Source organism: Schistocerca americana, chromosome X (genome assembly GCF_021461395.2).
Source record: "Schistocerca americana isolate TAMUIC-IGC-003095 chromosome X, iqSchAmer2.1, whole genome shotgun sequence".
NCBI classification, from domain to species: Eukaryota; Metazoa; Arthropoda; class Insecta; order Orthoptera; family Acrididae; genus Schistocerca; species Schistocerca americana.
In genome coordinates this window covers 275,732,994-275,877,172 of record NC_060130.1, presented here as the reverse complement: position 1 = coordinate 275,877,172, position 144,179 = coordinate 275,732,994, and the positions used below count along the sequence as shown (strand labels likewise).

Below are 144,179 nucleotides of genomic sequence, written 5' to 3'. Positions count from 1 at the left end.
ACGAACTCTGATGGAACCGATATGATTTAAGAAGCCGTAGAAGGCACTAGAGAAACAAATTCAGCACTGCAGATGATAACAGCGAACATACTCATAGAAAATAACGAAATATCTGTTACGTTCATCGATTTAGAGAAAGCTTTTCATAATGTGGAATAGGATAATATATTTTAAATTACGACGTAAAAAGCAGGGATAAATCATAATCCATTCTCTTTATGCGTAGCAGACTGGAGTAGTTAGCGTTGACAAAATGGTACGAGAGGACAAACGCCGAAATTGTTACGACTGATACTTACCTAGTTATTAACCAGTCAGTGACTGAAGTAAAGAGCTCTGTCAGTGTTGGAGTTGTTTATCACGTATAGAAAGTCAGCATGATACAGTTTGCTGATGACAATCGGCGGAGCTGAATAATAATTTATGCGTGCACTTAGTCAAATTGAACGTGTGCTGGTTAAACAGTAACAGAAATAAGTCACTGGTACGCGCAGTAGATGGGAGTGGTGGATGGTTGAATGTTACGATTTGGACAGGGATTCTAGAAGACGAATTTCCTATCTGTGAAATATAACAGGTAAAGATTCCTGACTATTTGTGTTCTGGATACAGCTCTTTATGAATGCGAAACGTGAACGATGGGGTAGGAACATAATGAATCGAAGAGATACCACGGTCTCGAGCACAAGTTACGACGTAAGTCGTTGCTGAAAACTATATTCAAAGTGGTGGTGGAAGGAAAGAGTCACATGGATATGAGTATACAAGGCAGATGTTTGACGACGTAAAATGCACCCGTTATGTTGAATGAAGAAGGTAAGTGGCAAGTGACGAAAGAAGAGAAGTGAATCGTGCTAACCTTAGAGTTAGTGACCTAAACTATAAAAACTTGCTCGCAACTAAGGAAAATTACAAGGACTACCTATAACGTCATTAGATCACGAAGGAGCCACAGTCAGTACATATTTCAGTCACTGAGGATTGTTCTTATATCTGCTGTTAAAATTGAACGACCACTGGAAGCAGTCACATTCATTAAATGTCTATGGTATGCATAGAGACTACTTGAAATGGAACAACCGTATAAAACTAATCGCATGTAAAGCAGATGCCAGACTGAGACTCATTGGAAGAGTCCTTATGAATTGTAGTCCACCCAAAAAGATGGTAGCTTAAAGAAAACCTCGTTCGACCAATACACTTGAATATGGCTAGTCAGTCTGGGACCCGTACCAGATACGATTGATAAAGGAAACAGAGAAGATCCAAAGAAGAGCAGCGCTTTTCGTTGCACGTTCATTTAGTAAGTACGGAAGCATCAAGTGGCAGACGCTTCAAAAGAGGCGTTGTGCATCACGGAATGGTTTATTGTTAAGATTCCGTGATCATACGTTCCTAGACGAGTCCACCAACATATTGCTTGATCTTACGTGAGTCTCTCGAAAAGACCGTGGAGGTAAAATTAGAAAGATTCGAGCCCACACTTACGCTCACCAACAATTGTTCTTCCCACTAACGATGGAACAGGAAAACGGAGACGTTATAGTGTTAAACAAAGTATAGCCGCCACATAACACAATGTGTTTAGCGGAGTATAGATAGATGTTGATGTAGATGAGGAAAACCAGTTACAACTTTCCAGGAGATGAGAGGGCAAGGTGAAACGTTCTCTTTCTTGCTTTGAAACACTTTTGTTAAAAGTACTTATTGTTAGGCGTACTCCCCTTAAAATCTGTTCGCTTCATACAACGTTTGCCGATAAAAAGATTTCATTCATGAAGTGTGAATCTGAAAAGTTTGCAAAATATTCATCTACGACTGGCATAACCTCTCATTTTGACTCAAAACATTTTCAGACCACTAATACTGTTAAACACGGGTGCAAACGGGAGTCAAAAGGTGCCAAATCCAGCGAACAAGGTGAATTTTGCAACATTTAGTATAACAAATACTTCATTTCCCCCTTGAGAATGAATATTTAAAAGTCTACAGGTATTATGTATATCTATGGCGTTTTCTCTCATGTTTCTTCGCCAGACTAATACAGAGGAGGTGCGTAGTATACGTTATTGTTTTACTCTTTGCAAAGTGATCAGTAAGAAGACTCACTTTAGTATCCAAAAGCAACGACAGACCTTTCTGACAGACGAATTTCGCATACTGTCACATGCGCATTACTGTTCGTTAATCTCTACTTGCTATGCACAGTTTCAGCCACATTATGTGTCATTGATATGCACTCATATAATTTAATATGATGACTGGTTTCTAAGACCAGACAAATCTCATTTCGACGATGACGTGTCATTTAGGCATGTCGGGCATTTTTGGGGATTTCAAAGTGCAGTTGATAACGACTATAAAGACGAAATCGCATTTGTGTGAAATAAATTAATAAAAATCTACAATCAAATGCCGGAAATTTCTTTCAAAAATACTCCATGACTGTGGTCCACCACGAAGGAACAGTCATTAGAGTTCATCTGTTTTTATGCAGCACCATTGGCTTCCTCTCATTTTCTTGGTAGATAACTGATTTATGGATTGAAGTGGTGAAGGCATATATTACGTACGCTTCATTAAATCAGTTGACTTTTTTCTAGTGGTGCCAATATTGCTGACACAATCAATTTCATATTGGCTTTTTAACTGTGTGCAACAAAAGTGGCAAGGTAGCATGTGTGAAGAGCTTAAGGTGAGTCGTACGTTACTAATTCTTTTCATATTCGTCTTACTTTCCGGAGATAAGACGTCATTAATAAAGGATCACATACCAGAACTAAGAAATTATTCCACAATTCTGTAGAAAGTAGATGTCAATAACATGCTGAAATAAAACGTGTGTCCATTCATTTGTGTATGGTTACAGTTTCACTTGTGTTCACTTTGTCTTTGCGAACAATGTTCCTATAATCGATTCCGTGGAAATTCATATGTAACATGATGCTAATTTAGTTCCAAATTTTGCATATATGTCCATAAATAAATTCCTTATAGACTATGTATAAACCACGAGTACCAATATTTAGTTAATGGCATAGCGGTATGCGTTGAAGACAGATTCTATTTATTATAAAAAGTCATAAATAAATTTTAGAATTACCAACCAAGATCTAAAGTAAATAATTGTGTACCATAATGAGAAGGATGGAATAAGAGACCTTGTATCGTAGTCCTCGAAAAAAGATCTTGTTATACACCCTGACATCAAATGGTCTAATTTTGACTGGAGCGCGTTATGCAAATAGGCCAGGAACTTGGTGAAAAAATTCTGTTTCAAGGTGAAATAATTAGGATGAAATTTTGTAATTACAATTTGAAATCATTTCGTGAATGATGTTATTACATATGCGCCACTAGTTGATTGGATAATTATGCCGAAAAACATAGGTCGCAGCGTTGTACGTGAATCAGGTTTCATTAAAATCCTTCTGGGTGTACTCTCACGTCATATCATAAAATATTTAAAATACAAAAATAATTTGACGCTTCGGCCGAGTTGCAGCAATTATCCTAAGAGCCGGAAGGCCACTGCAACCCAACAGTACACCTAGAGGGATTCCTAAGTATTTGTATCTAAATCAGGTTGGTTGGAAGAGCGTTTCGACCTCGCTTCCACCAAAGAGATAGCAGTGTTTTATCCCTCCGTAATTAATCTACTAAGCTGGGAAACTGAGTTATAATGATCGGAGTGATTGCCAGCTGCGTGAGTTTAGGATGAAACAGATAACGATTTTGCGATATACTAATAACAACGATTGCAGCGCAATTCTTATGTGGTCTACATTTTTTTAATAAAATTGCAAGATACGCGTCGAATAGAAGAAAGTACCTTGATAGGTAAGAAAATATTGATGATAAAAAATGTGTTGCTTAGCGTCATTACCAATAAACAATGAGCAGAGTAACACAATAGTAATAATAATTCTCGGTTTGCATTCAGCTGGACCCTAGTTGCTACCTAGATTTGTTCGCAATAATTTTTGTTTTGTTTTTCTGTATCGTTTTATATGGATGCCAGAACATTTGCTAATATAGATAGCTTGGTCAGTTCCACAGACAACTCTGCCTGTACATAAAATACGAATAAACGTTACATAGACGCGGAAACAGGTTGAGTGCAATAAGAGAGCTGACGCTCACCAGCTGCAAGATTCCTTCCGGATACCAGGTTGTCGCGTAACACATGGCAAATCGGTAGTAAGCCAAGCAGAGAGAAAGCTAACCATTCCGCATACAAGTCTCACAGTTTCTGACGTCAGAACTGTGTTGTTCGCATGTGATACAGATTACGCATCCTGTACTTTCGCTCTCACATATTTAAAGGAGTAGATTCTTAAATCATTCTGCACAACAGCCCCACATTTTCTGATGCAGATCTGTGATGTCCTATGTGATATATATTAGATGTCTTGTACTTTAGCTCATAGAGACTCTTATTTTTCTAGTCATTGTCTGTCAGCAAAGAGGTTCCATAGACAAAATGATGCTCTGCGTATTATGCTTTAGTGTATGACAGGGCATATAACCTCTAATTTGTGTCACGGTAGTCTGCGTCTCCACAGAATTAGCCGTTCTATTTTTCTCATGAACTACTCTTTTATCTGTGGCTCCTGTATTCTACTGTGTTTCGAACGTCTTCCACTTGTCTCCTAAGAGCAGCAGAAGCTACTTTGTATGTTATTGCTCATTACTTTATTGATTCAAGTATAGCAAAGATTATGTAGATTTTTGCTTTTTTCCGAGTAAACGACAGACCAAAAATGTTGTGTCAGACCATAATGACTACACCTGTACTGCGGGAATGGCACACCCAGGTACGCGGATGGCGTATAGCACGTAACCAAATTTATGTAACAAGTCTTGGTGAGAAAGAGAAATCATTCGGCCGAGACCATGTTCCGAGAACGGTGAAAGTTGTTGGTTTAAGTGACATTGACTGAGGGGAGATGTGATGGCCCGTCAGAATGGAACAAGCATCACGACGGCGGCTTGGTTCGTCGAACGTTACGAGTTTCTATCATTACTGTTGATAGGGAGGAGGCAAATGATACCTTAAGTTCAAGCAGATGACTAGACATTAGACACCAAGCCTAATCCGAGGACTGTGGAAAATTGATGGAGTATAATGTAAAGGAACTCACAAGAGTTTCGGAGCAGTTCGTTCATCATACAAACTCTGATTGGATAAAGAAAAGAAAGTTAAGGTTTAACACACCGTTGACGATGAAGTCACTAAAGACGGTGACAAGTTCATGGTAGAGAAAAAGGAGAAATGAAATCAATCATGTAATTTTCAAAGTACACCTCCCAGCAATAACCTTAAGTAATTTAGGGAATCCAATGAAAACCTAAGTCTGGCTAGATGGAGGAGGATTTCAACTGTCGTCTTCCTAAATGCATTCCCAATGTGTTGCCACTGAACCATCTTGCTCGGCAATGAATTGGAATATCATGGGACAGTAAACAAATCGTGGCGTATTCTAAGTAAACGTCTCGTCGTCACAAAAGTGATTTAAGGAAATTGCACTTAATGACTGGATGAGTATTTGACTTTACTCCTTCCGAAGAAAGTTCATGTCTTAACCGTTGCACCACTTCACTGCATTCCAAGGCCGATATTTCACCGACTGGAATAGCACATTCATACAGGGAAACGATTCAAAGCTAAAAAGCCAGAACGGCTCCATACTCTTTTGAGGAGCATTATTGCGAATTAAAATTTATCTATCCCGTTCTAGGCGTCTGCAATGCCTTCTAGCACCAGTAAATTGCTGAAAAATCATCTGCTTGATATACAGAGGAATTTTATGAACAGCTGCAGTGATGTACCCCTGATGTTGAACTAACGACCTGCGTAATTCACACCATTACGAACAGAATCTGTTCTCCCAGTGCTTTGTTAGGCTGTAGCTGGTTGATTAATATAGTTTCTGGCGAACAGTGGAAGTTTTTAGAACTGCCATTATTGTTTGTTTGAGGTTGTAGGTCGTGCACTGGAGACTGTAGACAGAGAACAACTCTGCGTTGCCAAGATGAGCAGCTTGCTGGTGGAACGCCGTGACACGCATTCGATTCATGGTCACGTCACGCGTTCTGTGGTTACAAAGCCGGGAATTTGCATTTGAACAACTCGCAAGGCAACTATCCCATCAGTGTCCACTATCAATCAGCACAGTTGAATTGTGGATTTTTTTTTTCAAAGGCAACGTCCAGCTTGCATCACCCAAACACAAGGAAAGCATTTTAGATTCGATATTACGATGAATAAAAATTGTTACTGTACCTCGATGTGCGACACAGTAATGTCAGTGATGTGGTAGTATTGGTCTGGAACATCAGTAGTTTATTTGTATCACTCATAGGTACATGTGTCATAAATTTCACACTTCTCTGGTGATTTATTCAGTAGGTAGGTTTGTCTCAGTCATGCCGTTCATTTTTATTACTTAGTTAAATTCTCCTACACATATATGTTACTCTCCTCTAATGATTAATTGTAACACTTAACTAGACTTGAAGGAGGAGGAGGGACGACATCAGTGTTTAACGTATCATCGACAAAGTGGTCGTTAGAGACGGAACACAAGCTCGGATTATGGAAGGATAGAGGAACAAGTTGGCCATGCCCTTTCAATGGAATCGTCCCGGCGTTTGCCTTAAACGATTCAGGGAAATCACGGAAAACCTAAATCAGGATAGCCGGACGCGGGTTTGAACCATGCTAACAATTATGCAGCGTGGTTGCGTGATGATGTTACAAACTTTCAGGGTTGATGGAGAAGGGTAAATGTATCAACCTAAGATAAGTGACCCTGGTTCGCGAACGACCGAGTCGAAAGCTACAAGCGAAAATCGTTCTGATCCTTCTGACAGTGGACCTCTTCTGTTGCAAGCTCTTTGCTTTCCATATTATGGGAGGACGTAGTATGGACCGAAAAAAGAAAAAGATGTTCAGTAAACATGGGCTGTTAAGAGCATACCTTAAAAGTTATGAGCAATTGTTCAGCGGAAGAGATGTGTTTCACAGAAGCGAAGATGAACAAGTGTCCATAACTTTTAAGGTATTCAATTTAGAGCCCATGTTCACTGAACATCCTTTTTCTTTTTTTGCTTCGGTCTGTACTATCTCCTCCCAAAATATGGAAAGCAAAGTACTTGCAGCAGAAGCGGTCCACTGTCATAGGTACCAGAGATTTTAGCTTATAACTTTCGAATCGGTCGTTTCCGGAATAGGTTCCCTTACCTCAGGTTGATACGTTTACCCTTCCTCCATCATCCTCGAATGTTTGTAGCATTACCCTGTATTTCGTGTTAGCTACTTACTCCTCAGGTCGATGAATCGATTGTGGAATGTATGCCCTACAAACTAATGATTCACCATAACTTATCGCACAGTTATAAAAAAATTGTGTAAAGCACTTAATTGTCAGTTGCACTTTACAGATTGTGTGTCTCACATTCATTCACAGTTTGCACTGTATCAGTGCGAAGTGTGTACGTGTAGCTGATATCAACACTTTTTTATATTTTTTTCTAATTCAAAGACAATTTCTGGCCACCCAGTAGATTATTATTAATATGAATTCGATTGCCTTTTCGATAATTTATTCAGTAAGACCATGAGATATGATACATACCTTGACGGAACTGGAGTGTTAAGCAATTACGTACCAGTCTGATATTTATCAGTCTTTATGGATATGTTCATCACATAACGGGCATTAAATGATTAAACTTTCATTCCATTCGGAACTGATATCCAGTATCAACATCAACATGAGGTGTGATCCGCACAGGCACGAATAGACTTCTGTATTCGTTTTGGCACGGAAGCAAATACCCTACGAATGTAATCTTGATGAATGTTTTGCCGTTCGTGAAACACATGCCATGTCAGTTTATGAAGATTGCTGGCTGGAGGCCGGTATGAAAGTATATGTCTTCCCATGGCGTCCCACACATGCGCCATGAGTAACAAATACGAAACGTGGAGAACCATCAAAGAATCGTACATTCCTTAAAGCGTTTATGCCGTAAACTCCAGTGTCAGATCTGAATCCAGCTTCCACTAATGTATTCCTATTCCTGAAGGTTTGTGCTGACACACTGCCCGTAAAGCCTGCACGGACTGATCTCAGCTGTAGCCAACCGTCTGTTCGTCAGAGCCAGTCGAACGATCTTTTCGTGTTGTGGTCCCTCTAAAAGAATCCCTGCCTACTCTTCTTGCCTCACTGTTGTTCCGAGCCCGTCCCTTCGCCACTTGCAGTCATTGCGTTACAACAAACTGCCGGTGTGATCTGTCGGTATGATGCTTCCATGTCTCTCACGTCAATGATTCGACCTTTTTCAAAATCCGAAAGATGGCAATTAGCTACACTTGGCCATTTCTGGGCTCGCTGTGTTGCAATATACACCTGAAAAGTTTCATTAACGTTATGCACACCCAGTATTTGCAATAAATGTGAATTCAACATGAAAATTAGTCTACTTTGGTTGTTCTCACTAGCTTATGACATACGAAACTATATTTTGGCTACATCTTCCCATCTTAAAAGGGTATTTTTGGTTCCGAAACGGGGAGTTCGAGCAGTATGTGGTGTAAGTTCTCGAACCTCTTGTCAACCGCTATTCAGGAGTCTGAGAATTCTGACAATGACCTCTCAATACACATTTTCTTTAATGTCATTTGTTGGTAACAATATGAGTTTATTCCAAAGAATTTTCACCTTTCACTCAATTAATACGAGGCAGAAATCCAGTCTGCATTTGGTACATACTTTCTTGACTTTTGTGCAGAAACTGGAAAGCAGTATTCTGCTGAATCTATTTTCGGAAAGCTACCACAAGAATTAAAAAAAATATATTGACAGTAATCCTCGCACATTCAACTCTATACGAAGACTTTGCTTATGGATCATTCCATCTTTTCTATCAGGGAGTGTTTTTATGCTAGTTCCAGATGCAGTCGCTTGTCATGTTTCAGAGGAAACCTCTCCGCCTACAAGACCTGGGCAGTCACAGCGGGTGGGTTTATTGGTAGTTGGGAGCTCCAATGTTAGGCGCGTTATGGAGCCACTTATGGATATGGCTGCCAAGGAAGGGAAAAAAGCCAATGTGCCCTCCGTATGCATACCGGGTGGAGTCATTCCAGACGTGGAACGGGTCCATCCTGATGCCGTGAAGAGCACAGGGTGCACTCAACTGCAGGTGGTGGCTCACGTTGGTACCAATGATGTGTATCGCTTTGGATCGGAAAAGAGTTCCTCTGGTTTCGAGCGGCTATCAGAAGTGTTGTAGGGTGCCAGTCTTGCTTGCGAGATGAAAACAGAGCTCACCATTTGCAGCATAGTCGACAGGACAGGTTGCGGACCTCTGGTATAAAGGCGAGTGGAGAGTCTGAATAAGAGGGTCAGACGGTTCTGCGACCGTGTAGGCTGCAGATTGCTCGACATGCGCCACAGTTTGGCTGGGCTTCGGGTTCCGCTGAATATGTCGGGAGTCCACTAGACGCAGGAGGCGGCTACAGGTTAGCACGGGCTGTGTGGCGTGGTCTGGGCGGTTTTTTAGGTTAGAGGGTCTCGGGAAAACACAAAAAGGGCTTCAGTCTCAAAGGGTGTTGGCCGAACACAGGCAGAACATAGATCTAGGAATTCTCGGTATACCAGTTGTAAATTGTCGTAGCTATGTTGGCAAGGCACCAGAGCTCCAAGCGCTAATAGAAAGCACTGACGCTCAAATAGTTATAGGCACTGAAAGCTGGTTAAAGCCGGATACGTAAGTTCAGCCGAAATTTTTGCGAAAGACCTGATGGTGTTCAGGAAGGATATGCTAAACACAGTTGGCGGCGGTGCGTTTGTTGCTGTTAGAAGCAGTTTATCTTGTAGAGAAACTGAAGTAGATCGTTCCTGTGAGTTAGTTTGGCTAGGGGTTATTCTTAGCAACCTGAATAAAATAATAATTGGATCGTTTTAGCGACCTTCCAACTCAGGCGATAATCACTGCTGGAAAGTTCAAAGAAAACTTGAGTCTAATTCCAAACACGTACTCGACTCATACAATTATAGTTGGTGGTGATTTCAAATTTACCCACGATATGTTGGCGAAAATACATGTTTAAATCCGGAGTTACGCATAAAACATCATCCAAAATTGTGGTAAACGCATTCTCTGAAAATTACGAGTATTTCGAGCAGTTAGTTCACGAACTCATTCGAATAGTTAACGGTTTGAAAACGCACTTGACTCTTAGCAACAAATAATCCTGAGCTAATAACGAGCACCAAAACGGATACAGCGATAAGTGAACACAGGTTTGTCATAGCGAGACTGAATATTGTAACTCCCAAATCCTCCTCTTCATTTGCTCGCCGTTCTCAGAGCGACGGCCACCACAGGGCGTTAAAATCACATGACCTCACTTGTGCGACTCTAATTGTGTAGTGAAGTAGAAGTGGATAGTTCCTGTGAATTATTATGGGTGGAGGTTACACTAAACAACCGAACTAGATTAATAATTGGCTCCTTTTACCGACCTCCCGACTCAGCAGCATTAGTGGCAGAACAACTGAGAGAAAATTTGGAATACATTTCACATAAATTTTCTCAGCATGTTATAGTCTTAGGTGGAGATTTCAATTTACCAGATATAGACTGGGACACTCAGATGTTTAGGACGGGTGGTAGGGACAGAGCATCGAGTGACATTATACTGAGTGCACTATCCGAAAATTACCTCGAGCAATTAAACAGAGAACCGACTCGTGGAGATAACATATTGGACCTACTGATAACAAACAGACCCGAACTTTTCGAATCTGTATGTACAGAACAGGGAATCAGTGATCATAAGGCCGTTGCAGCATCCCTGAATATGGAAGTTAATAGGAATATAAAAAAAGGGAGGAAGGTTTATCTGTTTAGCAAGAGTAATAGAAGGCAGATTTCAGACTACCTAACAGATCAAAACGAAAATTTCTGTTCCGACACTGACAATGTTGAGTGTTTATGGAAAAAGTTCAAGGCAATCGTAAAATGCGTTTTAGACAGGTACGTGCCGAGTAAAACTGTGAGGGACGGGAAAAACCCACCGTGGTACAACAACAAAGTTAGGAAACTACTGCGAAAGCAAAGAGAGCTCCACTCCAAGTTTAAACGCAGCCAAAACCTCTCAGACAAACAGAAGCTAAACGATGTCAAAGTTAGCGTAAGGAGGGCTATGCGTGAAGCGTTCATTGAATTCGAAAGTAAAATTCTATGTACTGACTTGACTGAAAATCCTAGGAAGTTCTGGTCTTACGTTAAATCAGTAAGTGGCTCGAAACAGCATATCCAGACACTACGGGATGATGATGGCATTGAAACAGAGGATGACACGCGTAAAGCTGAAATACTAAACACCTTTTTCCAAAGCTGTTTCACAGAGGAAGACCGCACTGCAGTTCCTTCTCTAAATCCTCGCACAAACGAAAAAATGGCTGACATCGAAATAAGTGTCCAAGGAATAGAAAAGCAACTGGAATCACTCAATAGAGGAAAGTCCACTGGACCTGACGGGATACCAATTCGATTCTACACAGAGTACGCGAAAGAACTTGCCCCCCTTCTAACAGCCGTGTACCGCAAGTCTCTAGAGGAACGGAGGGTTCCAAATGATTGGAAAAGAGCACAGATAGTCCCAGTCTTCAAGAAGGGTCGTCGAGAAGATGCGCAAAACTATAGACCTATATCTCTTACGTCGATCTCTTGTAGAATTTTAGAACATGTTTTTTGCTCGCGTATCATGTCATTTCTGGAAACCCAGAATCTACTATGTAGGAATCAACATGGATTCCGGAAACAGCGATCGTGTGAGACCCAACTCGCCTTATTTGTTCATGAGACCCAGAAAATATTAGATACAGGCTCCCAGGTAGATGCTATTTTTCTTGACTTCCGGAAGGCGTTCGATACAGTTGCGCACTGTCGCCTGATAAACAAAGTAAGAGCCTACGGAATATCAGACGAGCTGTGTGGCTGGATTGAAGAGTTTTTAGCAAACAGAACACAGCATGTTGTTATCAATGGAGAGACGTCTACAGACGTTAAAGTAACCTCTGGCGTGCCACAGGGGAGTGTTATGGGACCATTGCTTTTCACAATATATATAAATGACTTAGTAGATAGTGTAGGAAGTTCCATGCGGCTTTTCGCGGATGATGCTGTAGTATACAGAGAAGTTGCTGCATTAGAAAATTGTAGCGAAATACAGGAAGATCTGCAGCGGATAGGCACTTGGTGCAGGGAGTGGCAACTGTCCCTTAACATAGACAAATGTAATGTATTGCGAATACATAGAAAGAAGGATCCTTTATTGTATGATTATATGATAGCGGAACAAACACTGGTAGCAGTTACTTCTGTAAAATATCTGGGAGTATGCGTACGGAACGATTTGAAGTGGAATGATCATATAAAATTAATTGTTGGTAAGGCGGGTACCAGGTTGAGATTCATTGGGAGAGTGCTTAGAAAATGTAGTCCATCAACAAAGGAGGTGGCTTACAAAACACTCGTTCGACCTATACTTGAGTATTGCTCATCAGTGTGGGATCCGTACCAGGTCGGGTTGACGGAGGAGATAGAGAAGATCCAGAGAAGAGCGGCGCGTTTCGTCACTGGGTTATTTGGTAACCGTGATAGCGTTACGGAGATGTTTAATAAACTCAAGTGGCAGACTCTGCAAGAGAGGCGCTCTGCATCGCGGTGTAGCTTGCTCGCCAGGTTTCGAGAGGGTGCGTTTCTGGATGAGGTATCGAATATATTGCTTCCCCCTACTTATACTTCCCGAGGAGATCACGAATGTAAAATTAGAGAGATTAGAGCACGCATGGAGGCTTTCAGACAGTCGTTCTTCCCGCGAACCATACGCGACTGGAACAGGAAAGGGAGGTAATGACAGTGGCACGTAAAGTGCCCTCCGCCACACACCGTTGGGTGGCTTGCGGAGTGTCAATGTAGATGTAATTGGCCGGCGCAACTTCCTAAGCGGCCGCACTCAGAGCTTCACCCTCAGATAAAGTACATCTTTAGGCTTACCAAAGTTAGTTTAGAATACGGCACTGAGGACAATACATCCAACGAAGCACGACGCTACTATACATTACTAATATTCAGCAAGTGTATCAACGTTAAAGACTATTTGGTTCTGTCAAAAACATTCCTAACATTGTATATGGCTCACCACCTCAGTAGAACCTATAGCATTGAAAGTTATGTGTAACTCAGCTTTTAAGTGCAAGTAGTGTAAAAAAACTTATTAATGTGCTACCTTTTTGTAGATATCTGATTGCATGTATTGGCCACCTCAAATACCGACTCATCACAAACTGCTACACACTGCAACAGCAGTGGTTCCAGAACAAAAATCAAAACCCCTGCCGCAACGTCATGCTACTGAAATTATTCAGTATCATATTTCATTTCCCTAAAAAAATTTTCGATCTAAGTGGGACCATTAAATAAGTTGATGCGTCAATTTCTTTTTTATTAACTATTTTTTGTCTGTAACTTAACAGTATTTTGTATGTGGTGACTGTAATGCATTTTAATTAGATAAGAGTAGATTGCTGGCAGGGGTGGCCGAGCGGTTCTAGGCGCCACAGTCTGGAACCGCGCGACTGCTGCGGTCGCAGGTTCGAATCCTGCCTCGGGCATGGATGTGTGTGATGTCCTTAGGTTAGTTAGGTTTAAGTAGTCCTAAGTTCTAGGGGATTGATGACCTGCGAAGTTTAGTCCCATAGTGCTCAGAGCCATTTGAACCATTTTGAAGAGTAGATTATTTACAAACAGAGTAGGATATACTCACAATGGCTGTTGATCTCTAGCAAAGACCTTTCACAGTCAACAGACATATATTTGCCAAAACACGACACATATTAACATCTTTCCCCATTGATCCTGTACTAATGTGTTAGAGAAGAAAAAGAAGGAGCAGTTTTACTTCACAGGCAGGGTTTTTCAGTTCTTCAGTAACTGAGTATCTTGAAGGGGGGAATGAAAAGACTGGTCAGGATACACGCGTATGCTTGCATTTACGAATACTTCTATCTAAAATGTTCACTGTGGCTAAATAAGTATTTCTGTAATTTTGTTCCATGCGTAAGATGTAGCGAACAACTATTGTAATCATTGTGTATACTCGTAACTTCACAGCTACATCCAGTGTCTGTGTTTCAGACTATTTAGTCTCTCTGTTATCATCTGTATATAATTATCCTTGATTTATTCTCTTTATTTAACTGCGATCACCTTTTCCGACGTTTTACGTGGAATTATCAACTATTTATAATATTTTCAAGCATTTTGAAAGGGAACTACGTTGATATAGTGCTTGTTTTGTTTGCAGAGATAGGATTTGCAAAAACTAACTACGATACGTTCTAAGCTTGCTGGTGATGTTGACCATTTACTTTAGAATGTCTCAGAGTCACTTTTGCGAAAATTTCCACTACGAACACTAATACAGGTTATATCAAACTAGCTCCTGTCTGCGAAAATGCTTCTTTCTATAAAATAGAAAGTGTAATGCCTTCGTTGGCTCAATAGATGAAATTATTTGTGAGAGCCACATATAAAACAAGTATCATCCCTCGCGCCCTATCACTTCTTGAAAGTCTTAAATTGCTTAACAAATATTAGGGGTGACTATATTACGTGGATTTCCAATTGAATTCACTTGCCAAAAAACAAGGATGTCGTTACACGCATGGTACTTACCAAGAATGTTAATGAACCACTCAGACATTTAACTGAATATCTGAAGGGCCGTCCACATTAGGCTACGAAGGGTAACGTGGACGAGTCAGTTAATGGCGAGGACGAAAGAACTCATACAGGAGCAGTTGAGGTATGTACGCATTATACCGTGGGAGACTGAGTCTGGACAATCCACCATTAGGTTATTTAAAAATCCGATCACACCCCAAAACTTCCTTTTCTGTTTTCCAGTGCCATGTCTTAGCGTCATTGGATCACCATAGTAATCACAATAGTAATCATCAACCCCCCATGGACCTTGCCGTTGGTGGGGAGGCTTGCGTGCCTCAGCGATACAGATAGCCGTACCGTAGGTGCAACCACAACGGAGGGGTATCTTGAGAGGCCAGGCAAACGTGTAGTTCCTGAAGAGGGGCAGCAGCCTTTTCAGTAGTTGCAGGGGCAACAGTCTGGATGATTGACTGATCTGGACTTGTAATACTAACCAAAACAGCCTTGCTGTGCTGGTACTGCGAACGGCTGAAAGCAAGGGGAAACTACGGCCGTAATTTTTCCCGAGGGCATGCAGCTTTACTGTTTGATTAAGAAGCTTTCGAAATGTGGTGCTACAGAAGAATGCTGAAGATTGGATGGGTAGATCATATAACTAATGAGGAGGTATTGAATAGGATTGGGAAGAAGAGAAGTTTGTGACACAACTTAACTAGAAGAAGGAACGGTTGGTAGGACATGTTGTGAGGCATCAAGGGATCACCAATTTAGTATTGGAGGGCAGCGTGGAGGGTAAAAATCGTAGAGGAAGACCAAGAGATGAATACACTAAACAGATTCAGAAGGATGTAGGTTGCAGTAGGTACTGGGAGATGAAGAAGCTTGCACAGGATAGAGTAGCATGGAGAGTTGCATCAAACCAGTCTCAGTACTGAAGACCAGAACAACAACAACAGTAATCCTCAATAACGACTCCAAAGATCTGAATCAATTTAAAATGCTATTTATCTCGAGAAGTTAATATGTCAGCGTCGTTGCTTCCATATCCAGTGTTGTTCGCAAAGAGCGGCTTGTAATTCTGAGAGCTACCAGCGTTTCGTGTTCAACAGAGAAATACTCGATTTTCAGACATGGATAAACAACGCGCCACGAACTGGGAGACCCTCAGTAACCTCAATCCTGACGTCTCACATACGTCGAGATATTTGCGTATTTGTCTTTGATAATTGTCATTCGTCATTGGAAGTGAAAGTAGGATAATTGGTGTGCAAGTACAGATGTCATGTGACCCCGCTCTCTCCCGTTCTTGGTTGCTCGTTATGTAACAGTTGCGACGGCAAATGTCTCTACTTCAACCAGGTTTCCACTAAATTTACTTAATGCTTCATTGCTATAAGGGAAAATTTTCTCCAGTAGAACGTTTCTTTGTGTTCGAATGTAACGCCAGTCTCCTATACCGACAAACAATATTTTCTGCGTTAGCCGTATAGATCACTGTGAAATCAAACACGAAATACTTTGTGAGCTTATAGGTAACCTTTCGACATCAAGTGGCTTTCCTTCCTTCTTCGCTTGGAACGAATCCATTTCTTATGGGGGCAGTTTTGCCACGTAGTGTCATGTGTTGATCAAATTTTGATTGTTTATCGTTGATGTTGGACATAGCTGTGCTCAAAGGGCCAATGTTTTGTGGAGAAGTATAGTGCTAGATTGTGAATGACGGTAGCGAATGCTCCAAACTGGGGTACGTAAGGCATTGGTGGTACAATTTCCTGTTTCAGTATTACCTTAAGATAGTAAGTAGCGACGAAAATCACTGGAGTGTCGTGAGCCATTAATTCGATTGCTATCAGTTTTAGACGGGTCCATAATTTCTGTGCAAGATCATCTCACGTCAGGAATGGATGTAAGAGACGCTCTGACAAGGCTACTTAAAAAACCCGAATTTCTTGTGATTAGTGAGAGTTTCTCTCCTCTGATGTACAACTACTTCATTGCCTCCTTTCAGACAGGTGCACCAGCACTGAAATAAAATTTACGTGTTACGTTGTTCACTTTCAGGGCACCAAGTGTGTACCACTGTAACTGTGGTAACTTCGTTATGCGTTGTACCGACTAAATTTATACGCTAGGTGTCACTAGTTTCATATTTTCGATCACAGGTCTTGATTTACACCGATTCTACGACATTCATTCTGTCGTGCCGTCTGGTCGTCATTAACTCATTCGTCATGGAGGTGGTGCTCCGCATTCGTCACTTGGATATACAGAGGCACTTTTTACTGTATAGTAAATATGCATAAAAAGTCCAGTCAGTAATTTAACCCTTAATTATAAATTCATCTTATCATTTCAAAAAATCACACGTTCGTCGCTACTTTTGACTCCATGATCCTAAGACTGCAGCGTGCCTACACTTCAGCGCTGAAATACCGTCTCTCTCCGAGTGCCTTGGGCTGTGTCTACGGCGATGTGATAGCCCTCCACGCATACGTGTTGCTTTCCTCCTGCCTCCTGTCACTACGACCTGGCTTGCTAATTGTATAGCGCTCAGCGCTCGCCATTCTCCCTTTCTCCACGATCGTGCTTTACAGCACTCACGCCCAACGATGTGCTGCTTAATGTCTGCTGAGCAGCAGTTGCTTTTCCGTGAAGGCTTTCATTCTTCATCTTCACTTTGTGTGTGTCATTACCTCTACTGGCAAAACTTCGTTACGTTGCTGCACAATACATCGAGAGTATGCAAATTACTGAGATATTTCATGTGGTTTATACGAGGGTAAGGTGGACAATTCTCGATGTGGTTGTAAGATGGCGCTGTCCTTATATTGTTCGATGTTTTCTAGAGTTGGCTCTGAGCACTATGGGACTTAACATCTTAGGTCATCAGTCCCCTAGAACTTAGAACTACTTAAACCTAACTAACCTAAGGACATCACACACATCCATGCCCGAAGCAGGATTCGAACCTGCGACCGTAGTAGTCCCGCGGTTCCGGACTGCAGCGCCTAGAACCGCACGGCCACCGCGGCCGGCTTTTCTAGAGTACGAGGAGACGCATGGAATATAATCTTTCACCAGGGAAAGTGAAATGAACCAGTAAAGAGCTTGGGTAACGGGAAAACGGAGGTAGGTACATGATTTACGAAAATTTGAATCATCTACGTTATTTATTACATGTTGCACCCTCTGATTTACATTTAATTCCTCATCTAAGGACATTTGCAGCTGGGAAACGGTATGAGTCCAATTAAGAGCATTAGAAGATTGTGGCAGCTATAGATAAGACATTCCTGGATTGCACTTCATGGATGGAGTTTATTCCGAGAGAAAAGACTGTGAATAAACTGCAGTGACCTCCGAGTGACATCGTCAAAAACAAATGAATCTTGGTCTTAAAGGGACAAAGTCTCTAACTGAGAGAAGTTCGACGTTTCACATCGACCTCAGAGACTCTCGAAGTGCCCCACGCGTGTAATACGACAGACGTCCCGCGGTTAACGCCTTTTCACTAGGGTGGCGCAAGTGGGTTTGGTGTGGTGCCCTCTATGGCTATGGTCATGCTTGGCCTCCCAGGTCCTCAGACCTCAGTCCGTGCGATTATTGGCTTTGAGGTTACCCGAAGTCGCAAGTGTATCGTGATCGACCGACATCTCTAGGGATGCTGAAAGACGACATCCGACGCCAATGCCTCAGCATAACTCCGGACATGCTTTACAGTGCTGTTCACATTATTCCTCGACTACAGCTATTGTTGAGGAATGATGGTGGACATATTGAGCATTTCCTGTAAAGAACATCATCTTTGCTTTGTCTTACTTTGTTATGCTAATTATTGCTATTTCGATCAGATGAAGCGCCATCTGTCGGATATTTTTTGAAATTTTGTATTTTTTTGGTTCTAATAAAACCCCACGTCATTCCAAGCATGTGTGTCAATTTTTACCTCTCTATCTACATTATTCCGTGATTTATTCAGTTTTCAAATTTATACTGACGTTTTGATCACCCGGTATATATATATAAATTCGCATAATTACGAACTGTCATTGGTGTGTCTGTTCACTGCATTGCAATCTGTGTATGTGTCGTGGCGTAATGTCCATTTGCAATAGCGATGTTTAACGATGGGACGTCCAGATGTGCGTGCCTCCAATTTGTTCTACACAGGTAGCGCATGTTATGCCTCTTACGTTCAGTTTTGGAAGTTTTTGACTCTTGAATTCCTTCGTGGTAACATAGTTCATACCCATTTATGTGTTGTTTTCATTTCTGTGAGAGGTCTATATGGCATCTCGCAGTCATCACGGAATATGAGTCATGTGGTAAGAGTATGTTACCCTCGCTTGTAAATGTGACGAATAGTGAGACCAGGCGAGATGCCACATACGTCTCCTGAAAACAACAAATAAACTGGTGTGAAGTACGTGACAATGAAGGAATTCAAGAGTCAAAACTTCCAAAACGAACGAAAGAGGCATAACATGTGGTACCTGTGTAGAACAAATAGGATGTATGTACGTCTGCAGATCTCTTCGTTACACGTAGTTGTTGCAAACGGACGTTACGCCACAAAGATATGTAAACAGGCAGAATACGGCGCTGCGGTCGACAACACCTATATAAGACAACAAGCGTCTGGCGCAGTTGTTAGATCGGATACTGTTGCTACAATGGCAGGTTATCAAGATATAAGTGAGTTTGAACGTGGTGTTACAGTCGGCCCACGAGCGATGGAACACAACATCTCCGAGGTAGCGATGAAGTGGGGATTTTCCCGCTCGATCATTTCACGAATGTACCGTGAGTATCAGGAATCCGGTAAATTTCAAATCTCTGATATCTCTGCGGCCGGAAAAAGATCCTGCAAGAACGGGACCAACGGCGACTGAAGAGAATCCTTCAACATGACCTTCCGCAAATTGCTGCAGATTTCAATGGTGGGCCGTCAACAAGCGTCAGCGTGCGAACCATTCAACGAAGCATCATCGGTATAGGCTTTCGGAGCCGAAGGCCCTCTGACGTACCGTTGATGACTGCTCGACACAAAGCCTGGGCCCGTCAGCACCGACATTGGAATGTTGACGACTGGAAACATGTTGCCCGGTCGGATGAGTCTCATTTCACATTTTATCGAACGGATGGACGTGTATCGGCATGGAGACAAACTCATGAACCCGTGGACCCTGCATGTCCGCAGGGGACTGTTCAAGCTGATGAAGGCTCTGTAATGATGTGGGGCTTGTGCAGTTGGAGTGAAATGGGATCCCTGATACGTCTACGTACGAGACTGTGATAGGTGGCACATCACCTGCATCCATTCATGACCATAGTGCATAGCGACGGACTTGGACAATTCCAACAGGACAATTCGACACCCCACATGTCCAGAATTGCTGCAGAGTGGCTCCAGGAACACTCCTCTGAGTTTAAACAGTTCCGCTGGCCACCAGACTCCCCAGGCATGAACATTGTTGAGCATATCTGGGGCGCCTTGCAAGGTGCTGTTCAGAAGAGATCTCCACCCCTCGTACTCGTACGGATTTATGGACAGCTCTGCAGGATTCATGGTGTCAGTTCCCTCGAGCACTACATAAGATATTACTCGAGTCCATGCCACTTCGTGTTGCGGCACCTCTCCGTGCTAGCTTGCGGGAACCCTACACGGTATTGGGCAGGTGTACCAGTTTCTATGGCTGGGGCACGGGGGAGATTTAAACCCACATCTCCCCCTTCGTAGTGTAACACCGTGACCACACAACAACGACAAGACGGTCAGAAACGATACTCAATATTGCATATATTAAGTATGGTATTACGTATGGACTGTTCACTGTTTCTATTATGCTTCTTTTTTCCACAATTCAGTACTCCTTCTGCCTGTTTTCATGCTTGATCTGTGTTCAGTTTTTGACAGGCTATCCAAAGGGCCCTTACCACTAAATCTGAGGTGGGTGCGATGGGGGGTCTCCCTTGGAAGCAATACTGCATGGTCCAGTCATATTAATGTGTAACCACAGCCTATGTTAGACGTCAACGTGCAATAATCACTCGCTCACAGCCGGTGGCAGAACTTACGGTGGAGGATATAGAAAGTGCATCGGTGGGACGCGGAAAACAGTGCAGTCGTTGTCGTAATGCGGAAACGGAGCGATTTATTTGGCATCCAAAGGCCGCATGGTCATTTGGTTTCGAGCCAACGGTGGAAGCATTTTCGAAACGGATAAGTTTGTAAACCGTTCGCGTACCACCATGGTTAAAGTATACCGTGCGTGGGAAAGTGGCGCTATCGAAAACTTGTACCAAGGTAATTGTGGTGCACCACGGGCCATAGATGACAGTGGTGAATGACGTCTGCGGGGAAGTGTATAGGAGAACAGATGTGTAACAGTTTAGCAACTAACCGCCCAGATCAACTAAGACGCTACCAACAGTGTCTCCTTAACGATCATTCAGCGAACATTGCTGCGTAAGGGCTTCCGCAGCAGACTTCTGGTTCATGCACCAATGCTGACTGTTGTTCATCGATGGCAAAGACTGGAATTCGTACGCCAGTACCGCAACTAAGCGTCCACTGAGTGGCGACAGGTGACCTTTTCATATGATCGCGTTTTATTCTCGAACGGACAGACGGCCGTTGGCGAGCATGGCCCTACGACAACCGTCGTAAGGGTCCAGGCCGGAGTAGGATGCGATGTGATCTGGGGAACGTTTTTGTGACATTCCCTGGATGTTCACACCATTCTGGAAGGCACTAAGGCTCAACACAAGTATGCATCTATCTTTGGGCGCCATGTCCACTCCTACACGCGGTTTGTTTTTCCTTGGCACGATACATCTACCAGCAGGACAATGATACGTGTCACATAGCTCGCAGCGTATGTGCGTAGTTCGAAGAGCACAAGCGTGAGTCTACCGTACTCCCTTGCCCATCGGCCACTGGCTCACCCATGTTATTTTTTTGTAAGTGGTCAGACGGTCACATACCCCTGTGTCGTTGTTTTAGCTCCTCTGCCGATTTACCTCAGATATAATCTCTAATGTAGCATCTTTCACGCTTTCTCCTTTGTGTTAAGGTGTGTGAGATTGAGTGTGTGAGAGAACGCAACTGAGTGGGGGTAAGTGCATGAGAGCCTTTTGTGTAGGTTCCAGTCTCACTCTCGTATTATTACAATCAGTTCCCATTAAACGATGGAAGTGCTGTGAGCCACCCTATTGCATGATCACTGTACGTAATTTCGTATCTGTGAGGACGCTTTCCACCGATGGGAAGGCTTCGCGGATTGTAAGCCACAAGGCTGACCTAGTTTGAAATACCATTCGCCATTCTGTTTCCTGTATTCTGATGGGGTGAGTCTTGTCCTGTGTACAGACTCGGGAGGAAGACTGCCGTGGTCTTGGTGGTAATCTGTGCTGGTGTGGAGATTATACAATGATGGAAGAATTGGATGTGACTATTTAACTTGCTAGCTTAAGTATAGTGGTTAGGTTATTTCGGGATTGCTTGGTCACGATTACTCCACAATTAAGAATGCGGCAGTGTGCTTGCAGGTGGTAAAGTAGAAACTCGTAGGTTGCTCATGCTTGATTGAATGGTAGTTTATTATAGTGCCATACACTATTTTTCAGTTCATCGTGCTGTAAATCAAAGTTGTCACCCTCTTCAGAATTATGAAATAGTTATTGTTTTGTCGAGAGTCGTGTGATGGAAACGTGATGTTCGGATTACTTGTCGTGGATTTGAATTTTGCGTTTGTTGCTTTGAGGACGCATGTGAGCTTGTAAATCATTTACCTGTGTTTAGTAATAACATGTGCGGTTCTCAGTCTACTTCTTCTGGAATTATTTCAATGTAAACCGAATCATTTTTGTTAGTGATGCATAGTATAGTGCCATGCTGTACGGCCGTCATCTTGCTGTGTATCGAGGATTCGCCTTACGCTCCCTGAATATTGTGGCATATCGGAAACCACATACTGAGCTGCAGTCGCTGAACGTCAGTAGTACGAGAGGGTAAAAAACAAAAAAACAAAACAAAAACAAAAATAAAGGAAATATATTGCCATGGATTGAGCTTGTGTAGTACGCATTCCTGCCGCTAGGTGTGTGTAGTGCAACTCATTGCCAGTTCAGTACCGCCTGTTGTCGATCTGGCTTGTTCTGTGCATGTGCAGCGACTGTTTCTGCAAGCGCTGTTTTGTTCTTGTTTCGTTTTGTATGACGGAATGTTTAAGTAAACAACGTGTACCTGTGAAATTTTGTTTTCTACTCGGTAAAAATGCTGCTGAAACTGTTTTAATGTTGAAAACAGCTTACCAAGATCACGCTATGGGAAAAACTGAAGTGTACAAGTGGTTTTCTCGAGATAAAAATGGCAACATGTCGATTGATGATAAATGTCGTTCTGGACGTCCATCAACTGCCAGAATCGACGAAAATATTGAAAAAATTCGAGAACTTGTGCTCACAGACCGTGTCGACAGACAATTCATCACCTGTCAGAGATTAGTGCGTTTTCTTGGAGCTTGGTCCAGCGAATTTTAACGGAAGATTTGGGCAGACAAAAGACTGGTTCTTCCACCACGAAAACGCACCTGCAGAGACAGCCATCGCTGTTAGACAGTTTTTGACTCAAATGGCTTGATTCCGCTGCCCCATCCACGCACCTTACTCGCCTGACCTGGTGCCGTGCAACTTTTTTTTATTTCCGCGCATGAAAAGGGGCATGCAAGGACACAGATTTGACAAGAAGTCAAGAAAAAACGAGGGAGGAGCTGTCAGCCGTTTCTAAGGATGACTACTAAAAAAATGTGTCGAACAATGGAAGCACCGATGGGACAAATGTGTTAATTGTAATAGAGAGTATTTTGAAGGGGATAAGGTTGTTTTGTAAACAATTTGAAAATATGTAGCTTTTAAAAAGTAATTACGGTTTTTTTTATACCCCTCGTTAGTAGTTCTTCTTTGGATGCTATGAGTTTTCAGGTGCAGATAATGAAAATCGACGGGTGGTGTTTCGACGACAGTTGCGTGCAAAATATCGTGCGCAGTGAGCTCGCACTTTACCCTGATGTTACGTGAAAATGATATTCATGATTTGTGTACTGGTTCTCATGGTTTAATTATTCTCTGTATTTAAAGTCAATGATCAAAAAACTGTAGAAACATTCTCAATTAATGGCCTGTATAAGCAGCGAGCTAGCTCTTGTTTAGTTCTGTATCGCTACATCGATCAATCATTACTCACTGTGTAGTATTCTACGTGCTATGCTGCATTACGAAATGTGTATGATTGTAACTACTTCTGGAAAACTCCACGAGTCATATAGCATTTCTAAACTGATTTCTGTGGAATAAAAATTATTCGGTTGCATAGCTTGAAGGTTTCAGGCCTTAATTATCATTAAGTATGGGAGAGTCATTCCTTTATATGGTAACACACGGTTTTCAGTTTCTATCGAATTTTGGTTAAAATGTTGGATTGTGATGTCGACCAGTAATTTGTAATAACACTCCTTGTAGCCCGCCCGGATGGCCGTGTGGTCTACCGCACGGCCTTCCGGGCGGGAAGGAGTGCCTGGTCCCCAGCACGAATCCGCCCGGCGGACTTGTGTCGAAGTCCGGCGAGCCGGCCAGTCTATGGGTGGTTTTTTGGCGGTTTTCCATCTGCCGAGGAGAATGCGGGCTGCTTCCCCTTATTCCGCCTAAGTTACACTATTTCGGCGACTGCTGCGCAAACAAGTTCTCCACGTACGCGTACACCACCATTACTCTACCACGCAAACATAGGGGTTACACTCGTCTAGTGTGAGACCTTCAGTGGGGGCGTCCACCGGGGGTCGAACCGCACAATAACCCCGGGATCGGTGTGGGGCGGCGGAGGGGTGAGGTGGACTGCGGTAGTCGTCGTGGGGTTGTGGACCACCGCCGCTGCGGCGGGGACAGGGCCTCTCCGTCATTTCTAGGGACCCGGTTAACATAAAATACAATACAATACCCTTCCTGTAAAGGTCTTCTTCAAGATTTTGGCTGCAGCGTAGTAGTGCCGGTATTATGAGAAACGCAATGCTATCAAGTGTATCTCCCCCTGTCCAACTGTCATTCGAACGATTCTGAGTTAAATTCTAAGGGAAAAAAAGACGCACCACGAATGAATTATCGGAATGGTACGGAAATCGGTAGATATGATGTACGCGTACAGACAAACAAATTTTTGTAATTTCAGCAAAACTGGCGATTTATTCAAGAGATAGAGCTTCACAAATTGAGAAAGTCAATAATGCGTTCGGTCATCTCTGGTTCTTATGCAAGCAGTTATTCGGCTTGACATTGACTGAGTTGTTGGACATCCTCCTTAGAGATATGGTGCCAAAAGTTTGCTGAATTGGCGCGATAGCTCATCAAAGCCCCGAGCCGGTTGGAGGCCCATGCCCATAATGTTCCAAATATTCTCAATTGCGGAGACATCCGGCGACCTTGCTGGTCAAGGTAGCGTTTGGCAAACACGAAGACAAGCAGGAGAAACTCTCGCCGTGGTCAAAGGACATTATCTAGCTGAAATGAAAGCCCAGGATGGCTTTCCATGAAGGGCAACAAAACAGGACGTAGAATATCATCGTCGCACCGCGAATGACAACTAAAGGAGTCCTGCTGTTAAACGAAACGCAGCCCAGACCATCACTCCTGGCTGTCGGGTTGAATGACAGGCGACAGTCAGGCTGGTATCCCACCGCTATCTGGGGCGTCTCCAGACCTGTCTTTGCTCGTCATTGGGTCTCAATTCGAAGCGGGACATATTACTGAAGACAATTCCACTCCATCCAGTGAGATTCAGGCCGAAAGTGCCCGACACAACTGCAAATGGGCATGTTGGTGTACAGAGGTCAATGGTAGTCGGAGCAAGGGGTGTCGTGGCCTCAGCCCCCATTCTGTGAGCCGCCTAAAGGACCTCGTGGTCATCGATGATAATGTGAAACCAGGGCTCTGAATGCCTCTCTGACGATTGCTCGGTTCTGTCGTTCTGTCGTGTCTCTAGGTCGACGGCTTTCTTCTTGAAGCTTTTTTCGGCCATGGTTCACCCATCCCTGCCAACATCTTTTAATAATGGGCATCGCTCGTGTTCAAATGTTGAGAGATTCGCCGATTACTCCAACCAGCTTCTATGAGACCAACTAAGCGTCCTCTCTCAAATGCTGACGCATGTATGTAATGAATGTTGGGCTCCAGAAGGTTCCCTTTCTGTGCAGCGACCGTGGATTATAAACTTGTAAAGAATGTAGCAACCAGACGCGGAAACCTAATTTATTTATCTTGTTGCAAATCGATTTCGACTGATATCAGTCATCATCGGTGCTAAAACAAATACAAGAAACAGGGCATAAACAACAACTGCTTTAACAAACGAAAAAATTGACAAAAAAACATAGTTACATCAATTACAACATATACAGATGTCTGAAATTAAAATTTAGAGTCATAACATACCATTTTCCCAACCGATATATGCCATAAGTAGAAGTTTGGGTAAATTCTTCGTTGTACCTCGTTTCTTTGTCTTAGAGTGCATTTGGAGTACTGTACTTGCATGTATACCCTCAATCAATTTTGGTAATAATGCTGCTTTCTTTACGTGCACAAGAAGAAATTAGCAAATGTGACTGAACAGTAAGTAGATTTGTGACCCACACATAAGAAAGCGTTTCAAATAGAGATCCCGCGTGTCTGGGTTCTGTTCCTTCAGTGTGAGAGGCAAAAAATACAGATGATCTGCATTTCGCCTCTCACGTGTGGTAGGTCTCTGTACTTGTTCAAAATTTGTCCTTTTTATTTTAAATTTAAGGCGTTATTTACGTCAGCAGGAGGCATTATTTCACATTATTACGAGCTATAACTTGTGTAATGAAGCTGCTGTATTGTCTGAAGCTGACAACAAACTGAAAATTTTATGTACGCTTTTGCCACTTTGCAGCGTTGTCGCAGTAATACTCCAATTTTATTACATTATTTCTCCCTTGTACAGACTGACTATATAGGTAACACTCAAAATTTTAAAAAATGATAATAAAGTACCGTGAAACGAAAGGGAAATGTCCTGTTAAGTATGCAGTTATCTGCAACATTTGCATCTTTCCTCTAATGATGTGTTTTTGATAAAGGACTTGGCAGTTAAGGAGCGAGGTCTGTGCGTAGGAACATACAAACAGTTAAAACTATTTATGATTTTTATTGTAATGTTCAATGAGAATTACAATGACAATGGGAACTGTAACAATAAATTTATCTTGAGGAAATTGGAAAATATTCACAAGTGAAATACTGGGTACAAGAAAAATTTACAACGAACTGTTAAGTTGTAACTAGAAACATGAACAAAACGATTTATCTCTATTGCTGGTTGGGAAAAAGCTAATACAAAATCAGTCTTAATTAGAATGAAAAGAAATCATTAGTTTCCTTTGACAAACATTAATGAGTAATGAAAAGGTATACGAAAATGAGGAGACTTTTACGGTTGAAATACACGGATACAAAGTGATGGGAAATACTATGAGAATTCTACAATGAATATCAAATAATTACACAACAGAAAATGTAACACATTATTTAGTCTACATATATAAGATAAAATGTAAAGAGTATTTGAACTTTTCAAAGTGTACAGAGACACTGGAAGACTGAAAATGAGGATCTTCAGGCGATTAAAGTTTATTTTAATTTTATATACACCACAGGAAAATTATTTCGGGAAGACATCTGCCGTAAGATTGAAAACTATTGTCTAAAGTTTCATTTGCTGTTTGACTACATATCACAAAATTTATGTTAATGGGTGAGGTACATCAAGACTCACACCGTCGGTTTTTGGTGTTAAAATGAGCGACATAATTTTATTTTCTTCGAATTAGCTGTTGGCAGCAGCAAGGCATACTTATTCGATAAATATACCGTAATGTGACAAATATTGACCCGTAGTTAAATCTGGACGGAAATTTAGCATTTATTTAAGGTAAGGGGAAAGACGTAAGTCGTAACGAGGCGGTTTCGTTAATGTGTTGTTTATAGCTCTGGGTAATAACACCGCCGCTCCCTCCTACTCATCTCTTTCCCTCAACCTTTTCATATCTATTAGCAATAATTTTGCCCACGGTTGGTGAGCTTTTGTTACTATTGGCATTTAGCGATAAGAAAAGCCTTCCACTTCGCACAGGTTGCCATTTCTAAGTAAAAACCCGAATGATAACTGACTCTAGATAGGAGTACGATTTTTTATTTTTTTTTTCTCCACATAATCGTTTAAAGTTATCCTCAGGTAAAATAGCTGCAAATCATGTGGCTGAGAGTTAACGGAATACGCTCTAGAGTCCTATCGTTGGCAGATTAATGAAGAAAATTTTTTTTAAATCGGGTTTTGCTTTCACACTCGGCCTCTCAAATGTGAAAGTGTGGAAGAAGTAAACGACGCTATTGCCCGGATAGGACAACAGCACACGGCGCGCCATTCACGCCCGTTCTCTTATACACTAGAACAGAGTCCATTAGATAGGAGAAGTGAGCTACAGCTAGAGCACGATAAATAAGAGCGGCGTGCGGCCTAGTTGCGCGGGCGAGGCCGCAGCGGGATGGGCAGGGCTCCGGGCGGCAGGTCGAGCGGCTGCTCACGGCCGCGTGCCGGGCCCGGCACGTTGCGGTCGTCCAGCTCCTCGGGCGGCGGCGCCTGCGTCGTGGGCACGTCGCAGTCCTCCGTGGGCGGCACCACGCAGCGCAGCGACCGCCGGTCGAACACCAGCATGGCCGGGCAGCGCTGCAGCCGCGGGTAGCCGCCCTGGCACTGCCAGTAGCGGTTGCACGACTTGCCCAGCGGCACGTTGCCGTTCGCGTCCTCGTTACACAGCGCTAAAAATCACAACAAAACGTACTTTACCCTTCTCAAAAGAAAATCTAGTACAACGGGGTGTACTCGAATTAAACCAGTTTATTGCCGAACCAACTACACTACTGGCCATTAAAATTGCTACACCAAGAAGAAATGCAGATGATAAACGGGTATTCAATGGACAAATATACAGGGTGTTACAAAAAGGTACGGCCAAACTTTCAGGAAACATTCCTCACACACAAAGAAAGAAAATATGTTATGTGGGCATGTGTCCGGAAACGCTTACTTTCCATGTTAGAGCTCATTTTATTACTTCCCTTCGAATCACATTAATCATGGAATGGAAACACACAGCAACAGAACGTACCAGCGTGACTTCAAACACTTTTTTACAGGAAATGTTCAAAATATCCTCCGTTAGTGAGGATACATGCATCCACCCTCCGTCGCATGGAATCCCTGATGCGCTGATGCAGCCCTGGAGAATGGCGTATTGTATCACAGCCGTCCACAATACGAGCACCAAGAGTCTCTACATTTAGTACCGGGGTTGCGCAGACAAGAGCTTTCAAATGCCCCCATAAATGAAAGTCAAGAGGGTTGAGGTCAGAAGAGCGTGGAGGCCATGGAATTGGTCCGCCTCTACCAATCCATCGGTCACCGAATCTGTTGTTGAGAAGCGTACGAACACTTCGACTGAAATGTGCAGGAGCTCCATCGTGCATGAACCACATGTTGTGTCGTACTTGTAAAGGCACATGTTCTAGCAGCACAGGTAGAGTATCCCGTATGAAATCATGATAACGTGCTCCATTGAGCGTAGGTGGAAGAACATAGGGCCCAATCAAGACATCACCAACAATACCGGCCCAAACGTTCACAGAACATCTGTGTTGATGACGTGATTGCACAATTGCGTGCGGATTCTCGTCAGCCCACACATGTTGATTGTGAAAATTTACAATCTGATCACGTTGGAATGAAGCCTCATCCGTAAAGAGAACATTTGCACTGAAATGAGGATTGACACATTGTTGGATGAACCATTCGCAGAAGTGTACCCGTGGAGGCCAATCAGCTGCTGATAGTGCCTGCACACGCTGTACATGGTACGGAAACAACTGGTTCTCCCGTAGCACTCAACATACAGTGACGTGGTCAACGTTGCCTTGTACAGCAGCAACTTCTCTGACGCTGACATTAGGGTTATCGTCAACTGCACGAAGAACTGCCTCGTCCATTGCAGGTGTCCTCGTCGTTCTAGGTCTTCCCCAGTCGCGAGTGATAGGCTGGAATGTTCCGTGCTCCCTAAGACGCCGATCAGTTGCTTCGAACGTCTTCCTGTCGGGACATATTCGTTCTGGAAATCTGTCTCGATACAAACGTACCGCGCCACGCCTATTGCCCCTTGCTAATCCATACATCAAATGGGCATCTGCCAACTCCGCATTTGTAAACATTGCACTGACTGCAAAACCACGTTCGTGATGAACACTAACCTGTTGATGCTACGTACTGATGTGCTTGATGCTAGTACCTTAGAGTAATGAGTCGCATGTCAACACAAGCTCCGAAGTCAACATTACCTTCCTTCAATTGGGCCAACTGGCGGTGAATCGAGGAAGTACAGTACATACTGACGACACTAAAATGAGCTCTAACATGGAAATTAAGCGTTTCCGGACACATGCCCACATAACATCTTTTCTTTATTTGTGTGTGAGGAATGTTTCCCGAAAGTTTGGCCGTACCTTTTTGTAACACCCTGTATTATACTCCAACTGACATGTGATTACATTTTCACGCAATTTGGGTGCATAGATCCTGACGAATCAGTACCCAGAACAACCACCTCTGGCCGTAATAACGGCCTTGATACGCCTGGGCATTGAGTCAAACAGAGCTTGGATGGCGTGTACAGGTACAGCTGCCCATGCAGCTTCAACACGATACCACAGTTCATCAAGAGTAGTGACTGGCGTATTGTGACGAGCCAGTTGGTCGGCCACCACTGACCAGACGTTTTCAATTGGTGAGAGATCTGGAGAATGTGCTGGCCAGGGCAGCAGTTCACCATTTTCTGTGTCCAGAAAGGCCGGTACAGGACCTGAACATGCGGTGGTGCATTGTCCTGTTGAAATGTAGGGTTTCGCAGGGATCGAATGAAGGGTAGAGCCACGGGGCGTAACACATCTGAAATGTAACGTCCACTGTTCAAAATGCCGACAATGCGAACAAGAGGTGACCGAGACGTGTAACCAATGGCACCCCATGCCATCACTCCGGGTGATACGCCAGTACGAATACACGCTTCCAATGTGCGTTCACCGCGATGTCGCCAAACACGGATGCGACCATCGTTATGCTGTAAACTGAACCTGGATTCATTCGAAAAAATGACGTTTTACCATTCGTGCTCCTAGGTTCGTCGTTGAGTACACCATCGCTGGCGCTCCTGTCTGTGATGCAGCGTCAAGGGTAACCGCAGCCATGGTCTCCGAGCTGATAGTCCACGCTGCTGCAAACGTCGAACTGTTCGTGCAGATGGTTGTTGTCTTGCAAACGTCCCCATCTGTTGACTCAGGGATCGAGACGTGGCTGCACGATCCGTGCCATGCGGATAAGATGCCTGTCATTTCGACTGCTAGTGATACGAGGCCGTTGGGGTCCTGCACGGCGTTCCGTATTACCCTCCTGAACCCACCGATTGGGGTAGCAATTTTAATGGCCAGTAGTGTAGATGTGAGTGTTATGAAGTCTTTTCTGAAAGCATTCGTATGGACTGCAGCCATGTATTGAAGTGAAACATGCAGATACACAGTTTAGTCAAGAAGAGAATAGAAGCGTTTGAAACATGGTGCTACAGATGAATGCTGGAGATTAGATGGGTAGATCATGTAACTAATGAGGAGATACTGAGTAGAAATGGGGGATAAGAAATTCGTGGCATAACCTGACTAGAAAAAGGTATCGGTTGATAGAACACATTATGAAACATCACGGGATTACCAGATTAGTATTGGGTTGGGTTGTTTGGGGAAGGAGACCAGACAGTGAGGTCATCGGTCTCATCGGATTAGGGAAGGAAGTCGGCCGTGCCCTTTCAAAGGAACGATTCCGGCATGTGCCTGGAGCGATTTAGGGAAATCACGGAAAACCTAAATCAGGATGGCCGGACGCGGGATTGAACCGTCGTCTTCCCGAATGCGAGGGTTCGGTTGGAAAGTGTGTCATAACGTCGTCACGTCAGGGACTGCACGACCCCTCCCGCCGGGGGTTCGAGTCCTCCCTCGGGCATGGGTGTGTGTGTTGTTCTTAGCATAAGTTAGTTTAAGTAGTGAATAGGTCTAGGGACCGATGACCTAAGCAGTTTGGTCCCTTAGGAATTCACACACATTTGAACATTCGAGAGCTAAGAGTTTGTTGTTGCTGTGGTCTTTAGTCCGAAGATCTGCAAGCCTCTCCATCTCCGAATAACTACTGCAACTTACATCCTTCTCAGTCTGCTAACTGTATTTATCTCTTGACCTCCCTCTACAATTCCCCCCCCCCCCCCCTCCACCCCACCATACCTCCATCCAATACTAAACTACCGAGCGAGGTGGCGCAGTAGTTAGACACTGGGTTCGCCCTCGATCTTGCATTCAGTACTGCTCCGTTTCGTCTACAGTTTCTGTTTTCTGCAATGTCAGTTGCACGCTAATAGCTACACCCAGCAGTAAGGGTACGTTTACCGTTGAAGAGGTGGCGGATGTGCACCTCGTGTCTGGGTTCACATGTGCAATGGTACAATTGCAAATCGACGGTATGCTGAGCTGTTCTACAGCGATGACTACTGTTGTGGGTTGGTAGGAGAGCCAACACCGGGTTACTAGAGGAGGCCGAAAGGCACGGGTTTTAGCTCACGCAGGCTGGCGTGAGGTCTGGAACAGGTCAAGGAAATTAGAATTTAGAAAAACGGACGTAGCTGGTGGAATACTTAACTTTAATCCATAAATGGTGAACGTCGGTCTTGACGGTACATTATTACAGTATCAATAGTAACTGGTAATGGTGCCTTGCTAGGTCGTAGCAAATTACGTAGCTGAAGGCTATGCTAACTATCGTCTCGGCAAATGAGAGCGTATTTTGTCAGTGAACCATCGCTAGCGAAGTCGGTTGTACAACTGGTACGAGTGCTAGGAAGTCTCTCTAGACCTGCCGTGTGGCGGCGCTCGGTCTGCAATCACTGATAGTGGCGACACGCGGGTCCGACGTATACTAACGGACCGCGGCCGATTTAAAGGCTACCACCTAGCAAGTGTGGCGTCTGGCGGTGACACCACAACTACCACAGTAATTTTTGTGTGCAAGTGTTGCAAACTCTTCATGAGTAAACGTATCCATACCGCAATGTATCGCTATTGACATACAACTAAGACTGCCGGAACAATAAACCCAAGATATATCGATCATATATGTGCAAGAAATTCATTGATACCTTATAGCGTGTAATACGTTAAGTTAATTAGTTAGTTAAGTGTTCCATAGATCACCTACGCGGTTCTTTTATCGTAATGATGTGGAAGAGTCAGGATACGGGATAGGTAACATTAATGTTAACATCAATGAACACATCATTTTTTAGTCCTACTCATGCCACACATTTTATATTATTGGGCAAATGGTTTGAGGTTTTTGCTGCTACATGCAGAACTCCTTTCTGAGCCACTGACAGCTTCAATAATAATAATTAGAGTCATTTTTCCTCTAGTATTGTAGGCGTGGACATCACTATTTTTCTCGAATTGTGATGGGATATTTACGGGGAATTTCAGTAGCGAATATAGAGGATGTCTCTCCTAAGAGTCGCAGTTGCTCTAGTATTTTGCAATTTTGTTTTTTCAACGTGTAGGTGGAGTCAGCCCAAACAAATGCAGCTTATCACGTCTTTCATGCGACACCCAGCGTCGACCAGTTTGTTTGCAGTTACAAAAAAAATGATTTTTGAAGTGAAATTTTACCAGCCCATTTGACAAAACTGTCCCAAATTAGTCTACTGCGGTATTCGTTTGACCGATGTGTTGCAACAGGGACAGTGAAATGAACTGTCGCGTGGCTAGGGCCTCCCGTCGCGTAGACCGGTCGCCTGGCGCAAGTCTTTTTAGTTGACAGCACTTCGGCGACTTGCTCTATGATGGGGATGAGATAATGATGATGATGAAGACAACACAACACCCACTCCCTGGGCGGAGAAAATCTACGACCCAGCCGGTAATCTAACACGGGCCTCCTTGCATGGTATTCCGTCACGCTGACCACTCAGCTATTGAGACGGACGCAGGGACAGTAAAACACGAGGAATAACTACTATTCCAGCAGCGACAGCAGCATCCTGGACAGCGGTGTCTACTATCGCTATGCAGAACCACGATGTTCAATCACTGCTAGAGTACTGGTTGTTCTTCGTGTTTTACTGCTCCTGTTAATACATATTTGTAAAAAGAATATCACACTAGACTAATCTGAAAGCGCTCTGTCCAGTTGGCACGCAAAATTACAATTCAAAAATCATTTTGTTTGATACGGGAAACAAACCAATGCATTACGTCGACGCTGGGCGTCGTTCGAAAGACGGGATGAACGCGATTTGTTTGGACTGACACCAGCTACACGTTGCAAGAACGAAATTGCAGATATCTGCCAAAACACCAGAGAAACTTCGGCTGAAGACTTTTAGGAGAGATACGCTATATGTGAAACTTCCTGGCAGATTAAAACTGTGTGCCGGGTGGAGAGTCGAACTCGGGACCCTTACCTTTCGTGGGAAAGTGCTCTACCATCTGAGCTACCCGTCCTCACAGCTTCAATTCTGCGAGTACCTCGTCTCCTACCTTCAAAACATCACAGAAGCTCTTCTGCGAACCTTGCAGAACTAGCACTCCTGGAAGAAAGGATATGCGGACACATGGCTTAGTCACAGCCTGGGGGATGTTTCCAGAATGAGAAACATCCCCCATTGTGGAAACATCCCCCAGGCTGTGGCTAAGCCATGTCTCTGCAATATCCTTTCTTCCATGAGTGCTAGTTCTGCAAGGTTCGCAGAAGAGCTGCTGTGAAGTTTGGAAGGTAGGAGACGAGGTGCTGGCAGAATTGAAGCTGTGAGGGGGGTAGTGCGTCGTGCTTGGGTAGCTCAGATGGTACAGCACTTGCCCGCGAAAGACAAAGGTTCCGAGTTCGAGTCTCGGTCCGGCACACAGTTTTAATCTGCCAGGAAGTTTCATATCAGCGCACACTCCACTGCAGAGTGAAAATCTCCTTCTGGCTACCCTGTATGTATTGCAGTTAAAATGCCAACTCATTGGAGAGGTACCTAGATGTCGACAGCGAGCGAACACCACACATTATTATTATTACAGCTCGCTTTTGCGCAATACATACTTTCTTTCTAAGTGATGAGTTACAGCAGAAAATTATTCGATAAGACATTATTGAGTAGAAATATGCATAATATATCAGAAGTGTGATTCGTTTGTTTCCAAGACTAAAAATTATACGAAGAACGTAACTGAACTTAATTGTTTTAGAAGCTCTGTAGTGTGCTTCTCCCAGTTCAAGTTTTTGTCAATATGTACACCCAAAAATTTGGGACATTCTACCCTATCTACTGATTCCTGTTCATGTGCTACATCAACTGTTGGTATACTGGTTGTTGTACGGAACTGAATACAGCGTGTTTTCTCAAAATTGAGGGAGAGTCCATTTTCAGAGGACCACTTAATAATTCTTTGATAAGCATTATTAACATCTCATCGTCAGACATGAAAGGCGTACATTCCACACGAATCGACAGTTTTCTTTCAGTTAGAAGATCACTCTCTAACAAAGCTACGAACTGTTATGTGTGCGCCACAAACACAATAATTGGGTCTTCCCATCTGAGATAAATGTCATGCAATACATGTTCGTGGAGCATAATTCCATCTCCTGTTAAAATATCACATTGCCTAGTGAGAAATAGGTCCTCAAACTAAGGAATAGTTATGACACGATACGCCTCTTTACCGCTACAAAAGTTTGTTTGTAACCCCTGATTTATTCATGCTGTGGCCCATGCACCAACATAATTCGTCTTTTCCTATCTTTTTAAATCACTGGAAGACGGTAAGTAAGTGAGGACGTTACAAATAGGCTAATCATGCACAAAAGCAGGTGCTTCGGTAATCACTAAGCTAGTCAATTAGTTGCAGTACTTTAAAACATACACCCAGCGTAAGAAATTCTGCAAGTAGTGTTCTCCACTCTCTACTGGCTCAGAGCATCTCTTGTAGCGACAAGACTGGTTCTCCGTCTCCGATACTTGCCAAGGATAGCTGCATTCCGTAAAAAGAGTTAGTCACGGTTCGCTGTCATCGAATAGAATAAATGTAGAGCTGCAACAGTTTAGCAAATTTTCTAATATCTAGTTCTTCCTATAAAGCTTCTGTGCTTGACCCGTGAAACCCTTTGACTATGTGATGTGAAAGTAGAGAGTCCTCCCAGGATTCGCCTAAATGGCGGGTTAACTCTGCCTGTAAACTAATGAAGGGTGTACAGAGTGTTAGACTTTCGATTGCCAATCCGAAAAGCGTACTCGGTTGGTGCTTCATTCACCACGTTGTTCTGCTCGATGAGTACGTAATGGCAGTTTTAGACAGATACTAACCCGTCCCTTACCATTCCAGCTGTCTGATAACAATTCCACGAGACTCAGCCGGTGCGACTAGATTTTTACAAAGGCCACTGAATTACCGGCTTCGTACGAGAATTACATACGTCTCTTAGCTTAATATCATTTCTGATATTTTAATGCTAGAAGCGGGGCAATATATGGTAAAAACGTAAATAGTTAAGTCCCTGTTAATACTGAACTCTAGTTTTATGTGGCAGTACTACTATAAAGACGTCAATGGCTCTACAGCGTCAAATGTTTTCATTTCTCGTAATCTTAATGGAATTAGCTGGTTAGTATGGGAGCTATGTATCTGGATGCATTCCTTTGCGTCTTAACATGCCTAGCTGCAGTTACATATTTTTGGTTGTGCGATTTGTCTTCCAGACAGCGATTTACATCCCATTGATATCATTTGAGACAGATAATTAACCCATTATATGGCTATAACTTGCTGTCGAGAACTACCCTGACAATCCCAAGGAATGATTCATGAACAGGCAGGGAATGGGTTAGTTAGCTAAGATTTCAGTTACGTTATTTCAACAGTTTCGTCATTATGCCGAAGCATACACGGCAAGAATCTCAAGTATACGGGACGTTTACAGTCTTAATAGCCTGTAGCTGACATCCAGATAGATGCAGGATGCAGTAATTGAGATGAAGATCCACAGACCCATATCTCGCAGTGCTTCCTGATAGACTGAGATAGTGCCCTCCTTACCCGTGGCCTCCGGCTTCAAGGTAAAAGTAGTATCGCCACTGCCACAAATGCGCCCGCCTTTCACTGAGTCGCCAGTCCTACTCGGCCTGGAGGGAATACAGCGTAGAAATATGCGGAACTCTTAGACCGCAGCTATACGTCTTACTAATAGGCTCTATCGGCCTGTTACACAAGTTAGCTGGACTAGATTAATATTTCACTGGAAAATTAAATATTGATAAGGTCCAGTATCGATAATATCGTGGAGGCGCCCACCGAAAACAACTTGATATCGTATGTTCTGTCCCAGTTGTGTTAACAAGGAGTGAAACGGACAAGCACTACTTTCTACGTGAACGGCGGCTTGTTAGGGCTCCTAACGTCATCCCTTATATGCCTGAAAATAATAATCGACACCTATTTCAAAAATCGTAATCAAATATCTCACACGTGAATATCCAATCTGCTTGTCGATTGCTCCACGGATACTTTTGCTGTACTCTGAGAGGACATATGTTGATAAGCGGATCACAAAAAGTTGATTTTCTTAGCTTCGTTCTTTATCTTAACAGATATTTCCATTAACTACTGTTGCCAGAAATGTCACTTGAGACACTTTAACGCACCGATAACTTCTTTTCATGAGAGCGAGAATCATGCTTGTAGAAGCAATCGTAGTAATTGGTTCGCTTCCTATTGCAAAACACTTTTTCAGATTTCTTTCTCCCAAATATGTTTCAGCAGATTTGAACCACCGTCTATGAGTCCTTGTTTCTATCGTAAGACTGCAAATTTTAAAATATTTCAACACTATCAGAGAAAATGAAAAATGAAGACCACACGCTTCTGTTGTCACTGTTGTAGTTTGTCTTTTTCTTTAATTACTATTTTGTTTGGTTTGTAGAACAATCATTCATTTTGTCTGTGTAGGCTCTCATCTGTATTAACATGACCAGTTCCATCTTGCCAGACAAGCGCAACTCATTTGTATATTTAAGACATCGTGGTTTTTTTTTTTTTTTTTTTTTTTTTGTCATCAGTCTACTGACTGGTTTGATGCGGCCCGCCACGAATTCCTTTCCTGTGCTAACCTCTTCATCTCAGAGTAGCACTTGCAACCTACGTCCTCAATTATTTGCTGGACGTATTCCAATCTCTGTCTTCCTCTACAGTTTTTGCCCTCTACAGCTCCCTCTAGTACCATGGAAGTCATTCCCTCATGTCTTAGCAGATGTCCTATCATCCTGTCCCTTCTCCTTATCAGTGTTTTCCACATATTCCTTTCCTCTCAGATTCTGCGTAGAACCTCCTCATTCCTTACCTTATCAGTCCACCTAATTTTCAACATTCGTCTATAGCACCACATCTCAAATGCTTCGATTCTCTTCTGTTCCGGTTTTCCCACAGTCCATGTTTCACTACCATACAATACTGTACTCCAGACGTACATCCTCAGAAATTTCTTCCTCAAATTAAGGCCGGTATTTGATATTAGTAGACTTCTCTTGGCCAGAAATGTCATTGGTTATTTTACTGCCTAGGTAGCAGAATTCCTTAACTTCATTGACTTCGTGACCATCAATCCTGATGTTAAGTTTCTCGCTGTTCTCATTTCTACTACTTCTCATTACCTTCGTCTTTCTCCGATTTACTCTCAAACCATACTGTGTACTCATTAGACTGTTCATTATGTTCAGCAGATCATTTAATTCTTCTTCACTTTCACTCAGGATAGCAATGTCATCAGCGAATCGTATCATTGATATCCTTTCACCTTGTATTTTAATTCCACTCCTGAACCTTTCTTTTATTTTCATCATTGCTTCCTCGATGTACAGATTGAAGAGTAGGGGCGAAAGGCTACAGCCTTGTCTTACACCCTTCTTAATACGAGCACTTCGTTCTTGACCGCCCACTCTTATTATTCCCTCTTGGTTGTTGTACATATTGTATATGACCCGTCTCTCCCTATAGCTTACCCCTACTTTTTTCAGAATCTCGAACAGCTTGCACCATCTTATATTGTCGAACGCTTTTTCCAGGTCGACAAATCCTATGAAAGTGTCTTGATTTTTCTTTAGCCTTGCTTCCATTATTAGCCGTAACGTCAGAATTGCCTCTCTCGTCCCTTTACTTTTCCTAAAGCCTAACTGATCGTCACCTAGCGCATTCTCAATTTTCTTTTCCATTCTTCTGTATATTATTCTTGTAAGCAGCTTCGATGCATGAGCTGTTAAGCTGATTGTGCGATAATTCTCGCACTTGTCAGCTCTTGCCGTCTTCGGAATTGTGTGGATGATGCTTTTCCGAAAGTCAGATGGTATATCGCCAGACTCATATATTCTACACACCAACGTGAATAGTTTTGTTGCAACTTCCCCCAATGATTTTAGAAATTCTGATGGAATGTTATCTATCCCTTCTGCCTTATTTGACCGTAAGTCCTCCAAAGCTCTTTTAAATTCCGATTCTAATACTGGATCCCCTATCTCTTCTAAATCGACTCCTGTTTCTTCTTCTATCACATCAGACAAATTTTCACCCTCATATAGGCTTTCAATGTATTCTTTCCACCTATCTGCTCTCTCCTCTGCATTTGACAATGGAATTCTCGTTGCACTCTTAATGTTACCACCGCTGCTTTTAATGTCACCAAAGGTTGTATTGACTTTCCTGTATGCTGAGTCTGTCCTTCCGACAATCATATCTTTTTCGATGTCTTCACATTTTTCCTGCAGCCATTTCGTCTTAGCTACCCTGCACTTCCTATTTATTTCATTCCTCAGCGACTTGTATTTCTGTATTCCTGATTTTCCCGGAACGTGTTTGTACTTCCTCCTTTCATCAATCAACTGAAGTATTTCTTCTGTTACCCATGGTTTCTTCGCAGCTACCTTCTTTGTACCTATGTTTTCCTTGCCAACTTCTGTGATGGCCCTTTTTAGAGATGTCCATTCCTCTTCAACTGTACTGCCTACTGCGCTATTCCTTATTGCTGTATCTATAGCGTTAGAGAACTTCAAACGTATCTCGTCATTCCTTAGTACTTCCGTATCCCACTTCTTTGCGTATTGATTCTTCCTGACTAATGTCTTGAACTTCAGCCTACTCTTCATCACTACTATATTGTGATCTGAGTCTATATCTGCTCCTGGGTACGCCTTACAATCCAGTATCTGATTTCGGTATCTCTGTCTGACCATGCTGTAATCTAATTGAAATCTTCCCGTATCTCCCGGCCTTTTCCAAGTATACATCCACCTCTTGTGATTCTTGAACAGGGTATTCGCTAATACTAGCTGAAACTTGTTACAGAACTCAATTAGTCTTTCTCCTCTTTCATTCCTTGTCCCAAGCCCATATTCTCCTGTAACCCTTTCTTCTACTCCTTCCCCTACAACTGCATTCCAGTCGCCCATGACTATTAGATTTTCGTCCCCCTTTACATACTGCATTACCCTTACAATATCCTCATACACTTTCTCTATCTGTTCATCTTCAGCTTGCAACGTCGGCATGTATACCTGAGCTATCGTTGTCGGTGCTGGTCTGCTGTCGTTTCTGATTAGAACAACCCGGTCACTGAACTGTTCACAGTAACACACCCTCTGCCCTACCTTCCTATTCATAACGAATCCTACACCTGTTATACCATTTTCTGCTGCTGTTGATATTACCCGATACTCATCTGACCAGAAATCCTTGTCTTCCTTCCACTTCACTTCACTGACCCCTACTATATCTAGATTGAGCCTTTGCATTTCCCTTTTTAGATTTTCTAGTTTCCCTACCACGTTCAAGCTTCTGACATTCCACGTCCCGACTCGTAGAACGTTATCCTTTCGTAGATTATTCAATCTTTTTCTCATGGTAAGAAGTGTCAAAATATTAGCCCGTACGTGGGGCAGATAACATAGCATTCGGTGAAGATTTCATTTCTATCTTAGACCAGAACGGAAAGGCGCCGAACATAACATAAAAACTGGCTTCTTCGAACTACGATCATGAATTCTGTACAAATTCTTCCTCAACAAAGGAAAGTTCGATGAAGCAACTTAAAAGGATGCAGATTTTTCTGCGATCTACATACAGATTGTCAGAGGTAAGGTGACCATAATCAAAATTTTACAAAGACAGTAACGGTGCAGTTAAATAATATCAAACGTATTTTTCATTGTTTGAGGTTAGTGACATCCCTTTCGACAACCGTAATTTGGATTTATTATGGAACAAACAATAATGAAAGGCAAATAATTAATCTCCATTTGCAAAAGTGCTGTCTAAAATTAAGCTTATTTTTAGACTTTATGTGCTGTATGAACACCTGTGAAAGAGGGAGGCTAACACGAAAAAATTCTGATTGTGAGAAGTATGAGGAGTGGAGGAACTGTGCTCAGTGATGATACGACATATCTCTGTCGAAACTTTAGCAAATAATATGATTGTGGAGTATGGACACTGGACAGTAGACACTACGGAGCTTTCGGCATGGCTAGAACGGGATCGCGGGAGGGGATTCCGAATTAACATAATGATTTTTTTTTTCGTGTCACAGATCTGCTGAAGTCTAAGATCGCTTCAAACTTAACAAAAAATCATAAGACTTGTAGAAATACTCGAAGACTTTGCAGCTAAACGAGTAAATCGCTACATGTCCACTATCATTGGGAACATTACACTGCAGTTTCTGATTAAATATGCCAGAACCGGTGCCGCTAAGAGAAAGGCTACATAGGCAACGCACGTTTACGTAACGTTGTGTACCGTGTGGCAGGAAATACCACTAGAAATTTTCGGCACGGACTCAAACCACTCTCTCTCTCCAGTGTATTCGGTGGATGTTGGAGTCCTGCGACTTTCTATCGCTCAATAGCTCGCAATTATTTCTCAGAGGTGATGTTGTCAAATAGTTGAAGAGATAACAAATTAATTTTTCGGAGGTGGTAATTGTAGCTAAATCTGCCACATGCGTCTGAGTATTATTACTGCCCACCTCAATCATCTACCGTATTTTACGGACTACAAGACGCTGCGGACTATAAGATTCACCTTAATTTTTAAGAAATTTTAATTTTTTTAACCGTTTTTATTATTAAACTGCAAAGTCAGACTACAAAAAAATTCTTAGTTTATTAAACCGAACTGATCCCTTAAAATATCTGAAAATTGTCATCTGACCTTTCTCCTTCTTTTTTTCTTCTTCTTCCTCTTCTTCGTCGTCATCGTTGTCCGCTTCGTATATAAGATGGTCTTCACTGCCATCGAGAGCGTTACTTATGCCGCACTTCTTGAAAGATTCAACATTAATGTCTTATCTCACTCTAGGCCACGACTATTTTATCCACTTACGCACTTCTTTGATTGAAGGTCGTTTTAAAGCTCCCATCGGCGCGAATTCATGTTGGATTTCACCCATCATCCATTTGTTCCATTCTTCTCTCATATATACTTTAAAAGGTTTGTTTTTCGAGACATCGAAAGGTTGCATTTGTGGAGTAAGTTCTCCTGGAATAACAGGAAGCTCCATACTTCCCTGTCTCAATTTCTCTTCAACAGAATTTTTCTAATGACTATTAAACAGATCTGGTACAAGAAGAGAACATTTCTTCAATAAAGTACCTTTCCTTCTCTCCTACACTCTGTTAATCAACAATTTCATACAAGTTTCGTCCATCCAACCCCTGTCATGTATGTGCTTTTGGCACTGTTTTGCGCTTGAAAATGATCCTTGGATTAAGTTTAGTACCGTCGGTACAACATGAAAGGACAACAATTTAATGCATTTTTTCATGTCCACTTGTTTTTATAGCTACAGTTTTAGCACATTTCATGGCAACAGTTCTATTACCCGGCACATCAAATGTCAGTGGAGTTTCGTCAATATTCGCTATTTGAGTTAGTTTCACATTGTTTTCTTTCGATGTTGAATAATAAAGCGATGGAAAGATAATATTTTCCCTTAATACTCTTGTGGCATTCTCTGAGATAATTTCGTTTTGGTTCGCATGCTGAGTCCATGACGCTACATAAACCTGTAGCACCAACCAAATTCCACCCTTAAAGTCTGTTAAGTGCCACTGTAGCGCAAGCTTACGAGAGTGTATTCCTGTGTTAATTCCAATCCCATTTTGACGGTGTCCTTGAATCCATTTCGATACGTCATTTTCTAGTTTTGGCCATATCGCATTCAGTGCTCTATTTGCACCTTCAGTCTTCTTCATTTTTTCCATTTCTTCTTCACTAGCCCGCCAATCGCCAATGGTTTTTCTGTTGGTGGAGGGTCGATATGCCACTCAGCTGCTATAAACACCTTTTATTTTTCCATTACGAAACTAGCTACAAAAATATTGCGCTCTTACCGATAACACTAACCACTTTCAATTCAAGTTCACTGGCACTTTATACAGTAACTGCAGTATTTCATCATAGGCTAGACAGTATTCCGGATTTTTAATGGCGGAGTGGGAGGGACACTATATTAGCAGGCTTGTGAATCCCCGTAACTCATGTTCATCGCGTCGGTACACTGCTGCTCCCAGTTGAATCCAGTGTTGCCAGATAGAATAGGTTTCCCACTGCATCGAATATATGGCCATTTTTAAGACTCGAGGGAATTTTAACTTTTATATAAATTTTATATAAGTTTCAAGTATAGGAAGCACCTGACTCTTGAAGCCAATATTTCGAAGAAAAAGGTGCGTCTTTTAGTTCGTAAAATACGGTAGTGCTCAATCTAGCTAGCTACTGACGCGGAGGTTCCAGGTTATGTTCCTGGAAACCACATAGGGTACGAGTCTGAAATGCGGCTCATTTAGCCTTTTTATTGTTTAACTTGTAGTTATTTGAATAAATTCGTAGTAGTATCGAAACGGCAGTGGCATCAAATCGAAAAGTTTACTCTGGTATCCAAGTCACGTCATCAGCATTATTCTCATATTCGCATTAAATTAAATTTAGCAGACATGGACACAATGTCTGGCAGTATTACGTAATTATGAATTACAACGACCAATCACAATCCGTATACGGGTTATGAATGATCACAACAACAGCAGACACGAGAATCACTTGTTCCTGACGAAGCAGTTGGGCGGTTTCGTCAAAAATTCGAGCTTCAACACAGACCTGACTCGGAAAATAAACTGATTAATATTTTATACAAGGATTTCGGTGCGAGAAACTTCGATCCCCGATCAGAACTTTGCCGGTACACGATTTTCATTGATTTCTCTCTCTCGTCTGGAGTCAGAGCTGTAATGGAAGATCCTGAATCATCGCGGACTGGTATGAAGAACGCCCAGACGTTTCGAAGGCATTTTCAGAATATGGTTTCCTGTATATCCCCATTATATGGCATACACCTCGAAAAAGATCTCGAGAATCTGGAGCGTGACGAACTAATTTAATGAGTAAAAATTTCATTTTCAATCTTTATTCGATGGTCTTTCATTTACGTGACGGTCATTAGCTCCGCAATTTGGGATCGCAGGCAAATATTTTTGTAAAGACAAATTTTATGGGTTTAGCTAATGTAGAATGATGATATTTCAGAATTCTGATCACATTTAATGTCAAAATGACTTGAGTAAGGGGCATCTTTCATCGTCCAAGCCGCTCGGGGTAGCCGCGTGGTCTTATGGCGCCTTGCTACGGTTCGCATGGCTCCCCCCGTCGGAGGTTAGAGTCTTCCCTCGGCCATGGGTGCGTGTGTTGTCCTTAGCGTAAGTTAGTTTATGTTAGATTAAGTAGTATGTAAGTCTAGGGACCGATGACTTCAGCAGTTTGGTCCCATAGGAACATACCACAAATTTCCAAATTATCGTCCAAAAGCTTCAGGTTTAGCTTTAGGTAAATTCCCAGGAAACCCAATAAACACCTACTAATGGAGTACAGCCGTTATTTCAAAATGTGTTGAACCATGCTTGTCGTATGGCAGAATACGGCGTAGTTTCGGGTCATACCAAGTATCGAGTTATCGCGTGCAGGTCACACTGAACACTATGCCTTCTCGTTATTGTAACTAGTAATGCCGAGAGTAAATTTCATGATGCGTGTGTTGCTTACGGTGCTTCTGGCAGCCGTCTACGTTGTCGGGCCAGTCGCAGGAATGCGTGTCCTCATTGTAGAGAAGGCCGCCGATGCAGAGCTGCTCGGTGGAGGTGCCGTTCCAGCACGTCCAGTAGCGCGTGCAAGACGTCTCGTGCCCGAAGATGCCGTACAGCCAATCACAGTGCTCCGTGGAGATGGGTGGGTCTGCAAGATAGGACATGCGCTACAGCCACGGCATACATATTATTTTATGGTACTGAATCCCGATGTTCACTGTGTTTGTGGGTCTGAAAGAAAAATATACGATAAAAGAGGGATTAGTGCAAAAGAGCTCCGTGTCTCATAAGCAGCATTTGATAGCAGAAGCATACAATTTATTACTCGAGGATGAACAGGGAGATTGCACGAAGTGCTGCATGGTGTCTTCGAAATTCAACGTCTAAATTTTTATAAGATTGACTATTTGAGTAAGGTTGTCATATACAAGGTGGTTCCGTGATGATGTTACAAACTTTTAGGGATAATGGAGGAGGGTAAAGGTATCAGTTTGGGGTAAAGGACTCTGGTCCGAAAACAATCGAGTCGAAGGTTGTATGCGAAAATCGTTCTGATATCTCTGCCAGTGGATTACATGTACCTATACTGTTGTGGTTTCGGTTTTAGGGTAGGAAACTTTCAGAGGTGGAAGTATCGACCAAAACAGGAAAGAAAAGTGTAGTAAACATGGACCATACAATGCATAACTTAAGACCTATGAGCACTTGTTAATCTTGGATACTGTGAAACACATCTCTTTTACTGGGAGATATTTGGTTTCCATGTGTTTGGAGGACGTAGTATGCAGCAAAACAAGGGAAAAGTCTAGTAAATACGGTGTATAACATCCATACTTTAAGAGCTATGGGCACTTGTTGAGTAGAAGAGTTGGGTGTCACAGTAGCTCTTAAGGTATGGACTTCAGATCCCTTGTTTACTGAACATTGTTTTCTTGTTTTGGTCCATACCATCTCCTCTAAAAAGTGAAAACCAAAGAATCTGCAAAAAACGAGATGGGTTTCACAGTATCGGAAATGGAGTGCTCATAGTTCTTAAGGTACGCACTTCGGGACCCATGTTTTCTATACGTCTTTCTTGTTTTGGTCCCTGCTACCACCTCTGAAAATTGCTTATCTTATAATCTTAGCAGCCGGCCAGAGTGGCCGAGCGGTTCTAGGCGCTTCAGTCTGGAACCGCGCGACCGCTACGGTCGCAGGTTCGAATCCTGCCTCGGGCATGGCTGTGTGTGATGTCCTTAGGTTAGTTAGGTTTAAGTAGTTCTAAGTTCTAGGGGACTGATGACCTCAGATGTTAAGTCCCATAGTACTCAGAGCCATTTGAAGCCAATCTTAGCAACAACACTACCGGCACATGTATTCCACAGTCAGGGATATCAGAAAGACTTTCACTTGTAACTTTCGACTAGGTCGTTTCGGGACCAGCGTCCCTCATCTCAGATTGATAGATTTACCGTTCTTCATCATCGCTAAAAGTTGGATACATCATCACGAAATCACCCTGTGTAACTGAAGTGCGCACTTCATTTATACAGCGACAGGTGTGGCGTGTATGGCAAATAACGAGTTCTGCTGTTTGCTCTTTACAGAAGGGACCACTTCCCCTTCTTCCAACCCTTCCTTAACTATCTTTATCTCCTCCTCAACATATACTCTAATTTTGGGATGTTAAGATAAATAGTGATAAAAAATTATTTTACAGCAGTGTATAGTCGTATCTATAATATACTGTGTGATATTTCTTGGGCGTAGATATAAGCTTCTAATATGATTGATTATGCGGAACAGTCACGTAAAATATCGATAGGAAATTGTCAGTCTCGGCCGTCACCGGTAATTTTCAGATCTGAGGGACAAGCCCAGGCGTCGATTCGGAATTCAGCATCAGCGGTGAGGCTAAACAGGTGCTTTACGACAATGATATTCAATAACTCGTTGAGCAAAGCATGAAGCATCGGTTGATATTCCCAGGCAAACTTCAGTGTGTATGCCCAAGACTTAATATAGCTGGCCTGACAATTGCATATTTGAATCTGTCTGGGAATATCAACCGGTTTGGTCACCAAGTCACTGAATGTCAGTAATCGAAGAGCACCTGTTTAGCACACCGCTTTCGCCACCGCTGGTGCTGCGTTGGATTCAGAAATGGCGCTGGAGCTTATCATTCAGATCTGATGGTGGCCGGTAACGACCGAATTTTATCTGAGTGCGTCGGACAATAAATAATTTCAATAAGAATGTTATCAATGACAGACTTCTCCATTACTACTGAAGTGTAGTTCTTTCGAAAATTTGTATAACTACTTTCTAGTTTTATTCCCATGAGTACATCTGGCGTGGTTTTAATACTCAGTGTCACTGATTCATAATTCCCCAGCTAGTAAACAGAGGGAATAACTGTGACAAAAGTCAAAGCAAAGTCATTAATCTAGAATTAAGCAGCAATATGAAGCTGCAACATTTCACCAGTTGCGCTTAATCCGCAAAAACTGCCTGACCATGAAGTTAATTACTTATAAATGCAAGTAACATTGTCTTATGAATACGGTAAGGTACAGGTCGATAAGATGAAAACATTGCAGAAACGAACAGAAGGAGCAGATAGAACACCAGCCGTGTTCTGCAGCCAGAAAGTAAAAATGGACAACGTATTCCTGCAGGAACAAAACAGGAACTGATATAATACTAAATATTCAGACTTCAAACCAAATAACAGAGGAAGAGAGGAAAATGAAGGTTTACTGCCGCGTCAACATTGAGATCGTTAGAGACGGAAATTGGACGTATGGCAGGAAACCGATACTAAAAATTTAAAGGAGCTGTCAGGCCTTTTTATAAAATCAAGGCAGAACTATATCCGGATGTTCGGACGGCGATTCGAATCCTGCTCCTCCCGAACGCGACTTCAATGCCCTCATTGCTGCACCACATCACACCGTAATACAAGTAAAGACAGCTCAGATTGGTTTACTTAGGCTTCAAATGACCACTTCATTCAACTGCGGTTACTAATACAGTGAGTAACTAGTCGGGTTTCAAATACACACATCAAAAAAAGTTTTGATCGTCCCAGTTCCCAGAACTCCTCAAGATAGACGTTGAGTGCGTATATTATATCACAGACACAGTCCCTTTGACTGTTCAGAGATGTCGCTAAATCCGCCAAAAGATGTAAAAAACTATGCATGAGCAGTGCCTAGTACACGGAGGGAGTCCGACAGCTGATCATTTCCAATCAATCCACCAGGAAGGAGGTATACAGCTCGTGTTGTCTGTAGTTCAACCATGCCTAGACGGTCAATACCGCGGTTCGATAGCGTCCGCATTGTTACTTCGTGCCAGGAAGGGCTCTCAACAAGGGAAGTGTCCAGGTGGAATGAACCAACGCGATGTTGGTCGGACATGGAGGAGATACAGAGAGACCGGAACTGTCGATGACATGCCTCGCTCAGGCCGCTCAAGCGCTGCTACTGCAGTGGATTACCGCTACCTACGGATTATGGCTCGGAGGAACTTGGAAAGCAACGCCACCACGTTGAACAATGCTTTTAGTGCAGTCACAGAACGTTGAGTGACGACTCAAACTTTGCGCAATAGGCTGCATGATGCGCAACTTCACTCCCGACGTCCATGGCGAGCTCCATCTTCGCAACCACGACACCATGCGCGGCACAGATGGGCCCCAACAACATGCCGAATGGACCACTCAGGATTGCCATCGCGTTCTCTTCACCGATGAGCGTCGCATATGCCTTCAACCAGACAATCATCGGACATTTGGTTTCAGGCAACCCAGTCAGGCTGAACGCCTTAGACACACCGTCCATTGAGTGCAGCAAGATGGAGGTTCCCTGCTGTTTTGGGGTGGTATTATGTGGGGCCGACGTACGCCGCTGGTGGTCATGGAAGGCGCCGTAACGACTGTACGATACGTGAATGCCATCCTCGGATCGATAGTGCAACCATATCGGCAGCATACCGGCGAGGCATTCGTCTTCATGGACGACAATTCGTGCCCCCATCGTGCACATCTTGTGAATTACTTCCATCAGAATAACGAGATCGCTCGACTAGAGCGGCCAGCATGTTCTCCAAACATGAACCCTATGGAACATGCCTGGGATGGATTGAAAAAGGCTTTTTATGGACGACGTGACCCACCAGCCACTCTGAGGGATCTACACCGAATTGCCGTTGAGGAGTGGGACAATCTGGAATTGTGGATAGTATGCCACGACGAATACAGGCATGCATCAGTTAAAGATAACGTGCTACTGGGTATTAGAGGTACCGGTGTGTACAGCAGTCTGGACCACCACCTCTGACGGTCTCGCTGTATGGTGCTACAACATGCAATGTGTGGTTTTCATGAGGAATAAAAAGGGCGGAAATGATGTTTATCTTGATCTATATTCCAATTTTCTGTACGAGTTCCGGAACTCTCGGAACCGAGGTGATGCAAAACTTTTATGATGTGTTTATCAAAAATGCCGAGAAAAAGTACAAATAACTTACTTTCCAAATTAAAGATTGTAGCATGAACCAATAAGACTGGAAGATGAATGTGTGAGAAAGTTCAAAATTTCAGATCGTCCTACAATATCTACTGCACTCATTGCATGGTACAGTCTCTTAGAATCGAAGACGTTAAGTACAAAAACATCATAGAAGTATTAAGTGAATAAAATGAGATATAGGAACATTTAGAATACAATACGAGGTTGAGTAAAATACATCAGCGTAGATGGGCACTGGCAAACGCCCTTCTCTACGTACGCTTATGTTATTAATCATACTCACATTACTTCACTGCACCTGTGGAATGAAACATAACAAGTATAATTTGCGTGTAAAAGCCTTTAAATTTCGTTAGTTCTAACGTGTATGAGATACAGATGAGTCAAATCCACGTTACACACCAAGACTCGCAGTGACAGTTACTTAATAGGAACGCTTTCTGTTTTGGATGATTGTGCGTTAACACGCAGCATGCTCGCCGGGTATAGTGTTTTGTAAGTGAACTAACATATAATTATCACCACTTCACCTCTGACGCTTGTCGATACATCTATGCACGTTTCCAAACGTATGAAATTGGACTATGAAGCTTATGGAAAGAAATTAGGAAATGAAGTCTGACATTTACTGAAATAACGCAGATACGTTCTCGAACTGTACCCTGTTGCCTTAATTTTCTTTGAGACTCCACTTGCATGATACAATAAGTGATAAGGTCTAAATAGTTACACGAGCGTCCCTTCACTTTATAGACATATAAGAGATATGAAAAGATAATGACAGAGCAGTCTTCTTGTTAAACACTATTTCTGCTTGCACACTACATAAATAATATAACTACGGTTAGCGTTTACATCAGAAGAACGTATTTCCACATTTTCTTCACAAATCTTCAAAACTGTTTCTGAATTGTGAAGACTGATTACTGACCGTGAAAAAAATGAAATTACGTATCCCTGCATTTGATGGTCCCCATAAAATGTGTTTGTTTATGAAATAAAAATGATATTCAAACTTGACTGCATTCCACGGACTTCATACCTTGGATGAATCCAAAAGTAAGAATGCTGTTGGTAGCGCTGGTGCAGAAAACACACGTGGAAACTTCTGTTAGACATCTTGAAACTATGAGGATGTTATTGGAAGAGGCACAGAAATACGGAAGTTTCTAATTTTGTTACTATGTTGTTTAACTATAACATACTGAAATGAGTGCGGGCTGAAAGAAAGTATTTTAATACCACACCTGGTTACACTTTTATAGAAAGAGACTGCATGAGTACTACAGTTGTCCTTAAGCCCGAACTCATTCTTAAGCCATTACGTGAACCAGAGCTTCCTTTATCAACTTATAACGTACTCTGTGAATGAAGACGTGAATTCCATCCTGACAGGAAAACATTTAGCTGAAGAACAGAATGTAGTAATCCTCGGTGAAACTCATTACCGACGAGGTGCTGCAACTTGACGTTGCATCAGACAACCGTCGCCCCATTTTCCGTTGTTACGACATACGAATTGTTCTTAGAATTGACGAACAGGAGAAAGCAGTCTACTCTCTAATCACGGTCTGCGATGGCATTGCGTTAATTTGAAGGTTTCGCTAACAAGGGGACCGCACCATCTCGCATGAGCGCTTTTGTCCAGAGTTATAGTACGTACAGGGCTCGGCCAGAAATGAAAGTGATACAAGTGGGAGCTCCAGATGGCCAAGCGTGAAGAAAAAATTGCATTTTGTGGAGCGCCGGGAAAGGCATGAGCCATTTATCTTAGTGTAGTTTCCAGGCAACGGGTGATGCAGCGGAAGAAGTACAGAATCGTAATCCGAGGTTCGTGAGGTCGAATCTCTATACGGAAACTTATCTTTATTTTCAACTTTTTGTTACTTACTCATCAAACAAAGCGAAACACATTAAAGTGCCAAAGAAACTGGTATAGGCATGCGCATTCAAATACAGAGATATGTAAACAGGCAGAATACGGCGCTGCGGTCGACAACACCTATATAAGACAACAAATGTCTGGCACAGTTATTACATCGGTTACTCCTGCTACAATGGCGGGTTATCAAGATTTACGCGAGTTTGAACGTGGTGTTATAGTCGGTGCACGAGCGATGGGACACAGCATCTCCGAAGTAGCGATGTAGTGGGGATTTTTCCGTACGACCATTTCACGAGTGTACTGTAAATATCGGGAATCCGGTGAAACACCAAATCTCCGACATCGCTGCAGCCGGAAAAATATCCTGCAAGAACAAGACCAACGACGACTGAAGAGTATCGTTCAACGTGACAGAAGTGCAATCTTTCCGCAAATTGCTGCAGATTTCAATGCTGGGCCATCAACAAGTGTCAGCGTGCGAACCATTCAACGAAACATCATTGACATGGGCTTTCGGCACCGAAGGCCCACTAGCGTACACAAAGCTTTTCGCCTCGCCTGGGCCCGTCGACACCGACATTGAACTGTTGATGAGTGGAAACATGTCGCCTGGTCGGACGAGTCTCATTTCAAATTGTATCGGGCGGATGGACATGTACGGGTATGGAGGCAACCCAATGAATCCATGGACCCTGCGTGTCAGCAGGAGACTGTTCAAGCTGATGGGGAGGCTCTGTAATGATGTGAGGCGTGTGCGGTTGGAGTGATATGGGACCCTGATGCGTCTAGATATGACTCTGATAGGTGACATGTACGTAAGCATCATAACTGATCACCTGCAAATTTGGACAACGGGACCGGTGTCCGGTGTGGCAAAAGTTGGTGGCTTAGCTCTTCTGCTGATTTACTTGTAGTTTGCACGTGTTACATTACTCGACCCATGGATTAAAGTAACACTGGATGGAGGCATGGGAGAGTTGGAGGGTGTGGTGTGCAGATAAGAAAGACGTGTCGTCAGCATATAACAGGAAGCAGGTTTGGCAAGGGTGTGTGTGTGCGGGTGGGGGAGGGGGGGGGCAGGTTTTGGAACGTTGTGGTGTAAAGGATGGGCCGGTCGGAGCACTATGGGACTTAACATCTTAGGTCATCAGTCCCCTAGAACGTAGAACTACTTAAACCTAACTAACCTAAGGACATCACACACATCCATGCCCGAGGCAGGATTTGAACCGGCGACCGTAGCAGTCCCGCGGTTCCGGACTGCAGCGCCTAGAACAGCACGGCCACCATGGACGGCTCGGACTTAACATCTGAGGTCACCAGTCCCCTAGAACTTAGGACTACTTAAACCTAACTAACTAACCTAAGGACATCACACACATCCATGCCCGAGGCAGGATTCGAAACTGCGACCGTAGCGGTCACGCGCTTCCAGATCGAAGCGCCTAGAACCGCTCGGCCACAACGGCCGGCTTTTGACACGGGAAAGACTGTGGTGGAGGTAGGATGGAATTAGGTGGACATAGTTAACTTAAAGTACATAGGTTAGCAGCTTGAAGAGCTGTCCCGAATGCCATATCCAATCTCAAGCATTTATTATGTCAATGGACACAAATATGGTGAATCTTCCTTTGTGTAATGATCGAAAATAAAATGTGCAATGTAAAAAAGTTGTTCATCTGTGGACTAGTTGGGATGAAAGTCACATTGTAAATAGGTAGGCGTGTTGGCAGGTATTGATGAATTCTTTGAGTAAGGTTGCTTTCAATATTGTTACTGATAACTGATGTAAGGTTTTAGGGAGATTTTGGCTCTGGATGTTTTCGACTGCTCTGACAATTAACCTATACAGAGGGTGATATTTTAAAGGTTGGAAAGAGTTTCATGATAAACTCTGGGACATTTCTGAGTTGGCCGTAGGTAACTGAATATTGAATGAGAGTAGTGTCTCGGTTTTTAGCGAGTGTTTTAAGATGTTATTGGTGACTTTAGTCCTACTGGTGAAGTAATATGTAAGAACTGGAAGTTTGGTGTGAAATGTGGGATATTTGTGTTAAAATTCATTATAATAAATCAAGAGAACAAAAAGCCAATTTTAAATGCGGATATGATAACATGTCTTGAGAGACATAATGAACAAATCTTAAGATATATAAAAGAAAACAAAAAGAAAAGGCTTTCTTAATATGGACATCGCAGGATGAAGGATTAGACAACATCATTAAAAATTTGGAATTGGATGTATCCTGGAACATTGCTACGGAGAAGATCAAGGAAAGTATGCGAACGTTTGCACAAGAAACTGTATACGAAATCCCAATGAACAAGAAGAGTGAAAACAGCCCACTACCAACGTTATAGTCTTATGACCATCAAAAGCTGCCTACTGCCAGAGATCTACGTTACAGAGCATCTGTTTAAGTGGGACGTGTTATGTACAGCGAGGTAACGAAAGTCATGGGATAGAGATATACACACGTACAGATGGCAGTAGTATCGCGTACGTAAGGTAAAAAGGGCAGAGCATTGGCGGAGCTATCGTTTGTACTCAGGTGATTCATGTGAAAAGATTTCCAAAGTGATTATGGCCACACGACGGGAATTAATAGACTTTGAACGCGGAATGGTAGTCGGAACTAGATGCGTGGGACATTGCATTTTAGAAACCGTTAGGGAATCCAAGATTCCGAGATCCGCAGTAACAAGAGTGTGCCGAGAATACGAAATTTCAGGCATTACCTATCACCACGTACGACGCAGTAGCCCACGGCCTTCACTTTACGACCGAGACCAGCAGCGTTTGTGTAGAGTTGTCAGTGCTCACAGACAAACAACACTGCGCGAAATAATCGCAGAAATCAATATGGGACGTACGACGAACGTATCCGTCAGGTCAGTGCGACGATATTTGACGCTATCGGGCTATGGCTGAAAACGACCGACTCCAGTACCTTTGCTAACAGCACGACTTGCTCTGCAGTGCCGCCTGGAGTGGCCGTGCGGTTCTAGGCGCTACAGTCTGGAGCCGAGCGACCGCTACGGCCGCAGGTTCGAATCCTGCCTCGGGCATGGATGTGTGTGATGTCCTTAGGTTAGTTAGGTTTAATTAGTTCTAAGTTCTAGGTGACTGATGACCTTAGAAGTTAAGTCGCATAGTGCTCAGAGCCATTTGAACAATTTTTTGCTCTGCAGTGCCTCTCCTGGGCTCGTGACCATATCGGGTGGACTCTGGAAAATCGCGGCCGGCTCAGAAGAGTCCCGATTTCAATTGGTAAAAGCTAATGGTGGGATTTGAGTGTGGCGCAGATCCAACGAAGCTTTGGACCCAAGTTGTCAACAAGCCTCTTTGCAAGCTGGTGGTGGCTACATAATGGTGTGGGCTGTGTTTACATGGAATGGACTGGGTCCTCTGGTCAAACTAAACCAATCATTGACTGTAAATGCTTATTTTCGGCTACCTGGAGATCATTTCCAGCCGTTCATGGACTTCATGTTTCCATACAAAGATAGAATTTTCACCGGGCCACAGCTGTTCACGATTGATTTGAAAAACATCCTGTACAATTTGAGCGAATGATCTGACCACCCAGATTGCGCTATATATGTCCCATCGAATATTTATGGGTCATAGTCTAGAGGTCAGTTCGGGCACAACATCATGCGCCGACAACGCTATCTCAATTACGGATGACTATAGAGGCAGGATGGCTCAGTATTTCTGCAGAGGGCTTCCAACGTTTGTTGAGACCATGCACGTCGAGTTGGTACACTACGCCGGTTAAAAGAGGCGTGAGACGATATTAAGAGATATCTCATGAGTCTTGTAACCTCAGTGTATTGAAAACATTACTACAGACACGAGCGACAGAGACGTTCAACTTCGGTTGGGTAGTGAGCTGAATACTACTGTGATCGGTTGAATCGACCGCAAAAGGTTAATACTTTTTTATTATGCAGCAGATGTCGTTGAGATAGTCACTGCAGGAACCGATTTAAGGACCGTCCTATCACGCTTTTTGCGGCTCCCCACGTCGGAGTTTCGAGTCCTCTCTCGGGCATGGGTGTGTGTGTTGTCCTTAGCGTAAGTTAGTTTAAGTTAGATTAAGTAGTGTGTAAGCTTAGGGACCGATGACCTCAGCAGTTTGGTCCCATACGATCTTACCACAAATTTCCGATTTTTTAAGGACCTTGAGTGCAATGCCTCGCCGGTTCAACCACCCTGGCGTTCATCTGAAATGATTTAGAGAAACTGCGGAGAACCAGTGTATGAATGACCGAACCGATATCTGTAGCCCGCTTCTCCAGAAAATAATCTCGATGTTTCTACCAGCGAGCAGCTTCGCCCTATCCACGAGTTCTATACTAATCTGTCTTGGTCTCGAAAACATCTCTTTCTGCAGTCTTAATCTTATTCATTCATATTCCTCAAAAATGCACAGTTCTTGAAATAAATAAAAAAATACAGCTCTAAGATACATGAGCTAGAAGTCTCTCTCTACTGAAAGGCAAAGACACAAAATCTTAAAGTCATAAAGAATAAATTTTATTAATTTGGTTCGTTACTAATATTATTACTGCATTTCTGCCTCTTCTTCGTCTCTTGAAGCAGACTTGAGAAGCGTTTGATTTGCACGACCTTCCTTTCTTGATCTAGACTACAATGAACTACCTAAAAGTTTTTCCCTTAACAGTAATGTAATAAGTTTTCAGACGGAAAGCGTGGCTGTTATTCTGATTCAGTAGTTAGAAATACTATACGTCTTGTTATACTTATAAGGTCATTTAGATCTTAAACGTTATCGTTTAACGTGTATCAAAACTTTTCCATCTCTGTTTGAAATCACTCACTTAGGGGCGCTGACGTAAACAGCTTAGTCCTTAAGGTCGAGACGATTTATCCACAGAGCGAACTTACGAAAACTATGTAAAGCGGATAAACACATTTAGAGTTACAGATGAGAAAGCGAAAGTCATTATACGGGGGAAGTTCTTAGCCAGCAGGATTACCTTATAATGGCATCATTGGTCTGTTTGTTTCTATATCATTTGAGCACGTGTCAGCGCTCATGGTACGTAAAATAAAGCGTTAATACAATGCGTAACGCTTCTCTTGTGCACGATGGGATTTATCAGAATCTCTGTATTATCGTTGGTTTTTCTTCTGAATTGATTTAAGAAGATCTAATTTCGGACAGTCTGACTTTTTTATGGTGGTTGTGACATCCCGGTCTCTACGAATACGAGTCGAGAGTACTAACCATTGGATCATCTGTTTCGGTGTTGGCCCAAATGTATGGGCAGTATGGCACGTTACGCAGACGGCCATAACGTTTCAAAAATAGCTCAAAAATCGGAACACGGTTCTCAACAAGTTTTAGTACTCATTGGGGCGAGTGTTTTATTGCGTGGTCAACGCCCATCACCTTTTATTCCAAGAGATAGCGTATGTTCCGAAAACAAGGCAACGTATTATTTTCACCCACGTGAAGTTGATGGGAAAATCAGAGGAATTAGATCTCATGCAGAGGCTTACCCGAAGGAACAGGAAAGCGGGGAATGATGGTCATACCCTCCGCCACACAACATAATGTGCCTTTCGGAGTATAGATGTAGATTCTGAAGCAACTGTGCCTTGTTAGAAGACTATTTAAATGTATTGTAGATCTCTTATAGAAAGGATTTTCGTTAAACGGCTTTGGCCGCGACTGTCGATAGAGCACGGTTTCATTTACTTTGTAACGTAAACGTCATGTTTCCCGGCACCTTTCAGACAAATTTCAAATCGAACTTTACTGACAGTTATATCTGCATATTCTTTTCAGTAACTCTTCATTTCTGTTATTAAAGAACACAGCTTCGTTAAACAAAATGAAGTTTTTTTAATATCTCGGTGCAGAATTTAAGAGCATTGACATTCAGAAGAAGGCTCAGCATTTTGCCGAAAACCATCTTTCGATATCTTAAGATTATTGAATACAGGTCCGCTTTTTATGCAGAAACACTGTTTCGCTACCTCTGTGCTGTCCTGAGTGGGTTTTGTTTTTTGAAAACGTTATTTTACATTATATGGTTTTGCAGCACCATCTGTATGGTGTCCTGCACGGATAGTTTGTCATGTTTTGTTGTGACTGATCTTTCTTCTTTTGCGTTCTGAGGGCACTCCACACACATGTTAATGTACTTTATGTATCACGTTTCCAATAAACAAAACTCACTGAGGATAGCACAGAGGTGCCAAAACAAATCTGAATAACAAGAAAAACAGTGTTTTTGCATAAAAGGCGGACTTATATCCAGTAATTTAACTGCAAACACGGAAAAAAGACAAGAGCTGCAGATCCAAAAGACGAATATATCTTGAGATGTTTACGAAGTACAACCTATATATTGAGATACAGAGGTACGATTGGAAAGATCGTTTCTGGTGGACGCTGTGAGCCGACGGGAAATGGAACAATCTGCTGGATAGTGCATTAGTGAAGAGTTGCGTAAACGTAAGGGAAGAAGTTGTTCTAAGGAAGTGATGAACCTGACAAAGTTTGAGACTTCACGGGCAAGGCAAGTCCTTGACCATTTTATTTCGCCAAAGGATCAACGGGAGGGGTCATGTAGGGTTGGGGTAGACCACTAAGACTGCTGGGTACTTACTGGCTAGCTGCTTGCCGTCACAGTAGTTGGAACGCCAGGGGTAGTCGCAGCCCTCGGTGACGCCACGGTGCTTGCCCGCGAACACCAGCCCGTTGGGGCAGTCGTAGAGTTCCGGCTGGCCGTTGACGCACTCCCAGTAGCGGTCGCAGTACGTTACGTCGCCCACGACGCGCGACTTCACTTTGCACGGGTCTTCCTGGTCACGCGATTTCTGCGCCTCGCTGCCTCCTGCAAACAACAAAAACTTGCATTTTAGACACCCAGTGTTAAGATCGATGGTCAACGGTCTTGCCGCAGCGGTATCGCCGGTTCCCGTCAGATCACCGAAGTTAAGGACTGTCGGGCTGGGATAGCACTTGGGTGGGTGATCATCCGGTCTGCCGAGCGCTGTTGGCAAGCGGGGTGCACTCAACCCTTGTGAGGCAAACTGAGGAGATACTTGATAGTGAGGTAGCTGCTCTGGTCTCGTTCACTAACATAGGGCCGGGAGAGCGGTGTGCTGACTACATGCCCCTCCATATCAGCATCCAGTGATGCCTGAGGACTGAGGATGACACGGAGCCTGCTCGGTACCGTTGGGCCTTCATGGCCTGTTCGGGCGAAATTTATTTTTATTGTTAAGCTCATTAGAAAAATAGAAATTTCTTCTTAATCATGTGTCATTGTATACAGTAAAGTTTTGAGAACCACTGTGTCTGGTCAATAGCAGCGCTTCAAACAACAAAAACAATTGCCGGAATCCAATATAACCTGCTGCTGCAAGTTTCAGCAAACAGATCCACAAGATATAAACCCATTATCGGTCATGTAGTACAAACTGCGGCATTTTGGTAGGGAGATTTCTTACGTTTGCAAAGCGGGTATGCGGGTGAATCAGTGTAGTTGGTGATTTAATGTGTTCTCTGGATATTTCATCTTTTTCCACACACTCCACAAAACTCTCTTCAAGAAATTCATACCCCAGGAATATTCTCCAGATAGACAGCTCGATAACATTATTTGTAAAGTATATTAGAGGGAGCACAGCTATGAGGTCTACAAATACGTCTATACTCAAAAGGCCACCTTGTGGGACATTACAACATAATCTTCATTCTTCCTTCCTTTTCTGGTGTATTTCGATTTTCTTCCTCAAACCAACTTAGTATATGTTCCAGCTTGCCAAATAATAATCAAAATTTCTCGGAGGAGAGTTTTGTAAACGGCGGTGTCCAAAAGTGAATTACTCTTAAGTATCTTTCCAGTGGATGTCAAGTTACAGTTACGCTGTCGTTTCGGCTCAAGTTGGTCCGTATGGTTGGTCGCAGATATCTGACGATTATGAGTTGTTCCCAATGACTGATTGGCGACTTAGTTAAACAATATTTGGTCTTTTCACTTACCTACACTCTTTACATTGGCTGTGTTGATTCCAACCAACCAATAATAAAATTTCTGTATTTAGCCAATCAGGCCATTCCGCGCACTAACTGAAGCGGCCCGATAGAGACAGTTAGTGTCAGTTGTCATAGCTTAATTGATAACGCATGAGACTGCTCACCCTTCGGCTTGGATTGGATCATTACCACCGTCCAAGTTTTATTGCTGTCTTGTTCGGTTTTAGGAAACAAACCTAAGAATATGTTTGGCGACACCGTGTCTGGTGGGCCGCTTGAATTTTATTTGGGCGCGAAACGGTCTTATTGGCTAACTTCAAAGCTAATTAACTCGAAAACGGCGCATCGTATCGAACTTTTTCTTAATAATTATTTCTCAGCACGACCTACCCTGTAACATCCTTACAAGCTTTTCAGTCTGTTTCTCATCACTCTTTATATGGATCTGTTTCACTGTTTTGCTAATATGTCTTAACAACCGTGAGCTTTGCTAAAGCCTTCAAACATTTTTTCTCATCACTCTTTATATGGATCTGTTTCACTGTTTTGCTAATATGTCTTAACAACCGTGAGCTTTGCTAAAGCCTTCAAACATTTTCTCAGAAGTATTGCACATGCTTACACAGAATTACAGTTATTGAACTATATGAAAAAAAAACGTAAATTATTTACAAACTACGGCGTGCGCACACTTTATTCAACATGTAAACGTCCCTATAGATATTCGGATTTGGGTTATGACAGGTTCGATATGTCTGCCATCATTGGCGAAGATGTGGCACAGACGAATAGCGAAATTCTGCATGACCAGCTGAAGTGTCGGAACATCGACGCTGCTGAATGGCTGTTTTCTGCTCAGCAATGGTTTTGCGGCCTCTGGGTAATCCAGAGCCAGAACGCGGTCCAAAAAGTGCCCTCCACGACATCAAGCACTCTCTTGCTCCGATGGGGTCCAGCTCCATCTTGCATGAACCACATCTTGTCGAAATCGGGGTCAGTTTGATAATGGGGATGAAATCATTTTCCAAAACCTTCACGTAGAGTTCGGTAGTCACCGTGCCATCAAGGAACATCGCACCGACTATTCCGTGACTGGATTTTGGACACCACGCAGTCACCCGTTGAGGGTGAAGAGACTTTTCGATTGTGAAATGCGGATTCTCTGTCTCCCAAATGCACCAATTTTGCTTATTAACGAACCCATCCAAGTGAAAGTGTGCTTCGTCGCATTTTTGCGCATACTAATTCTCATCATGCCCCGTGGCCAACCGTGCAGTTTGAACGTCCTACCGCAAACGTTCAGAAGTTATGACGATTTTATTTCATATAATTCAATAATTGTCACCCTATATGTTTCACTCGATATTCTGTCATCGAATGTCATTTGAGAGGAAGTTAGTACTTATGGATACAAAACATTCATTCATAAAAATACAGCCAAAGCAGCGGTGGGGGCAACGCAGAGAACAGCAACACTAAAGTGTGCGACAAACCTAATGTAAAACTGAAAGTACCGGGCTAAGAAAAGAGCGAGGGTTATCAGATTTTGTAATACGTTTTTTGCACTCAATGCGGCCACAGTCTAAAATGTTAACGACATGGCCCATCTACAACCGATCCTCTCAAGACACGGTGCTTTATTTATACCCTGAAATCAAGACCGTTACATAAATAAGTGTGGCACTCAGATACTGGACAGACGCAGTAACTTTTTATACCTCCAAATTCCTAGAAACTTCCTTGAGGATCAAAAATTTGTGCCGGATCGGAACTCGAACTTGGAACCTTCACTTTTCGCAGACAAGTGTTGCAGCGATTGAACTTTCCGAGCCCAACTCACGCTCCGGCCTCGTAGCTTTAGTTCCACCAATACCTCATCTCCTATCTTCCAGTTCCTGGACTAGAATTACTGGAGAAAGGATACTACTGAGATATGGTTTAGCTACAGACTAGAGATGGTTTCTAGAAAGAATTTTCACTCTGCAGGAGAGTGTTCGCTGATTTCAAACTTCCTGGTGGATTAAAACTGTGTGCCAGACCTTGATTTCCTTGTTGACACGAACTTGCATCATCGCAACTTCTACGTTTCTAGCCTCTCTTATCGGCATGTGGTTAGGTCTTCTTTTTCAGTCCATTTTCGGGAGAGTTTCGTGAGACTGGGTTTCATCTGTATAGTTCTCTATCTGCCTTTACCAGCTTACACCACGTAGCGATATTTCTTTTCACTCCCAAGCCACAATTTCATTTTCGTTTACAATGTGTGTTGACGGCGACTCGTCTCTGTCTGGCCTCTTATTCAGCAAACATGTAAACTTAATGTGAGCCTTTGCAATTTTAAAGACATAAAACTAAATAAAAACGGCCACGTTAGTTGCGTCTCAAACTTCTTTATGTTAACTGCTTCTTCGGTTCTGAATTAAATATTGTCCTATTTGTTGATTTTTGACTGTACTTGACCTTGCGATCCAGAAGGAAAGCGATAAATAACCATATCGTATCTGGAGAACAGGAAAACCGAAACAAACCTTGTCTGACCTCCTACTCTATCTCGATACGCTTGTTAGTTCACTTAGGGCTTCGCTGCGCTGGATGGGAAACGATTATACGCTAATTTGCACAGACCTCTGGTTCACATTTAACGAGCAACAGCGTACCTGAAAAGCGTATAGCTACGTTTAAATCAGCTCTTTCCGGTTTCTACATGACAATGGAAACTCATAGCTTCTTCTATCCTAAAAGTGAAAAAAAGCCCGTTTAAGAGCAAAACCATTTCTAACGTGGATCGATGTAGAACTCCGTGATAAATTAAGTGCAAGGACGAAGGTCGAAAGAACACAATATAAAATGGACTTTCTTCTTCTTCAGGGTGAAAATTATATCGTGCTTACACATTACATTTGTTCACTTTGCTGTCTATATGGAGCTGATTAACATTTTAAATAGAGAAAAGTACAAGGCCAACGTTTTGTCTTAGTGTCGCCTTGTTATTAGCTACAAAAATCTTGATGAAATATGTTAATGGATTACAGCCTAGAAAACGTCAGACATGTCGGAGAATTCGAGTGCCACAGAGTAATTCGAAGAGGTAGCATGTGATATCCAGTAGTTTGTGCATTGGGATTTCATCCCACATGGTAACTAAGTCGTGTAGTTCGCATTTAAGTAAAAAATAATTTTTTGACACAAAATTGGGTATTATGTTTCTAGCTAATTATAGGATAGAAAGTTCTCGTGCTATGACATAACTACAGAAATTCTAGCTAATCTGATTTGGTTCTTCGGGTTTTCGATGATTAGTTGCACTTACTGCTGATTCTTTCTGCTAGCAGCACTGCTGTGGATGCCACTAAAACACGGTGTTTATATCGACCAGCACATTCAGAAGAACAGCATGTTCTAACGAAAATATTATGTGTGTTGTATGACATTTTGATTGCTCGGTATCAGTCAGTAAGCCGGCCGGAGTAGCCGTGCGGTTCTAGGCGCTGCAGTCTCGAGCCGAGTGACCGCTACGGTCGCAGGTTCGAATCCTGCCTCGGACATGGATGTGTGTGATGTCCTCAGGTTAGTTAGATTTAATTAGTTCTAAGTTCTATGCGACTGATGACCTCAGAAGTTAAGTCGCATAGTGCTCAGAGCCATTTGAACCACTTTTTTAATCACTCGGTAAAAACCACAACAGATAATATTTAAGAGACGGAAAACATGTTAAAACTCACTGAGTATAGAAAACGTTTGCCTAAACCGGCCTGGGTGAGACGAATAACAGCGGCTATTAAAGAAGATCTAAAAATCCCAGGTTGTCTTCTGCAGCCACGCACTATTGCAGGTAAGATCCGAAGGTGGTATAATGACAAACGCAAGCAATATACTTGCCGGGTCAGAACGTACTTATTACTCCCCAGGGCAATATTCGCAGCCAGCATAACCCACTGAACCTGTCTTAAAATGCGTAACTTTCTCAATGTCGTCTCTTCCCCTCCGCTCATCGAGAGGTATTTGTCGGAAACAGGTCTAGCAGAACCAAAGTCAGATGGATTTGGAGTCGGAGCTACGGTGACCTTCTTACAATACAGCTGGCAACACCGCGAATAGCGCTAGCGTCTCTTTCTCTCATTCCTCTCCCTTCGAGTTTCTGCAGCCGTTTTATACATCAAGGATAACCGAGAGTCTGGGAAGAAAATGGAAGTAGCTCCTTCCTTGTCGCCTCCAACCACCAAACGCTTCTTTAGCAGCTGGGAAGACTTAACAACTCACTGCAACCGCTTTTTTACTTCCACTTCAGAGGAGGACTTTTACTTCCACTTCAGAGGAGGACGTACTCACTTTCATCTGTTGCGCAAAACAAGCATCTGCAGGAGTGTTATATAAACAACAGGGCTTGGCGGCGTACGGCGAGCCTCCGTAACAGCGGCAGACTAATGAATGTGATTTTTCGTGTGTCCCGCTCGGTCGCAAACGTGCTGCCCTATACAATCAAGCAACTAAAGAGAAAGAAAACCTGTTTTCGTTCATGACTCCACCTTAATAATTCTACTGAATGAGTAGATTGCTGCCCGCATCTCGTGGTCGTGCGGTAGCGTTCTCGCTTCCCACGCCCGGGTTCCCGGGTTCGATTCCCGGCGGGGTCAGGGATTTTCTCTGCCTCGTGATGGCTGGGTGTTGTGTGCTGTCCTTAGGTTAGTTAGGTTTAAGTAGTTCTAAGTTCTAGGGGACTGATGACCATAGATGTTAAGTCCCATAGTGCTCAGAGCCATTTGAACCATTTGAGTAGATTGCTAATTAAGACCAAATAAACTGGCGCAACACAAGACCACAAAACATTTCAATGGACATCGTGTAAACATTACGTCAGAAGTTTGTGGCGGACCATCATTCGAATACGAGTCTATGCGTCGCCTTCGTGTTGAGATATCTGAGTGGGAATGGCGACCCCATTCAAAATTCGCACTGGACTGTAATCACGCTTTTCTCTCTCTCTAACTGTTCAATCTACAGCATACTCTTAGGTTAATAATTTCAATTCTTCATTGCTTGCAGTTGTTCTTCAAATATGGCAACGTAGTAAAAGGTACCGGAGCAAATACCGTCGAAAGTAACTGAATAGTTTTCGGTATTTGTCAGCGCAGTGGAAGCATAAAAAAAAAATGGTTCAAATGGCTCTGAGCACTATGGGACTTAACTACTGAGGTCATCAGTCCCCTAGAACTTAGAACTACTTAAACCTAACTAACCTAAGGACATCACACACATCCATGCACGAGGCAGGATTCGAACCTGCGACCGTAGCGGTCACGCGGTTCCAAACTGACGCGCTTAGAACCGCACGGCCACACCGGCCGGCAGTGGAAGCATAGCAGAAATCTTACCGAGATATCGTAAAATCATTTCACTTTTGCGGTGTTATGGATGTCGTCGATATACGTCTGGACACACACATTTAAAATGTTTTCCGGTTTTGATATTTGAACCAAAATGTTTCAAATGGCTCTGAGCACTATGGGACTTAACTACTGAGGTCATCGGTCCCCTAGGCTTAGAACTAGTTAAACCTAACTACCCTAAGGACATCACACACAACCACGCCCGAGGCATGATTCGAACCTGCGACCGTAGCATCAGCGCGGTTTCGGACTGAAGCGTATAGAACCGCTCGGCCACAGCGGCCGGCAATCTTTGAGTCAACTGGTGCTGACCTCTATATGACTAAATTCACTTTACGTCCAAATTTCATTCCAGTGCATGTAAACGGGGATTGCCAAACTTTTCCTCTGACGGACCACTTTGAGGATGCAGATGCTTTGACGGGACGCCTTGTTTAGTTTGAAGGTTAATATAATTTTTTAAAAATGAGACATATTTGTTTTATTCAGTGATTACTTCAATTTTAAATCATAACTAATAACGCAGATATTATAATAAAATTTTAAAAAGTAATTAGCGCCGTCAAAATGTGGAAAAAACGCATGTTATTAATAATGTTTCGTGGAGCCCTTATCCTCTTCCACCGGAACACCAGACTTCCGTGGAATACAGTAATAATCTACTGTAGCTCCCGAAACCTAGAGCTACAAAGCTGATTTTCCTTATACCAATTTAAACTCGAATAAAACACATAATTTACGGAAAATAGAAAAGTGCTGTGTGAAGAAAGGTATAAAGAAATGTTTCCTTGTTGTGTTTCTGTTCCGCTAAAACCGAGAAATCCGTGGACATCCTAGAATTATCTTAGAGAAGTGCAAATAGTGAACATGAAAAGGCATTTTAGCTAAGAAAAACACAAAATATAGACAACATCTACGGAGTCTGATGAAAAAGAAAACATGTAGAAGCAAAAAAAGGTAGGAAGTTTAAGGCGTAAACTCTCGTCAACTACTAGGTCGGTGCGTCCTGTTCGAAGGCTCGGACTGGACAAGGCTGTAGCAAGAGATCAACTGTAGCCTTTTCGAAGCAACGACCCCGGCATTTGCCTTGCGTGGCTTGAGTAAGTCACCGAAAACATAAATGTGGATGGCTGGACTGGGACTTGTACGCCGCTCCTTCCGAATACGAATCCCGTGCTTTTACCTCCGCGCCTCTTCTCGCTGAGACAGAAGAGACCGTGACAGTTAAGAATTACATATGCAAAGAAACCGTGATAATGGTTGTTTAAGAACAGAGCAGGAACAATGACGGACATATGAATAGAGTTTTAATGTTCCCCCGACGATGAGGTCATTAGAGACGGAGCACAAACTCCAAAAGGGGGAAGGTAGAGAAGTTAAATTTGGCGTGTTCTTTCACGGCATTAGCCTTACACGATTAAGGGAAACCGACGGAGACTAAAGCTGAGCGGCTGGACGGGATTTGAACCCTGGTCCTACCGAATGAAAGTAGGCATTACTACGGCGCCACCTCGCCCGACAGATGCTGAAACAGGCACTCAGATTACAGCCGATTAGTGAAGCCAAACAGGAAGAAACGTGTGGCATACCCCGAACGAGTACAGCGGCTAACACGCCTCTATCCTGTGGTAGGCTTTCGGTCCTACATCCTGCTGATACTTGAGAATAGCTTCAAATGATTGTAATGCGTTGTCCTTGTGTGTCAGGTCTATAGCAAATCATCAGCACCATTATTAAAACTACTGTCGAAGTCGAAAAGGCTAAATTTGTAACTCAATTTCCCCTAAAGTATCAGTACACTTCTTCCAAAAACTTCCAGAGATATTGTTCAATTCCTGTATTATTTTACCGAAACGACTTCAAAATAATTGTATACTCCCACACAACATAGGCTCTCAAGGCCGATGTTGAAACCCCAAAGTTCCTACCGCGTCTGCGGAGGACATCTTCAAGGGGGCTTTTAGCTTTTTCGAAGGTCTGCAATCCACCAGTGAGCCACCGGACTTTCGAGAAAGCTACAATCCCGCTTGAATATGTCCTCCGAAAACGCGGACGAAACTTTGAATTTCGGCAAGAAATTCATCCGACCACAGTTAAATCGCCAGAAATATTTTAATAAATGTGGAAGTTTATATTTTGCAGTTCCCTACACTTGGAGGTGAAAGATCAGTGAATTGTGTTATATATCGACAACGCCCTCGGCTCGGAAGTTTTAACTCAAACAATTATATACTCTCTTTAATATTCTCAGCGACCTGGTATCCAATGTGTTTATTTCTGCGGGACAGGAATTACTAAAATGCCGAAGACAATGCGACTTTCGAGAAACCAATAACTTCCGAAAACCTAAGAACGCAAATAAGTAGCTTTTCTTTGAATTACACGTGCTAAATACGGTAAATATGTATCACTTCACAGGCTTAAGTAGCTGATTTCAACACAGCAGGTTACTGATTTAGAATATTTTTGAAAAAAGTTCTCATAAGCTTCAAAATTTCAAACTAGGCCAGCAGCAGAGGAAGTGACTAGCGATGGTATTTATGTAATGCACCTTTACGATGCATACCAGTAGTGATTTAGATCGGAAGCTGGCAGTTAGTTTCGAAGAACTGTTCTCCAAAGTTCAGTCCATTATTGTTCTATTTTTCTTGTTATAATATACGACGACAAACAGGAAGATAAAAAACACGCTTCTTTTTCGACGTAGCCTTCTTTTACACTTTGTCTAATGTTTTTCGAGTGAGTAGATTCCAGTCCTCAAGTGCAGTTTTGGAAGGCCTGCAGAATACAAAAAAGGCCCTTTACCTTTCCGGTAGACGAAACCGGTCCGCCTTTTTTAGTGCTACGCCACCAACTTCCATTCAATGCTTCGATAGCTGTTTCGTTACTGATATGAATTAGCCGATCAACACCACCCACAGTGACAAGTTAGTGTACAAGATTTTTTTCCAATCGGCCAAACCTTACTGAGCAATTAATTTTCACGTTTGCCTTCGGTAAGAGTTTAATAAATGTGCCATCTAGTTCGCACAAAGCGTTCACAATCATTGCATAAAACGAATCGAAATTTTCCTTCTGGTATGCTTATTACGTCAGCTATTTCACACGTATTCAGGCGTGTCCAGTAACGTATCTTACCCCTCTGTAGCGATGTTTTCATTTCTTAGCATTTGCAAATGTATTAAACTTCTTATAATCGTCATCCAACGTTACATGAATTTCCTTTGGCTACAGATCGCCATACACAAAGCAGTTACGATTGAGCGATATTCTGGCTAACCCATTTGGACTAAAAACACATACTTCGTTCTGTTTCTTTTATTTAGTTACTGTCTTTACTACGGTTTTAAACGCCTCCTGAAAAATGTGTTTTGCCAGCTCTGTTGTTTGCACTCGTTACGTGCGGTTAACGGTAACAAACGTCCAGCAGTTCTAGGGTCAGTTGGCCATGTGTGGTACTCGTAATCTGTATATCCGATGCCTATGTGATTTCCAGTGTGCTCTTTCGGTGACGGGTATGAATTATATCGACGACATGGTACAGAGGTTTACTATTACAGCAATAACCAGCCTCGTTTAAAGTCACTGAAGTACCTCCAGACAACTGATGAAGTTTTGTTCAATCGCGTCAAACCAAAGTAAAACTAAATCTGTTTCTGAAGCAGAAAAAATAGTGGCTAGCCTTCGTATCATGAAACTTGAACCTCCAGTTGTTTATCCCGTTCTGTTAATCACTCCGGTGTAGGCAATTTTATGGAGATCTGCTGTAATTATAGTGGGGGACACGAAGTCAGAAATTACGTACTCACCACCTCTAAGACTGTGGCTACGAGCTTAATGGAGAGGAAAGTAACCTTCGTCGATCGTACAGGTGTTGCCATGGACCGCTAAACATGCAACGAGCAGTTTTCATTTGTTGTCATACATTAAATCGTGATCGAACCGTGAGCTGGCTTCAAAAATAACGCCTGGCCATGAAGTTTCACTCATAACGAGCGAAAGGCAGAATTCTTTGCAGCTGGACATGTTTCTGATAATAATACACGGTAAGCGAGATTTAGACACGGTCATCAGCGATCCGCTTATTATCGATTTAACGCGTATTGTGAATAAGGACATACAGGCATGACCACATAAGTTACCACTACCTCACTATGCTCATAGATGACTCAATATATCTAAACCAAGCTCTTAGATAGTTTTAGTACTTAACGGGGCGAAAATTTTGCTATGCAGATAATACTCGAATTGTTTTACTGATAAATCTAAACTTCTGAAATCGTACGCAGTATGATGCCGAAGTCTGAGGGCATAGTGAAATTCCAATCTCCTTCAAAATATTTGGAGGGAAATGGAGCTGAAACAGCGGTGTTTTAAGGAAGAAGGAAGATTATGGTTTAGCGTCCCATCAGAGACGGAACACAAAGTCTGATCGTGAATAATGGGGAAAGAAATCTAACGTGACCTTTCAAAATATCTGCCCACCAGTCGTGATTAATAGAATCACGGAAAACGTAAAGATGGAGGACTGGATGGAGAATTGAAATTCGGTTCTCGAAGCTGTAAGGCCAATGTTTAAACCATTGAGCCACATCGCTCACTTCAGTATCTCCAGACACTTCTTCGGCCGGGAATCTTATTGACTGTAGTAGAATTGTCTTCATTGGTGAGTCCGGCTTCGAACCGAGTCCCGACGACCAGCGGAGACGTCCCTGGAGACACCCTGGGCAGTGGTAGGGTACCAACCTGACTGTCTGCCATCATACGGCCAGACATCCGTGAGTGATAGTCTGGTGTGCCATTTCATTTCAAAGCAGGGTCCCTTCGGCTGTTATCCTCGGCACCCCAACAGCACGGCAGTACGTCGACGATATTCCACGCCCCGTTTTGTTGCCCTACATGGCAAGCCATCCTGGGCTTATGTTGCAGCAAGATAATACCTGCCAATACACGGCGAGAGTCTAACGCTTGTTTTCGTACTTCCTAAACCTGCCCTTGGGCAGCTAGATCGCTAGGTCTCACACCGATTGAGAACGTTCGGGGCATTAAGGGAAGGGCACTCCTATCATCTCGGAATTTTCACGGTCGAACGCACCAGTTGGACAGAATGTGGCACGATATCCCTCAGGAGGGCATCCAACAACTCTTTCAATTAATGCCAAGCCAAGTAATTGCTTGCATAAAGGCTGGAGGTGGACCAACGCGTGATTGGCTTGCTTAATTTGTGAAGCCCTTTCTCTTGAATAAATTATCATCTAATTTTTCTGAAGTTGTAATCGTTTGTTTGTCTATATATGTACATCACATCTACCGATTTCCGCCCCATTCGGATACTTCCTCCGTTGCCCGTCTTTTTCTCTTGTCTTAGGATGTATATAGGCTAGCTCGCACCATATCCAAAAACTGACACTGCTCTAGGACGGTGATACATCCTAATTGTTTTCAGGGAAGCCGATCTGGTCTATTTAAGATATTTATAATTTTACCCGTCATCTTTTTAGAGTTTATCACCGCCATTACTGTTAGGATTACTCGATAACTTCGCTTTTAACAGAAAGCATGCAGTTTTCCTTGGTAACATTTTAACACTTTAACGCCATCCTTCAAATTAATGGACTGCGAAATTACACTTACTTTCCTGTTTCTCTCTTGTGATCCTCACGAAGAACATGTCGTCTGCCATTGTCATCAGTTCAGTAACGTTAGTGCTATCACTTATCTTCCGTATTACGGAATTCCAAAAACTCTGGACCGCACATTGCCCCATACGGACAGTCTTTCGTGTTGACTTTCATTGTTTCTTGTCCTGGACGCACTAGAGATGTTTATATTCCGCATCATTAGTCTCTTAGGAAGTTGTATAGCGTTTCTAGATTCTCCAACTGCTACAGCGAAAAGTCATATGGAGTGACGTGATTAGAGTTGTAGGCCTCTAAACGGCGAGGCCATCAGCGAGAAGGAAAGAAGGCTTGATGCATTTCCGCGTAGTGGATTAATGCAGTGGACTAACAGCTGCGCATTTAATTTTGTAGAGGAAGGAAATCCACCAAACAACTACAATTTTAAGAAATTTTTACCAAGTTACTAATAAATAGAGTTTACAAAAGTGTTGCTGAAGCGGAGTTGCTTCCTCTAAAAAATAAAAGAAAGAAGTCCCGAAATATCTGTCATCGCGTACATAGTGTACATAGACTGGGCGTCTGTCGGAAGCTAGACTCAATTATTTATTTATTCTTCTTCTGACGTGCCTCTCCTAAATTCTTACTGGTGAATGCTAATATCGTGCGTGGTCTATAGTCTATCAATGTTTCATATATTATTTCCTCGAATATATTAGCCAAAACCACCGACAGAAAAATGGGTCTACAAGACTTTGGTATCATCAGACCTTTGTCCTGTTATTTAGTGACAACCATCACTTCAGCGTTCTTCCAAGATGCTGCTCTCGTCATACAGTATATACGAATAAATGCTCATTTGATCAGCTAAGGCTTGTTTTACTTCTGTAGGAAATTCATCCTGTACTGGAGACTTTACCTTTTTAGAATCATAATTTTTGGTTCAGTTTCTTGTTCTGTGAAAGGATATACATGCCTATTATTTAAATAGCCTTTCCATAACATTATTCGTAATCTGGCATCTTCTGTTTCACATTCTTCTGCATCTTCGGGAAGCAGTGTTTCCATTAGCAGGCAACTAACTCTCCCCAGGTTTCTGTAACTATCCCAATATATGTTTTCGATGTTGCCAGCCGTATTTACTAGATTGACGTTTATGTCTGAAATTACTCCTACTCTGCCCTAGTCGGGGGCCGATTTTGAGGTGTATTCATTATCTCTAGACTGAGTTTCACGACTGTTTGATATAGTTGCCTTCCACAGCCATCTGTCAGTTAGCCAAACCACAACACAGATTCCACGTTCCTCTCGATGACATGTATAAAGCGTTTAGTGCGTTCCAGTTGATTAATATCCTTTAGTGTCACTGAAATCTCGTCCGTCTCATCACTGAATTGACGATACATGTAACGCAGGATGTTAGTCTCCCTTCCCGTTAAATTCCCCACATACTACAAATTCCTAATAAAACAGTGTGGAGGCCTGCACCAAATCAATCTTAAGACTGGCGACAACAACGACAACAACAACAATAACCGCGCTGTAGTACTTAGCCAATTTAATGAGTTATTAAAACCAGTATTGGTGACGTAGAGCGTTGTCAATGAGTGAGTATCTGAGCAGCCGTTGGCATACTAGGGAACTGTACTATACGGTCCTTGGAGACACAATACATCGAAATTCAGTTGTTCAGTTTCTTCTCGAACTTCATGCAATATGGCCGGCCGCGGTGGTCTAGCGGTTCTAGGCGCTCAGTCCGGAACCGCGCGACTGCTACGGCCGCAGGTTCGAATCCTGCCTCGGGCATGGATGTGTGTGATGTCCTTAGGTTAGTTAGGTTTAAGTAGTTCTAAGTTCTAGGGGACTGATGACCACAGATGTTAAGTCCCATAGTGCTCAGAGCCATTTGAACCATTTTTCATGCAATATGCAGTATTTTTCACTGCGGTGAGTTTTCCGATTTGTACTCCTCCTTACTCTATTGGGGTTGATTGGATCTATTAAACAGTTCGGACATGCTCATCCATAAATCCATTCTATACGACCATACGTCATGATGAAGTACTTGCATAGCCTATCTAAGCAATATAATTTTTTCTTATGATAACTGTTTGAACAGGCTTTCTAGCTTTTCCACAGCCACTGGGAACTTGTTGTTATAAAGAGAGCCTATGTACGAAATCAGGTGCAGGAATGGTAAAATATTCCCCTTCTGGGTGCATATTCCTGACTGTATGTCTTGATACTGTAGCTGGTGTCATCTGCTCTTCTAGCCTAGTGAACTGTACAAATAGGACTAACTACATGCTTCCGAGGAAATCAGAAAAGTCCCACTAGGAAAGTATGAGGTTAGTGTAACTCATACTAAAGTGTAACAGTGGTTGACAGGGAACTCTTAATCGAAACCTTCGGAAGGAAGTTAACGTTGTTGCAGTCATGCCATGTTGAGTAAATTTAATCCTGGGACACTAAATGGGGGAAAATATTACACTGCTGCTAAATCATCGTAAATTTTACTACTGCAAATTTATTCCAAGGAGAACATAATTTGTAGGTTACCCATTATCTAACTACAAATATTATGCTTCCAATCGCACGTTACATACCAAATTAAGTACAGATTGTCATGTTTTGTACTTACAGCAAGCGTAAATTTTGCGAGGGTTTAGTAATCTAGGGTTAAAGATCCATTTTTCGAAATTGCGTGTGGAACAGCCTTGTCGCATCAGTTGTGTACAAGGGCGTACTGAAGATTAATGCCTCCGAATTTTTTTAAATTATGTTCTTAATATAGGCTGAGGTGTTACATGTCATGCATATTACTCGATCGACTTTCCCATTTCGCAAACGCAAATTACGGTTCTCTGCCGCTAGAGGCCTCCGAATTAAAGTGCGTAACGTGGCGATGTTTAACGTAACTACACTGCTGGCCATTAAAATTGCAACACCAAGAAGAAATGCAGGTGATAAACGGGTATTCATTCGACAAATATATTATACTAGAACTGACATGTGATTACATTTTCACGCGATTTGGGTGCTTAGATCCTGAGAAATCAGTACCCAGAATAACCACTTCTGGCCGTAATAACGGCCTTGATACTCCTGGGCACTGAGTCAAACAGAGCTTGGATGGCGTGTACAGGTACAGCTGCCCATGCAGCTTCAACACGATACCACAGTTCATCAAAAGTAGTAACTGACTTATTGTGACGAGCCAGTTGCTCGGCCACCATTGACCAGACGTTTTCAATTGGTGTGAGATCTGGAGTACGTGCTGGCCTGGGCTGCAGTCGAACATTTTCTGTATCCAGAAAGGCCCGTACAGGACTTGCAACATGCGGTCGTGCAATATCCTGCTGAAATGTAGGGTATCGCAGGGATCGAATCAAGGGTAGGGCCACGGGTCGTAACACATCTGAAATGTAACGTTCAAAGCGCCGTCAATCCGAACAAAAGGTGATCGAGACGTGTAACCAATGGCACCCCATACCATCACGCCGGGTGATACGCCAGTATGGCAATGACGAATACACGCTTCCAATGTGCGTTCACCGCGATGTCGCCAAACACGGATGCGACCATCATGATGCTGTAAACAGAACCTGGATTCATCCGAAAAAAATGACGTTTTGCCATTCGTGCACCCAGGTTCGTCGTTGAGTACACCATCGCAGGCGCTCCTGTCTGTGATGCAGCGTCAAGGGTAACCGCAGGCATGGTCTCCGAGCTGATAGTCCATGCTGCTGCAAACGTCGTCGAACTGTTCGTGCAGGTGGTTGTTGTCTTGCAAACGTCCCCATCTGTTGACTCAGGGATCGAGACGTGGCTGCAGGATCCGTTACAGCCATGCGGATAAGATGCCTGTCATCTCGACTCCTAGTGATACGAGGCCGTTGGGATCCAGCACGGCGTTCCGTATTACCCTCCTGAACCCACCGATTCCATATTCTGCTAACAGTCATTGGATCTCGACCAACCCGAGCAGCAATGTCACGATACGATAAACCGCAATCGCGATCGGCTACAATCCGACCTTTATCAAAGTCGGAAACGTGATGGTACTCATTTCTGCTCCTTACACGAGACATCACAACAACGTTTCACCGGGCAACGCCGGTCAACTGCTGTTTGTGCATGAGATATCGGTTGGAAACTGTCCTCATGTCTGCACGTTGTAGGTGTCGCCACCGGCGCCAACCTTGTGTGAATGCTCTGAAAAGCTAATCATTTGCATATCACAGCATCTTCTTCCTATAGGTTAAATTTCGCGTCATCTTCGTGGTGTGGCAATTTTAATGGCCAGTAGTGTATATCGTTGTATGAGAGGTCGTCAAAAAACTCAAAGTGAGAATTCGAAAAATTCGTCAACACGTGGAGCTCCCTCTCCTTCAGCATGACATTTCCAGACCGCACACGATTGCGGCGACGTCTGCAACAATCCGACGCCTTGGGTTCTCTTTCATCGATCATGCTCCATACAGTCCCGACTTGGCCCTGTCCGATTTCCGTCCGTTTCGAAGACTTAAAGAACACCTTCGACGACTTCTCTCTAACAGTGATGTAGCGGTTCAAGCAGAGGTGAGGTTGTGGCTCCGTGAACAAAGTCAAACATTCTGCAATGGCGGTATCAATAAACTGGGTGTCCGTGCTTTGGGAGTTTTAACATAAAAAATTAGGAGTCATTACTTTTCAGTACGCCCTCGTATTATGAGAATAAAATAACAGAGATTAGGTCGTTTGCACAACCAGGTAGACATATTTCATTCTCTCAGAAGGGAAGAACAACTCTCCAGCATGCACTGGGCGGCGACTATCGAAACAGGCATACATGCACGTAGGTATAAGCAGGAAACATCCATGGCCTTGTTCAAGTAACAGCTGTTACTTACTGGGCACCATGAGTTTACACGATCCAAAATTGTATTCATGCTTTGGCACGACACGATATTTGTCTTATTATTTCGAGTTGCAATAAGGAAAGGAGCTCCAACGAAGTCTGCTATGATTTCTTGCACACTACGTTCTCCGTTTGGCAACATATTGCGGATTGCGTAACCAGTAGGTCAGAGCAACGGATACTCGTTTACCGGAGAAAATTTGAGACTTCCCAGCGACAACGAGATAATCGTCAGAGTGCGTGGGCGTGGGAGCAGTACTGCGTGAGAAGCATTTAGGGATGGGGAGAGGAGACGAGTACGCAACGTGCCTTGCATATTGCATGAAGACGCGGGAACGCACGTAGAATGCGCCAGCCACTTGTGAAAGTGGTGGCTGCCATTTTGACGTGGAGGTCGACGTCTCGCCTGGCCTTCTGGAAAGTTCTGCACGTACGGTAGATGGCTCCGTTAGGTAGCTCAGCGTACCCAGTTTGCTTCCACAGGCGCGAACTGCTGCAGCTTGCCCCCTGGTGGTCGCTCTCTGAAGAATGCGTGCGTCCTTCGTCCCCGTCCGTGAACGGCTTGGCATGACAAATGTGCCGCTGTAACCTCAGATAGCGCGCTCTGACACTGCCAACTACCTCCTCGATGCAGTACTTCTGATTTCAATGACAGGTATACGCCATTTCTAAGGAGAGGAGAGGCCTTAGGTTCCACTAATCTTACTCTGATCAATAGAAAATGTTAGACCCAAGAAATGCGAAAGAAGTACAAGGATTAAATTTTATTTTGTACAAGGTGTTTCTTAAAAAGCCCTACAAACACCTCGGGCGTCTAGTGGGTGCTAGGTAGCTAAATAATAATTTGAACAGGAACTTCTGTCTGAGAACGAGCCCCTTCCGTGCTACAGGAAAAAATCTGGGTAATGTTCTCCACTCTCACGCCTGGAAGAGCGATAGTAATGTACTGTCGGTCTGGAGATTACTACGTATGTAACCAAACAAGTAACGTGGTAGCAATGATATCTCCTAAGTTACATGCGGTCAGCGCGGCTGAATGCTGGGGGCCCGGTTTCGATTCCCTGCCGGGTCGGAATTTTTCTCCGCTCGGGGACTGGGTGTTGTCCTCACGCTCGTATCGTCATAACTGACATTCCACTGTTGAGATGGTTATGTGGGCACGGCCCAAAAGCCAATAAAGTTACATGGCAAACCTACTGTATTAACATGTCTCATTGTATACGGGTGTCCGTGCATCCACTACGCATCCGAATACATTCTTACAATAGCGTTTAACATCGGGCATTCATTCCACAGTGGTTACTTCATTACAGATGAAATAATTGCTGCAGTCACAGTAAATTATACCGCCCGTTCACTCAGCAGACGCGGGAGAGTGGAAGATATTGCTTAAAACGTTCGTCCCTATAGTGCGGAAACTGTATGTTTCCGAAATGGATTCCAACCGCCACCCCTTAAGCACTCTAGGAGCTGCTGAACGGAATCTTTAAGTATTCTATATAATATCGAGGTTCTTCGAATATTGAAGTTAAAAGACACATTATCTCCCAGTATGTGTGCATCTCCATCGTCTTTTTACAGATTTCTTAACTTTCATAGATGTTAATTATCGACACATCTTTCTACTCGTGTTTAAGACTGGAACAGACGTAGTAATAATTAGCTACTACCATGGAATTCTTTATATTTTAAATGTTTTAATAAACATAAACACTCGTGCTACAATCTTCCAGTTTGTATACTACGAAATTTTGAATCAGCGGAGAGATAAAGAGGATATTTTGAACGTATTTTCGTCACCTAGCGCCTTCGAACGAGTTAGATTATTGTACAAAATTATCACAGTGTTATTAAATATTTTCATTATTGTCATTATCATATTTTAAACTACAGTTTGTAGATCTTCAAGGTATTACAAGTTGTGAACGCGAAAAATCGCCAAAATTTTTTTATATCTCGATTTTGACGAATTCTTTGTTGTCTGAAGTGAAAAACAACATGAATCTTTCGTGTAATATGCCTTGCAGTGCTCAGAGTAAATTGTCAAGAAGCACGCATAATATTCATTCGTTGGCCAAGTTGTTAAGGAAGTTATTAGAGATTGCATACTAGTGGTACAATTGGCATCATCACGAAGCGCAAGTACACAACTAAATTAAAGGTTCAAAGACTAACTAACAGTCACTCAAACCGTTTACGCATCGATCTAAAAGATATTCGAAAGGAGGAAAGAAATGTATAATTTTACGTCCTGTCGAGAACGGGGTCGTCGGAAACAGAGCATTAATGAAACTGACGAAGGATTTTAGTAGTCGCCCACGGGCTAACCGAAGGAGCCATTACGGCATTCGCCTAAAATCTTTCCACGCAACCGAGGAAAACCTAAATTAGGATGGTCACCTGGGAATTAGAACGTCACTGGTCCCCAGTAAGAGGCCAGTGTATATATTGCTACGCCACCTCGTTCGGTAAGAATTTCAAACTATCCGCATCTGATGAGGAAAAGTCGTCAGAAGTAGCCACAGAGGTAGGTTAGCAAAATGTATTTCACCTGTCTCACGAGGTCAGCTAGGCAACTGCACACAATCTCTCTGCACTAGCTGGGTGAAGGCTGCTTGATCCAGGAAAGCCTCGCGCGTCCAGTCTCGGTATCATTTCCCTAACAGAACATGTTTCCTTCTCAAGCCACGAGTACCACGCGTAGGTGACCCGTTTCTAGCATGGCAGTGAAGCAGGTCAAGTACTTCTGCAGTGATAATCAGTTTTAAGGGCTACAAACCACGAGCTAACCAGCCGTACAGCGTCCACATATTCGTTGAGAGCCGCGCTACAACAGGTTCCGCGCGCCGCATTCACCGGAGAGCGCTCTTAGCATTCTCCTCGGCCGACTAAGTGACCTTCATCCGGTTGCCAAGTATTCTGAATATTTCCTTTGCCAGCAACTTTCGAATCGTTATAGCACCCTCTCGTCTTCGCGTGCGCGTGTGTCCTTGCAGCTGCCGCCGAGGTCGCAGTATCACTAATGCTTCTTAAGCCACGTCAACCGTTTTTTCCTTCGTCAAACCCTTGAACTAACAGGAAGATCCGTGTGTGTGTGTGTGTGTGTTCGTCAGATCTCCTTACCTAGGAGATACTGAAAACTTCTGTAAAGTCGTGTTTTGAGGTAGCCAGTTGGAAGAAAAATCAGAAATATTATGCTTCACACCAACAGACTGGGCCAGGCCGGAAAGAATTTATCGATAGTCTCATTTTAGGATCTACATCACTACAGGTGAAGGCTGACTATTTTCGTGAACACGACAGAGTTCTTTCTGTTTCCTGGTCCGTGGCGCAGGTTATCAGTCTTGAATGACACCCCTGTCGACTATTCTTTACTCCACGTACCAACACCAAAACTTTTTTTCTTTGTACGACCATAACAAAAAAAAACTGGCTCTGAGCACTATGGGACTTAACATCTGTGGTCATCAGTCCCCTAGAACTTAGAACTACTTAAACCTAACTAACCTAAGGACATCACACACATCAATGCCCGATGCAGGATTCGAACCTGCGACCGTAGCGGTCACGCGGTTCCAGACTGAAGCGCCTAGAACCGCACGGCCACACCGGCCGGCTCGGCCATAACACCTATTAGCCATTTACAAGCTATACTATGTGGAAAATTTACTTCAGACAGTTGTGCCGTCACACAAATAGGTTGAAAAATTAACTGAAGAACTCTTCTTGAGAAATCTGGGCGTGCATTTACTGATATGTTTACATGCATGCAAATCGTGTCTGTGTAGCAATATCATCTGCGTGGTTCCGATACATTTCTAGTGAGGATTTAGCGTCCCAGCGAGGGCGAAGTCACGGGAATGGGAAACATTGCTGTGTACTGATGAAAATCAGATTTATCTGGTTTAAATAAACATCCCATTAACATAGAGTGACTCAACAAAGTCACCGATGGGGTCATTAGAGACGGTGGAAAGGCTCCGTTTCGGCAATAAGCCGCGTGGTCTCTGGCGCCTTGCCACGGTTCGCGCGGTTCCCCTCGTCTGAGGTTCGAGTCCTCCCTCGGGTATGAGTGTGTATGTTGTCCTTAGCGTAAGTTAGTTTAAGTTAGATTAAGTAGCGTGAAAGCCTAGGGACCGATGACCTCAGAAATTTGGTCCCATAGGAACTTACCACAAATTTCCAATTTTGGCAATTATGGTGGTGGGGGTCGGCCCTGTCCATCCTGTGATATTCGTATGAAGATACATACAGAAGCATCGGAACAACTAACTTTTGATGGCAGGAATAAAATTTTAATCCCAATTCTTCTGAAAGCTAGTTTTGTTTGATAACCACTACATCGTCTTGATTGGATGAGTGATTTTGGAAAACGGCGTGAAACAGTATTACGATGCCTCGACGTAAATTTGACATCGACGTATACCATTAATAAGTTCAATTTTCTACAGCTGCACTACCTTCAGTAGCACCATTATTTATTTATTTAGTAGAGACACGCTCCGGCTTCGCGCGAGTGGCACTGAATATCTATAGGCGGACGTAACAGTATACACAAACTTTCCGCATGAATCAGTCTGTTAATGAAAACCCTATCAAAATCCCTACTGTAGTTCCTGAGATTAGCCTACACATACAAACTGAAAAACACGGAGGGGGACTTTAATATGTTATATGTATAGATTTAGCGTGAGGCATACATTAAGAGTTTTTTTAATCACAACAGTTGCTACACATATACAAAGATTACTAAGCTACTACATATCAACGCTTCAACAAAGTTCTTCAACGTAGGAAGGAGCTTAAGGGCTCTCAACGCCGAGTTTCTCTCAGCGATTTCTCCAATGTAATATAATACAAATAATACGACTACTAGCGTCCGTGGCATTCATTAAGCCACACCTGTTCTCTGGGTAGCGCTAAAGAACATTCCCTTCGAAGCAAATATTTAAATCCAAGAAGCAGAGGTAGTCAGATAAACTCAAAGACACCCCTGGCTAAACTGAATTTGTCAGAAATGTACCACTACTTTTCATAGACGGAAACAGATCGTGCATCTCACTGTGGAAACAACTATGGAAATTTTCTTCGTGTTTTTTAACATTTAAATTTAGCAAATCAAAGTAAGTCTATCATCGTAAAAAAACAAAGAATCAAAATAAACGCAGACTGATACTAATATGAACTCTGGCCGCTCATATCATCTGCTGAGCGCCGTTTTCTAATAGAGAGCTAATATGAGGAAATAATTCTTTTGAAATTATTCATTGCAATGTTAGGGTCAGGTTGGTAGCAGGGAGGCGATTATGTTCTGCTTTGTTTTATTGGCAGAATTTGTGGAAAGTGTTGATCATCCATAAAGGAAACGGGCCATATAGCGCTAGTGCGATCCATACCTGAGTACTGTTCGGGTGTTTGTTATCCTCACGAGATCGGATTACAGAAAGACAGTGAAGCAATTCACAGGCATGCAGCTGGATGTTTACGGTAGGTTCGATCAGTATGCAAGTATTACAGAGATGCTTCATGAACTCAAATGGGAATCCCTGGAGGGAAGACGATGCTATTTTCGCAGGGCACTGTTGTGGGAATTTAATGAACCAGCATTTGAGACCGGCTGCCGCCAATCTACATTTCCCGTAAGAAGAAGATAAGATGCGAGAAATTAGGGCTCGTACAGAGGATTTTAGACAGTCGTTTTTCCCTCGCTCTATTTGCGAGCGGAACAGGAAAGGAAATGACTAGTAGTGGTACAGGGTACCCTCTTGATCACCGTTCGTTTAGTTTGCTCATTCGTACTAGAACTTCTGCAAACCACTGATCAGTTTTTTCCTACAATGAAATAAACCTTCGAACATGATGGACAACTGTATCAATCTGAGACGAGACTACACTACACGGCTCCCGGCAGCTACTGTCCAATTTCTGTGTTGTTTGGCCCAGTGAAGCTTAAGTTCCTCTGTAAACAATGGCCTTTTGCGAGGCACCCGACTCCAAATGTCTGTTGCAGGCAGGTCCATTCACTACATTCTCTAGCAGACTGGTTGAGATGGACGTGCGTTCACTGACAGCACCAGTTCCCTGTCGAGCTTGAAACCCATTGTCATTAACAGCGCTTCACATTCGTCTCCAGTCCCTGTCGGTTACGATATTTTTACGACTACTTCTCTTGGGCCGTGTTGCACGGCTGCTAGCGGTACAACGTTCCTTGGTGACACGTTAGACGGTTGGCGTTGATGCATCACCACTTCGGAAAACTTCATTTACCATGAGGTTCCTTTCTAACATTCTATCGTCTCTCCGCGTCGATCCATTTTAGTGCACTGATTCTATACAAATGGCTGTCACATACACACCAGTTCACTGCCATGACTTAGGTCATTAACAGAAGGTCACATACCATCCTGGTACAAGTTCTACATGCGCTCCAAAGAGGGTGATTAACATTTCCTCGCATAACAATAGTGAAGAAGCATCAATTAAGATTTCCGATGAAATTGTGGGGAATGACAACTTAATCAGTTCGTTCATTGCCTCCTCCCCGCTTAGCACTATGCACCATATTTCTGGGAGGCATACTTCCCACGTTGTTGGAAGTACATCTACATCTACATACATACTCCGCATGCCATCGTACGGTGGGTACCATTACCACTACTAGTCATTTCCTTTCCTGTTCTATTCACAAACAGAATGAGGGAAAAACGATGGTCTATATACCTCTGTACAAGCCCTAATTTCTGCTATCTTATCTTCGTGGTCCTTACGTTCAGTGAATGTTGGAGGCAGTAGAATCGTTCGGCAGTCAGCTTCAGATGCCGGTTCTCTATATTTTCTCAATAGGGTTCCTCAAAAAGAATTTCTCCTACCGTATAGGGATTCCCATCTGAGTTCCCGAAGAATCTCCGTATACTAGCGTGTTGACCGAAACTACCGGTAGTATATGTAGCAGCCCGCCTCTGAACTGCTACGATGTCTTCCTTTAATCCGACCTGGTACGGATCCCAAACACTCGAGCATTAGCCACGAATACATCCCACTAGCGTCCTCTATGCGGTCTCCTTTACAAATGAACCACACTTTCCAAAAATTCTCCCAATAAACTGAAGTCTATCGTTCGCCTTCCCTACCACAATCCTTCCACTTGATCTTCGTGAACATATATGCTGCCATCATGATGGAGAGCCGCCTGACTTTTCACATTTCGTCTGTCAACTCCTTCATTAGAAGTTCCCTGAAAGGTGCCTAGAGAGAGGAGATACTGTTTGTGCCTAGCTAGTGCACTTGATCTGAACCCACTTGATATCTTCAGGCACGTTCTGTGTACGAGACACCTGTAGAGACTGAAAAGGATATCCTAGCAAGAATTCTCGTACCGGTGGCATTATTCGAATAGTGGTCTGGTAGTGCTTGCTGGTCCGATAGCTGGTGCCACGGTGTCATGCCTGCATAGAAGCTGGGGTTGGGGTGATTGTAGGGGGCGGGGGAGAAGACGCCACTTTGCACAATTGTTGTGCAGATAAATAAAATTATTACAAAAATCTGTCGACTTCCTCAAAGTTGATGTCATCAACACAGATGTTGTCTGCTTAGAGACTCTACGAATTATGCAGCCAACTGAGCTTATCTGTTGTGAACAACAGAGGATCAGACACATTTATTTCGTGTCGTTATCCTGTTAGCTGTATCCACACCTGAGTCTCAGGTCATGGTGAACGCAACTCTACAGTAATGTTTTATTATAAACAAGGAAAAGACGTATACATAATATGGCTAATGATCATATAAACTCTGATCTGGTGTTTTTTCAACTGTTTATGTTTTTTATATCTAAGGTTTAGTTGTGGAATCAGCTCATTGTTTTCGCTTAAAGAAGTGGAGAACCTTTCACACAGGCTGACTGACGTATCAGTCCAATGGATTGAGTACGGGACTATCTCTACTCCTTTTCAAGCAAGCTGGCGTGTTACTTTATATGAGAAGGTCCACGTACGTGTAATGGCCGTTATGACCCTCTAATTTTCAAGAAATTGGCTAAAAATATCCGAATGACCAGGTAATTTGCTTCTGTCAGCATTGCCAAGAGTGGCAACGCTGGAAAGACCGCGTATTTGCATAACAGGGACAGGACGAAGTGTAAGACTTCGTAAGTCCTCTTGCGAAAGCGGTGGCAGTTAAATCTACATGCGTGTCAAACAGGAAATGCCAACTCACTTTCACCTGGCAGACCTGACAAGCAGTTAAAGATGTCGCATCACCACTACTTGGAAAAATCCTACGGATTTCCGACAGGGTACAACAAGATGAAGACTACGACACTGTCGTAGCGAGAAATGGTAATACCACTGAAGTAACATCATTACATATAACTGAAAATTAATGGCATAACCTCGATTTTATTAATTAATAATATCGCTGTTCTGTTGCACTGATGACATAGATCGCCCTTTCTTGCCTTGTCGGCATTCTCACTACTACACTATGTGTATCCGGACACGCCCAGAAACATACGTTTGACATATTAGTGCATTGTGCTGCCACCTACTGCCAGGTATTCCATATCAGCGACCTCAGTAGTCATCAGACATCGTGAGAGAGCAGAATGGGGCGCTCCGCGGAACTCACAGACTTCGAACGCGATCAGGTGATTGGGTGTCACTTGTGTCATACGTCTGTACGCGAGATTTCCACACTCCTAAACATCCCTAGGTTCACTGTTTCCGATGTGATAGTGAAGTGGAAACGTGAAGGGACACGTACAGAACAAAAGTGTACAGGCCGACCTCGTCTGTTGACTGACAGAGACTGCCGACAGTTGAAGAGGACCGTAATGTGTAAAAGGCAGACATCTATCCAGACCATCACACAGGAATTCCAAACTGCATCAGGATCCACTATAACTACTATGACAGTTAGGCGGGAGGTGAGAAAACTGGTCATAAGCCACACATCACGCCGGTAAATGCCAAACGACGCCTCGCTTGGTGTAAGTAACGTAAACTAAGCCACACATCACGCCGGTAAATGCCGAACGACGCCGCGTTTGGTGTAAGTAATGTAAACATTGGACGATTGAACAGTGGAAAAACGTTGTGTGGAGTGACGAATTACGGTACACAATGTGGCGATCCGATGGCAGGGTGTGAGTATGGCGAATGCCCGGTGAACGTCATCTGCCAGCGTGTGTAGTGCCAACAGTAAAATTCGGAGGCGGTGGTGTTATGGTGTGGTCGTGTTTTTCATGGAGGGGGGTTGTACACCTAGTTGTTTTGCGTTGCACTATCACAGCACAGGCCTACACTGATGTTTTAAGCGCCTTCTTGCTTCCCACTCTTGAAGCGCAATTCGGGGATGGCGATTGCATCTTTCAACACGATCGAGCACCTGTTCATAACGCATGGCCTGTGGCGGAGTGGTTACATGACAATAACATCCCTGTAATGGACTGGCCTGTACAGAGTCCTGACTGGAATCCTATAGAACACCTTTGGGATGTTTTGAAACACCGACTTCGTGCCAGGCCTCACCGGCCGACATCGATACCTCTCCTCAGTGCAGCACTCCGTGATGAATGGGCTACCATTCCCCAAGAAACCTTGCAGCAGCTGACTGAACGTATGCCTGCGAGAGTGGAAGCTGTTATCAAGGCTAAGGGTGGGCGAGCACCATATTGAATTCCAGCATTACCGATGGAGGGCGCCACGAACTTGTAAGTCATTTTCAGCAAGGTGTCCGGATACTTTTGACCACATAGTGTATTTTGCCGCGAATAACTGTGTGACTTGGCATTCACTTTGCTTGATTAGATGGCATCCTCATTGTGCTTATTTGCTACTTTTCGTCTTTCTCACACTGAAGGGATAAACCGCGAGGAACTTCATATTTTATGGAGCAAGACGGAAATAGGATTTGGCTACAGTTTTTACTGAGTATCCTAGTACCGTCTAATCTTCTCTTGTGATATTTCACTAGGGAAGCCATATAACAAATTGGTTTCATTGTTTTTAAGTGGACGTTTGAAGAAATGCAAAATTCGTGGATTGAGGTAATGTAGAAGAACCAAGTATACATAGTTTGCTAACCTGCGTGTAATTGGTAATGTACACGCTATGTAGGTGTTGATATTGTGTTTTTTTTATTATGAATGAATATGGAAAAGCAGACAAGAGTCCGTCAGATTCGGTGCATTCATGTACCGCAGTCCTCTCGAAAGACACCTACTGCAAAGTGAGGCCTAATGACATAATACGGAAGACGGATAACCATGAACAGCTTCTAATTCTTCACCTGCTAAGACGCAGTGTCCAATCATCGTTTTTTTCTGATTTTCGAAATGTATCCCAGGACGCTGATGCATAGTGTTGTGTCTGTTAATATACGAATCCACCACCTGTCAGAGAATCGATGAGCTCTGACTCTGTCATTAGATAACATTATTTCAGATTATACTGCCCTTATAATACCATTTCAGTACCGCTTATGGCATTGACGGCTACCGCAAGGTATACAAACAGATATGATTTAATTACATGTTCAACAAATAATACCTGTTAGCTGGCATAAAAAATAATGTCTAATTTTGTTATGATTTGAAGTACTAAGAACATCAAGGTTCTCAAGAAAGATGAAGAGGTTCAGTTTTGGTAAACACACCGCTAAAAAAAGAAACAACACCCCCAAGGACGGTGCATGGTGACCCAGGATGGAATATGTGCATCCTGAGGGGTTGTAGTGTTAGTGATCCATTTGTCACGTCCATCGGCGATCGGATGGTGCTCAAGAGGTCTGTCTGTGTGGCCCCTGGTTTGACTCTGCAGGCAGTAACTGTGCTGAGTTTTAGAGGCGAACAGTGTTTGCAACATTCTTTCTTGGGTATAACAATGCCCTGCCGAGGAATACGTACGCCTGTTGAAAATCTTCAACCATTTGAAAGGAGTCGCATTGTGGGCCTTCGGGAGGATGGATGTATCGACAGGTTGCTGCACATGTTGGATATAATGTACTGGTGATGTGTGTCGTTGCTTTCATCAGTGGTCTGTGGCACGTTCCTACACCCGTAAGCCAAGTTCTGGAACGGCGCGTCGTATTAACGCACGTCGAACTCAACGCATTATGCGAGCAACGGTGGCAGACAGAACACCGTCCAAGGCTGAAATACACTCCTGGAAATGGAAAAAAGAACACATTGACACCGGTGTGTCAGACCCACCATACTTGCTCCGGACACTGCGAGAGGGCTGTACAAGCAATGATCACACGCACGGCACAGCGGACACACCAGGAATCGCGGTGTTGGCCGTCGAATGGCGCTAGCTGCGCAGCATTTGTGCACCGCCGCCGTCAGTGTCAGCCAGTTTGCCGTGGCATACGGAGCTCCATTGCAGTCTTTAACACTGGTAGCATGCCGCGACAGCGTGGACGTGAACCTTATGTGCAGTTGACGGACTTTGAGCGAGGGCGTATAGTGGGCATGCGGGAGGCCGGGTGGACGTACCGCCGAATTGCTCAACACGTGGGGCGTGAGGTCTCCACAGTACATCGATGTTGTCGCCAGTGGTCGGCGGAAGGTGCACGTGCCCGTCGACCTGGGACCGGACCGCAGCGACGCACGGATGCACGCCAAGACCGTAGGATCCTACGCAGTGCCGTAGGGGACCGCACCGCCACTTCCCAGCAAATTAGGGACACTGTTGCTCCTGGGGTATCGGCGAGGACCATTCGCAACCGTCTCCATGAAGCTGGGCTACGGTCCTGCACACCGTTAGGCCGTCTTCCGCTCACGCCCCAACATCGTGCAGCCCGCCTCCAGTGGTGTCGCGACAGGCGTGAATGGAGGGACGAATGGAGACGTGTCGTCTTCAGCGAGGAGAGTCGCTTCTGCCTTGGTGCCAATGATGGTCGTATGCGTGTTTGGCGCCGTGCAGGTGAGCGCCACAATCAGGACTGCATACGACCGAGGCACACAGGGCCAACACCCGGCATCATGGTGTGGGGAGCGATCTCCTACACTGGCCGTACACCACTGGTGATCGTCGAGGGGACACTGAATAGTGCACGGTACATCCAAACCGTCATCGAACCCATCGTTCTACCATTCCTAGACCGGCAAGGGAACTTGCTGTTCCAACAGGACAACGCACGTCCGCATGTATCCCGTGCCACCCAACGTGCTCTAGAAGGTGTAAGTCAACTACCCTGGCCAGCAAGATCTCCGGATCTGTCCCCCATTGAGCATGTTTGGGACTGGATGAAGCGTCGTCTCACGCGGTCTGCACGTCCAGCACGAACGCTGGTCCAACTGAGGCGCCAGGTGGAAATGGCATGGCAAGCCGTTCCACAGGACTACATCCAGCATCTCTACGATCGTCTCCATGGGAGAATAGCAGCCTGCATTGCTGCGAAAGGTGGATATACACTGTACTAGTGCCGACATTGTGCATGCTCTGTTGCCTGTGTCTATGTGCCTGTGGTTCTGTCAGTGTGATCATGTGATGTATCTGACCCCAGGAATGTGTCAATAAAGTTTCCCCTTCCTGGGACAATGAATTCACGGTGTTCTTATTTCAATTTCCAGGAGTGTATGAGCCCATGTTTCACCTGCTGCGTCACCAGTGACCAATGCGCTCCCTCTGCTTGCAGCAGTACTAAGCTCGCGCGTGCCTCTGTCCAGGCTACCACTGACGTCACGACACCGCCAACCACGGCTACTCTGGTGTCGCGAAAAAGTCAACTGGAGAGTGGACTGGCGCTCTGTTGTCTTCTGTGATAAGAGGAAGTTCCGTATGAATGCGAGTGATGGACCTACACGTGTACGGTGTAGACCTGGTGAGCGTCCATGCATTTTCCCACAGCGCATATGCCCCTCCCCAGCTTTCATGGTGTGGGGGCCCATCAGTTACAGCTCAAGGAAGGAAGAAATATTGAACTAACATCCCGTCGACATCGAGGTCGTTAGAGACGGAGGACAAGCTCGGATTGTGACAAGGACGAGGAAGAAAATCGGCCTTGCCTTTTCAAAAGAACCATCCCGCCATTTGCCTGGAGCGATTTAGGGAAATCACAGAAAACCACAATGTGGACGGCCGGACGCGAGTTTGAACCGCCGTCCTGCCGAGTACGAGTCCGGTGTACTAACCAGTGTACCATGTCCCTCGGTCAGTTACAACTCGCGGTCACCTTTAGTATTTCTGCAGACTAAAGAACCAGCTCCCGCTACATTGCACAGGTTGTTGGTGCTATTGCCACTTCTTCGACAGGAAGGTGATGTGGTTTTTAAGCAGTACAATGCGCTTTCATATACGGATCCTACGACGACACGATCTCTTCGTGAACTACAGCAACTGCTCTGGCCAGAAAGATAACTAGATCATTGAACACATATGGGTCATGGTGAACCGGGAACCTATTCGTTCTCCAGAGCCTGGAAGAACCATTATCGAACTGCAAAAGAGGGTGCAAGATGCTTGGGAAAATCTATCGCAGGATGCCATTGGGCAAGTTTGCGATCATTTGCAGACAAGAATGAACACCTGCGATGCCACTAAGGAGGAGGGATGGGCACATTGTGTATTGATTTGGCCGGATTTGTGGCCGAGTGGTTCTAGGCGCTTTGTCTGGAACCGCGCGACCGCTATGGCGCAGGTTCGAATCGTGCCTCGGGCATGGATGTGTGTGATGTCCTTAGGTTAGTTAGGTTTAAGTAGTTCTAAGTTCTAAGGGACTGATGACCTAAGATGTCAAGTCCCATAATGCTCAGAGCCATTTGAATCATTTGTATTGATTTGACTGTTTGGGCAACCTTTACTGTGACAAGCGTGTTTCGTTTGGTCGGAATTTGTTATCAAATATCCCTACAATGATTAACAACCTTTCACATCACTTCTCAGCAAAATCACTTTGCCCTTGAGGGTGTCGCAACTTTTGTCCCGGTAGTGTGTCAGAGAAGAAACTTGGAAACATAAATATGGGTAAAATTGTCAAAATAAACCGAAGACTGGCAACTAGCTACTGGCATGAGAAATATCAAAGTTTCATAATAGTTAAGAACGTTATAAGACACTTCATCCTCAATCAAATGCGATACAGTAAATTTCTGTCTTCCCATTGCTATGATTGGACTGTGGTAGACAACAGGAGTCCAAGTACATCTCATTTCGTTGTTAGAATCAATGCGATAACCCACTCCAGCGTCTGTATCACTTCTTTGGTGATTTTGGTAATAGTTTCGTAGTACTGTTTCAAGCAAAAGATTTTTAGAATATATCCTCTACTGCACTTGCATTTAACGGAAGTTTAGAAAGCTGTCAAGTCAAATCGTACAGTTTTATATGAATGTTTATTTTACACTGTTATTAATCTATAATGCGCGCTTGTGTATGTATGTGTGTGTGTGTGTGTGTGTGTGTGTGTGTGTGTGGGTGTGGGTGTGTGTGTGTGTGTGTAGGCACCAAACTGATACCAAATAAAAGGTCCGAGAAGCACCTGAGACCTTAAATAAAAAATTAAATAAAATTAAATGGAGAAGTAACGTGTAGTTAACATCATCACAGGTCACATTTCCACCACTGTTCCTCATATACCTTATAGGTAAAAACAGGAGAGGCTGTCTAATCAAACTTAATTCATAACTAGTTAAATGCAGTTATAATACTGATCGGGAACCTATGATGCAATTAACACAAAAGTTCTGCTAATTCTCGTTCAACAACAATTGTACAATGTTATTCATAAGCTAGATCTTTTGTTTATTTCCTGTTATTGAATCCGTTGATGGTTTCCACAGAGAAAACAGCTCTAAATTATAGCTTCTATCGACACATCCATGAATTTAAAATTCAAAATACACCAAATATTGGCCGTGGTACTGGTTGCGGACGCTCTTTGAATTTGCTTAGACTGGTTACGACGATAAATATAAACTTAATGTAGAATGACCACATTGTTCAGCCATTTACACGTACGTTCCATTTACGATGTGTTTCATTCAGCGCAATGAACATATTATCCAAGAGGCCTGTGTGTTACGCGAGTTTTATACGACAGAGATGCATATGACCCTTGAAAGAAAAGAACCAGAGTCTAAAACGAGGTTGCCATCAATCTATGAATAGCATAAAAGTGATTAATGTTGACATTTGGGTTTCCTGAGGTAAACCGCAGAGCGTTCGCTTACACGATTGCCGAAACCCAACTGAAAACTGAGACTGTATTTCATCTTACAGCGAGGCCACTCCCTTCCAGTTCATATATCGTTGCTTCACAGCTTAAATGTTATAAATGATGGGTAGCTGCTACATTTCAGATGCCGATTGATCTTCGCTGTCGGGTATCATTCATTTATTGACCTCACAGTAGACTGCAAGTAGACGCACCGACTGCCGTCAGTTTTGTGAGTCCCTTTAAACTTCGGAACACAAACAATTCGCAAGATCCCATTTTTATCATAAAGACAATTGCATGTTGGTGGAGATGATCCTCGCGCAGCAGTATTGTTTCGTTTATCATTTATCTGATGAAACTGCTGTCGCTATAATAACATTTAACGACAGTGGTGGTAGAGTGCATTTTTCACTTGCCAAAAAAAAAAAAAAAGTCTCTACCAAACGGTAAAATATAATAACTTTTACAAGATATATTTAACTCCTTTGACAGCAAGGAAGACTACACGGTGAAAGATTTATTTCTACAGCTATCTCCTGTGGCTCCAGGATAACGTATAGGCAGTTTTTCAAGTCCCGTCGTGCTGTGTTGCGCTTTCCCCTTAAGCCACTGAAGTCGACACGAAATATAATATATACGACTATTAACTGTGACCTACTGCGCCTTTATGAGGGAGCTGGAATAAAATGAAGTGCGAGGTGCGGCTACAAAGGCAGGAACTCTCAGCAACAGGATCTCTTTAAGCTGCCGACGATAACATCCACGCGCACAGGCCTCTCTCACAGCCAGCTTTCTACCGCGTGGAGAAACTTCATTTCCACAGCCAGTTAGCGTCAATGAGCATCGTTCCTGTGACCCTCACCCAGCGTTTCGAAAACAATAACGAGGTATTGTGTCATCCCCCCACGCAAATTTGTCCTACTAAATAATGACACAACAAGTCTCTACAAGGTGTTTTCGTGACACTTGTTTCACCGTTTAGACGATAGTATATTGGTTAATATATACAGTAATGTTGTGTTTAAACTATTTATTCTGCTTCACATATTCAACTGTACTACGAAAGACCACGTCCAGGCCTAATGCAGGTCATATATACGCACTTCTTTTCAAGTGAACATGTAAACCTGTAAGTACTTACGGTCTGTTAAACTGTAACCAAATCTTTCAGTTGTCCTACAACATGTCGTCAACTTAACTAGAGAATAAATTATATGTATTAGAATGAACATCCTGTCTTGTCATATTACTTATGACAGCGCCATGATAATCGCCTTTAGAAATTTTGATATTGTTTAACAGTCACATATAATTATTGTTTTATGAATTCTAGCATTATTGAAATGAAGAACCTAAACTAGTACATAAAGTTCGCCATGAACTCAATGTGTCTGCTGTTTTGTTCATGGCACGAACTCAGTGGTCCATTATATATTTCTCCACTGACAAACCGATTTGGCATCCAGCTGAAGTTCTTGGATAGATACTCGCTGAACTACATAGCTATCAAGGCCATACATCCGTTTTCTTCACAATAGACTTTGTAAAAAAACAATAACGACTAAAATGATATAATTACTGATTCTGTGAACTGAACGACCTCGCAAAACTGATATTAGTGGAAATATTTTGTTGCAAAATTTTTTGCACTCAATAAGATATAAAGATACGAGAGGGGCAATAACGAACGGTATCTTTGATGACCAGATAATTTTTCATAAATACCGTAAAACCACATTCAGACAGAGATAAGGACCTGAACTTCTTTTTACGTCAACTACAGGAGAGAAGCAAACTGCATTTGAGGAAACCGTGACATCAACACTTCAGTCTGACAGTCAAACGTGTAAATTTGAATGAACATGTCTTAAAATGTCTTACACTAAGCTTATCTTTTGTAAGAAATAAGTGAACACTGATCAAACTCTTATCAGTTATGATGTAAAAATAAACCGTTGATCTGGGACTTAAGTATAGTTTTAGAAGTTTTTGAATTTCATATCTCTTGACAATTAATGCGACATGAGTTACTTTAAGAACTTCCTCATCTGGTAATCTCTTACATTTTGCGCTATAAAAGTGGACATTGACGTCTAACCAAGATTTCTGTTTCTCACTCCTTTTTAGCTTCTTTGTCGCTCATCTTGTTTATACATTGAATACACGTGAACTTGTGGTACACCTCCTTCATAAAGTGGACGTCCGCAGTCACAACTATGCGTCTCATAGTTGTATAGCCTGCTAACTTGCTGAGACAAGGCATCCGCGCGCCACATTAGTCAACCTTGGTTTAGTATACCAGTCCAATTGGATGTGGTGTCCGGTGCGGTTTAGCACACCTGTCTGAGCAAATTCCGCAGTTCACACCCATCTCTAATTCAGAAATAAAGCACACAAGAAGTTAAATAATGACAACACATAGCACAACAGTTGTATAACACGCCTTCACCTTAGATTAAGAAATCTTTGTGGCGTCTGCAAGGAATCTTAGTCATAAGAATAAATTAATTCCAAATATAGGTGGAGCCATTGTCAGTCGCGTGTGGTCTCTGAGAAAGCGGAAATAACGTAGAAAAAGAGTTGTTCATATTAACTAACAATAGATAGAATAATATTTCTGTTCTATTATTTACGCCGTTTTCTCGAAGCTTTTAAGCCACTGACGAGAATTATTATTATTGAAAGACTTATCTAAATAATACGTACACCACGAAGACAATATAACTATCAAGGAAGTTTTAAAAACAACGTTAACATTCAGGAAATACTGGGATCCATTTTTCATGCAAATATCATTTGGTTACTGTAGGCTCTTGAAGTCGTTCCATAAGAAATATCAGAGACATTCTTCCAATATTACAGAGGTTGATAATGATGATATCATAACCTAATGTCCTTTTCTGATTGGGTAATTAAAACCCGATGTCACTGTAGAAAACTGGGAAGAATATATTACTAGGGGTGGTAGCACAGTCGATCTACGGAGCGTTCTCGACATCATGAACTAGAAGAATTGTGTATTAAGATAGAGTTACAAAAACTTGTTATCACCCAGCATATTCATAGTATATACAGAAATTTTTTACACAACAATATTAATTATTATTAATACTTACACAATGAATACTTATCATGCCACTCTTACTTCTGACTGTACGCCATTGCCTATATCGCAGAATTTGAATAGCTGTCGTCAATATTTTCAAAAGTGACCGATAGTACATACAAAAATTAGTTATTTGTGATCTCATTTACGTTATTTAGTATATTTTACTTTATCACTAAGACCACTACGTGCGAAATAAGCAAAAATAGTTTGCTATGTAAATTTCATCTTATACAAGATGCTATTTACTCAGCTTCTCTTCGTTCATACATGTTTCAATATTCCCTTTGCCGTCTCCAATGGGCTCTTGTTTTTCATTTCTGCCTGCCTTTCCGAACAACCAACTTGTGGACACTGAATGGGTTTTTATTTTTGTGGCTAAAAGGAAGAACTGATTTGGAAATTTATAATTAATGGAGTCTTCGATATTGCACAATTAGCCTACTACCTTTTTTTTCTTTTCCAGTACCAAATTCAAGCGCTATAATATCCATTAGCGGTGGCTCCTTTATAGTGCCTGACATTTCAGAACTCTTAGCATTTTCGTAGTAGACTCATGATTATGACCAAACCTGAAGATCCTACAGTGTGCTATGTAGGAGGACTTTATCGCCAGCTACCTGTGTGCCCCGACGTTTATGGTAACATTGCTTCCTTAACTACAGTTACTCATCAAATACCACGAAGCTTTTTTGCTCCTCCCTCACCCCCCCCCCCCCCCCCCAGCCCAGTTCATATCGAATGGTATCTTTTCTACATAGTCGGTAAATAACGGACTGACATGCAGCATGTAAACTAGACCTATAAATAACCGGTCAGTCAACGAAGCGGATAACAACTGGGAGTGTTTTACGTGCTTACTCTAATATTTTTAGTAGACAAAACAATCCTAACATAAAATGGTCATTCAGAACATTCACAGCGTGAGGGAGAAAAAACGCTACTGGGTATATATCAGCGCATAAGAGAATCCAGTATAACATCCTAGATAACGCAGCCAAGGAGATTTTCAAAGCGCACGCCTGCGCGCTGTTAATATTACGAAGGAAAGCCATGTGCCACTGAGGCAGCACTGGTTGAAATTGAACTTCATTCAGTTAAGTCAACAACCTGTTCATGCGAAAATTCTCTCAAGCCGCTCGTGGCAAGAAATCGCTTTAACCTCGTTCCGTAAAGAGCATTGTCCTGTGAACCCAGCCTTTCTCTTCCAACGAGAAGACCCGCCAGTGTGTGACAGTTGTGTGCAGTCACTCTTTGTGTATTAATTCTGAAGTGAATGCATTTAATTTGCACACAAGATCACAACTCTTCGCTCTCCTAGAGACAGATTTTCTGCTTTAAGGTAAAATGTAACTATTGTTATATCTGTAACCAGTGGTCCTCTTTCCACCTAATGAGGAGGAACTCAGACCATTCGTGCTAAATATTTATAGAGATCACCATTTGTGTGACAGAGCATCCTCCTTCCTAAAGCAATACATTATCGTAAAAAAGCGAAAGAAGGTTAAGGTTGTAACGTCTAGTCAATGTTAAGATTATTGTTGATTGAGGAATGAACAGCGTTAGCCTATTTAAATAAACATGTCAGCATCTGTTTCTAGTGACGCAGAGATAACGCAGTCAACCATATTAGGTTGCTAAAAGGTCTATTCCTTTACATTAGCCCAGTGTTAGCCACTGTGTCATCTAATTTGGTAATAAACAAACGAATCAAACGCTCCACTTGCAACGACTTTACACTGCAGTCATTATATGTTAATTTAGCGACAGCTTCCTTGGTGATTATATTCCAGCTATTATGATCATTTTAATATCATTTATTGAAGTGGCGCAGCGAGAAAACTTGAGTATCAGTTTATGTCTGTCTTATTTGCCATTTGATTTTTTCTTGTTTTTGGGAACTTGTCAAAAATATATTTAAGAAGCAAGTTTTTGGTACTTTCTTCGGATTCTTTTTTCATTGGGCGAGGTTATTCCCGAAGGACATACCGTCTGAGTACCATCGCCTGGAATAATTTTATTTCAGTTATTCCTAATTGCTAGGTTCATTAGTTCCTTCCACAGTTGGGTTGAGAAGTTGTTCTAAATTCACATCGATTTTAGCAGGAGAAACTACTATTAAATTTCAGCCCACTCTTCACATTGTGGTTTTCTGCGTTTTCTTAATCGCTTTCAAGTTAATGGCAGTTCCTTTAACAAGTTCACCAGAGTCCAGTAACAGAGGTAATGCTGTGTCTATGACTTTACAGCAGGATCTTCAATACTTATGCCGGATTGTTCAACGACAGCTGGACCGAAGTTTCAGACCAAGCTATTGCACCGTCGGTTCAGTACACTGTATTGTTGTAATCGGGAATAATATGAGAACGTGTTGTGAATTAAGGCAGGTTAGATCTTAACATGGTCCTTATAGATAGAGCACAAGCTCTGACTGATCATTAATGGGGAGGGAACTCGGTCATCTGGCGCCGTTTACAGAACTATCCCAGTATTCACTTGAAGTGGTTTATTGGGAACTACAAGGTGTTTGAGGAGAAAAAAAAAGGCCCCAGATCTCAAGAGTTCAGGTGAGCTATAAGCTGGATTAATAATGTCACACTGACAGTAAATTTCACCTCAATTGTGCTCAACGCCGCCATGGACATGTCACACGATGGAAGGTCGGTACACTGTCTCTTACCCACATTTCATCCCCTTCGCCGGCCGGTGTTGCCTTGCGGTTCAGGGCGCTTCAGTCTGGAACCGCGTGACCACTACTGTCGCAGGTTCGAATCCTGCCTCGGACATGGATGTGTGTGATGTCCTTAGGTTAGTTAGGTTTAAGTAGTTCTAAGTTCTAGGGGACTGATGACAACAGATGTTAAGTCCCATAGTGCTCAGTGCCATTTGAAACATTTGATCCATTTTCATCCCCTTCTTTTGATATCTCAACGTTGGAGTTTAGGTTAAAAAATGGTTGAAATGGCTCTGAGCACTATGGGACTTAACATCTATGGTCATCAGTCCGCTAGAACTAAGTACTACGTAAACCGAACTAAGCTAAGGACATCACACAACACCCAGTCATCACGAGGCAGAGAAAATCCCTGACCCCGCCGGGAATCGAACCCGGGATGGAGTTTAGGAAATCCTTTCGGCACCCCTTAGGTGGTGTTAGTCTGCCTTCAGGTGCCAGAGCAGCCGAAACGCAGAATGTGTGTCGACGTTTCTGACAGGTACTTATGTAACGTGCTAAACTGAGGTACGTTGGTGGCACCTTGGTGTGTTGCCGAACTGGTGGGGGGGGGGGGGGGGGGGGGGGGGAGTGGCTTAGGGGAATCTTTGCCGTTTTCTTCACGCACTCTTTAATGTTGCATCCTCCCTCCGCCCGTGATCACGACACAGAAGGGCACGGAAAAGGAGTGATGAACCCTTTGTTGCTTCGGTGCACGTCCAGTTTCCGTTAAATGGTTTTTGACAGTTCGTAGTGACTCCTACCTGTACAGAAGAGCAAAAATTGCAGTCCGTCTACACTCGAAAGGGGTTGTATCACGTTTAATGGTGTTGCAGCCCTACGATGTCATTAGAGTAGGGTTGAAGCGACCAGAAGGTGGCAGCAATGCCGAACGTTGTCAAGCACGTCTTCTTGTTGCCCATCGCGCAATGGACTGTCATTATCGACCGCGAAATGTGTGGGAATCAACGCCCTCCGGGAAGGGGTGGTTTCACTCATGTCCTTAATGCACCTACCTGAGGCCTTTTCGTGGCGATTCGGAGCACCAGCGTGCCTGAAATGTTTTCCTCGGCCACGTGATTCCAACGCAGGGTGTCGCGTTTCTGACCATGGCAGAGGCCTCAGAAGAAGGGGCGAAATGTGGGTAAGTGACTTCTGAGCTGCGGACTTTTTTTCCGCCATTCCAGAGGAAGTTTTCAGGCGTCTTTGAACCAAATCTCAAACATATGTGTCGAAATGGGACAATTACGGAGACCGAAAACGTGATCCTTTAATTTTGTATAGTGTAGTTGCTACTGGCGAAATACACTTCTAGAGCCTTCGACGCAGCGGCCTGTGTGAGTGCTAAGGCATCTGCATATCGGAAGGAAATAATGAAATTTCAGATAATGTTCCGTCGACGTCACGGTAATTACAGACCGAGTACTAGTGGAAATGAATGGAGGAGGAACTTGGTCGTGGCTTTGATAATGTAGCTATCCAGGTCTTCGCCTCGGGTGATTTAGGGTCAACGCGGAGAAACTAAATCACGGTGGGCGGACGGAGTTACTATGCCCACTCCTCCCAGATGTCTTAACCACAGCATCACCGCACCAAATTAGTGTTGTAACGTCAGTGGTTATAAAACCCCCAGAGACCAGACACATTTATCAGAGGATATTAAACACGAGAGTATTATTTGGATTCTGTGGAATGATTTAGAGACTGATTGGCTTCTCGGAGCTTTAAGAACAGGGGGAAGAGCGGTTTCTCTTTCTGTCGCTGGACAGACGGGGCGTGGGAAGACGCGTCGGCGGGCAGGTGCGCAGCGTGTGCGAGCAGGTGACAATGTCTGGAGAGAAGCCGCACGTGTGACTCTCTCCGCTTTCTCCCGGCCGGCGACTTTCTTCCCGCGGCACCGCTGCTCAGTGAAAACGAACGCGGAAGACGCAGCGCGGCCGCAGTGGCCCCGCCCGAGTCCTCCGGCCGCTCCGTTCCGATCCACTACATAAATAAAAGCGCCGTTCTGCAACCTGCCTGCTCCTCTCGACCAATTCCGCAAAAAATATCACGCCGCCTCCGGCACTTCCTTGAACCCCCCGCTGACGAGCTGCCATCTGCCAGCGACGCTATATTAACCACTAAATGAAGAAGATATTTCAATCGTGGCTGATGGCAGACTCTACCTGCGGCTAAGTGAAAGTCGTTTAATTCCGTAAGTCCCCCGATTATCGCCGGGTCTTCTTCCTCCTAACGTTTCTTGCTTATTACGCACAGCGGAGCTCCATGATACTATTACCTAATCTTTTTCCTTGTCTCCTAAAAACTATAAAGGACAGTCATTTGAAAACGAGATAGGTGGAAAAGAAGTAATTAAACTGTTTATTGCCGGCCGCTGTGGTTGAGCGGTTCTAGACGCTTCAGTCCGGAACCACGCGGTTGCTACGGTCGCTGGTTCGAATCCTGCCTCGGGCATGGATGTGTGTGATGTCCTTAGGTTAGTTGGGTTTAAGTAGTTCTAAGTCAAGGGGACTCATGACCTCAGATGCTAAGTCCCATAGTGCTTAGAGCCATTTGAACCATTTTTTGAAACTGTTTATTATATCGAAAGTAATCGCCGTAACTCTTAGTACCTTTATCTCAATTTGAGACAAGACGGTCGACGTCTTCTTGGAAAAATGCTTGCAGTTGCCTACGGAAACCTAATAGTACCCAGGCAAGCACCTTTTCGTCCGAAACAAATCGATGGTTACGAATGTCTTCCTTCAGAATTCCAAAAGTATGGTAACAGCACAGGGAAAGATCGGGAGCGTATGGAGGATGGGCAAGGGCTTCCCAGCGAAAACTACTGCGGCGTACTCGAAGCAAACTTAGCAACTTGTGGGCCCGCCAACTACGCTGCAGCAATTTCGCCGGCAAGCCGTTATACAACCTCCATACGGTCCTGCTGTCTCCTCAGGCGTTTTCCGTATTTTGGGAGCCCTGAAAAAAGACATTTGTGGCCGTCGACGTACTTCGTACGAAGAGGTGTACTCGTGGGTACCATCAAGCTTCTTGCCTCGTAGCACGGTGGGATAAATATATTACCAGTTATGGCGATTACTTTTGACATAATAAAGATTTTGCTTACCTTTTATAGTTCCATACCTCAATCGGTAAAAAAGAAGCAATATACAGGGTGTTACAAAAATGTACGGCCAAACTTTCGGGAAACATTCCTCAAACACAAATAAAGAAAATATGTTATGTGTACATGTGTCCGGAAACGCTTAATTTCCATGTTAGAGCTCATTTTAGTTTCGTCAGTATGTACTGTACTTCCTCGATTCACCGCCATGATTTCATACGGGATACTCTACCTGTGCTGCTAGAACAGGTCCCTTTACAAGTACGACACAACATGTGGTTCATGCACGATGGAGCTCCTGCACATTTCAGTCGAAGTGTTCGTACGCTTCTCAACAACAGATTCGGTGATCGATGGATTGGTAGAGGCGGACCAATTCCATGGCTTCCACGCTCTCCTGACCTCAACCCTCTTGACTTTCATTCATGGGAGCATTTGAAAGCTCTTGTCTACGCAACCCCAGTACCAAATGTAGAGACTCTTCGTGCTCGTATTGTGGACGGCTGTGATACAATACGCCATTCTCCAGGGCTGCATCAGCGCATCAGGGATTCCATGCGACGGAAGGTGGATGCATGTATCCTCGCTAACGGAGGACATTTTGAACATTTCCTGTAACAAAGTGTTTGAAGTCTCGCTGGTACGTTCTGTTGCTGTGTGTTTCCATTCCATGATTAATGTGATTTGAAAGAGAAGTAATAAAATGAGCTCTAACATGGAAAGTATGCGTTTCCGGACACATGTCCACAAAACATATTTTCTTTCTTTGTGTGTGAGGAATGTTTCCTGAAAATTTGGCCGTACCTTTTTGTAACACCCTGTAGAATAACTACGTTGCCCTTCTGTCCGTCAGTCCGTCCGTGGGTCTCATTTTCAGGAACGGGTAGAGGTATCAAGCTGAAATTTATGGCAGTAGGGTATACCGCCCCGCCGACCGAGGTGGTCGAGCGGTTCTAGGCGCTACAATCTGGAACCGCGCGACCGCTACGGTCGTAGGTTCGAATCCTGCCTCGGGCATGGATTTTTGTGATGTCCTTAGGTTAGTTAGGTTTAAGTAGTTCTAAGTTCTAGTGGACTGATGACCTCAGAAGTTAAGTCCCATAGTGCTCAGAGCCATATACCGTCCCTTGGCAGTGTAAAACATTTAAGCTTGTAAGTCAATGCACTCAAAAGATAAGGCCAGACCTCAAATTCATTCATTAAAACCTATAAATGAAAGATATATACATATGTGGAGCCTGGTGATGTGGCAGTAAAGTGCGTGTCTGGACGCCAAGAGGTTGCGAGATCGATGTGAGGAGTCGCCACAGACAACACGTGGTTCGGGTTCCACGTTAAACTGTAGGTCGCCTTTCCTCGGTTGGGTACAGGGGTACATTAGGGACATGCAAGTCATCGAAATGGCGTCCATTAGAAAGACTTCCATCAGACCGTTGAGCTACACGAAAGTTTCATTATTATCTATGTAAATAATCTTCGTCTGTTTCCATCTCTCTCGGTTTCATTTGACTGTCTCTTATAGTTTCTTGTGTCCCTTGAGACAACGAGAGATATTCTCAACCGAACAGTGAAAAACTATTTTGTGGTGAAAATGCTATTATTTTTCAACTATGTCTTATATTTCGTCAACACATATAGCCCAACGTTTCTCTTGCAAACAGATTGTCCCTTTTCCCGAATCATCTGCTGAATTCAGCCACCCAGTTCCTAATTGTTTTAAATCAAGATCTGGAGCTGCCACTTCTCCTTCAAATGGCACATCGTTTATCCTGAATTATGATCACAAACCTCCACTAACGTAAGACGTATATAATTTGAAAATAAACTGTCCAAATCAAAAAGATATTTTAACCTCTCGGTGGCAGCGCATCTATATCAACGTAACACATTTTGTATGACTGATTTAAAAATGACCTACGAACGAAATCATTCCGCATTTCAAGTGGTCACTCACATTACTGCACAAAAGTACCAACATAAAAAAACAAGAAGTAGTATTGATGTCAATAAGCAAAACGAGTACTACGCTACTGCGAGGACATGTGAAAACATGGTGTAACTGACTATGAATCATGAAAACGTGCTCTTCTTATTTGTTGAAAGTTTATTAGACACCTGAGCAATCCCAGAAGGATAAACGTGACCTCTGATTAGATTAGATTAGATTAATTCTTGTTCCATAGATCATGAATACGACACTTCGTAATGATGTGGAACGTGTCAGGTTAATAAAAGATGTCTGTACAAGATATTACATTACACAAAATATCGCATGACACTAATGTTTAAGTTGTTTTTTTTCCCTTAATTTATATCTAAAAATTCAGCCAATGAGTAGAAGGAGTTGTCATCCAGAAATTCTTTTAATTTATTTTTAAATGTTGGTTGGCTATCTGTCAGGCTTTTGATGCTGTTTGGTAGGTGACCAAAGACTTTTGTGGCAGCATAATTTACCCCTTTCTGTGCCAAAGTCAGATTTAACTCTGCATAGTGAAGATCATCCTTTCTCCTGGTGTTATAGCTATGCACACTGCTATTACTTTTGAACTGGGTTGGATTATTAACAACAAATTTCATAAGTGAATATATATACTGTGAGGTTACTGTGAGGATCCCTAGATCCTTAAATAGATGTCTGCAGGATGACCGTGGGTGGGCTCCAGCAATTATTCTGATTACTCTTTTTTGAGCAATGAATACTTTTCTACTCAACGATGAATTACCCCAGAATATGATGCCATACGAAAGCAGTGAATGAAAGTAGGCATAGTAAGCTAATTTACTGAGATTCTTGTCACCAAAATTTGCAATAACCCTAATAGGATACGTAGCTGAACTCAGACGTTTCAGCAGACCATCAATGTGTTGCTTCCAGTTTAACCTCTCATCAATGGACACACCTAAAAATTTTGGAAATTCTACCTTAGCTACAGACATCTGTTCAAAGTCTATATTTATTACTGGAGTTGTGCCATTTACTGTACGGAACTGTATATACTGTGTTTTATCAAAATTTAAAGAGAGTCCATTTGCTGAGAACCACTTATTAATTTTGTGAAAAACATGATTTACAATTACGTCACTTAGTTCTTGGTTTTTGGATGTTTTTACTATACTTGTATCATCAGCAAAAAGAACTAACTTTGCATCTTCATCAATGCGGAATTGTAAGTCATTAATGTATATCAAGAACAGTAAAGGACCTAAGACCGAACCCTGTGGGACACCGTACTTGATAGCCCCCCCAGTTTGAGGAATCAGCTGTTGTTTTAACATTACTTGATTGCAGGTTCGTCCTCTCCATAAGAGGCCATTTCTTTAATTTATGTATTCTTAAGGACCACGTTCGGCTGGGTTTGGAAAGGAAATCGGCCATGACCTTTTCGAAGGAATTATCTCAGCACTCGCCTGCAATTATTTAGAAAAGTTAGGGGAAACGTAAATCTATGTGGCTGGACAGGACTTTTTTAAACCTAGTGCACGCCCACTGCCACTTCGATCTTTCCCGTGTCATTGGAGGGCAGAACTGGATAATCATGTGGTTGGGATAACGCTCTACCCATCTTCAACATCGGTATTTAAAACTGGAGCTGTTGCTTCTCCTTGAAATAACACACCGTTTATCATGAACTATGTTCACAAGTGAGGGATAGAACGAGATGTCGCAGTGGTTAATGGATTGGATCATTGTAACCAGGTGAACTACCACAAACCAACCATTTACGTTCAATCATACTAACATCAGCAGCGGCAAGAGCACATGGTGGCATGATCGAAGCTGAATACGGGGTTTGAAACACTTCCAGTGATGTTACTCCCAGCTGAAACATCGCAGAACTATTTTTCAAATTCATTATTTGATTCTGTGTGCATTCTCTATCGCCCAACTTCTGAGAGATCCAGTAAATTATTTCAGTTGAACGTCACAGAACTAGCTGCCCAGTCATTGTTCGCCAATCAAAATTTCTTAATAGGACACCATTCAGCTCTAGGAATTTGGTTTCTGCAGCACCCATCCTTCCTGACGTTCGGATCAGGTTGCCTATCCCTGTACCGTCACTCATCCTAGCAACAACAGTAATAATATGTCCTACATACGAAATGTCTAAAAATAGTGTCTCATGTTCCTACAGCAGCCCATTTTAATCAAAATCAAAGGGTGTTCCAAAATGATCTCTACACCTTTGATCACGTATATTTAAGAAATGGTGATGGGTAGAAAGATTCGGTTTGCGGCATATTGCTCACACGCACCTAGTTTTTGTTCCGGGCTGGTTACTGACGAAACTGGCTATCCGCAGCAGGTGGCACAGACTGTGTAATGGTTGAAAAGACCAAATATGACATCGACGTCCAGCAGAACTTCCAGCCACGTCACAGGAGCACACCAACATCACGTACGACCATCAGACCGTGGTACACGAGCTTCAAGAAACACTGAACCGCCTCGAAAAGGATGAGTTGCGGGCGTCCAACCGCGAGTGATACAGATGTGAAACGAGTTTGCATTTCCAAAGGTCGAAGAACTGCATCCTGACATCACGTTGCAGCATGATGGTAACCCTCTTTCTGGAGCCTCGATCGTTAGGAAGGCTTCAGACGATGCATTTCTAGGTCGCTGTAGTGGTAGAGAAGGACCCATTTCTCATGGATTAAACTGCCTATCCCTGTAACATTACTCATCCTAACAACAACAGTAATAAATGCATCCTACGTACGAGGTGTTTAAAAACGGTCTCCAGACATAACTCGATTAGATCTTTTTTCTTGGGGGGGGGGGGCGGGGAGGGGGTCGAGGGGTGGTTTTGTGAAGCATCCTGACTGCTACACTACAGTCCGGGACCTGCAGAAACTGCGAGTCGCATCAGAGTAGCAACCGCACATTTTAAAGAGGACATGCGAGACCGGACGTGGATGGAATTGGAATATTGCTTAGATATCCTGCGTGCTACAGATGACACATACGTTTAACTCTGCTGAAGGCTACTTAAGCTTCAGTTTTATGTGAACATTATGTCGCAAACCACAACTTCCTACCTGCCCCCATTTTAGAAATATACGTGATCAAAGTTGTAAAGATCACTTTATAACACCCTGTAGATGAAAAGTTCGTATAACTGTTTACATGTGAGGAATAATATGTAGTTGACCACCTTACTGTTGCCGTTTACTGCACGTGTCTGAATCACTGTTATTAGCTGGACACTGATGGCGGCGCTCATAGGAGTCATACCATTGCAACGATCTGCCACATCAGTCAGTTGAGGCTAAGCTGCTCATGCGCTACGTTAGTTGAACAAGATTAGTGACTCCGTGCAATGTGAACAAACTGTATTGCAAAAAGTGGAGTGCAGGCATACATCTCCTAGTCCCCCTTTATGTTTTTTTTAACCCCCCCCCCCCCCCCCCACACACACACACACTTCCCTCCAATACTGAATGGTGATCCCTTGGTGTCTCAGAATGTGTCCTATGAAGCGATCCCATCTTTCAGTCAAGCTGTGCCACAAACTTCTTTTCTCTCCAACTCTATTAAGTACCTCCTCATAAGTTACGCATTCTACCCATCTAATCCTCAGCATTCTTCTGTAGCACCACATTTCAAAAGCTTATATTCTCTTCTTATCCAAACTGTTTATCGTCCGTGTTTTACTTCCATACGCGGCTGCACTTCGGACAAATAACTTCAGAAAAGAATGTCTGACATATGTATCTATATTCGGTGCTAACAAGTTTCTCTTCTTCAGGAACGCTTTCTTCTCATAGCCAGTCTAAATTTTATATGCCCTCTACCTCGGCAACCATTACTTAAATTTGTTACCCAAACAGCAAAATTCATCTATTACTCTATATATCTCGTTTTTTTAATCTAATTCCCTCCGCATCTCTTAATTTAATTCGATTACATTCCATTACCCATGTTTTGCTTTTGTTGATGTTCATCTTATATTCTCCCACCAAGACATTGTCCATTCCGTTCAGATGCTCTTCCAAGTTCATTGCTGTGTCTGACAGAATTACAATGTCATCGGCAAACTTCAAAGTTTTTGTTTCTTCACCCTGAACTTTATTTCCTCCTCCAAATTTTTCTTTATTTTTCGTGACTGTTTGCTCAGTGTTCAGTTTGAATAACGTCAGGGATAGGCTACAATCCTGTCTCGCTTCCTCCACAACCATTACTTCCCTTTCATGCCCCTCGACTGCCGTTTGATTTCGGTACAAGTTGTAAATAGCCATTCGCTCCCTGCATTTTACCCCCGCTACCTTCAGAACTTCAAAGAGTGATTCCAGTAGGAATTTGTGACACTTTTTAAACATCTTGTATGTTAATTATTAATTAATTTGAAATTTGTAAGTGAGGTTGGCACTGTATACCACGATGGTAGATGCGTGCAAGAAACGGCCAGTGTGATGCATTTGAGCCAGCTGACGAGTCCTTTTAGCAGTGCGTTATGGCAGGTTTACTTTATGAGAACGATTATGGTTCTTTTTTTGCCAATTGCCTATTTCAAAACAAAAGGATTACTATTGTTCTAAGTCTTCTTAGGGCTTCCCTAGTCCATAGCTAATCTTGGGTTCCTTCAGAAATCCTTCGGTGCGTGCAGAGATTTAAACGTTACCTCACCCACAGACCAATGAATGATTGTTTGTCTTCGTTCATCTGCCACGCACACGAAGTTGCGCGGGCCATCGTTCAACAATGAGCTCAGCTAATTTTAGTTCTCCGAAGAGCAGCAGGTGAATTGCGGGACAATCCGAAGGCCTTGCCAGTCCCTTGAGGTTTCGTAATCAGAATGAGCAGAAACTGGTTTCAGTTTGCAAGCAGGCGGCCACCAATGCCAAGCTCTTCTTCCAATAAGTGTGCGTGACGTCAGCCTTCCTCTGAAGCATGACGGCAGGGATGACCACAGCCTCCTTAATAGCGGAGTGCATCCATCAGCACCGTTCACCACACGACCTTGACAAACTTCAATAACGTTTATCCTTCACGGTCGCCAGTTCTTATGACATCCGCAACGGATCCGTGTTTGTCATACTGGCGTCCGTTGTGCCAGCTAATGCTGCGATGAGACAGCGACTAGTAACCGAATTGATGCTGCTTCTCAGTCGACTGTCTTTATTAAAATGCTTGGTGATGTGAGGCTCTTTTATGAATCAGAGCTTTATTAAGTCGGAGGACGGCTCAGACATCTACAGGATGATTCAAAAGTAACTGCACTCACTTCGCAAGTGTAATGTGTGCACCAAAGTAAGAGTAAAATGTTAAATAAAGTTTTGTGTGAAATTTCTTTATTTCCGAGATATGCAGTAGAGTAGGGATCACAAAAGTAATTCTTCTCAGAAAGCAACGACACTAAGGTATTCGAAATTCAGCACAACTATGTTCTGTAATTTTCCCCAGAATATATTCAAAATGATGTCCATATAGACGAAGACAGTGACGTGCTCGATGCCTTCCCGCTCTCGGAACGTTGCAGGCTCCGTTTATCAAATTCTGCACACTTTAACATGCATTTTCAGGTAGTTACTATAGTTGTGCTACATTCTGAACTTCCATATCATACATGAGTTTCTAGAGACGGCCCCTAAGGTAGAAGTGCAGGAGGTTAAGATCCGGAGATCTGGTGGGCCAAGCAACAGGTTCTGCACGGCCTACTCACTCATCGGGATAAGCAACGCTGGGCTACTCTCTTGCCTGGGGCACCGTCGTACGTAAAGGTTAAGTTGTTTCGTGCAGCGAATGGGACATCATGAAGCAAACCAGCCCATTCATGTTCCAAAAGCTGTTGATATATTCTGCCAGTTAGGCACTGTAGAATAACATGCGGTCCGAGGAAATGATTGTCCACAATACTACACGAAACGTTAAGTGCAAAACGATGGTGATATCCTCTTACTGTAGCTACGCGATGATTCTCAAACACCCACACGTATATGTTATGAGCGTTCACGATACCCGCACGAGTAAAGAGGCTCTCATCCATAAGCAGAACCCGACGACCGAACAGTGGATCAGCAGCATGACGCTAGAGTAACCACTGACAGAAACTCTGACATCAAGGGTAGTCTAAATTTGCCAGCTCCTGCAGCCATTCTAGTCTTATTTTGATGCTTACATTACATCCACGACGTGTGCGCAATTAATTTTGGATCACCCTGTGTATGTGCTCATCTGTGAACGTTTAGTCGTCAATGGGATATGGACAATAATGCCCTCATCTGATAGGATATCGAATGTGTTTAGCAGGAGCTTGGAACTAAATAGTTTCTACTAGTTCTGTTTCCCGTCCAGCGGAGACAATGAAGAACGTATGTCGAACTTATGTATTCTATTTGTTTTTAAGCCATATATAGATATTACTACAGTCGGTAAATAAAATAGTCAAAAAACAACATGCACAAATTACACACAAATAATAAGAGTAGAATGTAAGATCCACTATACGTCATATAAGTGGAATTGGGAAATGAAATAGTGATCTATGTACTGCGGATCCTACTGCGAAACAGAGGTAATAAAATGCCTCAGTTTCTTTCAGTCAAATTAAAAGGAAGTCATATTTGATGTCCATGTATAATGATTTGCCAGGAATCTATGTCCACCAGCGCAATAGCATGTTGGGTCAATTATGGTACAAAAACTGTTTAATTTCGTCGTGACATGAAGGTTATAAGTCTTTGATGGAGGTACGGATCCAGATGATATTAGATGTCTACTCGGAGGATATAAAAGTCCAGTAGGAAATTGTACATTAATTCCGACATCCACCCCGATTTCTGTAGGAAATCAAAGGCCAGAGCATTCGTAAAATAATTCCGTTCTCTTAAGCCAAGCGATATGGCACAGTACTGAAGTCACTGAGCATACATTCTAGAGTAGCTATGTGCAAATACTCGTCTGGCCATTCTGACTTAAATTTCCCATGCCTTCACCAAATCGCTTTAGGTGAATAGTCAGCACAGCTCCACCAAGGCTGCGGCTAAATCTCTCTACCATCCTATTTCAACTGAGCTGTTTGCTCATCGTTAATGGTCTCGATGTAGACGGTATGTAAATGTGTAACAATTCTTCCTTTTCAAACTGTACCTGAAAGGAGACGTCTGCTACCCTATGTACGATAAAAAAACATGCAGGGATCCTTCCACTCAAATTCGTATTAGCGCTAGCAGTGGCAAAGAAGACAGACGAGCTGAGGGATCCTTGTTGTCTATGACAGGGGGTAAAATAGCCCCCGACAAGTGAGCTAGGAGAACAGTGGGTCATAAGGACAGAGCGGGCAGCAATAACAGGGCAGGGAAAGGCTTCGTTTCACTCAATGAACTACTTTCACGTCAGTCCTCGTTCATGAACGCTCCCGCTGTCCAGTTTTATAGCTCCAAGTGTATTTCTCGTGGCTGCTGTGAATAATGAGTAAAACACGTGTAGATAATCTAACGGCGCATACTTAAATAACAGATAATGGAAGTATTGGTGTGATGGTAAATCAGTGAAAACGAACCAACAATGACGGCTGCAGTGCAAACGAGAAAAACGATAGGAAATTGGAAGCCACTCAGTAGTCGTTTGCCATAGTCTTGGAGTGGCACGTTGAAAATATCCTCAGCGAGATGAATCAACGAACGGAGAGTTCTACGTGGTTTCGTTTTGAATCTCAACTCTATTTATTAAGTTATATATCTCTATTTAAGTTATATTCTATTTAAGTTATATCCTTTCGCGAACTATCAAAAGCCAACACACAGACAGTTTCTGTATCAATACCATAACAAATTCCTGAGCTCAATCTATCTGCCAGCCACCTATAGTGGGAATATTGGAGGAACTGCGATAGGTTAGTGTGGGGAGGATAGATGATGGAATAGAACCATTCGAATATTCAGCTGGAGTTATATGGAAAAGCCTAGAAAAAATTAAAGCTTGGGCATAGGAACCAGAGTTTGTACCAAGAATCACCTCAACTGTCCCTTTGTCTCGAATTCATCATATTATTGTCAAGAATGTCGGCGAAAGTTCATTAGAAAGAAAGGTAGTGTCGGGTTTGTCCAAAGAGAGCGTGATAGGACAGTTAATGTTCCCCTTATTTGTATACGACTTATCAGAGAAAATAAGGGACATTTTCAGAATATTCTCTGCTTGTATTATTCCTCCACGATTGTTAAATAAGTATCGTCAGAGTAGTCTAGACAAAATTACAACTTGGAGTACTGAATAATAAATGTGCATAAATACGGATGAAATATCTTCTAATATTCAATTTCTTTACTGACAAGGGTTTTTACTGGCAAATCGAAGAATAACAGAGATATGAAGTGAAATGAGCAAGAAGAACTTTTGCAGTAGGGGTGGACGGACTTCGATCAATTGGTAGAGTTCTGAAAATTGCTGCGAATCACGCACACGTACATTTGATGGGATCTGTTCTTCAGCACTGTTCAAATATTTGTAATTCTCATCAGGCCGACTTGAAGGAGAACGTAGAAAGCGTTTAGAGGTATTCTGATAAAACCAGTTTAGTCAGTACGAGAGTTTTCAGGAGACGCGGCCGTACGTGGAATACGCTAAAGAACTGCGACATTTTGTTGACTCAGGCTATACTATTTACTTAGCCCTCTTTTCAGTGACTGAAAAGAGGATTTAATAAATATTACATACTGACTGACTAGATGTCGCCTTCATTCAACAAATTTATGGTTATAGTGATGTTCTTCTCGCACATCGCTATTGCATAAATTTATGGAACGATTACTCAGAAAATCTGCAAAAGAGTTCTGCTTTGTCTACCATATATATCGCGTAACGAGCGTGAATACAAGATAATAGATGTTTGGGGTGCGTATTAGAGCATGAGGTCAGTTTTACCTCTTTCTATTCGCAAAATTGGAGAGGAAAGTAATGAGTAACAGGGAACAGGGACATACAAAAAAACCAAGAATTTTTCCATTTCCTTCAAATGGAAAAATACCTGATGAATGAAGGCAGAGTGATCAGAGTACGCTACAGGGCTTGTGAGACATGGGTAACAGAGCTACAATGAGAAATGTGTGAACTAAAACGACAGAAAAGCGATCTTGTTCAAATAAATTTATTTTTCATGAGAACGGTCGCGCTAATAGCAGAAAAAGGGTGAACAGTTCACTAAAAACCTAGAGGCAGAAGAAAGCTGATATGTATCTTAAACTTGAACAAATAGACTGCCACTCATTGACACCGATGCGAACTTAACTTTGAATTCTTCAGTGATAACTTCATTGAATTGTGCCTTTTCGCTTCTATAGAGAGCAGGATTTCCTATGTTTGTGAAACTAACGTCTACAAATGGTATTCAAGGTATATATTTGGAAATATTATTTTTTATAGTGCTTCGTTACAATTCTGGAATGTGCACGTTCATCACCGACTTACAGTCGAGTCTAAGGCATTTCTTCAGACTTCTCTTCTATCCCACTCGATATGCAACAATAATCGAACCTTCCCAATTTTGTATTATCGTCTGAATTTATGCATCTGAATTTATCGTCTGAATGCATGTGTGACAGAACTAAAATAGTTAAACTAGGCTTGAACTTCTACCTCAATGGTTTCCAATTTCAGAAGAGTGCTTTGCGCCCATGTGAGCGCGAGTCTGGCAGAGAAAGACAGAAGTGTTGCTGAATCGTGTTAAATCCCAGCTACGATGTATTAACGCCAGTATCTCGCGTGATTGTCTAGAATGATACTGGATTCGCATTGAGAAGGAGCGCGGTTCAGCTGTCCAGTGGACGACGTTACTTCGCGTAGTCTTCCTAACTTACAGGGACTATTGGGATGATCCCCAAGCAACTGTCACTCCGCTATTCCAGCCTAAGTGAGCTACTGGCTCTTACTCAAATGATTCCAAAGCCAGTGAGACGTTAAATTCTAACCTTCGATCTCCTTGTTTCACGATGACTTGCAGATTCCTACTACCTACGGAACCCCTCTTCCTCCCCCATCCTACTCCCCCACTTCCCACACACGCTCCATCCACCCAAAAAAATTACTTAATAAATGTGATGCTTCTCAGGATGAACGTATTTTTAACACGCATTTCTGGGAGAAAAATAGAACTATGTTTGCAAGTACAAAAAACGGGAAGGTTAGAGCTAGAAATATTGTCTATGTTGCTGTCTTTAGAGACGGTGTAGTAGTTCAGAAAAGAAATGGCCATAAGCTCTTTAAGGTATCCTCCGGCTTTCGGTTGAAGATATTTGGGGAATTCACAGACTCCCTACATCAGGATCGACGGGTGGGGATTTGTACCCTGCGAATACGACTCCAGTGTCGTAATTACTGCACCACGCCCACGGTTCAAATACTATATGGGTTTCTCTCTATCGCGCATGCGTCCCTTCGTAGTCTCTAACCTTGTTTTTCTCGCTGTTGGAAGGCGTGGCTGCACAAGTAAAACCAAAGGTCTGCTGCATTTCGCACATGTAGAAAATAAGGTGTGGTATGGTTAGCTTACAAGGGTTTTCCCGTTTTACGTGCACATGTTGCTAAAGATGATGAAGCAAATCTCCACCTCTTTTAAGGAGAAACGAAATATTTTAGGAGGCAACATCCACGCTACGGATGACGCAGTCGTCTTCGACTTTTTATCTTGCGTGTAGAAGGTCATTTCACTATTTTCTGTATTTAATTTAATCATACTATTGATCAGAATATCCGTCGCATTATGACGCAAAACTTGGTCCATGTACCGATCGTCAATTAAGGTCAGCATTGCGTTACGTAGACGGGATATCTCCATCTCGAAGTTTTAGATACGGACCTGTTGCATGGAAATGTAAGATTATGGTTCAAATGGCTCTGAGCACTATGGGACTTAACATCTCAGGTCATCAGTCTCCTATAACTTAGAACTACTTAAACCTAACTAACCTAAGGACATCACACACATCAATGTCCGAGGCAGGATTCGAACCAACAACCGTAGCGGTCGCGCGGTTCCAGACTGTAGCGCCTAGAACCGCTCGGCCTCCCCGGCCGGCGAAATGTAAGATTAAGATTAGCTTTTAGCCTCAGGCCAACAATGATTAGGGGAACAATCAACATGACATTGAAGCATATACCTGATGCACCTTATAAGTGCTTGAGAAGCTCTTTTCATTGGCAAATTACTTTCATGACCTAAGGAGTCATCAAAAAATGATAGACAAGCACATCTATGATAGCAGATATGAGGGCCTCAAAATATTCCATGGTATCGAGGTAAAGTTTTTACGTTGTGTATAAGAGCCAGATAACGACATGAAACATTGTCTTATATACTCGATGAAGTTTATATGGCACTCTTAGACTACGGGCTGTCTACGTCTTGAGAAATCTCCCGGTGCGACCCATTGGACTGGCGTAGTGCCAGAGTGCTAGCTAGCTAGCCTTGTACACTGGAACTGCTATTCTGTGTACCTGGTTGTTAGCAGAACCTCTGATGTCCGGTCCAAATGACTGCTGGTCTGTTGTTTCTTTGAAAAGAACAGCCCTTATCAGACCACAGAAATAATTTCCATGTTCAATAGTGTGAATTCCCACGGTAAACTAGGACACGAAGTACCTTCGCTGAGTAAATGGATTCGAAATTTAACTAATTTAATGTCTCGTAAAACGGCAAGTCTTCAAATGCAGTGCACATGTTGGTAACTCATTGGTAATGCAACTCCTAAAGATGAAGCGATCGGTCGTGATGAGAGAGGATCGGCTTTGTATGGATAAATAAGAGCTGTTTTCAGTGAAACACCTCCGAATTTGCTAAATTACTGGTTTAAATACCCTGTAACTGCAACAAGGAGATCTTCATTGAGGACAAAAGCATTGCTAGTTCGAGATATTAAGTAATTCCTGAATGCTGGAGGATAAGGCTATCGTGCTTCATTAATTAAAGCTTGTTTTATACTGTCATAGCTGAGCAGAAATGTACTATGATTACAGTAATGTTTTGATGCAACAATATATGACAGGCAATAAATATTCACCTTCGCGAAATGTGTGATAGTTTACTTTATTTGTTATTAAATTGTGGGAAAAAAGAGATGAATTGGTGGGAGAAAATGAAACTTTGTTCGATTATAGACGACGGAATGAAACCCCACAATCAAATTTCTCTGTATGTGAAACGGTGTGAAAACATTAATCAGACTTCCGATTTCGCGACGCAGTTGTGAATACAGTACAGCTTATCTGCAGTTTTAATACGTAAAACTCTTGCGAAATATGTCACTGCGTCGTTTTTAATTGCGTGGGACCACCATCAAAAAGGATCAACGAAGAATATTCAGGGAATTCAGAAATCGCCCTATCATATACCGACTGTTTCGTCAGGAGGGGAACATCGGGTGAAAAGTCAGAGACATGTGATTGTAAGCTTTCATGGAGTTACTGCTGATGAAATCCTCTCGGGCTTCCATCCGGGTGGCTGCGTTCAAATTCCGCGACATTTCGATGAGTATCATTCTCATCTTCTGGCGACGCTCGAGAAAGTTTGACCAAAAGTTACAGACGTTCAAAATGGTTCAAATGGCTCTGAGCACTATGGGACTTAACTGCTAAGGTCATCAGTCCCCTAGAACTTAGAACTAATTAAACCTAACTAACCTAAGAACATCACACATATCCATGCCCGAGGCAGGATTCGAACCTACGACCGTAGCGGTCGCGCGGTTCCAGACTGTAGCGCCTAGAAACGTTCGGCCACCCCGGCCGGCGTTACAGACGTTCTTTGGGAAACTTTGTGAGAGAGCTGACGCGCTCCTTGCGAAATAATGATGTAAATTATTGGGAAGCTATCCGGGGTGTACCTGAAAGTTATTGCATTGCATTTCTAGTACTAACGTAGGCAAGTAATCGCATCATACGCAGTATACATTTCCAGTTACAGGCATTCCACAGCTACTATGCGAATTTTTAGAACAACTCTGTAACATGCTCTACAATGTCACGCATTGTGGAGGTCTTCTTCCAACATTTCCAGCCTCTGTAGATTTCTGCACCGTGTGTAGATTGGAGAGAGGAACTAGAGTTTTCTGACGCAAGGTATCGACCAAAATTAGCAGGCTGCTATACACAACTACCAATGCACAGTTCCTGTTAGATTTAAGAGAAAACGTCCAGCTTCTGATGAAACTGATACTATGTTTCAGAACCTGAATATGTAATTTGTTAATACTGACTCAAAAGTAGATGCATACAGCGAATGTGCTGAATTTTATTTTTCTCTTTAGGGCGAGAGAGCTTTCGGCGCTACGCACTTTAGCGAGATGACTGGCGAAAGGTGAGGAGCCGTACTAACAACTTTCGCTTTTACTAAATGGAGAACCGGTAAGGGTCCTTACGGTCAGGAAGAGGATGCCTACCTGCAAGGAGCAGCGCTACTACGAAGAGCGAGCTGGCGGGGAACGTCATGCCGGCGTTGCACTAAGCACTACTGCGGTGGCTGGCGTGCTGCCGCCGCCTTTTTCTGAAACATGCTACGCGCCCGCTCGCTCGTCATTGGCCGGGACGGCGCGCCGGCGCTGGCTATTGGTTAGCGCTCGAGAGGTTACTAAGTGGGCCACCGGGGAAGCGCCAGTGAAAAGTCCGTCCCTGGAGGGTTTCAGAAAACCGAGCTCCGGCCTACGTCCGCGATGCGTAAAATTCATCGGCGAAAAAGAAAGGGGGGAAAAAACAACGCCGGCTCTTACACAAGGTGACTCCCGTTGGCGCAACTGGCTGTTTGAATAAAGCAAACTCTTTTCCGCTTCAGGACAGCTTCCTGGCTGGGTGTGATGGTCTATCGAGGAGGGAACAGCACTGGCCTCTTCGTAACCCGGACGAAATCTGCTACCTGACGAAACACGTTGCATAACTTCTCTTACTTCCGAACTAACTAGATAGCTGCTTAACTAATAGTGAATTGTAGCGAGTTCGGAAACGTGCTAATTGCGCCGTGGATCGAAAGTCAGCACCATGCATGATGGTTCGGAATAGTACCACTTGTGAGTACTTTGTTCGGGAGGTAACATTATTGGGTTGGTGCATGAGTTCCAAGCATTTTCCCGAAGTTTAATAAACCCAACAAATACGCACAACAGAGACTATAGCCATCACTAATATATTCTCCTTCACTATTTACAAGTCTACCAATGCGGGGTAACTTTTCGATTCTGTGACTGTAATCACATGGTTCTGACACGAAGAACTCAACGAGCCATTTTCGGAGCTCATTCCCATCCGGAAAGGAAGTTCCTCGAATGTTGTTCGGTAGACAGCGGAAAAGGTGAAATCTGAGGGCGCAAGATCAGATGAATAAGCTAGGTGCGGAATGAATTCCCAACCCAACTCCTGTATAGCTTTTTTTGCCAGTCTAGCAGAATGCGGGCGATATCGTGGAGAAGCAACACTTCACGCAATCTCCCTGGTCGTTGTTCTCGGACTGCGTCTACAAGACGGGGATGTTTACACCTCGGGGACGCAGTTTGTAGTACACTACACCGTCTCTGTTCCACCAGATGCATAACATTATCTTTTGTAGATGCGCACAGAGCTTCGTTTGAGCTCAACCATACCTTTTTTTTTCTTATGTTAGTATACGAGTAAAGACACTGTTTCTCACCATCAGTAACGATACAGCATAGGAATGATCGGTGTTGTTCACGAGCCAGTTGATGATTAGCAAGCAGAGATGCATATATGGCCATCCGCTGTGTTTTGTGATTTTGGCTTAGAGCATGTGGTAACCATACACCCGATTTTTTCGCCTTCCCCTCTGCATGAAAATGTTGCTCGATGGTGGAATTATCACAGTTCCATCACATTTGCCAGTTCTCGAGTACACTGACATGTCTCTTTGTCCATTAATGCGTTTAATCCACAAAGATGACTCAGCCTCGTGATGCCAATTGAGGAGCTACTCGGCTGCCCGCTGTGGTCGAGCGGTTCTAGGTGCTTCAGTCCAATTCAGTCCGGAAACGCGCTGCTGCTACGTCGAAGGTTCGAATCCTGCCTCGGGCATGGATGTGTGTGATGTCCTTAGGTTCGTTAGGTTTAAGTAGTTCTAAGTCTATGGGACTGATGACCTCAGATGTTAAGTCCCATAGTGGTTCAAATGGCTCTGAGCACTATGGGACGTAACATCTGTGGTCATCAGTCCGCTAGAACTTAGAACTACTTAAACCTAACTAACCTAAGGACATCACACACATCCATGCCCGAGGCAGTATTCGAACCTGCGATCGTAGCGGTCACGCGGTTCCAGACTGAAGCGCCTAGAACCGCACGGCCACACCGGACGGCTAAGTCCCATAGTGCTTAGAGCCATTTAAACCATGTTTAGACGAGCTACTTGACTGAACAGTAGCGGCTCAGGTCAAAGAAAACCATCATAACGACCGGGAGAGAGGTGTGCTGACCACACGCCCCTCCTGTCCACATCCTCAGCTCAGGATGACACGGCGGTCGGATGGTCCTGTTGGGCCACTTGTGACCTGAATACGGAGTGCTTTTATGTTCTTCATCACAACCCGAAGGTCTTCCTGAACTTGGAGAGTCACTAATGTTGAAACGATCCTACGTAAAACGAGAAACACATCTTGCTGTGCCCTGTCCAGTGCCATTATCCCCATACGAGGGACAAATGTTTCTCGCTGCCTCCACTGCTGTCACGCCTCTGCTGAACTCAGACAGAAGAATACGTTGGAAATTTTCCGATTTCTCCACTTGGAACGCCAATTTCTAGCGTTCACATCTCCACTCACTATCTCCCTACGATAAAATAACAATATGTAAACTCAAACAGCAACAGTGAACTGAAAATGAAAATGTCAATCGATAAATAAGCCCATAACAACCAAAATATCAACATGAAAAACGAAAACGCTTCGAACTGATGCACCAATCTAATATGTTTGATGACACTTCTACTTTCCTTATTAGGCGATACCCGCGGTGACTCGCAGTATTCTGTTTCTCCGCAGTGCCAGTACACAGAGTCGAGCGAGAAGGTATTAACGTAATAAGAGCGTAATGCAGAAAGTACATGAGTAGTAAATGCCACAGAATACATACTCGTAGAATTACGTACGGGTAATATTTTTTCTCTGACGATACATCTACAATTCCGCTCATACGATGTTGCAGTATGAATATACCAACATCAGTCTCATAAATACTGAAGAGTTAATCGTCAGAGCGAATAGTTGCTGAAGCGATAGGACAGCTACAGCTTAACTTCTCATCAGGGGATAGAATATTAGAGACGAAGCAGCAACTCGCCTGGAGAAAGATACGGACGAAAGTCAGCCGTAGCCGTATTCAAGAAACTATCCCAATATTTGTCTAAAGTAATTCAGAGGATCCACGGGAAACGTAAAACTGGATAGTTGCATAAGAATTCGAAGTGTCTACTTGACACTGAACATTTTTCGTTCACCTCATACGTTCACTCTAACACTATTGCAGGTCACTTCACTGATTAGTCTTTCAGTAGTTATAACTACAAAGTTATTCTAAGCTTTAAAATATTGAAGCTTGATAATACAAATGTTGTCGACCATAGGGCAAGCTAAGCCGTTAGTTCAAATGGTTCAAATGGCTCTGAGCACTATGGGACGTAACTGCTGAGGTCATCAGTCCCCTAGAACTTAGAACTACTTAAACCTAACTAACCTAAGGACATCACACACATCACCCGAGGCAGGATTCGAACCTGCGACCGTAGCGGTCGCGCAGTTCCAGACTGTAGTGCCTAGAACCGCTCGGCCACTCCGGCCGGCAAGCCGTTAGTGTTAGTTCTGCTTGCGTTAAGGACTGTTACATGCAGCTACAGTAGAACCTTCACATTCACCTCTGCAGGGTCTTATTGTATCATGTTAAACCTAGACCTCGAGCTTTGCTGTGTTCAGTGGCCTATGTTATCGCTACCACGTCATATGAGGTGAAACTGTAAAATGGTAACACCACTTATGGTACATTTATTGATATTAATGCAATCTGGTACCTGATATTGTAAGCTTTGCAATTTTTTGTGAGTACTGCATAGATACTTTTTTTTAAAATATATTCTCATCTGTTAGATAATTGTACGTGATATTACGTTGGAAGGTGCTGCAATAGATTAAAATAGAGCTCACCAGCGTGTTTTATAGATAATAACGCCGTGTCACCTCTAGTGTTTTTGTGATTATATATTGCAGCCTTTCCCCCTCCTTTTACATTTAAACATGGAGTTTGGTCGGAAATTTCTGTATAATGAGTCAATATGTAACACGTATCGTAACCTAGACAATGACTCAGATAACAGACTTATACACTGGACCATAACCTAGACCTCGAGCTACCCAGCACATGTCAGCAGATCGTTGAAAACACGTTATTATACGTGCCTCTACACTCGTGTATAGTAAAGTCACACAACATCGTTTTCATACTTTTAATTTTTATATATCAGACTTTATTAATGCAACGATAATAGTTTACCACTTTATGTATCTGGTAACAACGACCACAGCAGTGATATAAGATAGAGTAAAAATAGTTTTGTAATAACTATTTTTCGTATACATTTGGAAAATCAGGTGTATAAACCCTTTACTTTTGTGGATTTTTATATATATAAAAATATATCAAATTCTTTACATTCTATTTCGAAGCTATAATAGTATGTTGCAAAAGACTGCTGCCACCTGGTGGCCCCTCAAAACACAATGCATTCTGATGATTGCCTCATAAGTTTCCTATCAGATGTCAACAAGGGCACAACATGAAAGGACTTTATATATTTCTTATGTATTTTATTTGTGACTACTGTACACTTTTCGCACAGTTATTCTTTTATTGTATGACGAGACACTATACTATGGAATGTCGTCTCTATAAAGTATGTTTACTTTGAATTTGCATTCATTTTATGTTGGTTTAATGTTACAATTTTCCAGAAGTGTTACTTTATGTACGTTACGGCTGTGTTCACTTAGTGTGAGCAATCGACGAAATGGATTGGCCCAGTAAAATATTTTTCTATGCAAATGATCTGAAGATGGCGATTTAATTTCGCTAAAGCTAGTAGTCATTATGTATTTTTATGCGATCTGGGCTTATAATCTTCTGTAATAAATTAAACAAACGTGCTTTGAAGGCTATTGTATAACACTACAGATATTATGTTACCTACCTCACTATAACATACGCCATGTTTCATTTTAAAGTCGCAGGAAAATTACAGAAGTTCCAAGCTAAAAATTCCTACGTAATTCTAGCACTGCCTTTTTTTAGGACAATATTCAAGTTGTTGATGTTTCCATCCCCTTAGAAATACTCTCGTCCTGGACTGACTTCACTGGAATGCGGGCTATCAAACATTACAGTCAGACAACATAAACTTAAAAATACATAAAAATAAACTTTCAAGCTCGCTCCTTTTACCAAATATCGTAACAGCTGGTAGTACCCCTGATGCCTATAGTTGCTACAATGGAGATTTAAAGCTCAGGGTTCATCGGCATGCAAATAATCAAGTAACCAAAATAATTTCGTGGTTCCTGTAGCTGGACCTCTGTATATATTTCTATACGTTTTTCAATGTGACTGTGGTTACAGGACGACAGTTATCAAATCATGTATGCAGATTGGCTGCAACATATATGGGTTCATAAATTTCGCAGACTGTTTGGGTTTTCGTAATTTTTGATCTGTAGGGTCAAAATCATGCCCACAGCACACCAAGGCTGGAAGAAGTGATGCGGTGTATAAGGAATTGCATTACGTTTCGAGAGATCCTCGTCCAGCCATCCAGAGGTAGGTTGTCTGTGAATTCTCTAAAACTATTCAAGACAATGCTGGGAAGACTCCTTTAAAAGACCGCCGTCAATTTTCTGCTCCGTCCTTGTCCAAACAGAGTTTTAAGTACATCTTTAATGAGTTACCTTTGATGGGGCCATAAATCTCAATTTTCCTACTTCTTACAATCATGTATAGTAAACTGCAGACTACTTTTATTTATCGGTGAAATCAACGTTCATACTCGGCAATCAGTTGTGCGATGCTACATACCATTATTTCTCGTTTGTTCGTGTATCAGAGGAGTAAAAAATTTCTATTTTTTTAAAACCAACTGTGTGCATCTCTAATGTCTCATTTGGTTCTTATGTTAACAATTTTTTATTGCGTCCATAGCGACATGGTTTTAAGCTCTAAGCTTCGTTCCTTTTTGATTACATTTATAATTACAATACATTAAACGAGTATTGAAGTTTACAGATTACTGTACTCAATGTCTAACAAACCACTGATTATTTGTCATACATCATAAATTATTTGTTGTAAGTATAGAATTATTTGTTCAATGTTAGTTATTTAGAATTTTGTCTTTTGTACAGTTTGCTGACTGCAATGCTTTTATAAAAAAAAAAATTAACAGGGCGAGGTGACAATTTCTCTGGCAGACTACACAGACGGCACTGAAATCAATGAACTTGTATTTTTCTTGTATTTGTATATGTTGCGTAATAACGTAGGTTAATCCAGGTGTTAGCTCGATATGCTCAATATTTTTGTTTACATGATGTTTTGAAGTGGTCATGTTTTTACATTGTTCAAATGCGTAAAATATAGGACCACGCTATCATAAATTTCTTTCGTTTTGGTCAGTTTATTTCCAGCAAATCCACACAAAGTTGTGAAGGTCTATAAGTAGGTCGTATCATTTTCAGTAGTTAAGAAACACACCGCTGAATTCAAATATGTCGAACTTCTCTTGAAAATGACACATGTAAAAACACGCCCTGGAAAAAATGCCCAATATTATACAGAGCGATCAACTGTTATAGTAATGCGAAATAGCTAACGTTATCAGCATATCATACGAGAGAGTGCGGCACATTTTATATGATGAATTAACTATAAGAAAAATCTGAGAAAGACGGCTGCCGCATTAGTTTAATGTAACCAAAAGCGAATATGGGATAATGAATATATGAAAAGGGATTCTCCTTACTGACTATCCTGAAAAATGAAATTACCAATATGTAATACTGCCCATATCTTGCAAACCATACTTTGAAATGGAAATATTCCGTTTCACCGATAGAATGTACTCACTTGAAAGACGTATAACAAGGTATACTGAACTAAAAGGAGAATAAACAAAAAATAATTTTACATAAGAACCACAGTGTCGAGAATGTATTACCTCGCCTTGGTATTGTTAACGGCTGATGACGCAGCAAACTGAACAAAACATTAAAATGTGCGTGTTTGATTTACGATAATGGGTATTTATAGTAAAATAAAGCCGAAAAGTTGTACCAACCTTACAAGATATCGTAGCGGGGATCAGAGACGCATAAAAGATTAGTTGAATACGAATGAACGGGGAATTTGTCCTTGTCTTTGTTGAAGAAATTCATTTATGGACAGCCTACATCAATATGGCAGGACATAAATATGAACCGTGATCGTCCCCAACACGAGCTGAGTGCTTAAACCGTTGCGCCAACTTTTCCCGTGAAATGAGATACAAGCAACTCATACTCTTCGTGTAGTATTTACAAAACCTCTAAATAGACTTTCAGTTAGTGACAAGTTGTTTGATTTTCAATGTGTATCTCCTGCTTTGTTTAAAATGACTTCACAAATCTGAAGTGCACTACCTGATGCTCACGTTGAATTGTAGCCCTGTGTGCTGACGGTTCGGCTTACCGTATAAATGCACGGAGGGAAAAATCGCAACAACAACAAGGATTTGTGCGATATAAACGGAAGTTGATAGGCTTGTTTCGGCATCTAAAAGATGTCTATTCAAATTCCGCGCCAATAGCATAAGACTGGCAGTAGTAGCGCCACTATAAGAATGCAAATTAGGTCCGCTTTAAATACACGCTGCAACGGTCGCCAGCGCTAGTTACCTTTGAGATTGGACGTGGTGAATTGATGTTAGTCAAGAATGGCTTTAAGGCGACAAAGACGCCTTTGTTAACACCTCACTGAGTTTGAACGAGGTCGTGCAATAGGGCTACGAGAAACTGGATGTTCCTTCAGCGATATTGCAGAAAGACTTAAGAGGAATGTAGCTACTGTACATGATGGCTGGCAGTGGTGGCCACAGGAATGTACGGTCGCTACTATCGAGCGGCAAGACCATTGTGTTCAGCGTGTAGTTCTGGCGCATCGTACTGCATCTGCAGCAGTGATCTGAGCAGCAGTTGACACTACAGTAATAGAACGAACTGTTACAAATCGGTTTCTTAAAAGACAATTCCGAGCCAGACGCCTTGTAGCATGCATTCCACTGACCCCAAACCACCGCCATTTGCGACTTCAGTAGTGTCAAGCGAGCGCTCATTGGAGGGCAGGGTGAAGGTCTGTGTTTTCTGCTGAGCGCTGGTCTGCCTCGGTATCAGTGATGGCCGTGTGTCGGTTAGAAGGAGGCCAGTTAAGGGCCTGCAGCCAACCTGTCTGTGTGCTAGATACACTGAACGTACACCTCGAGTTATGGTCTGAGGCGCAATTTAGTACGACAGCAGGAGCACTCCTGTGTTTATCCCACACCCCTGGCTGCATCAGTCTGGTGATTTGTCCTGTTCTGTTACCATTCATGAGCAGCATTTCAGGGGGTGTTTTCCAACAGGACAACTCTTGCCCACATACCACTGTTGTAAGCCAACATGCTCTACGGAGTGTCGACATGTTGCCTTGGCCTCCTCGATCACAAGATCTATCTCCAATCGAGCACATATGGTACATCATCGGACGACATCTCCAGTGTCATCCACAACCAGCATTAACCGTCCCTGTATTGACCGACCAAGTGCAAGAGGTATGGTACACCATCCCACAAACTGACATCCGGCACCTGTACGACACAATGCATACACGTTTGCATTCTTGCATTAAATATTCTGGCGGTTACACTGGTTATTAATGTGACAGCATTTCACATTTGCAATGGCTTAATCGTGCTTACATTAACCTACGACCAAGCAATGGTAATCACGTACGTTACCTACTTTACATTATTTATATTTTGATGTTGCGATTTTACTTCCTCACTGTACTTCCTTTGGGTCGGTTAGAAGTAGAGGCTCTAAGAACAAATTTACAAGCAGAGTTCGGTTGTTGGAGCAGTTTTGTCACAAAAACAGCTAGCCAATCTTTCCAGAAAAGTCCATAAATCTCCATGTTTCCTTATAAGCAGTTGTTTAAACGACACTTCAGTCATGAAAGTGGGTAAAAATGCGTGTCCAATTTAATGAAGTTTGGCATACGTCATGCACGGCTATTTTTTGATTATGAAACGTCCCTTCGGAAAAATTTATGAATGATTGTGCTGATAAACCTCTTATATTATTTGATTTTCAAACAGCTGAGCAGAACAGAACGTACTCAGACATTTCGCTCTTTACCTATTCTGATCAACACTAAACTGACACACAATATTTTTAGCGCAACGCAATCTGACTTTCAATAATCTCTACAAAAGAATGGCCCTGACTAACAATAACCTATACCTTTCATGAATCACTTACCTCACAAAAATCTTCGTTACTCGAACTACTGCAATACAGGTAGTGCCAATACTGCCAGCTAAATAAAAGATTCTAACTACTGAAGGCACTAACCACTGATAGGCATAGTTAGCAAATGAAAGATTTTGATAGAGAACAAACAATGTATTTACCTTAATAGTGTTCAAAAGTATATATATATATATATATATATATATATATATATATATATATATATATATATATATATATATATCAGTTCATGACATCCAGTCTTACAAATTTACTCTTTTTGGCGGACACACGTCCAGATCCTCCGCTCTTAAAATTCTGCCATCTCTCTCCCCACATCCACCACTGCTGGCGGCTCACCTCCAACTGCGCAACGCTACGCGTTGTTCACATCTAACTGCCCAACACTACAATAGCAAATAATGCAACAATGCCGACCAGCCTCAGACTGCACACAGCACAATCAGTGATTTTCATACAGAGCGCTACGTGGCGTTACCAACATAAAAACCTAAACAGCCTACTTACAACATGATAATCGATTTTATGTTTACAGATGTATTTCTTCTAACAATAAGCACACGTTTCTGTAAACACATGCTACGTGTCTCGAAATGACGATATACCTTGAGTGAGAGGTGTAGTACATGAAATAATGTAGAAGTCATTAAGCTCACGCAACTCCCTGATATTCCAAGAAGAAAGAATTTGTTATTATTTGTGTCGCTCACTCCAGCCTAGTTGGAGCTCTCTCCCTCGAGGTTCGCTGGACAATGGCGCTGGGAGAAGTGCACTGACCCAGTTGAGGCGCGCGGCTGGAAGGAGAGCGAGTGTATCTTTCCGCTTAACGAGACTTTCAACATTAGCCTTAGCAAGCATTGAACTGGTTTATCGTCAGTGTGTCAGCTGTGTCTCACAACCGCAGAATGACGCTCAAACAATGCTGCGAAAGTCTATACTATTCACTAAGAAATGGCAACACTATTTCTTAGTACTTTTCACCTTGCCGGCCGAAGTGGCCGTGCGGTTAAAGGCGCTGCAGTCTGGAACCGCAAGACCGCTACGGTCGCAGGTTCGAATCCTGCCTCGGGCATGGATGTTTGTGATGTCCTTAGGTTAGTTAGGTTTAACTAGTTCTAAGTTCTAGGGGACTAATGACCTCAGCAGTTGAGTCCCATAGTGCTCAGAGCCATTTTTGAACTTTTCACCTTGCCGACAGGAAAATCTGCCCCGTCGGCATAGAGGTCATTAAGAGTCGGAGTACTAGCTCATACTGAACAAGGCTAGGAGTAGGGAACGCTCGTGACCTTGTTCGAGAATAGAATTACGTAAGCATAGATCTGTTTTTAATGGCCCCTCCGCTAGATGTTTTATACCAAAATGAAACTAGCTGTCTTCCTGTCATTGTAAAAAAGAGTTTGCTGTCTTTAACACCGTGAATGAAATTCCCCACTAACAAGCGAAACTCCCCATTGCAATCCCCTCACATCTAGTGGTAAGATGGGCCAGTGGATAGTCCGTCGAAAACTGAACACAGATCAAGCATGAAAACAGGAAAACAAAAGCAAAATCGAAACAGTGAACAGTCCAAGATCAAGATCTCCAACATCGAGCGAAATTATGATCTGTATGTCCTGTCATTGACGTGTCTGTTCGCTGTATTCAAAGTTTGCAACAGCAAGGTGTAGGGAAGGGACCTCCAGACGTACGTACCTCCTATTTGTTCAACATGAGTACCACCTGTTATGGCTCTTGCGCTCTAAAAAAATGGCTCTGAGAACTATGGGACTCAACTGCTGTGGTCATCAGTCCCCTAGAACTTAGAACTACTTAAACCTAACTAACCTAAGGACATCACACACACCCACGCCCGAGCCAGGATTCGAACCTGCGACCGTAGCAGCAGCGCGGCTCCGGACTGGAGCGCCTAGAACCGCACGGCCACCACGGCCGGCTCTTGCGTTCTACATCTACATCTACATCTACATCCATATTCCGCAAGCCACCTGACGGTGTGTGGCGGAGGGTACCTTGAGTACCTCTACCGGTTCTCCCTTCTATTCCAGTCACGTATTGTTCGTGGAAAGGATTGTCGGTATGCTTCTGTGTGGGCTCTAATCTCTCTGATTTTATCCTCATGGTCTCTTCGCGAGATATACGTAGGACGGAGCAATATACTGCTTGACTCTTCGGTGAAGGTATGTTCTCGAAACTACAACAAAAGCCCGTACCGAGCTACTGAGCGTCTCTCCTGCAGATTCTTCCACTGGAGTTTATCTATCATCTCCGTAACGCTTTCGCGATTACTAAATGATCCTGTAACGAAGCGCGCTGCTCTCCGTTGGATCTTCTCTATCTCTTCTATCAACCCTATCTGGTACGGATCCCACACTGCTGAGCAGTATTCAAGCAGTGGGCGAACAAGCGTACTGTAACCTACTTCCTTTGTTTTCGTATTGCATTTCCTTAGGATTCTTCCAATGAATCTCAGTCTGGCATCTGCTTTACCGACTATCAACTTTATATGCTCACTCCATTTTAAATCACTCCTAATGCGCACTCCCAGATAATTTATGGAATTAACTGCTTCCAGTTGCTGACCTGCTATATTGCAGCTAAATGATAAGGGATCTTTCTTTCTATGTATTCGCAGCACATTACACTTGTCTACATTGAGATTCAATTGCCATTCCCTGCACTATGCGTCAATTCGCTGCAGATCCTCCTGCATTTCAGTACAATTTTCCAATGTTACAACCTCTCGATATACCACAGCATCATCCGCAAAAAGCCTCAGTGAACTTCCGATGTCATCCACAAGGTCATTTATGTATATTGTGAATAGCAACGGTCCTACGACACTCCCCTGCGGCACACCTGAAATCACTCTTACTTCGGAAGACTTCTCTCCATTGAGAATGACATGCTGCGTTCTGTTATCTAGGAACTCTTCAATCCAATCACACAATTGGTCTGATAGTCCATATGCTCTTACTTTGTTCATTAAACGACTGTGGGGAACTGTATCGAACGCCTTGCGGAAGTCAAGAAACACGGCATCTACCTGGGAACCCGTGCCTATGGCCCTCTGAGTCTCGTGGACGAATAGCGCGAGCTGGGTTTCACACGACCGTCTTTTTCGAAACCCATGCTGATTCCTACAGAGTAGATTTTTAGTCTCCAGAAAAGTCATTATACTCGAACATAATACGTGTTCCAAAATTCGACAGCTGATCGACGTTAGAGATATAGGTCTATAGTTCTGCACATCTGTTCGACGTCCCTTCTTGAAAACGGGGATGACCTGCGCCCTTTTCCAATTCTTTGGAACGCTACGCTCTTCTAGAGACCTACGGTACACCGCTGCAAGAAGGGGGGCAAGTTCCTTCGCGTACTCTGTGCAAAATCGAACTGGTATCCCATTAGATCCAGCGGCCTTTCCTCTTTTGAGCGATTTTAATTGTATCTCTATCCCTCTGTCGTCTATTTCGATACCTACCATTTTGTCATCTGTTCGATAATCTAGAGAAGGAACTACAGTGCAGTCTTCCTCTGTGAAACAGCTTTGGAAAAAGACATTTAGTATTTCGGCCTTTAGTCTGTCATCCTCTGTTTCAGTACCATTTTGGTCACAGAGTGTCTGGACATTTTGTTTTGATCCACCTACCGCTTTGACATAAGACCAAAATTTCTTAGGATTTTCTGCCAAATCAGTACTTCCGTTCTGGAAGTTCTGACTCTTGATTTCCTTTGTTGTAACATAGTTCACGACCGTTTATTTATTGTTTTCATTTCTATGAGAGGTCTATGCTGCATCTAGCCTGCTCTCACTGTTCATCACATTTACTTGCGACAGTAATATATTCTTATCGCATGACTCATATTCTGTAACCTTTGCTCAGTATGACTACTGCGAAGACTACAAAAGCAGAACAGACACATCAATGACCGGACGAACGCTCATAACTTTGCGAAAATAAAAAAAAAGTGGCGCTCGGAAGGTTTGAACACGGCTCTCCCGCCTTGGTGTCCATAGAACCATGACGCCAAGATCCGTTGTCTCCGATCGATGTTGCACAACTTGGGCTTGTACCGTTCACTGTTTAGATTTTGCGTCTTTTTTTCACAGATCAGTACACCTTCTTCCTTGTTTTCATGCTTGATCTGTGTTCAGTTTTTTGACAGACTATCCACTGGGCCATTTTATCACTAAATCTGAGGGGGGTGCTTAAGCTACTTACAGTTGGTCGTCGGTATCAGTAAAACATCTCTATCTTCGGTTTTATTTTTGTCGAATACTGACATTTTTTCAAGTACTACAATGGTCAGATTACCACACACAAATTTCCGTATTAAGTGAAAAAAGTTTTTTGTATATTTTTATAGTACACAAGGATATTATTTCCTACTTCTAACTTAGGCCCCATAGCTGGAGAGGAGGTTGCTAAAAACGATATTGCGGTTGAGTTTGGCCAGGATGTTGACAGTTCTAATGTTGAGTGTGGAGGAAATTATCGCGGCTAGTATTTCTACCAGCTAGTGGAAAAGAGGAAGTCTCGAACACTTCATAATAACCAGAACACGCCAAAGTCCTGAGTTAAATCCTATGCCTCTACTCAGTACGTTACTGCGTAAAAGCGTGTGATATTATTTCATATAATCCACAAAATTTCTAGAGTTCAGCCGTAACCACACATTGTGATTCACTAATATTTCAACTGTATATTGTTCAGCCATCTCCGGAGCGAGCTTAAGGTGTTATATGTTCATGTTCACAATTATTTGTGCATTAAATTAACTACAATCCTTCAATTTTTACCAAATTAATAAATGAAGAAAATACACTAGAAAAAACCAGTCCAAGTATTAGTTCCGTAGCAATCACGACATCAAAATAGTAAGAAATAGACAGACTACTTTCATCTGAAAATTAAAGAAACGGTTCGCCCACAGCTTAAAATATCTGTTACTAATGTGCATTCTACTTTATTTAGTGGGCGCTAGGCTGCTATCCGCTAAACCTGTAGTCAGTATACAAAGACGAAACATTTTTATTTTTAACCCGAAGTAAGGCATCGTGTTCAACAGCTTGGACTCACATGTTCAAAAAACCGTGCAAGTGTCAATAATTGTTTTAGCATGTGTGTGTGATACAGGTAATACAACAAATAATTCTGCACTTCAGATTACTAAATTTCTTCTCAGACCAAGCATTCTGTGCGTTGGCCATTAAATTTGTACTCTCGAATGTTTGGTAGAAGTGACATGAGTTATCCCACTTGTAAAGAACTACTGCCTATAGGCGCAGATTCATATTTAGTGGTAGATGCAGAATATATAAAATATTTGATTGACTAGATTTCACCTACAGGCATTTTTTGGAATGTGTCTTAAGGTGTCCGACTGTGCAAATCACAACATTTTTTGAGGAAGCTTTTGATATACACTGAGTAAATGGTTCACTATATATTTGATTGATAGGAAGCAAAAGTCGATTTAAACAGGTCATTCAGCTCTCATGGCGAACGTTCTTCTATGTGCGAACAAATTGATAGTGGTGTTCCACAGGGTTCAATTCTATGACCACTATTGTTCTTGCTAAATATAAACTGATAAAGCAGCAATATTGCTCATTCCTGGCAATAATACCTGTTACTAATGTGCATGCTACTTTATTTAGTGGGCGCTAGGCTGCTATCCGCTAAAGCTGTAGTCGGTATACAAAGACGAAACATTTTTATTTTTAACCCGAAGTAAGGCATCATGTTCAACAGCTTAGACTCACATGTTCAAAAAACCGTGCAAGTGTCAAGAAGAAGTGGCAGTAAATGATACATTTAAAAATATGATTCACTGGTTTTCGGTAAATGGTGTATCACTTAACTTAGAAAACACAAATTCATTCAATTTTGTACAAGACAAAATATGTCAGCATCAATAACCATACAGCATGGATGAAAGACACAATGTAAAACTGATTATTCGGAATTCCTTAATGTGTTTAGTGATCAGAGATCTTGAAGTAGAGCTCATATTACAAAAATCCTCAAACGCTTGATTTCAGACATATTTTCCCTATATGTAATTGCTGTCTTGAATGATTAAAGCACTAGGAAATAAGTTTACTGTAGAGACTTCTATTCATTGATGTCTTATGGCATATTTTTTGTGTAATTCGAAATATAGACACAAATTATTCATTGCACAGAAACGTGCTCCAACCTCAGGCAGGCAAGAGTTCAAAAATTAGCTCTACTAATAGGAATCTCACAATACAATTACTCTCTTATAAAGTTTGTTGTGTTGTGAAAATTACAATGGCGCTCATAAATATAAGACTACGTACAAAAATAGCTCCCACTATCTACAACTAGTACTTACTCTTGTATAGAAGGGAACGAAGAATGAACCCATAAAAATTCGAGTTAAAGGTGCTGGCAGGCAATGAAACTCTTAAAAATAATTTGAATTTTTTCTACTTGATACCTCCTTCTACTCCATATACATATTTCTGGATAAATATTACGTAAATGTTATTAGACTACAATTATGAACTTTTTATGTAAATAAAAATTTAAAAGAAATACGGTAATGTAGAGGTTGATTATGTAGCCATTGTCTCACAAAGGAAAATCTTATTTGTAAACCGACTGACACATTCCACATAACAGCGAGTTTTCACGAATATGATCCACAGCACATGCAAATAATTAAGTTAACTATTAGCTAAAACCAATTCCAACGCAAAAGGCAACGTTTGCTTTGAAATTTTCAGCTTCCTATTTCCTTCCCATTCTATAGGCAGATATATACTTCCGTGCTGGAGCATACGTCCGGGCTGAATGGAAGCTTCAAGGACACAACTCCGAGCACCGCTCTCCGTCTCGCCGCGTCGGCTCAGAAAGCGCGACCGAGAAAGGAGCCCCAGGGATTTAAGCTGCGTCCCAGATACCACCGGTCGTTGTCCAGAAACACGAGTCGACTTACCGGAAAGTAACAATACAAGTGATGGAAACGCAATCTCTCCCTGTAGTGTCCGTTATAGAAAACAATGAGACATTTACGTTGAGGAAAATATGCCTTCAGACTCCAGGGAATGACTGGTAATGTGTCGCAGAAGCCAAAATGAGTAATTTAGAAGTAGATATCTTTGGAGTACTGAAGCAACTTAAATCACTCAATAAAAAAGTCTTCCGGTCCAGCCAGCCGCTGTGGCCGAGCGGCTCTAGGCATTTCAGTCTGGAGCCGCGCGACCGCTACGGTCGCAGGTTCGAATCCTACCTCGGGCATGGATGTGTGTGATGTCATTAGGTTAGTTAGGTTTAAGTAGCTCTAAGTTCTAAGGGACTGATGACCTCAGAAGTTAAGTCCCATAGTACTCAGAGCCATTTGAAGCGTTTGAATCTTCCGGTCCAGATTGTATATTAGTTAGGTTCCTTTCAGAGTACCTGATGCCATAGCTCTATACTTAACAATCAAATACAACCGCCCACTAGATGGAAGATCCGTACCCAAAGGCGGGAAAGTTCTGCAGGTCGCACCAATAATCAAGCAAAGCAATAGGAGTTCTTTCTCGGGCCTGTGTCCCTCTCCAACGCGGGGTCAGTTTGTTATGACGGATTTGGCAGTGTTAATCTCAGAGGGTGGCCGGATGCCCTTTCTGCCGCCACCCCGAACCCCCCAGGACGGAAGTAGTGTACCCCAGCTGTCTGCGTCTAGTGTAAGTCAGGAAATAGTGCGAACGTTTTCAAATGTCTGTGAGTCGTGTAACTGAGGCGGAACTTGGAGACCAGCCCGGTATTCACCTAGCGGGATGTGGAAAACCGCCTAAAAACCACATCCAGACTGGCCGGCATACCGGCCCTCGTCGTTAATCCGTTGGGCAGATTCGATCCGGGGCCGGCGCGCCTACCCGAGTCCAGGAAGCAGCGCATTAGCGTTCTAGAAAAGCAATAGGAGTAACCCACTAAATTACTGGCCCACATCATTAACGTCGATATGCAGCAGAATTCTGGAATATATATTGTGTTCGAACATTATGACTTACCTCGAAGAGAACGGTCTATTGACACATGGTCAATACGGATTTATAAAACACCGTAACATTCTTCTCGTGAAACACAAATAGCTCTTTGCTTACACAAAGTGTTGAGTGCTATTGACAAGTGTTTTCAAATTGGTACCTTATTACACGGTACGTCACAAGCGGCTTGTAATCAAATTGTGTGCTTATGGAATATTGTCTCAGTTATGCGACTGGATTCGTGATTTCCTGTTAGAGTAACTGTCGTAGTAACTGACGGAAATTCATCGAATAAAACAGAAGTGATTTGGGGCGTTCCCCAAGGTAGTGTTATAGGCCCACTATCTATAGAGACGGTTTAGGAGACAGTCTCAGCAGCCGTCTTAGGTTGTTTTTCAAATGATGCTGTCGTTTATCGTCTAATAAACTCATCAGAAGAAGAAAACAAATTGCAAAACGATTTAGAAAAGATATCTGTATGGTGCGAAATTGGCAATAGACCCTATATAATGAAAAGTGTGAGGTCATCCACATGGTGCTAAAAGGAATATGTTTAACGGTTTTGCGATAAATCAATCAAATCTAAAGACTGTAAATTCAACTAAATCCTTAGGAATTACTATTATGGCAATTTAAATTGGAACGAAAACATAACAATGTTGTGGGTAAGGCGAACCAAAGACAGCGTCTTATTGGTAGAACACTTAGAAGATGCAACAAATCTGCTTAAGAGACTGCCTACACTATGCTTGTCCGTCCTCGTTTGGAGTACTACTGCGCGGTGGGGGATCCTTACTAGATAGGATTAACAGCGTACATCGAGAAAGTTCAGAGAAGGGCAGTACATCTTGTATTATCGATAAATAGGGGAGATAGTGTCAAGGACATGATACAGGATTTGTGGTGGACACCATTAAAACAAAGGCGTTTCTCGTTGCGGTGCGACTTACTCACGAAATTGCAATCACCAACTTCCTCCTCCGAATGCGAAAATATTTTATTGACACCGACCTACATAGGGAAAAACTACCATCAGAATAACATAAGGAAAATCAGAGCTTGCACGGAAAGATATGGGTGCTCGTTTTTTCCGCGGGCTGTTCGAGAGTGGAATAATGGTGATTTATTGTGAAAGTGTTTCGATGAACCCTCTGCCAGGCCTTAAGTGTGATTTGCAGATTGGCCATGTAGATCATGACATCTACGACAAACTCAGTGCAACGTTAGATATACCAGAAAAAGTCATTTTAGTCGAGTAATTCATGTTTTTTCTCCTTTTGGAATTACAGGCGCTGTCATAAGATTTTAAACTGCTTTCGGTTATTCTGCCTTGAAGTGGCGTCAAGATTTTGCTACATTTCGACAAGCTGACTTGTTGCGATCCTCTTGATGACGGTGCTACAAGATAAAATACACGAGAGCAGTTCAGTATCACAGATATCTTAACAGTTACGCTTTATCGATATAGAGGCACACTCAGAACCCTTCTAATCCGATAATATTTACGTTTACAATGTAATAATAATTACGTGTGTGTCAGTAGCCGCGTGCAAGTCACAAACTTTTATCTTCTGGTTCAACAAAGGAACACAAGAAGCAGAAATTTTAGGTCCTCCTCTTTTAAAAAATTATCGGATACACAAATGTGATTTTGACATAGCGTATATAAATATAATTTGTTTTTTGGTTATGAACAATACAAAAGAGCATTCTAATGCTTTGTATGTGGCGCGTAAAACATGCTAACACAGGGAAGTCCATTAAATGACAGCCTACTTGCTTTTCTGATCGCCACCTACGATAGTACCGTGGATATGCGGACAATGAGTACTAACAAGCAAATTCAAATGCGCTGGACAGTTTTACCTAGGTCTAACGTTGGCCTCTACTGTTTCCTCCGTCCGACATCCGATTTACTCGTCGTCCGGTACGCTAGAACTGGAGCGAGTGCGCTAGTCGAGTACTCCGGCTTAATAGTATGTCATCACTTCACCAAATGCGCCGATCTACTCTAAACTACACTATCTGACAAAACAAGCGAAGCACCCAGAACTGGAGGAGGAAACGAAATAAAACTTCTCGCGCTGAGTGGGTATGTGATGTCACTTCAGTTATTACCACACAATCAAAAAAAGTTTTGCATCACCTCGGATCCGAGAGTTCCGGAACCTGTACAGAAAATTGAAATAGATATCAACACAAACATCATTTCCGCCCTATTTATTGCTCATGAAAACCATACATTGCATGTTGCACCACCATACAGCGAGACCTTCAGAGGTGGTGGTCCAGACTGCTGTGCACACTGGTACCTCTAATACCCAGTAGCACGTCCTCTTGCATTGATGCCTGCCTGTATTCGTCGTGGCATACTATCCACAAGTTCATCAAGGCACTGTTGGTCCAGATTGTCCCACTCCTCAACGGCTAATCGGCGTCGATCCCTCAGAGTGGTTGGTGGGTCACGTCGTCCATAAACGGCCTTTTTCAATCTATCCCAGGCATGTTCGATAGGGTTCATGTCTGGAGAACATGCTGGCCACTCTAGTCGAGCGATGTCGTTATCCTGATGGAAGTCATTAGCAAGATGTGCACGATGGGGGCGCCAATTGTCGGCCATGAAGACGAATACCTCGCCAATGTGTTGCCGATATGGTTACACTATCGGTCGGAGGATGGGATTCACCAGCGGCGTACGTCGGCTCCACCCCAAAACAGCAGGGAACCTCCACCTTGCTGCACTCGCTGGACAGTGTGTCTAAGGCGTTCAACCTGACCCGGTTGCCTACAAACACGTCTCCGACGATTGTCTGGTTGAAGGCATATGCGACATTCATCAGTCAAGAAAATGTGATGCCAATCCTGAGCGGTCGATTCGGAATGGTTTTGGGCCCATCTGTACCGCGCTGCATAGTGTCGTGGTTGCAAAGATGGATCTCGCCATGGACGTCGGGAATGAAGCTGCGCATCGTGCAGCCTATTGCGCACAGTTTCAGTCGTAACACGACGTCCTGTGGCTGCACGAAAAGCATTATTCAACATGGTGGCGTTTCTGTCAGGGTTCCTCCGAGCCATAATCCGTAGGTAGCGGTCATCCAGCGCAGTAGTAGCCCTTGAGCGGCCTCAGAGAGGCATGTAATCGACAGTTCCTGTCTCTCTGTATCTCCTCCATGTCCGAACAACATCGATTTGGTTCACTCCAAGACGCCGGCCGGTGTGGCCGTGCGGTTAAAGGCGCTTCAGTCTGGAACCGCGTGACTGCTACGGTCGCAGGTTCGAATCCTGCCTCGGGCATGGATGTGTGTGATGTCCTTAGGTTAGTTAGGTTTAATTAGTTCTAAGTTCTAGGCGACTGATGACCTCAGAAGTTAAGTCGCATAGTGCTCAGAGCCATTTGAACCATTTCACTCCAAGACGCCTGGACACGTCCCTTGTTGGGAGCCCTACCTGGCATAAAGTAACAATACGGACCCAATCGAACTGCGGTATTGACCGTCTCGGCATGGTTGAACTACAGACAACGCGAGCCGTGTACCTCCTTCCTGGTGGAATGACAAACTGATTGGCTGTCGGACCCCCTCCGTCTAATAGGCGCTGCTCATGCACGGTTGTTTACATCTTTAGGCGGGTTTAGTGACATTTCTGAACAGTCAAAGGGACTATGTCTGTGATACAATATCCGCAGTCAACGAGCCGGAAAAAGAGCTCAGATTCGTCTATCAAAAGCTACCTAAGCTTCAGACCATGCTCACCGTGCTTCATTTTGAATATTCTATCACCATTTCACGCAACTGGCTTTGTCTTAAGCGTTTGAAACTCTTTTTTCCCAAAAATCGTCCTTGAATATTGAACACACTTTGTTCTTACACTTAGAAATTGTGGAACTGACGTTTGTGCAAATTTTGCACCTAAATTTTGTGAATTTTGGCAGAGTAAAATTAACAATGAAATCGTTTTGCTTCCTTGACCTTCTTACTACGAGAGTACTATGCTTATAAGTGTTAAGTTGCCCGCCCGGTTAGCCGTGCGGTCTAACTCACTGTTTTCCGGACACGAAGGCGTGCCGGTCCCCGGCACGAATCGGCTCGGCGAATTTGTGTCGAGGTCCGGTGTGCCGGCCAATCTGTGGATGGACTTTAAGGCGGTTTTCCGCCTGCCTCGGCGTATGTGGGCTAGTTCCCCTTATTCCGCCTCAGTTACACTATGCCGGCGAATGCTGCGCAAACACTTTCTTTCTCCACGTACGCGTGCACCATAATTACTCTACCAAGCAAACATTGGGGTTACACTCGTCTGCTGAGAGACGTTCCCGGGGGTGGGATGGGGGGGGAGGGGAGGGGAAGGGGAGCGAGACGGATGGGATAAGTGTTGCGGAGGTAATCCCCATGACTGTTAATATATTTATCCTACTGTGAGAACACTTTTTTGTCTGTCCATGCTCACACATTGAAGCTTCCTCTAGTGATATGTGGGTTGCGTGTTACTGCTGCTAAAATTTCTCTCGTCAGCTGCTATTTTTTTTTATTGCAGTATTACATTCTTCACATTTCAAGTTCCTTGAAACAAGCCTTCACGGACAAATGCTTGCGGTAGACTAGGGAACCATGAACGTACCCATGCGTGCACCTCTTCGTCCGAAGCCAATCGATAGCCATGAATGTGCTTTTTCAGGGATCCAAAAATATCGAAATGGCATGGAGAGAAATCGGGACTGCATGGAGGATGTGTAAGGGCTTCCCAGAGACACTTCTGCAGCGTACTCGAAACAACCTTGGCAACATGTGGGCCCGGCCCGCTGGAAAGCCCTTACACATATTCCATACCGTCCCGATCTCTCTCCACGCGACTTCCATATATTTGGAATCTTGAAGAAAGACATTCGTGGGTGACGATTTTCTTCGGACGAATAGGTGAATGCCTGATTAAAACTACGTTTCCGTAGTCAGCCGGAATCATTTTTTCGATAAAGGTACTGCCTGCCGTGGTACACAGTGGGATAAATGTATTAATAGTTAGCGTGATTACTTTTGAAATGATAAACAATTTACTCACTTCTCATCTGTCTTGTTTTCATTTAACTGCCCCTAATGTTTTAGGTGGCCTCTCTTAATTGCATCTTCTTGTATACAAGATGAACCAAAATTCGCGAATGCTAACGCGTCTGCACGATTCCTTGCATACTGACAAGACAAAAATATCTGTAACAAAATTTCTTCCCCTTCATCTTTCCGGCTGAAAATGGTCGTCAAGGAAAGGTTGCAATCACTTGTGCTGCAAGTACCTTAAAAAAAAAAAAATGTTCAAATGTGTGTGAAATCTTATGGGACTTAACTGCTAAGGTCATTAGTCCCTAAGCTTACACATTACTTAACTTAAATTATCCTAAGGACAAACACACACACCCATGCCCGAGGGAGGACTCGAACCTCCACCGGGACCAACCGCACAGTCCATGACTGCGGCGCCTCAGACCGCTCGGCTAATCCCAAATATCTTCGTTCAATACGCTGCAGCTGTGCTGGGCAATTACTGCACGTGGTAGAGTTTTACGATAGTTGCGGTAGAGTGTTTTACTTCGAAATTTTGATTACAGGCTGAGGTACAAACTCTTTAACTGCTAATTTTATACTGCGTGATATGGTTTTTGTCTTCTTAACCGTTTTACACAGCAATTACACGGAGTCTTATGCAAAACAGTTGTAATTATTTAATGCTAAAACACAATTGAAATGCAACCGCTTTTGTTATATCGCTTTTAAAGACATATTTTGTCTTTAAGCGTTTACCCAGTCTTCTTCCATGCACTACACTCCTCCCTACCATCTGGTCCATTGTCGTAATTGCTTTCTTTTCTTCAGTTACACCCCTTACCCCAGACTTAAAACAATATTCGCCACACTTGCTAAAGATAGTACGTATGTAACATCTCCACTTTGATATGTCTTTTATTTATTTCTGTTCTTTGATTGGTATTTTATTCTGTAGCTTATTATGAATTTTTCTGACATCCCTGACCAATAATTATGATGTTCAGCATTCAAAGAACTATAACTGAAACATATGAATCATTGAAGAAACACTGTACGACAGCACTGCTGGGCACATTAACTTTTTTTTAGAAAAATTTACGTGAGACCGGTATCGAACTCTTGAGCTCAAGTGTTCTAACGCATACCGATACCAGTTACAAGAGCCTTTATATTCCTTTAATATGCTGGTCTCCACTTGCCCCTCCCAGCCCAGCCTTATGCTCCGCTCACTAGTTTGGCCACCTTTGGCTTGCTTCACAACTGTACAGGATGTCCCAGGAGGAATGACCAATAATCAGGGTTATGTCAAGAACGATCATTCGAAGCAAATTCACTAAACGTGCACTCTAAAATGCATACCTAAAGAGCTACGAGCACTTGTTCACTGGAAGAGGTGTGTTTCACAGTACCGAAGATAAAGAAGTGCTCATACCTCTTAAGGTATGCATTTTAGAGCTCATGCTTTGCTTTTTTGCTTCGAATGACCGTTCCTGTCATATCCCTGAATACTGAACATTCCTCCTGGGACACGGTGTATATTTCTTCCAATTGAAGAATTAAAACTTTTTCCATCTGGTAAGCTTTGTTAGTCTGTGTTGACTTACACTTCCTTTATTATAAAAAGGGAACTTCACAAATATTTTTATCTGTGCATTGGAAAAAGAAATGGTTGTAAAAAGTAAAGTTCATTGTGCGTCATGAAACTAAAAAGATTTCTCCTTTATATTAACACACGTGTTTCTTGTCAAGAATGGAAACAGAACTGATTGTAATACAAATGACGTGAGAGGCTGTCAGGCTTCAGCCGCAATCGAGCATTCAAATAAATCCAACGGTGACATGTGAAAATTTTTACCGGACTGGGACTCGAACTCTGATTTTCCGCGTTGCGCGAACGGTGGTCTTAAACGTTTTTCTTTTTCCGCGAGCGTTGGTCTTCACCTTGTTTTAAAAAATTGTTTATCAGTTTATCCACATACAATTGATTCATTCAAGATCTGGGAATATCATCAAAATAACAAACAACAATAACTGAAATAGGAACGCCCTCCCGACGAAACAAAACAGCGACCGAACACGAACGAGAGATGAGTCGGTCCACGTTGATCCCCAAGTGTCAGCGGGTTTGATTTGGGCACGTTAACACGAAAAGTATTCCACATTCGTCACATGGGTCATGTGCCGGAACAAATAACGAACTAGAACTCAACTTCATACCCGGCAGACCCAAGCTGTGAGAAGAATCCATGACAATACTGCTCAAAAAATTGGCATAACATTGACGATGTTTCGAATGGCACATTAAAGAGCTACGATTATCTTGGGGAAACGCCAAAAATCAAGGACGCTCTTGCTGTCATCTTGAAACAAGCGGCACAACAGTGTTTGGAGCGGCACAAAGAAGAAAAGTAAGTATTTTCTTTATTGTCAGCCACACCTCTGCAGAAGGTCCACACACCAAGCGATATTCATCCGTGTAAGTCGTGAGACACCGAAATCAAATCGGAGAACGTGCCATATTAATGACATGTATCCGTAGTCGTGTCATGTGTTTCTTAATGACAACCAGATACTGGGTCACACCAGCCTCTGTGGCGAGGAGGACAAAGTGTACAGAACACCACACTATAGGCCATGCGATCTCAGGATGCTGGCACTCCACCATGCTCCAGGCGTGACTTCTCATCATTAGGTAGTAAACGACACATACTGTAGGAGTCCTGGTACGCGGCAATTCTGCATGGACTAAACTGTATTCGATGAAAAAGTTGTCGAGGTGCCAGAGGGAATTAGAAATATGCGCTACTGCAATCGGCGGCACACGGGACTGAGGAACAAGTTCATCAATCAAGGCTCCTGACAAACCACGTCAGCCAGCCGGAGTGGCCGAGCGGTTCTAGGCGCTACGGTCGCAGGTTCGAATCCTGCCTCGGCCATGGATGTGTGTGATGTCCTTAGGTTAGTTAGGTTTAAGTAGTTCTAAGTTCTAGGGGACTGATGACGACAGCAGTTAAGTCCCATAGTGCTCAGAGCCATTTGAACCAAACCATGTCAGATGCCGGATCCACAATTTAACCACCGTGGACAAGTAGAGGGCAGTCACTCTAACAGGCATGTTGACAAGATCAAGGCCACCCTCGTGAGGGAGAAGAGCCCTTCCGGCAGACCCCTGCCTATGTTCAAAGCACCAGACTTCGTAAAATTCATACGATTGCCCACAGCAGTTCAGTATCGAGTGATCCATTCCAAGGCCACATACACATCATCCATCGAAACAGCCAGAAATACCAGGCCATCCATGTATGCCCAACAGATATGAATGTCCCGTCATCGTTATCCCACTTAACCAGCTCCGCAATACATATAACAGTGGCTCAAGAGCAATGGTAAAAAGGATCATCGACAATGGGCATCCCTGCCAGACCGATCGCAAAGTAATAACGGGACCCTCTGCACATCGATTAATCAGCTTCCATGACGAGGCAACTTGGAAGAGTCCTATGATGATATGTATAATGTCATGGGACAAGACCATCCCTTGCATCACTTCCGCAAGATATTCATGGCTCATCTATCAAAGGTGCGGTCAAAGTCCACCGACACCAAGGTGCCTTGAAAGCAGCGGGTCGCTACTAGAGCGATAGGTTCATGATAGTCGCTGAGCGCTGTCTGTATGTTACTGTCCCCACCAAGTCACGACTGACTCAGTGATATAACTTGAGGCAGGATGCGCTTCAGATGGACTGTGAGGAGCCGGGTGAAAATCTTGAAATCACAAGTAAGCATGGTCGACGACTGGTAATGCTTAACTCCAGACCCCCAGACAGTATGGGGAGCAGAATTATCAGTCCTTCCGCAATGGTAGTAGTCAGTGGAGTGTCATGGGACATTAGTTCTTGGTACACAGCAATTATAAGAGGATCCATAATGTCCTGGAAGACCTGATAAAATTCCAGAGGGAAACTGTCTGGGACTGGGGAATTGTTTATTGCACCCATACAGAGAGCGGCGTCGAAGTCATCAGCCATAACCACAGTCATATGCATATCCACAGCAGCCTGTCGGGAAAAATAGCAAAGGCCGGAAAACTTCATCCATTGCTGTGGCATCCTGGTCCACTTGTGCGTGGAAGTGTTGATAGTGGTCCACAAAGGTGCTCGCAATATCTTTGTGGGACGTCAATTGACAACCATGCGACGTGTGAAGGACATGCCGCAGTACTCTCCAACACTGCTGCTTCTCTCTGAAAATGTGGTGCATTGACGGGGGTTCCCTCGCGGACCCCATCCTGACATCTTACACGTATCATTGCTCTCTCAAGGTGGGGGAGTGTAATCGAAATAGTCTTCGCCTTTAGCCTCTGAATTTCAACCTGTCGATCAAGAGATGGTGCTTCGCAAGAGAGCTCCCAGAGCAGTGTGAAATAAAATTCAAACGTATTTCGATGCCAATACATCTTGTCGTGACTATATTGTATCAGTATGTGACGAAAAGTATGCTTAGCACATTCGAGCCACCTGCAAAGCACTGAAGGTTATGTCGGGGTGGTCCATATCGTCTCTATTAATTACCTGCCCTCTGGATGCTAGAGATATGCGACGTTAAACTTCCACATTTGACAACCATGCCTCACTCTCTGCCATTGGAGACAGACAATTCATATGTATGTGATGCGGTCAGAGAAGGCCGTAGTCCACAACTCAGCGTTAACTGGTGCAGCCGTGAGACACTGGGAAACATAGACACGATGAAGGCGACTCGTCGAATGGCTCATAACATATCTATATCCACTTCGATCACTATGCATACGTTTACCACGTGTCAATGAGATTCAAATCCTGGACCATCAGTTGTAGTTCCTGGTATAGGGTATAATGGGGAAATTGAATCTTCTGGGATATAGCACAGCCGAAGTTTCCATCAAGAATAAAGAGGTCGCACCATCCCGAAAAAAAAAACCGCGATCTCTTTTGAATAAAACCGCGACTGTTCCTGACGCTTTTAGAGGCCAGAGGGAGAATAGACATTGATGGTCCAGACATCATGGAAGGTCACTGATGGATTATTGGCCGATGGCAGATAAACCGCATCTTCAACCATGATCCCTTCCTGTAGGAGAAGCAACATCCCACTATCTCCTTCAGCGCACCACATAATTTAGACATAGTATCCATAAAGAGCGGATAACTTGTCGAGGTGAACGTCTTGCAAGAGATCAATTTTGATGTCAAATACCCGCAACATTTCACAGAGCAAGTGAAGTTTGACCTATGTCCGAATCCTGTTTACATTTATAGAGCCAATCCTATATGCCTGTAGTGGTACTGCAATCACAGAGATGCTCGTTGAAGCAAGAAGACGAGCAGTGTCCATATGTGACTCTCCAACAGACGGTGCAAATCCATTCACATCTGCAGTCAAGTAACAGTCATGGGCTGTGGTAGCAGGAATCGCATCTACTCCAAAGTTTGTTGGTCCGTCTACAACATCATCGGACCACACTGTAGTGCGTGGGCCTAAATCGTCCAGCGTAACCTTAGTAGCGCCCAAGATCTACAGTGCGGTGTCGGAGGAAGAATGGCGCTGGCCCGCTTGCTGACTGTCGATGGGAGGCATGGCGCTAGGTGAGTGCGATGATTGTTCTGTATCCGACGGGAGAAATACCTAACGTTGTTGTTCCCCCCCCCCCCCCCCCCCCCCCATCATCCAACAGGAGAAGGTCTTAGCAAGGAGGATAATTATCGTCCATAGAGTGTGGCAGGCAGTTGTTGACAGAGTAAGGCGACGTTTTTAAGTCTCTGCAGCGACTGGTGTTTACGCGTGCGTGCTTCAGTATCTGAAGACGCCAGAAGGTCCTGACGGTCAGGTATGAAGGTGGCAGTAGGTACGACCCTTGAGTCGACGTCCGTGCCCGCTGCCAGAACTTCCTCGCCACCCGTCAGCTCAGGAAGAGCGGGATAGGGCACAGGCATAAACAACATTCCCTCCTCATCCCACATGTACAGTCGTAGGCGGCAAAGGTTCAATAGTGGCAGGTGGTGCAGACAGCAGGTGGAGTCATTCTAGACAATCTTGACATACAACAAAATGGCTCTGAGCACTATGCGACTTAACTTCTGAGGTCATCAGTCGCCTAGAACTTAGAACTAATTAAACCTAACTAACCTAAGTACATCACACACATCCATGCCGGAAACAGGATTCGAACCTGCGACCGTGGCGGTCGCTCGGTTCCAGACTGTAGCGCCTAGAACCGCACGGCCACTCCGGCCGGCTGACATACAACAGTGGAAGCGTCATAACTGTATTCAAAATCAGTGTATCTCCAGTTGGTAGATGCTTGACCCTCCGCTGCATGCACGCAGAGTGAACATGTCTGTCTCAGCCACAGCCCAAGCATGTTTTCAGCTGTCTATTACAGATTAAAATGGCGCAGCACCTGCTAATATAAAAAATATGTGAAGATGGTATCTGTATACCTTTATTGACCTTGCAGTTCTCGAAGAATGAAATCCAGACTGTTAGCTGCTTACAGGCGTTGATAAATATCACCGAGGACAGTTGAAAACGTGTGTCCCAAGTGAGACTCGAACACGGGATCTCCTGCTTAGATGGCAGACGCTCTATCCGACTGAGCCACCGACGACACAGAGCTTATTGCGACTGCTGGGACTTATCTCTGGCATGCTCGCCGTGGGACCCACACTTCCAACTTATTGTACACACACTTCATTTGTAGTGCCCCCTGCCCACTATACTCATTACTCGCGGTGGTCAATCTACCCATTCCCGTAAGAGTTTGAGCAATGTGAGTGCATCCCCACTGAAGAAGATCATTGGCCGGTAAGCCTTATCTTGGTCATGTCTGAAAGAACAGATACCATCTTCATATAGATAAGGCTTACCGGCCAATGATCTTCTTCAGTTCATTCTAACATGTTCGAAAGAACAGATACCACCTTCATATAGATAAGGCTTACCGGCCAATGATCTTCTTCAGCGCGGATGCACTCACATTGCTCAAACTCTCACGTGAATCGGTAGATTGACAACCGCGAGTAATGAGCATAGTAGGCAGGGACAGTACAAAT

The 144,179-nt window shown here is 43.1% G+C and overlaps 1 protein-coding gene across 1 annotated transcript; it reads right to left on the bottom strand.

The window, feature by feature from the left end:
- Positions 1 to 26,951: 26,951 nt before the first annotated feature.
- Positions 26,952 to 114,989, bottom strand: LOC124555002 (protein obstructor-E-like). Its single transcript, XM_047128745.1, has 4 exons — positions 114,901 to 114,989; positions 58,170 to 58,397; positions 45,082 to 45,270; positions 26,952 to 28,641 (listed from the first exon to the last, which is right to left on the bottom strand). Exons 1-4 carry the CDS (start codon positions 114,947 to 114,949, stop codon positions 28,340 to 28,342), a joined length of 768 nt encoding a protein of 255 aa, XP_046984701.1. The 5' UTR covers positions 114,950 to 114,989; the 3' UTR covers positions 26,952 to 28,339.
- Between the last annotated feature and the right edge of the window lie 29,190 nt (positions 114,990 to 144,179).

What these genes read in the sequence shown, in the direction of transcription:
- LOC124555002 (XM_047128745.1), bottom strand. Translation starts at nt 114,949, where the DNA reads ATGACGTTCCCCGCCAGCTCGCTCTTCGTAGTAGCGCTGCTCCTTGCA. An exon ending in AGTAGCGCTGCTCCTTGCAG is followed by an intron (nt 58,398 to 114,900) that starts GTAGGCATCCTC and finishes TGTTGTTTGCAG; the next exon opens with GAGGCAGCGAGGCGCAGAAA. An exon ending in TGACGGCAAGCAGCTAGCCA is followed by an intron (nt 45,271 to 58,169) that starts GTAAGTACCCAG and finishes CCTATCTTGCAG; the next exon opens with ACCCACCCATCTCCACGGAG.